General features: G+C 43.1%; 16 protein-coding genes, 2 long non-coding RNA genes and 3 pseudogenes across 27 annotated transcripts; 14 read left to right on the top strand and 7 right to left on the bottom strand.

The window, feature by feature from the left end:
• Positions 1-25,783: 25,783 nt before the first annotated feature.
• Positions 25,784-28,791, bottom strand: LOC4349742 (BTB/POZ domain and ankyrin repeat-containing protein NH5.1-like). Of its 2 annotated transcripts, none has more exons than NM_001423154.1 (2): positions 28,018-28,791; positions 25,784-27,049 (listed from the first exon to the last, which is right to left on the bottom strand). In NM_001423154.1, exons 1-2 carry the CDS (start codon positions 28,543-28,545, stop codon positions 26,093-26,095), a joined length of 1,485 nt encoding a protein of 494 aa, NP_001410083.1. In that variant the 5' UTR covers positions 28,546-28,791; the 3' UTR covers positions 25,784-26,092. The 2 variants fall into 2 exon arrangements, with proteins under 2 accessions (NP_001410083.1, XP_066161150.1); XM_066305053.1 differs by lacking the exon at positions 28,018-28,791 and adding an exon at positions 27,227-27,372 and having other exon boundaries at positions 25,805-27,049.
• Positions 28,792-36,283: 7,492 nt separating this feature from the next.
• On the top strand, positions 36,284-39,023 carry LOC107276448 (scarecrow-like protein 3). The gene is made up of 2 exons (XM_015760617.2): positions 36,284-37,629; positions 38,714-39,023. Exons 1-2 carry the CDS (start codon positions 36,284-36,286, stop codon positions 39,021-39,023), a joined length of 1,656 nt encoding a protein of 551 aa, XP_015616103.2.
• LOC107276677 (uncharacterized) lies at positions 38,957-40,133 on the bottom strand. The gene is made up of 3 exons (XM_015761179.3): positions 39,498-40,133; positions 39,334-39,403; positions 38,957-39,238 (listed from the first exon to the last, which is right to left on the bottom strand). The coding sequence occupies exons 1-3, from the start codon at positions 39,915-39,917 to the stop codon at positions 39,096-39,098; spliced, it is 633 nt and encodes a 210-aa protein (XP_015616665.1). The 5' UTR covers positions 39,918-40,133; the 3' UTR covers positions 38,957-39,095.
• A 1,088-nt stretch (positions 40,134-41,221) lies between these two features.
• On the top strand, positions 41,222-44,082 carry LOC9272288 (scarecrow-like protein 3). The gene is made up of 2 exons (XM_015761174.3): positions 41,222-42,105; positions 42,747-44,082. Exons 1-2 carry the CDS (start codon positions 41,728-41,730, stop codon positions 43,746-43,748), a joined length of 1,380 nt encoding a protein of 459 aa, XP_015616660.2. The 5' UTR covers positions 41,222-41,727; the 3' UTR covers positions 43,749-44,082.
• A 304-nt stretch (positions 44,083-44,386) lies between these two features.
• LOC107277439 (GRAS family protein TF80) lies at positions 44,387-46,382 on the top strand. Its single transcript, XM_015761173.3, has one exon. It carries the CDS (start codon positions 44,821-44,823, stop codon positions 46,297-46,299), a length of 1,479 nt encoding a protein of 492 aa, XP_015616659.1. The 5' UTR covers positions 44,387-44,820; the 3' UTR covers positions 46,300-46,382.
• A 1,686-nt stretch (positions 46,383-48,068) lies between these two features.
• Positions 48,069-48,885, bottom strand: LOC4349740 (probable calcium-binding protein CML36). The gene has a single exon (XM_015761182.3). The coding sequence runs from the start codon at positions 48,846-48,848 to the stop codon at positions 48,261-48,263; it is 588 nt and encodes a 195-aa protein (XP_015616668.1). The 5' UTR covers positions 48,849-48,885; the 3' UTR covers positions 48,069-48,260.
• Positions 48,886-58,292: 9,407 nt separating this feature from the next.
• Positions 58,293-59,570, top strand: LOC107278278 (cytosolic sulfotransferase 5). The gene has a single exon (XM_015761029.3). The coding sequence runs from the start codon at positions 58,353-58,355 to the stop codon at positions 59,367-59,369; it is 1,017 nt and encodes a 338-aa protein (XP_015616515.1). The 5' UTR covers positions 58,293-58,352; the 3' UTR covers positions 59,370-59,570.
• A 2,148-nt stretch (positions 59,571-61,718) lies between these two features.
• Positions 61,719-62,888, top strand: LOC107279432 (cytosolic sulfotransferase 5-like; annotated as a pseudogene).
• A 14,868-nt stretch (positions 62,889-77,756) lies between these two features.
• On the top strand, positions 77,757-79,032 carry LOC107278102 (cytosolic sulfotransferase 5-like; annotated as a pseudogene).
• Positions 79,033-79,849: 817 nt separating this feature from the next.
• Positions 79,850-81,100, top strand: LOC107279446 (cytosolic sulfotransferase 15-like; annotated as a pseudogene).
• A 294-nt stretch (positions 81,101-81,394) lies between these two features.
• Positions 81,395-85,543, bottom strand: LOC4349739 (PP2A regulatory subunit TAP46-like). The gene is made up of 9 exons (XM_015762559.3): positions 85,270-85,543; positions 85,044-85,166; positions 84,845-84,931; positions 84,603-84,707; positions 84,254-84,415; positions 83,644-83,679; positions 83,443-83,514; positions 82,561-82,838; positions 81,395-81,837 (listed from the first exon to the last, which is right to left on the bottom strand). Exons 1-9 carry the CDS (start codon positions 85,426-85,428, stop codon positions 81,603-81,605), a joined length of 1,257 nt encoding a protein of 418 aa, XP_015618045.1. The 5' UTR covers positions 85,429-85,543; the 3' UTR covers positions 81,395-81,602.
• Positions 85,544-87,607: 2,064 nt separating this feature from the next.
• LOC9269556 (uncharacterized) lies at positions 87,608-93,153 on the bottom strand. Its single transcript, NM_001423152.1, has 2 exons — positions 92,419-93,153; positions 87,608-88,559 (listed from the first exon to the last, which is right to left on the bottom strand). Exons 1-2 carry the CDS (start codon positions 92,507-92,509, stop codon positions 87,826-87,828), a joined length of 825 nt encoding a protein of 274 aa, NP_001410081.1. The 5' UTR covers positions 92,510-93,153; the 3' UTR covers positions 87,608-87,825.
• On the top strand, positions 92,827-96,319 carry LOC4349738 (cytochrome c-type biogenesis ccda-like chloroplastic protein 1). Its single transcript, NM_001423153.1, has 11 exons — positions 92,827-93,123; positions 93,226-93,281; positions 93,524-93,651; positions 93,766-93,851; positions 93,954-93,985; positions 94,146-94,307; positions 94,551-94,623; positions 94,724-94,824; positions 95,099-95,191; positions 95,365-95,411; positions 95,907-96,319. Exons 1-11 carry the CDS (start codon positions 92,874-92,876, stop codon positions 95,980-95,982), a joined length of 1,104 nt encoding a protein of 367 aa, NP_001410082.1. The 5' UTR covers positions 92,827-92,873; the 3' UTR covers positions 95,983-96,319.
• A 145-nt stretch (positions 96,320-96,464) lies between these two features.
• On the bottom strand, positions 96,465-100,945 carry LOC9271908 (uncharacterized). Of its 3 annotated transcripts, NM_001423151.1 has the most exons (13): positions 100,662-100,945; positions 100,266-100,363; positions 100,035-100,117; positions 99,819-99,945; positions 99,422-99,485; positions 99,209-99,306; positions 99,043-99,127; positions 98,839-98,929; positions 98,399-98,500; positions 97,719-97,783; positions 97,136-97,217; positions 96,960-97,039; positions 96,543-96,862 (listed from the first exon to the last, which is right to left on the bottom strand). In NM_001423151.1, exons 1-13 carry the CDS (start codon positions 100,913-100,915, stop codon positions 96,805-96,807), a joined length of 1,287 nt encoding a protein of 428 aa, NP_001410080.1. In that variant the 5' UTR covers positions 100,916-100,945; the 3' UTR covers positions 96,543-96,804. The 3 variants fall into 3 exon arrangements, 1 of the variants encoding a protein (NP_001410080.1); XR_001541473.3 differs by lacking the exon at positions 97,719-97,783 and having other exon boundaries at positions 96,465-96,862; NR_186754.1 differs by lacking the exon at positions 97,719-97,783 and having other exon boundaries at positions 99,209-99,286.
• A 1,873-nt stretch (positions 100,946-102,818) lies between these two features.
• Positions 102,819-104,688, top strand: LOC136353950 (uncharacterized). The gene is made up of 3 exons (XR_010737561.1): positions 102,819-103,648; positions 103,731-103,872; positions 104,501-104,688. It is a non-coding gene; the product is annotated as an uncharacterized lncRNA (long non-coding RNA).
• A 3,321-nt stretch (positions 104,689-108,009) lies between these two features.
• Positions 108,010-111,251, top strand: LOC4349736 (calcium-binding protein CBP-like). The gene is made up of 5 exons (XM_015762329.3): positions 108,010-108,666; positions 109,704-109,750; positions 109,852-110,027; positions 110,789-110,807; positions 110,899-111,251. The coding sequence occupies exons 1-5, from the start codon at positions 108,087-108,089 to the stop codon at positions 111,001-111,003; spliced, it is 927 nt and encodes a 308-aa protein (XP_015617815.1). The 5' UTR covers positions 108,010-108,086; the 3' UTR covers positions 111,004-111,251.
• Positions 111,252-113,289: 2,038 nt separating this feature from the next.
• LOC136353968 (NAC domain-containing protein 6-like) lies at positions 113,290-114,718 on the top strand. The gene is made up of 2 exons (XM_066305408.1): positions 113,290-113,562; positions 113,924-114,718. Exons 1-2 carry the CDS (start codon positions 113,290-113,292, stop codon positions 114,716-114,718), a joined length of 1,068 nt encoding a protein of 355 aa, XP_066161505.1.
• Positions 114,719-114,982: 264 nt separating this feature from the next.
• Positions 114,983-121,327, bottom strand: LOC4349735 (probable calcium-transporting ATPase 8, plasma membrane-type). Of its 2 annotated transcripts, none has more exons than NM_001423150.1 (7): positions 120,738-121,327; positions 118,872-118,926; positions 116,842-118,718; positions 116,609-116,767; positions 116,246-116,417; positions 115,846-116,144; positions 114,983-115,570 (listed from the first exon to the last, which is right to left on the bottom strand). In NM_001423150.1, exons 1-7 carry the CDS (start codon positions 120,921-120,923, stop codon positions 115,265-115,267), a joined length of 3,054 nt encoding a protein of 1,017 aa, NP_001410079.1. In that variant the 5' UTR covers positions 120,924-121,327; the 3' UTR covers positions 114,983-115,264. The 2 variants fall into 2 exon arrangements, with proteins under 2 accessions (NP_001410079.1, XP_015617348.1); XM_015761862.3 differs by having other exon boundaries at positions 114,988-115,570; positions 116,842-118,739; positions 120,738-121,088.
• On the top strand, positions 120,436-121,292 carry LOC136353949 (uncharacterized). The gene is made up of 2 exons (XR_010737560.1): positions 120,436-120,568; positions 120,642-121,292. It is a non-coding gene; the product is annotated as an uncharacterized lncRNA (long non-coding RNA).
• Positions 121,328-126,308: 4,981 nt separating the features above from the next.
• LOC4349733 (uncharacterized protein At2g39790, mitochondrial) lies at positions 126,309-130,718 on the top strand. Of its 3 annotated transcripts, XR_010737559.1 has the most exons (4): positions 126,309-126,464; positions 126,532-126,857; positions 129,630-129,924; positions 130,368-130,718. XR_010737559.1 is itself a non-coding variant. In XM_015761370.3 (3 exons), exons 1-3 carry the CDS (start codon positions 126,324-126,326, stop codon positions 130,531-130,533), a joined length of 633 nt encoding a protein of 210 aa, XP_015616856.1. In that variant the 5' UTR covers positions 126,309-126,323; the 3' UTR covers positions 130,534-130,718. The 3 variants fall into 3 exon arrangements, 2 of the variants coding, with proteins under 2 accessions (XP_015616856.1, XP_066161458.1); XM_015761370.3 differs by lacking the exon at positions 129,630-129,924; XM_066305361.1 differs by lacking the exons at positions 129,630-129,924; positions 130,368-130,718 and adding an exon at positions 128,391-129,113.
• Positions 130,719-132,415: 1,697 nt separating this feature from the next.
• On the top strand, positions 132,416-137,914 carry LOC9267466 (putative gamma-glutamylcyclotransferase At3g02910). Of its 4 annotated transcripts, none has more exons than XM_015761373.3 (3): positions 132,416-132,832; positions 136,853-137,168; positions 137,260-137,914. In XM_015761373.3, exons 2-3 carry the CDS (start codon positions 136,863-136,865, stop codon positions 137,527-137,529), a joined length of 576 nt encoding a protein of 191 aa, XP_015616859.1. In that variant the 5' UTR covers positions 132,416-132,832; positions 136,853-136,862; the 3' UTR covers positions 137,530-137,914. The 4 variants fall into 4 exon arrangements, with proteins under 4 accessions (XP_015616859.1, XP_015616861.3, XP_015616860.3 ...); XM_015761375.3 differs by having other exon boundaries at positions 132,416-132,950; XM_015761374.3 differs by having other exon boundaries at positions 132,416-132,958.
• The last annotated feature ends 1,301 nt before the right edge of the window (positions 137,915-139,215 follow it).

Genomic DNA, 139,215 nt, shown 5'->3' with positions numbered 1-139,215 from the left:
AAAGGTTCTAAGTGCCATAGTTGTGTGCAATCGAAGCAACCTCGCAAGCCTCACAAGGCTGCCGAGGAGAGAAACTTGGCACCACTAGAACTCCTACATTCAGATCTTTGTGAAATGAATGGGGTGTTGACGAAGGGTGGAAAACGATATTTCATGACATTGATTGATGATGCTACTAGATTTTGCTATGTGTACTTGTTAAAAACGAAAGACGAGGCTCTAGACTATTTTAAAATTTATAAGGCAGAAGTTGAAAATCAACTTGACAGAAAGATAAAAAGGCTTAGGTCTGATCGTGGTGGAGAGTTTTTCTCGAACGAGTTTGACTTATTCTGTGAGGAACATGGCATCATACATGAGAGGACGCCTCCCTATTCTCCCGAGTCTAATGGGATTGCTGAAAGGAAGAACCGCACACTGACTGACTTGGTGAATGCCATGTTGGACACCGCGGGACTGCCTAAGGCATGGTGGGGGGAGGCATTGTTGACCTCAAATCATGTGTTAAACAGAGTTCCTAACAGAAATAAGGACAAAACACCATATGAGATATGGATTGGTAGAAAACCATCACTTTCTTATTTGCGCACATGGGGGTGCTTGGTGAAAGTCAATGTACCAATAACGAAGAAGCGCAAACTTGGACCTAAGACTGTGGACTGTGTTTTTCTGGGATATGCTCATCATAGCATTGCCTACAGATTTTTAATAGTTAAATCCGAGGTACCGGACATGCATGTTGGTACAATTATGGAGTCTCGTGATGCTACCTTCTTTGAGAGCTTTTTCCCAATGAAGGATACAAATAGTGGTTCGAACCAACCCTCTGAAATAATTCCCAGTTCAATCACACCACCAGAACAAACTGAACATACACATGAACTTGTCTCTGAGGAGGATGTCAGTGAAGCTCCTCGAAGGAGTAAGAGACAAAGGACGGCTAAGTCTTTTGGTGATGATTTCACTGTGTACCTCGTGGATGACACTCCTAAGTCAATTTCAGAAGCATATGCATCTCCTGATGCAGACTACTGGAAGGAGGCTGTCCGTAGTGAAATGGATTCCATTATCGCTAACGGGACTTGGGAGGTGACAGAGCGACCCTATGGGTGTAAACCTGTGGGGTGCAAGTGGGTGTTCAAGAAGAAGCTTAGGCCTGACGGTACTATTGAAAAGTACAAGGCTCGGCTTGTTGCTAAGGGCTATACTCAGAAAGAAGGCGAAGATTTCTTTGACACTTACTCACCTGTTGCTAGATTGACCACAATTCGTGTGCTACTTTCCCTAGCAGCCTCACATGGTCTTCTCGTTCATCAAATGGACGTTAAGACAGCTTTTCTTAATGGAGAGCTGGATGAGGAGATCTATATGGATCAACCTGATGGGTTTGTAGTTGAAGGTCAAGAAGGCAAAGTGTGCAAATTGTTGAAGTTTTTGGGAAGCGCTTCGCGTGACTGCTCCCTGTTCGTTCGCGACGGCTCGCCTTCCTCTTCGCTCGCGTGTTTCGTGCCTTCGTAGACACTTGCGAAAAGTTTCGACCAAGCAGCCGGTCTTTCCGTCACCTCGGTACGTGTTCAATATGTTGCGCATATTTGATCTGTTCATGTTATACTGTGTAGTTTACATGTGTAGATCTAATGATGCGTTCATGCTAGTTTTCATCTGTAATGTCATGATTTATTTATGGAATAGATTAAATCATTATATGTCTATAATCTCAACAATCCAAAAACCTTATTATAGGCACTGTGATTTTACTATGGCTGGTTTTGCCGATGCACTGAGGCCGGATAAATTCACCGGTGTGCATTTTAAGAGATGGCAGATCAGGGTCACTCTGTGGCTGACAGCTATGAAATGCTTCTGGGTGAGTACTGGCAAACCTGAAGAAGTTCTTACTGCTGAACAGCAGAAGCAATTCGAGGAAGCCACTACTCTCTTTGTGGGATGCATTCTTAGCGTTCTTGGCGATCGTCTGGTCGAGGTGTATATGCATATGACCGACGCTAAGGAGTTGTGGGATGCACTGAATACTAAATTCGGTGCTACTGATGCTAGCAATGATCTGTATATCATGGAGCAGTTTCATGACTATAAAATGGCTGACAACCGTTCTGTAGTCGAACAGGCTCATGAGATACAAACCATGGCTAAGGAACTCGAACTCCTTAAGTGTGTCTTACCCGACAAATTTGTGGCCGGGTGCATTATTGCAAAACTACCTCCATCTTGGAGGAGTTTCGGTACTGCACTCAAACACAAGAGACAGGAATACTCCGTTGAGGGGTTGATTGCGTCTCTTGATGTTGAGGAGAAAGCTCGGGAAAAAGATGCCGCGTCTAAGGGCGATGGTGGGCAGTCCAGTGCCAATGTTGTGCACAAGGCCCAGAACAAGAGCAATGGGAAATACAAAGCTCAGCAGACCACCAACTTCAAGAAGCAGAAGAAGAACAACAACAATCCTAATCAGGATGAGAGGACTTGCTTTGTGTGTGGCCAAGTTGGTCATCTGGCTAGGAAGTGTCCACAGCGCAAGGGGATGAAGGCACCTGCAGGGCAGACTTCTAAGTCTGCTAATGTGACCATTGGTAACACTGGAGATGGAAGCGGGTATGGTAATTTACCTACTGTTTTTTCAGTTAATCAATCTACTAATTGGTGGGTTGATACTGGGGCCAATGTACATGTTTGTGCTGACATCTCATTGTTTTCTTCTTATCAGGTCGCACGGGGTTCCACCGTCCTAATGGGGAATGGGTCACATGCTTCTGTTCATGGTGTTGGCACGGTAGATCTGAAGTTTACTTCGGGAAAGATCGTGCAGCTGAAGAACGTGCAACATGTCCCTTCTATCGACAGGAATCTTGTTAGTGGCTCCCGTCTGACTAGAGACGGATTTAAGTTGGTTTTTGAGTCTAATAAAGTAGTCGTGTCTAAACATGGATATTTTATTGGTAAAGGTTATGAGTACGGAGGCCTGTTCCGCTTTTCCCTTTCTGATTTCTGCAATAAGTCTGTGAACCATATTTGTGGTACTGTGGATGATGAGGCTAATGTTTGGCATTCACGTTTATGTCATATTAATTTTGGCTTGATGTCTCGGCTTTCCAGCATGTGTTTAATTCCTAAGTTTTCCATTGTCAAAGGTTCTAAGTGCCATAGTTGTGTGCAATCGAAGCAACCTCGCAAGCCTCACAAGGCTGCCGAGGAGAGAAACTTGGCACCACTAGAACTCCTACATTCAGATCTTTGTGAAATGAATGGGGTGTTGACGAAGGGTGGAAAACGATATTTCATGACATTGATTGATGATGCTACTAGATTTTGCTATGTGTACTTGTTAAAAACGAAAGACGAGGCTCTAGACTATTTTAAAATTTATAAGGCAGAAGTTGAAAATCAACTTGACAGAAAGATAAAAAGGCTTAGGTCTGATCGTGGTGGAGAGTTTTTCTCGAACGAGTTTGACTTATTCTGTGAGGAACATGGCATCATACATGAGAGGACGCCTCCCTATTCTCCCGAGTCTAATGGGATTGCTGAAAGGAAGAACCGCACACTGACTGACTTGGTGAATGCCATGTTGGACACCGCGGGACTGCCTAAGGCATGGTGGGGGGAGGCATTGTTGACCTCAAATCATGTGTTAAACAGAGTTCCTAACAGAAATAAGGACAAAACACCATATGAGATATGGATTGGTAGAAAACCATCACTTTCTTATTTGCGCACATGGGGGTGCTTGGTGAAAGTCAATGTACCAATAACGAAGAAGCGCAAACTTGGACCTAAGACTGTGGACTGTGTTTTTCTGGGATATGCTCATCATAGCATTGCCTACAGATTTTTAATAGTTAAATCCGAGGTACCGGACATGCATGTTGGTACAATTATGGAGTCTCGTGATGCTACCTTCTTTGAGAGCTTTTTCCCAATGAAGGATACAAATAGTGGTTCGAACCAACCCTCTGAAATAATTCCCAGTTCAATCACACCACCAGAACAAACTGAACATACACATGAACTTGTCTCTGAGGAGGATGTCAGTGAAGCTCCTCGAAGGAGTAAGAGACAAAGGACGGCTAAGTCTTTTGGTGATGATTTCACTGTGTACCTCGTGGATGACACTCCTAAGTCAATTTCAGAAGCATATGCATCTCCTGATGCAGACTACTGGAAGGAGGCTGTCCGTAGTGAAATGGATTCCATTATCGCTAACGGGACTTGGGAGGTGACAGAGCGACCCTATGGGTGTAAACCTGTGGGGTGCAAGTGGGTGTTCAAGAAGAAGCTTAGGCCTGACGGTACTATTGAAAAGTACAAGGCTCGGCTTGTTGCTAAGGGCTATACTCAGAAAGAAGGCGAAGATTTCTTTGACACTTACTCACCTGTTGCTAGATTGACCACAATTCGTGTGCTACTTTCCCTAGCAGCCTCACATGGTCTTCTCGTTCATCAAATGGACGTTAAGACAGCTTTTCTTAATGGAGAGCTGGATGAGGAGATCTATATGGATCAACCTGATGGGTTTGTAGTTGAAGGTCAAGAAGGCAAAGTGTGCAAATTGTTGAAGTCTTTGTATGGTCTGAAACAAGCTCCTAAGCAATGGCATGAGAAATTTGACAAAACATTGACATCTGCAGGCTTTGCAGTCAATGAGGCAGATAAATGTGTGTACTATCGCCATGGTGGGGGTGAGGGAGTTATTTTGTGCTTGTATGTTGACGACATACTGATATTTGGGACAAACCTTGAGGTGATAAATGAGGTTAAATCATTCTTGTCTCAAAATTTTGATATGAAGGATTTGGGAGTAGCTGATGTTATCTTAAACATTAAGCTAATTAGAGGTGAGAATGGGATTACACTCTTGCAGTCCCATTATGTGGAGAAGATCTTGAATCGCTTTGGCTACATTGATAGTAAGCCTTCTCCAACACCTTATGATCCTAGCTTGTTGCTTCGCAAGAACAAGAGAATTGCTAGGAATCAACTGGAATACTCCCAAATCATTGGCTCGTTGATGTACCTGGCTAGTGCAACTAGGCCTGATATCTCCTTTGCTGTGAGCAAGTTGAGCCGATTTACCTCTAATCCGGGAGATGATCACTGGCGTGCGCTTGAGCGAGTAATGCGCTATCTGAAAGGTACTGTGGAATTGGGGCTTCACTATACTGGGTATCCTGCGGTACTGGAGGGTTATAGTGATTCTAACTGGATCTCTGATGTGGATGAGATCAAAGCCACTAGTGGATATGTTTTCACACTGGGTGGTGGTGCTGTTTCATGGAGGTCTTGCAAACAGACCATTTTGACGAGGTCAACCATGGAAGCAGAGCTAACGGCACTGGATACTGCTACTGTTGAGGCAGAATGGCTGCGTGATCTATTAATGGATCTGCCTGTTGTTGAAAAACCGGTGCCGGCTATCCTTATGAACTGTGACAATCAAACGGTAATTGTCAAAGTGAATAGTTCTAAGGATAATATGAAATCGTCTAGACATGTGAAAAGACGATTGAAGTCTGTCAGGAAATTAAGAAACTCCGGAGTTATAACGTTGGATTACATCCAAACAGCGAGAAACCTGGCAGATCCCTTCACGAAGGGACTATCACGAAATGTGATAGACAATGCATCGAAGGAGATGGGTTTGAGACCCATGTGAGTTATACTATGGTGGTAACCCAGTCTATGTGATCGGAGATCCCGTGAATTAGATCCTGGGAAGAACAAACCATTAATAAACTAGAGGAGAGTACCAATATATATACCCTCTCCAAGTGAAGATGCATATACTCTCGTGAGCTGCAAGGCAGGTTGGCTATGCCTTAATGAGTTCTGTTGGCTTTAATTAGCAAAGATGTTGTCCTGCAGAGCATTCTTGAAAGAACTCACCTTTGTGAGCTTGACTGTTGGTCGCAGTCTATGAAGATTTTGGGTGAATCTTCTAGGAAGCTTACTAAAGACCTAGGAGTATGACTTATACGCTCCACCCGAGGGGTAGTCTACAGACGGTCTAGTACCAGATAAGACTTTGAGTGAAACTTGCTTGCACAAGACTTGCAATTCAAGGCGTAGTCCATTGTTCAAGTTGTGAGTAAGTGTAGCTTGGAGTTCTAGGTGGATGTTCAACCTTAATTGGTCTCCATCGAACCGCTGGTATATAAACAGTACATTGGAAAAGGCAAATCTCAGTGGGATTTTGAGATTTGGTGGGGGATTGTTGGAATTAATGAATGGGCCTTAGCCCACTCGAAGATTAATTCTTTGGAAAATCACAAAAGCCCACCTCATGGGATGGCATGCATGTGGAGTTTAGTACCACCTTGCTTATTCTAGGAGAGGGGGACCTCCTTAAAATGGAGGATGCCCTCCTAGTCGCTTGAAGCATGTGTGGTGGAGAGAAGAGGGGAAACACACGCGCGCGCTCGCTCGCCTCGCCTGGCCGGGCCGGGCCGGGCCGGGCCGGGCCGGGCAGGGGGCGCGCGTGCACGACGTACGCGTCGAATGGTCCGAAAAATTGGCTCCTCACCCTTGCGCAGATGCAGCTTCTTTTTGCAGTTTTGTTTTGCTGCAAATTCGGATTCGTTTTTGTTTTGGAAACGTTCCGAAAAATCCGGTGCGTGCAAACGGCGTGGAGTCCGGATAAGTTACGCGCGACTTATCCGGTTCGGTTACGCGCAGTAGAGATCGTGTGGGCGCCCTGATCAAGCGACCCTTCTCTATATAAACCGACCTGCCGTCTTCACGCAACATACAAAAAAATCAATCTAGGGTTTGCTTCCTACTCTGTACTGCGCCGTCGCTCGTAGACTACTCCATCCCGCTCGCCGGCGTGCACCGGCGATCGGGAGAGCAGGTCTCCGGAACCTCTGCCTTCGACGTTCTGCACCGGGAGAAGGCGGCAATAAGGTTTTTGGGAAGCGCTTCGCGCGACTGCTCCCTGTTCGTTCGCGACGGCTCGCCTTCCTCTTCGCTCGCGTGTTTCGTGCCTTCGTAGACACTTGCGAAAAGTTTCGACCAAGCAGCCGGTCTTTCCGTCACCTCGGTACGTGTTCAATATGTTGCGCATATTTGATCTGTTCATGTTATACTGTGTAGTTTACATGTGTAGATCTAATGATGCGTTCATGCTAGTTTTCATCTGTAATGTCATGATTTATTTATGGAATAGATTAAATCATTATATGTCTATAATCTCAACAGGGGAAGTATGAAATATAGTACACCGTCTATTTCTTTATCAATAGCTGAATACCCGTATTTTGCTATGGGTAAAATAAAATTTTCATGAAGTGTGCTTTGCTATGAAAAATATATTGATCTTGTTTTAATTTTATATGTAGCTATCTATTTAGATTTGATTTTTTATATTAAGAAGTTTAAGGCTTGATTTGCAAAATTTATAATTAGAGGTGGCTGAGTTCACTGCCACCATCAGTAATATGATTGACAATAAACCGACGGTAATATGCTGGTAGGGATTGCACAATTGTTCTAGTGCTTGTCATAATGAAATGAAATACGCCTTGTCTTTTTCAAAAGAGGGAGTATATTTCTGATGAGACATGCATGAAAGGTCTGTTTTATAAAGTTTGCATACGCTAAATTAATAGTATGGTCTAAACCTCCAATTTTTAGTTAGTATGGGCTAAATTAATACATCAATAATTTTTAATTAGTGCAAACATGATTAATAATATATATACTACTAGCTCACATAAACAGTAACTCACAAGTACATCTTGCCCTTTTGCATCTGCATGCTGGAACTCAATTGGGTTTTCATGGGATACTACCCTGGACATTTATCAGATGGTGCAGGATCAGAGACATGGTTTTCGAAATTCCTGTTTTATGGAAATCTTTCTGGTAGCCTGCTGGTTGATCTGGAAACAAAGAAATGATCTCATTTTTAACAACATCAGTGTTTCCATTTCTCGCTGGAAGGGGAACTTGAGGAAAGAGTTAAGCCTACATTTAACTAGGTTTAAAGTAGCTAACAGATCTTCTTTTCAATCATGGATTGATGCTTTGTAATTCTTCTTCTTCTGTACAGATTCTTTTTTTTCCTCTATATAAATGAAAATTAACCGTGGGGGCTTCCCCCACTGTTTCCCGGTCAAAAAAAAAAATTAGCTCAATTTTTTTTTTGCTAGATCCATTGAGCTTGTACTAGTAGTATATTCTAGCAGAGAATGTGCATGATGCCAAACGGAGAATTCGATAGATCGCAGTGATATGATATGACGCACTGCAGCGTGCTTGGTGGTCCTTCTTTGTGTGTGTTCTCCCATTGGCATGGAAATATGTATACACACTTGGCGATATGATATGCACGCACGCATGTTTATTGTTCTTTTCCCTTTCCTGTTCTCTCGATCTTCTCTAATAGCTAGGCGCCACCATCAGGCACAGTCAGCTCAGGTCAAAAGCTTTAAAACACTACTACCAAATGATCAGCTGGAGATAGAGCTAGCACTATTCCAGCATGGCACAAAGTGTTGAGCTATATTATTCCTTTTCCTGCTTGAACAAAAAAAAAGGGCATCTATTCATGCCATGCCTCCCTGTTTCCCAAACTCTCTGAACATGAGTAATAAAAGAGATGGATCAGCATTAGATGTACTGTTCATCACCATCTTTGGGTCTATTTGGGAGAGCTTCCAGCCGCTGCAACTTCTCCGAGAATCAGAAGCTCCCCCAATCAGTACAGCTTTTGGTCCAGATTCTGAGAAGCTGTAATTGTAGAATTCATAAAATGAACTAGAAGCTAAAAGCTGGGAAACCCAGCTTTTCCAGATTCTCATAGGCTGACTACGAACCAGCTGCTTCTTAGAATCTTAACCTCTCGCAAACATACCCTTTTATCTCATTCGTTCTCCAAGATAAAATATATATGGAGCTCATCGTCAGACAGGCCGGATGGAGCTAAGCTTAGGTAACACCATTCAATTGATGGGACGTTGGATCACTGTAAAGATTCTCAGCATGGAAACAGCATGTACTACTACTATAAGCAAACAGGCAACCAAAAGAAAGAAGAGGAAGAAGAACAGTGCCACATGTTTGCGTGCACGGACAATTAGCTGGAAACAAAAGGAATTATCGGGGCTCGATCTGACGCTAATTAAATCCCCAGCTCTTGCTAATCGATGAACAAAACATGAACTCGATCGCCGTATTGCAGCAGTTGATAGACGATCAATAGATCCAGGCAGTGGTACCAAAAGTCTAGCAGAAAACAGGTGAAGCGAGCGAGAGAGAGTACGACAAAGAAAGGATCGATATCGATGGAGATAATTGGATTCGTCACGACATAATTAAGATTCATGGATCATGGCCACACTAGCTAATCAATTTGACAAATCAAGAACTGTATATACAGCATGAAATGAAGGCGCTGTAGGGCCGGCCATGAGAGCGAACAGCTAAGCTCAGCTAGCTCTCATCCATGGTGTCATTGGCGTTTGTGTGTGTATGCGATGAAGGAAAGAGAGATTAATAATCAATTAATATTGGCAATATGATGAGAGGGGAGCATGCATAAGAGGACAGGGGCAGGCAAACAGTGGAAATCCAAGCCGGGAACAGTTGGGGGAGGAACCCACCATGGGAGACAACGCTTTTATTGCGAGATGTTTTTAACAGTTGCAGTGACTGATGAGAGCATGGTACCGTGGGCCTCTCCTCTACAGTATTCTATACAGCGAAGACGAGCGAGAAGTACGTACCAGCCGGTACGTACGTATACGTAGCTAATAGCCATTGTTAACTGTTACCTATAGCAGTAGCTGTAATGCATGTCATGTCTATGATCTCCACTGCTGCTGGTCATATGCATATGGATGGACAGTAATTAATTAACCGCGCGCGCAGTTTTACTGGTGTTGAGTCACAGATACTCACTCTGCTATCTAATACAAGAGATTTTAACATTTTATTTACACGATTTGACCAATCATTTTATTCAAAAAAATTAGTGCAAATATAAAAAATAAAAAGTTGTGCTTAAAGTATTTTGATAATAAAGTAAGTCAAAATAATAATAATAATTTCAATTTTGTTAATAAGACGAATGATAAAAAATACAAATAAAATATCAAAATCCCTTACATTATGGACCGAAGGGAGTAAAAATTAAAGACATCATGCATGCATGTCGATCTCTCTTCAAGGAATCTACTGCGCAGTTGTCCTCATGCACACATATCTGCAGGAACAATTGAAGGGATCGATATAATTGGAGAGAAAAAGGCAAGGGGTAGCTGGATATATTCATCCATATGCTCAATCGTCATGCACGTATATATACTCCCTCTCATTTTTAATGTATAATGCCGTTCGGCTTTTAAGATACATTTGAACATTTATCTTATTAAAAAATTATATAATTTATTTATTTTATTGTGACTTGATTTATCATAAAACATTCTTTAAGCATGATTTAAATATTTTTATTTTTTTATAAAAATTTTGAATAAAACGAATAGCCAAACTTTGATAAAAAGTTAACATCGCACTGACATGAGCAATGTACAAAGTGAATTGTGTGCAGTACGATACTGCATGCATATAAAGTGTAGTTTATCTTTATTTATATATTGAGTACAACTAACATTGGGATGTAGACTTGCAGTAGAATAAATCTCTGTACTAGATTTTTTTTTGATTTTTTCTAAAAAAATTTCAAGGATAAACTCCCTGAATTTGAACTTTTCTGCCATATTATTTTAATTAGTGTGACAGAACAACGACACTATCATGCTGATAAAAAAAAATCAAGGCGTGTTACTCTATACTAGCCACACCATTGTTCATGGTGTCATGGTGTGGTAGAGTATGGGGGTGTTTGGATCAGGGTGTAAAGTTTTGGCGTGTCACATTGGATATTATATAGGGTGTCGCATGGGGTGTTTGGGCACGTCATTAGCAAATGTTTACGGTAGCACCATATTGTCAAATCATGGAGCAATCTATCTGGAGTATCTATTATATACTAAAAGTCTATTAAACTTCCTACAAACGCTCTTAAACCGCCACGTGGGACTCCTAAAAACGCTCCTAAATCGCCACATGGCATTCTAATATATTAGAAATATCTAGCCTTTAATTTTCACTTAAATAGGTGGGTCCATTATTTTAGACCATTAGATTAGCTTAGATTAAAAAAAGTCAATTAGTCCTCCCCTCATCTCACGAGCGCATATGTACGCCCCAATGGCACGCATGTAACATACGTGAAAGTGTGCCCCACCTTTTTTTTTACTCCCCCCCAAACTTTTACAATATATTTATATCACCTCATTTTTATGCCATTGGTATTTTTGAGCGTATATTTGCTGAAACCACAAAATATTTCAGCAGGTTGTTACATAGACAGTCCCAAAATAAATCATTCGATCCTCGATTTTCATGTTAAATCAGATGGACAAGTTATTTTATACATTAGATTAGATCTATAAAAAAAATACCATCCAAACCAAAAAGAATATCCTATGTATTATATAGCACTATTCACGTGAAAAAAGCCAAAAAGAATCTTCCTGTGTACGTATACTTACTCCATTATATTATTCACCGAATAAAAATATTTTTATTATATGAGATATAAATTGGTGAGTCCATTATTTTAGATTTAGATTAAATTAAAAGAAGAGTTAGTCCCTCCCTCTCATCTCACCCGCGTGTACGTACACCTGCTTCATCCCGTTTGTACCCAGGTAAGGTATGTGCCCTCATTTCTTTCCCTCCCCCCATTTACCCCTTTTTTACCCTACAACCTCTACTTTTTTAGATGTTTTAAATAGTGGGCTAAGCCATAAATAGTGGGCTAAGCCATTTAGCGGTTAGTTCTCAAACAGATATAGCGGCAGCTATAGCGGGCTAAATAGAGCTATAGTGGCTAAATTGTACATGAGAGCAAATAGCTAAACCCTTTTCAAACAACTATAGCGGGAGATTTAAAACCCTACTTTTTTATGCTATTGACATTGTTTGAGTGAGTGTATATTTGATCATTCATCTTCGTATTAAAATTATGTAATTATAATAGGAGATTCTAGAAATTCCGACCTTCGATTTTTATTTAAATTGGTGAACCAGTTATTTTATAGCATTAGATCACATCTATTAAAAATATTTCATATGTACATATGTTGTACATATGAATACATAGTACTGACAAGAAAAAAAGCCAAAAAGAATATCTTGTGTATATATGTTACCCTCCTTAAAAAAAATTGCATGGATTTCAAAGAAAATGAATGGCCTATATTAGAGGGCACCTAACCCCTAAACTTCCTACAAACTCTCTCAAGCCGACACGTGGGACTCCTAAGAGCATGTACAATGTAAATGCTCTAAAAACGCTCCTAAGTTGTCACATGGCGTTATAATAAATTAGAAAAGTTTATTGATTTTCCATTAAATCGGTGAACACATTAATTTTAACCATTAGATCTCTCTAAAATTCAAAATTCCGGTAGCCAGCACGTACTCCCTCCTAGCCACCCTCCAACTCTTCCCTTCTCTCTTATTTTTAGCTAACTTTTTCTATTATTTAGCTAACATAGATCTATCTTAAGATTTTGAAATTACGCTCATCTGGAAAAAAGAATCACGTGTAGAAAAAGTCCTCTATCTCTCCATGGACGTGCACGTACATATGTACCTACCCTCTTTGTTTTCTTTCCTCTTTTTTTCCCTTCAGGTTAGATGAGATAGAAAATCAAAATTCGTATTAAATATATTTTAAGTTGTAAAAATACACTCTAATAAATTAGAAAAACATCTAGAAAATGTGAGAAAAAAAACCTAAAATATCTAGCCATCAATTTTTATTTAAATTGATGGATCTGTTATCTCCGACCATTAGATTAAATCCTATTAATAATCTCTCTCCTAATCTCCCTCAGCGCACTGACGAGAGAAATGTACGTACGTACGACTTGTAAAAAAGCCGAAAATACATATACAATTGTAACATACATTTAAAAATATAAAGTGGAAAAACATAAAAATATAATTATGTCATTAAAAACGTGCATTTGCTTCCTTCTTCTTCCTTCTCTTCTACATGTATAGACGAAATTGTAATTATTAGGAGTGGTAATAAATTTGAAGAAATTATAACTTCATAAACATAGATTATATATATCATCTATATATGTCTAAATTAGCTCCACAAATTTTTGAAAATAAATTTTATAAAACTATATTATTTTACCCTTTATATTAACAATATAATATATTTTTTACTTAAACCGATGTATCTATTATATCAAATCATTATTTTATATCAAAATTTTAAAAACATGTTGTTCAATATAAATGTTACGCAATAATATTCTCTACCAGTAAATTGCCAATTTATGATCTATATTAACTAATATTTTACATTAATTACTGAGCCCACTATTTTATATTATTTTTAATAAAAATATTTTGACATCGGTTTTCAGTTAAACTGATGGACCTATTAACTAGACCTATTAAGGACCTATTAACAACCATTCCATATCTATCTTTTATAAAAGTAAAATGAAACTTCTAAAGACCTCGCACATGTGCATGTTTGCTTTCTGCACGTATGACGAAGCATCGTACCTAAGGCAGCTAAGGTGATCCGATAAACACTATTCATACCAATTAAATTTATATAATTTTTCTCTTATTTCAAACAAATATTTTTCCAAAGAAAACAAACAAACATGAGAAAAAGAAATAAAAAGAAAAGCTTCAAACAATTGCTGATATTTTGCACTATCCAACCAAGCAATTCTGCAAATGATTTGTGTCCTAACAAAAATTCTTTAAAACTTTAGAAAAGAATATGAAAATTTTGAACTTCTACGAAGGGAAAAACAATCTAACCGTTAATCTATCCTTAATTTGGTTGTCACTAAATCACGCATCTTCATGAGACGATTCGATCACAATAACTTTGAGTCCTTGCTATCGCAATTTTTACTTGTAGCAATATTGTATGGTATGTGTTCAAATAGTATACATGATATTTACTTTTCGCAAACGCGTATACATGATATTTACTTTTCGCAAACGCATATACATGATATTTACTCACTCAGTCAAAAGTAAATTCAAATGTCATATGATCTTGATCTATCTTCTAAGTCAATGAATATGGTTTTCAGATATATCCAACCTATGATTTGCCCTTATAAGATATAATTTCTAAAGAAATTATAATATTACGTTATGATAGTACGGATGCCCGCGCATCGCGTGGGCCACCTTCCTAGTTATATACTAAAAGTCCGTCCATGAAACTTCCTACAAACGCTCTCAAGCCGCCACGTGGCCTCCTAAAAGCGCTCCTAAACTGCCATGTGGCATTCTAATTAACCGGTGGACCCACTATTTTAGATTTTTATATATTAGATTTACACTTATATGGTGGACCCGGCATTATATGTCATTAGATCTATTTTTCAAAAAAAAGAAAATCACATCCTCACCGATACCACTTATGTACGTGTCCGTGTACGTGATCTTCTTCCATGTACGCTCTCCCCTCTGTTCCTTTTCTCTCCTATTTTCGTGCTATTTTAGTTTGATGGAAATCACAAATATTTATAATATTTTTTAGAAAATAAAACTAATTCACTGTCCTATACACTTACGTAGAAACGTACGTATGCCCTCCTCCCCCATGTTCTAAGGCCGGTGTGCACCCTCCTTCTTTTTGATATTATTTAAATTCAAATTAGACCAAATATTTTTAACCATTAAATTATTAGTTTTCACCATTAGATCTTATCTTTGAGAAAAGAAATATATTGATGGACCCTGAGTTCCACTCGACACTCAAGACTGTTGTTGGCCCGATCTTTCGGTGAGTTGAGATAACTACGATTTGGGAGAAATGTTGACGACCCGACTACAACCGTACGAGACGTTGTATTGTGCCTTAGCGATTGATACACCTCTCCGTGAGTTGTTGATCTTGCCGGTGCAGATCAACCCTATTCCTGCAAGCAAATCGAAGAAACAAGCAAGAACAAGATAAAAGCAATCTGATATTGCAAATAAGAATTTAATACAAATGATAAGTTGGGGTTCCGAAGAACAAGCAGACGGACGGTCTAGCCGACACGCGCGCTGCAAGCAAGTAGCAATGGCTAAACTTTAATCTATCAAAAACCCAAGAAACTGTAAAGGGGTACCTAACTATTTAAGGAGGTGGGAGGACGACCTAAGGGGATCCTAGGGTCGTGCTCCACCTGGTTGGGGCACACCCCACATGGGCCCCACTTGGGCCGGGGTCCCAGACGAAGTTACAAGCCCATAGTCCCATTATAGGTGACGCAACACCTTGTTGCTTCAATTGCGGCTCAATAAGATGGAATTTCGCAATGAGGCTGGATCCATTGGAAAGAGGACTCCAAGAGCTTTTCATCAAGTACTCACGGTCCGAAAACGGAGGTCGTATGCAGATTCGGCGGCCGTTTGAAGTCAGCAGTGTAGTAGGTGGCCGAATCGGATTCCAGCACTTGGAGGACTTGATCTTGATATCTTCTTGTTCATCCATGATGTGAGCAATGGTTGCATCCGTGGTAGCCATGGTCACATCATCCTCCCCTTCTTCACGGAAAACCGTCCTCGGTTTTTCCATATGGTGCTCTTTGCGTAGTCCATTTACAATAACCTGTTTCTTCTAGTCAAAACAAGGCAAACTCGAGACAATTTGGTTAGCAATAACATTTCACTCTAGCTTGCATGTTTTATCCACATGTATAGGAGGTTCTAAATCTGAACATATGTAAACTCTATGCACCAAATATATTCCTCTATCATCAGATTCGCCAAATATATGAAAAATAGCACTAGTTGGACAAGGCAAATCAGACTTAGCAAATAATTTCTTCTTCAAATTATCGAGCTCACAAAAATCATCAAACTGAACATAGCCCAAAGTATTTAAAGAAGATAGCAATTCACGTTCCTGTACTTCATTAGCAATGTGAACAACATGCTTAAAATTGGCACACAAAGAAACACTAGAAATAGCATGTTCATTCACCAGTTGTGGCATAGATATAAATGAAGCATTATCACACAACTCTTCTTTATCACAAGGAACAGCAAGTAAATCAACTTGTGACAAAGGCATCTCAGCAATTGGTTCCACTAATGGTTGCTCTTCTCTAGCATGAAAAGTTGACATGTTCAATTCATTAACAGCACACTCACCTTGATTAATTGCAGCACCATTAAGATTACCTGTGGTTCTCTGTTCGGATGATGTAGCTGCATCAGTCTTCTCTTCTTCCTTCGTGAGTGATGGAGATGGCACCTCGATCCTATTGCTCTTCTCCTCGTGAATGTTCTGAGCTCCCTGCAAAATGTCAGTAATAGGAGGCACAAGCATAGCTTGTTTCTCCCTTGGGTTCTTTAAAATATTGCTCTCAACACTGCAAGCAAGCATGAACAAGTGGCCTATATGATTATATGTCACATTAATAAGCCCAGCCTGAACATCGGAATTAAGCCCTCTAAAAAATCTAGTCATTGTGTTCTCATTGCTTTCTTTTAAACCACTATAAGTGATACTAATTTTAAAGTTGTGAAAGTACTCCCGCACGGTTTTGTCACCTTGTTTTAAATGTTGTAATTTCTCAAGGAGAGTACGTTTATAATATAAAAACACAAAATTTTTCCTCATCATTGTTTTGCATTCATCCCAAGTTTCAAGCTTATTGCCAACAGTATACCACCAAAAAGATGTAGAACCAGTACACTTATTACTAGCAGCCTTAATCATTTCAGCATTAGAGAAATCATACTCGTCAAATTGTTTGTCTACTGCTAGCTCCCAATCAACATAAGCGGCGGAATCATACTTACCATCAAAAACTGGCAAAATAGATTCTACCCTTGTAAGATCATTATCATGTACCTCATCAGCATCATGTTGATCACTCCTCATGTCGCGACGAAGATGTCGATATGGAGCACAGTCATCCCCAATTGTCTTGCGTATCCCTGCCATTGTTAGTAGAAAACAAGAAACATGCACAAAAATATGTACGCTCCTATCAACTACTAGGTAGTGGTAGCTCGAATATCACACACACTCAAGCTTTTAACCAAGCTCTTACAAGTTCTTACCAAAGCAAGCGGAATGGTGACATACACCGACTCAATCAAGCATCCCAATGGAGGTTGGATGTATCGATGCCTTGGCAAACACCTGTTGTACGGCTGCAATCAAATCTGTGGAGCTCTGGGTAGGCTTAAATATGTAGCAAAGGAATAGCAAATGCTCAAATCAGAGAATGCAAAGTTGAATAATTGTTCAAAGTCAAGCACCGTGCTGGTCCTAGGCTAGAACGTACTTGAGACGCGAGCCTAGACACAAACGGTACCACAAAATAGCACCAGAAACAACTCAAGCACACTCTGATGTATGAAAGCAAACTCAAAGATACAACTAATTTTTCCTTTTGCTTCTTTCTTTCCTTTTCTTTCTTTTCTATTTTCTTTTCTTTTTCTTTTCTCTTTTTTTTGGTGCGGCTTTTCTTCTCTTTGTTTTTTTATGCACCTTTCTGCCTTTTTTTCTTTCTTTTTTTTGATTATTTTTTTTACCAAAAACAGACTCAAGGACCTCAATGTAAGATCACAGGGACTCAAATGTAAATATGAAAATTACAGGGACTCAACTGTAAAGTCCAAACTCAAAATTAAAATTATACAAAAATGGAATGTACTCGTCCCGAAGGTTCCGTTTTTGCAAACGGATCTCCAATCCGACACTTCAAAAATTCTCACCTAGCTATGTGGGAAGACACGGTATGGATCTAAACCGAGAGAAGAGAGACAAGGAGTCGACTCCACCGAAGTGGGATGGTAATATGGGAATCACGTGGGGGTGGGGACTTGGAGGAAACAGACTCGGCTATAGATGGAAGCAAACCAACCGAGAAGGAAACAAACCAACCGACTGATCTAATATGCAAAACTTCCTCCAAAAACCGATCTGTTATCCTTTCTTTCTCCTTCCTCGCGCGTTTCTTCCTCCTCGCGCGCAATAGAAAAAATAACACGGGACAGTGCGCAACCACTCAACTGGAACCCAGATACAGCTCCACAACTTCAAAAACTAACCGACAGAAACTTATGAAAACTACAAAAATAGAACCGTGGCAGCGAGCCGATTCCGTTTTCGTAGGTCCCGACGATAACAGAGACACGGAGGCGACGACGACTCTGGTATAAAACGTGACCAGAACTCGAAACTCTAAACGAACTAGATGCTAAGACCAGCAACACGACGAGACGATGCAACACAAAATTCAACAAAGCAAAAACTGTAAAGAACAATGCAATGGCACAATATGGCTAGGTAAATGATACGAATTTTTTTGTATGGCTATTTTCTGGTTATAGGAAGATAAAAAAAAACTCACCGAGCAACGAAAGCTCTGATACCACCTGATGGACCCTGAGTTCCACTCGACACTCAAGGCTGTTGTTGGCCCGATCTTTCGGTGAGTTGAGATAACTACGATTTGGGAGAAATGTTGACGACCCGACTACAACCGTACGAGACGTTGTGTTGCGCCTTAGCGATCGATACAGCTCTCCGTGAGTTGTTGATCTTGCCGGTGCAGATCAACCCTATTCCTGCAAGCAAATCGAAGAAACAAGTAAGAACAAGATAAAAGCAATCTGATATTGCAAATAGGAATTTAATACAAATGATAAGTTGGGGTTCCGAAGAACAAGCAGACGGACGGTCTAGCCGACACGCGCGCTGCAAGCAAGTAGCAATGGCTAAACTTTAATCTATCAAAAACCCAAGAAACTGTAAAGGGGTACCTAACTATTTAAGGAGGTGGGAGGACGACCTAAGGGGATCCTAGGGTCGTGCTCCACCTGGTTGGGGCGCACCCCACATGGGCCCCACTTGGGCCAGGGTCCCAGACGAAGTTACAAGCCCATAGGCCCATTATAGGTGACGCAACACCTTGTTGCTTCAATTGCGGCTCAATAAGATGGAATTTCGAATGAGGCTGGATCCATTGGAAAGAGGACTCCAAGAGCTTTCCATCAAGTACTCACGGTCCGAAAACGGAGGTCGTATGCAGATTCGGCGGCCGTTTGAAGTCAGCAGTGTAGTAGGTGGCCGAATCGGATTCCAGTACTTGTAAGACTTGATCTTGATATCTTCTTGTTCATCCATGATGTGAGCAATGGTTGCATCCGTGGTAGCCATGGTCACATCATATATATGTTTCCTTTCCCTGTGCATGAGAAAAGAAATATGTATGTTTCCCTCTCCCTGTGCATGTATATAAGTTTCAGAAAGAAAAAAAAATCATCCCATCCATCTGAAGAGGGATCCCATCTCCCTTCTGTCTCTCCTATTTCTCTTCTTCTTTTTAGCTATCAACCAAATATATAAAAAATAATAATTATATAGATAAATAATCATAACTCCTGAGTATATATATATATATATATATATATATATATATATATATATATATATATATATATATATATATATATATATATATATATATATATATATATATATATATATATATATATATATATATATATATATATATATATATATATATATATATATATATATATATATCCAATTTTTAATTTGTTTAAACTAATATTTATTTAAATGTTATCATATGTTTCTGTAAAAAAATATAATACGCCACCTAGATATGGCGAACCCAAGAAAAGAATTATCAGGGAATCACTTTCATATATACCTTTCTTTCAGTGGTGAATGTAGCAAAAAATTATCAGGGTACTACACATATAAATTATGTAATTGTTGATTGATATATACTCCCTCCGTCCCATAATATAAGTGATTTTGACTTTTTGTGACCACTCGTCTTATTCAAAAAAATTGTGCAAATATAAAAAACGAAAAGTTGTGTTTAAAGTACTTTGGATAATAAAGTAAGTCACAAATAAAATAAATAATAATTCTAATTTTTTTTGAATAAGACGAATGGTCAAACAGTGTAAGCAAAATATCAAAATTCCTTATATTATGGGACGGAGGGAGTATTGATTAATATGACATGAATATAGCTAGAATCGAATTCGAATAATCTACCCAGGAAGGTGAATGTAGTTAGGCCAATGTATCTTTTGCATATCAATCAAACAACAATAAGATATTATAAAAATGTACATATATTTTGTTATCTTAAACCATTTAACAAACATACACCGGAATAAATTTTCATATAAAAGAATAATTTATCTAGCGGGCACAATGAAACAATAAATATAAAATAAATATGTATTATGTGATCTTAAGTTATTCCACAAAACTGCATAGCTATATTAGATCGACGGTGTTAAAATAAAAATTATAAATGCAACCATGAAAATAAATTTATGCATAAATTTAATTTATGTAGGGACCACACTCCTACACTTTGAATGTCATCCAAATTGTCATACAAAATTGTAAAATAATTTAACAACATATATTGCATGATCATACATTACTTTGCAAGCATGGATAGAAAAATTAGATATATAATATGTAAGTGAAAAGAACAAATTTAACTATGAATAACATAACAATTATAAAAAAAAGATTTTACCTTTAGTTGGATGCAACAATAGCTAATTAATTATGTCTTTTGAAATATGCTCAACTGACGAGATAAATTAAATAGGTTGATTTGTACATAAGCGTTCTAAAATATAGTATACATTATCATTTAATGGACTTAGAGGTAAAAGAAACAAATGAATATTACTATGACTTCCATATCTTGTAGATACAAAGATAAATTTGTCTATTTTATATGCGTAGACCATTAAAAATGTGAATACTCCTGTATATGAATATTAATAGGCTACGAGCATGTTCATTGTTCGTACGCATGCATAACTAACTTTAAAATCCATTTATATTTCTCTTATGCAAGCTCCCCTCCTCCTGTATAGAAAATATATTTTGTGATAATATAAATCATATAGCTAATATTTTACGTACATCATTAGATTATTTACTACAAAATTTATAATTCAAGACCCAAACCATTGGATCTATCTCAAAGGAAACAAAACTCCTCCCCTCCTCATGCTGTACGTACATGTGCATGTCTCCCGGAAGAAAAATCAGGATTTATCTACTCTATCTTTATTGATCCATATGTAAAAATATATAACAAATTAATTACGTTAATATGAACCAATTAAAAGGAGGGCTAGCTTGATGGTACATTATTAACAATAATATTTTTTGAGATTTATTAAAAAAATCCCCAAAACATTCAATTAAAAAGAAAAAAAAACACATTACTTTTAATTTGAACTTAATTTGTTACACATGATTTCTAAACGAACCAAGTCTACCTCCATTTTAAATGGTGAAAAAGAAAATAATAATTACGGATGCATTAAATATTTCATAGTATAAACATATTTCTGAAGTTTGGCAAGTATGGTTAATATTCATCCCTGGTAAGTTTCTCAAATATAGCCTATGGTATACATGCCCGCGCGGATACGCGGGCTACCATCCTAGTTAGGCTTAAAAGATTTGTCTCACAAATTAGTCGCAATCTATGCAATTAGTTATTTTTTTAGCCTATATTTAATCCTTCATGCAAGTGTTCAAATGTTCGATATGACAGGGTGTAAAATTTTTGTGTGAGAACTAAACAAGGCTTACCATACCACTACATCAAATGGCGTGGTCAAAAAGTTTATTTACATAATAGCCTAGATGGTTTATTTTTTAAGTAGTTTTTAGATCGATAAAAGTTCAAACAATAAATAATTCATGAAATTTCTGCTTTTCAGAGGGATTGGTATCCCATCTATCGTATCTGATCATGGAAAGATATATATACATGATCCTCTAAAAGTCTCAATGCATAAATGAAGAGAAGGCCAGAGAAGCTTGATTTTTTTCAAGTTAAGTTTATATATATGAGAATAAAAACTAGAGAAGGAATATTTTTGTGAAGAAAATTACAGATAAAAGCTAGGTTTGTGCATGTGATTGGTACACATGTACTGTTTGATGACATAATTGTATGAGTAGTACTTACTGTGTGTACAGGGTACATGTCATCTCAGCAGAATTAGGCAGCGAGCATTCAAATACGACACGATTGAGACAGAAAAGTTGCAACAGCAAAATGAAAATAGGAATATGCCTTTACACTATTCATGAAAATTCAAATAAAGTTGTGAATTTTATAATTTCCGATAGTGGAAGCTATATGTATTACTTAAATAATTTGACGATTACTGATGTTGTGTATAGTTTTATTATTTTTTACGCTATCAATAGGGGAGCCAAAATAGATGAGTTAAGGAATATTTTGATTGTACGCAATTATTTTGACTTTTTTGTTTTGAAAAACAGAAAGAGAAATAAATTTAGGAATAACGTGGGTGTACCAAAATGAACCAAGTGAAACACCAGTCCCTATCATTTTAATATTTCATTCGCTATATGCGTCTAGATCATAATAAGATGAAATATCCTATTTTTCTTGTCAAGGTGGCAATTAATGGAGGTGGTGGTGGTAGCCGGTTGGCCAACTTGGGATCAACGATGGCAACCGTGGACGTACAATGGTTAGATTGTAGGGAAGACGGTGGGTTGTTAGCGGTGTCGGTGGTGATTGAGGTGAATTGATTCCACCTAATTACCATATCCAATTTACTTTTTGTTTGCTAGGCGGGTATAGCAAGGAGCAACATCAACATGACAAAGGAAGGCTAGCTGGCATTGTTGGCGATGGATTGATAGGGGGTGCGACGCTGGATCTAGGACCCAAATGCTGTTCAGTCTGGGGTGTCTATGCTTGTATCTATTTGTGTAGCGGCAAATGTGGGTTACGTTGGAGGGGTTCTTCTCTTCGAAGGCACTAGATGCTGGGAGTCGCTAAATTTGGATCGATTGGATCCATCCAGTGATAGGGATATGGTGCAAAGGAGCTGGTCAAAGGTGGATGTAAAACAAATAAGGGGTGTAAGAGTTCAGACTGCACATAAGATCGACTCAGTGTGGTTTTTGGTGTGGCAGGCTTGTTAGGGAGAAGAAAACTGAAGCTTAGTCTTCTAGTATTTTTGTTTTATTTTCTTGTTTCTCAATTATGAGACCTAAAATATAAGTATTTTTATAACCTTTGGCTATTTATATTCGCTTGTGGATAGATAGGCCAAATTTCCTTCTTACGCCTCAATTTTCACCTTTTGGAATGTGCATCCTTAATTATAAGAGAAAATATGATTATACAATGTACTCCCAATGTGTTGCACAAATTATTTTTTGAGGATATATATGTCGTACTTAATTACTAAAGTTAAATAAAAAAATGCACGCTTTATGAATCAACAGTAGGAACCTAATTCGGTTTGAGAAAATATGTGCCGTGCTGTAAACTGAATTATAAAAACATGCTAAGTTCAAAATTAATATATTCCTTTAATAATTGGTGGCTAACTTGGGTCGTATAAATAGAGTGAGTTCCCTAATAGAATTAGTTCACTTAATGTACCTTTTTTTTATATTCATTTCTTCAGATGGGAAAAGCCATCTGAAATGTATACCACCACATGCATATATACAAATGTAATGAATGTATCGGTACATTTTTGGTTTACTACGGATGATCTGTAAAGAGAGAAATAAATAAAACTAGTAATGCAAATAATATCCTTGCCACGCCTAATTATAGAAAATTAATTAAAATGGTACTAATTTTATTATTAATAATATATATATTTTGGATACTAGTATATGAAGGTATACATTTAGCTAACCCTAGAGTCTCATCAAACAATGGGCCCATGCACTAATCAGTGACCGGTCCCTACATGGATATATAGGAGTATATATATGAGGCCACGGTCGTCAAATTTTCTTTTTTGAGGACTACTCTAAAGGTTTAATTAATCAAGAAATAATATTAATAATGACACAATGAATTAGCAGGAGCTAGGATATCGTCTTTATACATCTATTAACTTAATAAAGTAATAGAAAAAGGAGCTATCATGTTCGCTCTCAAGATCTAAAAATTACCACGTTAATCGAAGAAAATAAGAAAACGTTCGCTCTCAAGGTATAGAAATTACCACGTTAATCGAAGAAAATAAGAAAAATAAAAAAGGCAAGCGGAGAAGGATATGTTAATCGGATGAAAATATGAAAAGAAATAGTAAAGCAATCGGACACGGATTCATGGAAACTGTCAAAGTGTCAAACATCAATCAGAAACAAACTTATTGTGGAAATGGAAATACAACTATACAAGTGTAAAAACAGACTCTGGTCACAATGCATTAGTATCGTTTAGAGTCCAAAAGTAAAAAAAAACAAAACTATTTAAAATATCTGAAATTCAAAATATAACTAACTATTGCAAGAAGAAACTATGCATAAATACAATTTAGACTAATCTGAAATTACATTTTTTTAGAAAATCTAATATTGAGACCATAGTTGTATAGAATTTACTTAAAAAAGAGTCAATATAAAAATATAATTTAAAAATATCTAAAATCCCTAATTAAAAAAAGAAATATTCGAAGAGAAGACTAGACTCCATACATGTATGCAATGTAGAACTAATTAAAATTTGGAACTAAAGTTAGAGTCCATAAAGAAATAAAATTTAAAAATAACTAATATTCGAAATTAAAAAATATTGAAAAAATAGTTTAGAGTCATTATAGAAATACAATTTACAAACAACAGAAATTCAGAACTAATAAAAATATATATTGGAAGAGGAGTCTAGAGATCAAATAGGAATAAAATTTAAAAATAATTGAAATTCAGAATTAAAAATAAGAAATACTTATTGAAAGAAAGGTTTAGAGCCCATATGGAAATAAAATTTATAAATAACAGAACATTGAATTAGAAAAGAAATAAATATTAGAAGATGAGTCTAGAGTCCATATAGAAATCCAATTTAGAAATATCAAAAATTTAAAATTTAAAAATAGTTAATAACTATCACGTATATACAATACAATATGAATATTACATATTGGTTGGTGCGGTTAAGTTAGTACAAAATTTAAAACTATGTTGCTATTTTAATATATTTTAATTATATTATGTGAAAATATATATGCTACTATGTGAAAAAAAAAATATAACGTTACTAGCCACGTATGTAATTTGCGCGAGCCACCATACTAGTTTTAATAAAAATGAAAAACACACACATATATACACATGCTTTGACTAACAGAGTCTGTCGATCATATAGATATGCAAAAGTTCATGGTGTTCTAACAGGAGGTTTGTAATTTGTCGCCTCATGTTAGACAAAAATCACGTACTGCCGGTACTAATTGTACAAGATCAGTACAGGATCGAGAGCATGCATGCCATCAAAAAGCCATTCTTAAAGAGACACAGAGAAAAACGACCTTACCAGTAGATATTACTTCATCCATGCAAAAGGATCGATCTGGGCCGTCCAATCCTCCAGGATATATACTGTGGCGAATTTTTATATATATATATATATATATCCCAGAGAAAATGTCGTCACACAGGAGAAATGCATGTGCAAACCCAGTGTCATTCAATTGCTTGCACACTTAGATTCGCCTTGTCGAACGCCACTCGATCCCCATTCCTTCACATGATCTTGCACCCCGCTTTCCTATCGTCCAAAGCCTACTACAGTTATCAAAAGCTGCACTGCATAAAGACATTGTAAAAACACCAACAGCTAAAATCCTCTTCTTCAGGCCATCAACACTAGTAGCTGCAGCTGGATCGAGCATGCTCATCTCCTGGTGGATCGATCACATTGGAGACTACAGCTCCAATATTACAAGATGAACATTGCTTGATGGTTTGAAACTTTTTGAACAAATTAGCTAGCATGCAACAGTTTGCTGCGCGCGCAAGCGAATCAATCATGCGAAAGATCGAACAATCCACATCAAATACCACTAAATTGTTGCCCATTATCCTAGCTATATAGTAGCTAGCTACACCATTTGCTGCTCATCTTGTCAACCATGCATAACCCCACAAATCTCAACACGGCTAGTAGAAGAGAAGGATAGGGAATAATATTACTTATGCGAAGCCATTGGGGAAGTACATGGCGGGCGGCGGGCTCCCTCGGCCGTTATTGCTTTTCCTCCCCTCGCCGGCGGCCACGGCCGCCGCCATTTCCTGGCCCTGGTACATGAGCGTCGAGTTCATCGTCAGGCTCACCAAGCTGTCGTCGGCGTCGCTCCTCGGGAAGTTGCCGCCGTCGCTTCCGCCGGCCTCGGCGCCGCCGGTGACAGGCGCGCCGTCGTCACGCGTGGTCACCATCACCGCCGACTGCACGAGCTCGAGGCAGAGCCTGAGCTTGTTGGGCTCGATGTGCGTCAGCCCCGGCACGGCGCCCTTGAAGAGGAACTCGGAGGTGAGGCTGCGGAGCACGTCGAGCGGCGTGACGCCGTCGAGCGTCCTGGAGTTCGGGTCGGCGTGGTGGTCGAGCAGCACGGACACCATGTCCGGGGAGACCATCTCCGCCGCCAGGTGCAGGGCGGTTTTGCCTGTCGGGCCGGCGCGGGAGTTGACGTCGGCGGCGCCGAGCTCGAGCAGCGCCTTGACGACGTCGCGGTTGCAGTGCTGCACGGCGTAGTGGACGGCGAGCGCGTCGTCGAGGTCCAGGCCCTCGCCCATGACCATCAGTTTGACGAGCTCGATGTCGGCGGCGTCGAGGGCGCGCCGCATGCGCCGGATCTTGTTGTCGCGGTCCGCCGCGGAGGACGCCGGGTTCATGGGGAGGTAGTGGTGCGTCAGGAACGGCGAGCGCGGCGCGGCCACCGCGGCGAGCGGCGACTTGGCGCGGATCTCCTCGATCTTGGCGACCACATCGATGGGGAGGTGCTTGGCGAGGAGATCGGCGGAGAGGCCGGAGCGCGCGACGAGGTGGGAGCAAGTCGCCCACAGCTCCTGCATCTCGAACTTGCGCGACGCCATCAGCACCTTCATCACGTCGTCCACCGACGCCTCCTTCACCATGCTCTCCAGCTGCTTCTGCATTAACACATTGCATTGTGCAACTCGCCATTAGTTCAATTAAGATGCTTAATTAATCACCCTCAAATGCACGACAGCTAATTAGCAGCATGAAATGTTGTTCTTAGCATGTAGTAGTAGTACTTTCTTCAGTTCTGTTCAGAGAGATATGCAAAAATGTATGATGAGCTTAACTGTACTTTGCTTAGAACACAGCATGCATGCTGTACACTAAGAATTATTTTTGGAAATGATGCTAGTTAGGATCGAAGTGGCCACCCCGGGTTGGATCTCCAAGAAACCCTAGCAATGGAAATGCCGAAATGATGCGAATTAAGAAATCAGGAAAGCAAGCATGGGGATGGATGTGATGTAAGGAAGGGACAGACACAACAAGAGCTTGAAAAGACCCTTCCTAGTAAAGATGAGTTAGAAGCTCCATGACAAGTGATGACAGAAGCAGCAAGGGCGAAGCAGCAGAAAAGCAATCGAGACTAGAGACGACTCAGTCCTATTAGTACACTATACCCCATCTATCTCACTCCCGAAAAAAAAAAGAACACAAGAAAAAATGTTAAAAAATTGCGATGAATGAAGTGAGGGCATGCACTAGATTCTGCTGCAGCTACTGCGCATGGATCAGATGCCACAGTTGAGAGCAGTAGTGCATGAATCGTGCAGCTCAGCTCGCTCAGTAATCGGAAAAAAAGGCAAAGGGGGCATGCAACCTAGGGATCTAGGCAAGCATGCAGCAGGATCAGCTCAGACTTGAACATTGCTTCTGCTGACTCCTTAATGTCACCAAAAAGATGCTCCAATCATGCCAGCCTAACTACCATCATGTACTCTTAATCAATACCCAGTGTTAGCAGCAGATCCCAAGATCGAATTGCAAGCACATGGAAGAGGAATTTCAAATTATTTGCAGCTGCAGGATGCATGACGCGTATATACTACGTCGTGTTCCTGAATTTTCCGCGCAGTACCTGAACCAGCAGGGCGAGCTGCTCGACGCCGAAGGAGCGCGCAGCGGCGAGCGTGTCGAGGGCGAGGTCGACGGCGGCGCCGCACCGCGTGTGCCAGCAACCCCGGGCGCCGCACCCCGGGAGCGGCCCGCTCTTGGGCGCCGCCACCGACGCCTGCCCGCTGTACAGGAACTGCAGCACGAGCACGAGCACCTCGTACCGGATCGAGCTGACGGGGATGACAAGCTCCGGCGTGGCAGGCGCTCCTCCACCACCACCGGCGCCGCCACGCCCTCCACCACCAGAGCCGCCGCCGCCTCCCCCCGCCATCGGCCAGTTTAACGGCGGCGGTGGCGGCGGCGGCTGGTGATTCGGATCGAGCCCGCAGAACAACTTCCTGAAGAACAAGCTCCGCGCCGCCAGCACGCAGCGGTGGGCGTGCACGAGGCGGCCCTCGACGCTGAAGGCGACGTCGCTGAAGGCCTGGCCATTGATGAGCAGGCTGAGGTAGTCAAGCGACAAGGATTTGAGCGAGTCCTCGGAGCTCATGATCTCATGTGCAGCTTATCACCACCAGATAAAAGCGCCGGATTGGCCCCAACTTTTCAGGCGCAGGAAGGTGAGGAGGAGGGATTTGGATAGAGATTTTGAGGAAGCAAACCAAGCAAGAGAGGTGGAGGGGAAAGGGAGGGAGCAACACAAGGTAGAAGCAACTGTTGCAAGAGGAAAAAGAAAAGGTTAGGGTGAAGGAGAGGTGTGTGTGAGGAGAGAAATGGAGGAGAGGGGAGCATGCGGATGCTATCAATCCCCTTTGTGCTACAGCTACAGTGAGCAATGGTACCGTACCCGTCGTCTCTTTTGTGGCAAGCTTGTGGGTGGGGACGCATACAGCTGATGGCCATACTGTTCTGGCTACAGTATCAATGGTCCATGGATGATCGATGCATTGTTGCAGCTCACTGTGCGTTTTGATCGTCACTGACAGAAAGGGCACTGCTCTTGGTAGACCCCATCTGCCAATGACACTATAGGCACTAGTAACTGGTTTGCACTTTGTATATACTGTGCGCAACTTTCATGAACATTAGATTTTTTATGTGGTAAAAAAGCGAGGAAGTGAATGGGCAGAGCTTGTGATTGGTTAGTTTTTAGGTTCGTAGAGATTCAGACGTTAAATGATTCCGACCTACTTATTTATACTCCCTTTATTTGTTAATACTCCTATATGATACTATATTATATACTGATTTAAACAATACATTTGATGATTTATCTCATTTAATAATTACGTAAATATGAAAAATATAAAACATGTTTAAAGTACTTCAATGATAAAATAAATTATAAGAAAATAAACGATAAGTGCAACTTATAAATAATACAAATGATCAAACGCAAGGTCATATATTAAAAAAATGAATGGAGTATTTTTTTAAAAAAAATATTTAAATTCGGTGACATCCCAGCTAATGTATGCATATGTATGTGTGTATGTGTGGCAGATATGCACGCATGTCACACAGTGTTTCATCCCGAGCCACTGTATTTGCGTGTGGATATTAGCCTTTTTCCCGATGGCTAGTTGATTATGCCAGCAGGGTTTAGTTCGACTTCAGTCAATTCATGAAGCGCAAAATACATCTCAATTAACTGATTTTCTGTCGCTCTTCACATAAATTATTGGGTATTGACCTCGCACCAATTCACCATATTGCCGACCTGTTTAGAAAGCGCTATTTTTAGAGTTGCGTATAGACCGTATTTGATTGTGAGGTTAGTTGTTATATTGTAGATTATTCTAATTTTATGATAACTTTAATATTAAAAGTTAGAAATGGATTTATTTGATTTTTAAAGAAACTTTTATATAGATACCAGTATTTTTTTAAAAAAAGTACACCGTTTAGCGGTATGAGAGATGTGTCCGTGATAATCTAGTAGCCAGTAGTTGAATCAAACAAGACCTTCAAGCTGATATATTACATATGGCTGAAATTAATTTTAAGGTAAGACTTTTAGGGTCCAAAAGTTAAGGCTAAAAATAGAAATCCACAAAGAAAACCCTAAATAAATTCTAAATTTAAATTCTAATGTTTAAATTTGGTTGCAGCCATCTCAAAGCATCTTCCCCATTAATCCGACCACTGCACACTTTCATTTCATCAGATATCATTGCCCATTGCCGTGCCTCGAAAACCTTCAAATTTAAAGCACAATTTAGGTTAGTATATATACATTCTAGGTATGACTACTAGTAGCAATTTTAATTGCAAAGTTTGAAACTCCGAGCTGTAAGGTTTAGTATGTACTAGTTCCAATTGTAATTAATCTGTCATATTATTTAAGTCTAGTTGAAATTTATCTGGTGAGAAATGCGCGCGCACACACATGGATTATCCAAACCAAAAGAAAACATAAATGATTAACATCGCCATTTTTTGTTCTCTGGAATAATGTCGTGTGCCATTTTCCTTTATTCCATCAAAATGTTACTATCATCAATTTATTGCACGAATAAATATGACGCGCAGATTTTATTGAACACTGTTCGTTTATATTAGGTACTCGTACTTGTCACCTTTGATTAATACTGCACAAATCACAAACATATAATAGGATTATGTTTTATAAACCCAAAAAGTTATTATATCATGTTAATATTTTTTACAACAAATTTATCCCTATGAATTGTCATTTTCATGTATCCAATTGCAACTTAATATTTAAAAACATATTCTTAATTAACTAATATATCTTTCTTTAATATACAACGTTGATAACTTTTTGAGATACTTTTGGCCATTTATCTTATTCAAAAAATATATGTAAATATCATTTATTTTGTTAGGACTTGATTTATCATCAAAAGTTCTTTGAGCATGGCTTATATTTTTTATGTTTGCACAATTTTTTTTAATAAAACGAATGATCAAACTTATGTCTAAAAGTTAACAGCATCACATATTAAAAACCGGAGAGAGTATAAACCGTGTTGAAACGCATGTGCATTTGGAAATGAAGGGAGAGTTCTGTTTTAAACATTAATTTATTCAGAAAAATAATTATTATTCGTGGTTTGCAGATCGATCGTGTCGCTCCAACTATATATAATTAAATGTGGGAACAATCATGTTTGGAAGATTAATTGATAGTGTATGGTTTCGCCAGCATATTTATTTGACTTCCTATATAGGAAAACAGGACAACATATTGAAGCAATCATCTACTCTCTCTCTCTCTCTCCTCGTTCTTTTCCTCTTTTCTGCTTTATAATCCTGCCATCTCTAGCTTTGAGCAAACAGTCACCGGTAAAGAAACCATCTTCGATCGGTCAGCCAAGATCCACAATAGTCTCGATTGCAATAAAAACCTTTAGTCCCGGTTCAAAAGGTTAGAGCTACTTTTTTATCTTTAGTCCCGGTTGGTGTTCTCAACCGGAACTAAAGATATATTTTTAAAAAAGATCCCTATCTATTTCTAGTCTCGGTTGGTAGCCTAAACTGGAACAAAATATCGGCATGCGCGCATGCGTGGCGGAGAGGACAAGGCGTGCGTGAGATTGAGGAATTAATAAATTCTATTCTTTATCTCTTCCTCCTCCCATCTCTTCCTCTTCCTCCTCTCCCCATTCTATTCCTCCCCTCTCTTCCGTCAGCAGTCGGGCGGAGGCGGAGGCGGCCTCGCGCCGCGGCGGCGGGGCCCTCGTGCGGCGGGGCGGAGGCGGCCTCGCGCCGCAGCAGCCGGGCGAAGGCGGATCAGGAGGGGAGGCGGCCGGCTGCCGCCGGATCTGAAGGGGGAGGCGGCCGGGCGGCGGCCCGAGCGGAGGGCTGCGCCCGGCGGCGGTCGGTGCAGCGGCAGGCGGTGGAGGCCGGCGTTGCCGTGGATTTTTTTTTCTTTTTTTCCTTTAATGTGCGATTCAATCTGTGTGTTGATTGATACGTTCTGTGTTGAATGTGTGATTTGATCTGTGTTATTGTTGTGAATGATTTGGGGATGAACTATTGCTGTGAATTAATGATTTGGATGAACTATGTTGCTGTGTGTTGTGAATGTTTGATCTGAGATAGTGCTTTGAATGATTTGCTGTGAATGTTTGATCTGAGATGATTTGGGCAAATAGCAAAAGAACAGTGAAAAAGGAAGAGAGAAAAGAAAAAAAAGAAAAAAAACCCTTCAACCGGGACCACATCTTTAATCCCAGTTGGTAACACACTTAAAGATCGATCTTTAGTCCCGGGTAAAGATAGCGATCTTTAGTCCTGAATTGTTACTCCCGGTTGGAAAACCAGGACTATAGGTGGGTTCCCACCCGGGAGTAAAACTCGTTTATCCACCAGTGAGTGGAAGCCTCTGATATATATACTTGCATTGCATATAGTAGCGGATTCTCACTTTCTCAGTTGATCTTCATTCGGTGCACGCTGACAGAATATTTTACATGCACGTACACGGCTGTCTTAATTAGCACACTACTACAGAACATCATGTCGCCACTATAGTGTCGCCAGTATAGGTTCCGGTAATGCTAAAACCTGTATTTATAGACCTTTTTCCATCTTCGTGGGTTGAAATCGTAAAAAACTGACACTTTAAGTAATTATAGGTGACACAAAATATAATAGACGTCGGTTTTTATTTAGAACAGACACCTTTAATATATTATAGGTGCCGGTTAATTAAAACCGACATCTATAATATATTATAGGTGCACTACAAGAAAATGCTTTGTAGAGACATTTTTCTAGTACTATAGAGACACTTTTCAAATGCTTTTACAATACTATAGAGGCGTTTTAAAAAATGTCTAATAAATGTCTTATGGTGAATTGTCTCTACAAATGAAGAGGTATTTTATAAAATGTCTATAAAGTGGTAGAGGCATTTTCTAGAGACATTAAATTATACCACAACCATATGAAACCAATGTAAAAATGAGAATAAAATATTTTCCCTTGTTTTTGCCAATCCTTGAACTCATGATCTCTTGAACAAATCATTCTTATCTTCAAGACACTAACCAACTCAACCCATGTCATTCATTGTATATGTTTATGCCTTAAGTTACTTATATTTAGCCATTTAGTATACTTTTATTGTAAGAAGTGTCTCTACAGAGTTTAAAGTGTCTCAAGCAAATGTCTTTACATGTTAGACACATTTTAAAGTGCTGAAAGAATGCCTCTACAAGATAAAATCTAATAAAATGTGCTGAAAATATTTCTAAAGTGTCTCTAGAGTAAAATTTTCTAGACAATTTTGAAAGTGCCTCTATAAAGTGTCTCTACGCTATAAAACTCCTGATCTTAGAGGCAACTTGCAAAATGCCTCTACAAAAGTGTCTTTATATAATGTTTTTGTTGTAGTGGTGCCCGTATCTTTTAAAAAAACCGACGCCTATTGAAATCGAGTCGAGCCGGCATCGGATGAGCCGACCGGCGGGCCCCACCAAGACGAGGCGAGGAGGAGATAAGGTTCGATCGTCGTCTCACTCTCTTCTCTCTCTCCCTCCCTTCTCTCTCGTCTCACTCTCTTCTCTCTCGTCTCGCTCTCTTCTCTCTCTCCCTCCCTTCTCTCCCGCGCACTACCGACGGTTGGCCGGCGGAGGCGGCAGTGGTGACCGCGCCCTCCCCTCCGCCAGATCCGGGCCATCCGGTGGGAGGGGAGGCGGCGGCAGGGAGCTAGAGGGGAGCCCGTGGCTGCAGCTGCCCGGCGGCCGGACGGGAGGCGGCGGCGACACCCTCCCCTCCACCAGATCCGGCCGGAGGGGAGGCAGTGGTGCCTCCGCTCCACCAGATCCGGCCGGGAGGGGAGTCAACGACGACAGGAGGGGTGGCAGCAGCAAGTGGCGTGGCTCACGGGCGGTGGCGGCGACGACCTCCCCTCTGCCAGATCTGGCGGGAGGGGAGGTAATGGCGGCGGCGGAGCCCTCCCCTCTGCCAAATCCGGCGAGGAGTAGGTAGCGGCAACGACGGCGGTGGGCTCCCCACGGGCGACAGTGGTGGGCTCCCTTGTCTCTCCTGCCACCAGTGAGCACCCCCAACCGTCTCCTTCGCTTGCCGGCTGTGCCATTGTTGATGTTTGATTCGATGATTTAATGATGTTTGATGTTTGATTCAGTGATGTAAACTTGTTGATGAATATTTGATTGTGTGATGCATGAATTTGTTGATTATGTGATATGTCCTTTTTCTAGATTTTTGATTTATTCTGTGAGATGAATATTGCCAAATTTTGTGATTGTGTGATGTGTTCGTTCTGTTCTTGCGGATGTGGGAGGAGGGACTGCGATCGAGCCAGCTTTTTTTTTATTCGTCGAAAAAAAGGTGCCGGTTCTAAGGAATCGGCACCTTTTTTATTTTTAAATCAGTGCCGCCTCCCTTATGCCGGTTGGAAAAACCGGCACTGAAGGGGTTTCCCAACCGGCACTTAATCCTTTTCTGTAGTAGTGGCACCCAAGCCTGGAAAAGATCGACGAATTCGATCTGTGCGTGATCGATTGCCAACGTTTTCTGAAGATCGATCTTTCATTTCAATTCGCATATCGTTAGGTCCCGTATTTTGATTAATTGCTACTACTAGCTGCTGCTATACAAGCTACTAGCAAGCTTGTCCGGTCGTCAGTGCAAAAGTATATACGTCCATGCAAAGCATCCCGGCATGCAGCTGCTCAGCTCCTCCATGCCTCCATGCTCGCTATCTCTCTGCAATCTGCAGCTATGAGAATTATTTATTTTTATATATCGATCTGAACCTGAAGATAGCTAACAGCATGTATGCTGGTAATACTTTGACCACAGTTGAAGTGTACAGAAGACCAACAGCCTTTTATTAGTGGTGGTTCAATTCAATTACTTCAGCATCTTATTTGCCAGAGAGACCAGCAACAGTGGTTGATGTCAACTGTACAGTAGCACACATGTGCAGACAACACAATAAAATGTACAGTATAATACACTGCGAAAGTATAGACTATATGGATGTATGGTCATGGATAAGTAGCTGCTACTGCAATTCTACAACACCACTCGCTGGCCGGCCATGCTTCAACATTTATTAATTATATGTCGTTAGCCGCTTTTGTATGTATTAATAATCCTTGTTAATTACTAGTTGTTAGTGTAACTATAGCTGCCATGAATTACTGGATAGTGAAAGTAACATCTCATTTAGCTGAACGCACAAAGTTAGCTAGTGAAAGTACTACTTCAATTCAGTACTGCTGTTGTTCATCAGAATAATGCTATTGCTAGCTAGCTCGGTCCATTGTTCATGCATATTATTTGCAACAACCTACCTATCAAATCGGCCAATATGAAACAGTAGAGATCTCTGTAGTAATGTATCGGAGAGCAGACAAAAATTAAGCATGTTTTGAAGTGCCGAGGCCTAATGAAGCAATGATCAGTCACCAGTAATGCATCTGCAGAAAGATATACAATCATAATATCATGCATGCTAGGGTAGATGCTGCAGAGCAGACAAGGTTGTATTCGTGATGGGCCGGAACACAAAGAATTCTTGGGCCAGGCCGACCGTCCGTTTGGGTTTGGGTTAGGTTGTCTCAGGCTCTCAGCCAGTACCAGCAGCGTTCAGTATTGGACTATGTCTTAAATATATAGTTACATTTTTTTAGATAATGACATACTAGTATATAGTTAGATAAATCTTCAAAACATATCATTCGATCCTTAGTCCAAGGAGATTGGCCACAAAGTAATCTGTTCTGTTTCTTCCTAGTAGATGAGCTAGACATGTACCAAGAAGACAGAGATACCCAAGTCCATTGGAAACAGAGTAACAAACAAGTATATTCCAACAAGAAATGCTTCAGTGCAAACAAATGATGAACTTACAAGGCTACAACTTGGCTAATGTACATCCAAAATCCTGAAACCCAGGTCATAATTTATAAGCAACAAACTAATACCTTTTTCTTGTTCTCTTCGAATCATCCAATGACAAGAAATGAGGCAAGCATACACGCACGCATTTTTTTTTCTCCTATAAATTCAACAGCTGCCACAACATTGAAACCCTGCTCCTACTGAGACCACCTGATCCAACTATACTAGCTGCTGGTAAGTGGTAAGTGATCTCTCATTAATTACTTGGCATTTTTATCAGAGGAATTAGTTAGCGTTTTTTAGCAATGTTTTCTGGTACGGACGCATCGTCGCCGGAGCTGTCGCTCTGCTCGCCATATGGGCCGTGGACGCAAGGCCGTAGCCCAACCGAGGAGCTGGGCCTAGCTCTGTTGGAGTGTGCGGCCCACGTAGAGACTGGGCCCATGGAGAAGGCCACGCGTTGCCTCGCGCGCGCCACGGGCCTCGCCGCCGCCGCCGCCGCCGGCGACGGGCCGCGGAAGCGCCTCGCCGTGGCAATGGTGGACTGCCTCGCGCGGCGCCTCCTCCGCCCCGTCCAGGCCATCACCGACGCGCTCATCGACCCCTCCGTCTACCTCGACCGGCGTTCCGTCAGGGCGGCGCGCCGCGGGTTCTTTGAACTCAGTCCCTTCCCCAAGGTGGCGTTCGTCGTCGGCAACCGCGCCATCGTCGAGGCGGTGGAGAACGAGAGCTTAGTCCATGTCGTCGGCATGTCCGGTCCATTTACCCAGCCATGCCAGTGGATCCAGCTCCTGCACGAGCTTCGCCGTCGCCCGGAAGGCCCGCCACGTGTCGTTCGGCTCACCGTCGTCCACGACGACGGGGAGTTGCTTGCCAAGATGGAAGAGTTGGTCTCCGACGAAGCCGAAGAGCTCGGCATGGAGTTCCAGTTCCATGGCGTCGTCGGCCAGCTCGAGGATCTGGACTTCAGTAACCTTCGCAATGTCCTTGAGATAAAATCCGGCGAGGCGCTCGTCGTCAGCTGCACTCTGCAACTGCATCGTCTTCTTGCTGCTGATGACGATGCGATGTATAGCTCTCGCTCTGCCCATCTCAACCAAATGGCGAGCATCGCGCAGCTCCAGCACATGGCGGTGAATTCGTGCCCGTCGAGTAGCGGCGGCGGAAGCGTGCAGTACAAAGACGATGACCCTTACCGAAGCCCGGCCACACCGCTGACGTTCGTCTCGCCACCGGTGTCAACCCCTCACTTCCAGACGCCGGCGGCGCTGGCGAGCTTCCTGTCGGCGGTGCGCGCGCTGTCCCCGAAGATCCTGGTGGTGGCGGAGCAGGACGCGGACCACAACGGCGTCTCCTTCCGGAAGCGCTTCTGCGAGGCGCTCCACCACTACGCCGCCGTGTTCGACAGCCTCGACGCCGCGGCCGCCACCACCTCGGCGGCGTCGCGCCTGTGGTCTCCCGACGAACGCGCGCAGGTGGAGCGCGTCGTGGTGGGCGAGGAGATCAAGGGCGTCCTACTCCGGGATGGCGCGCACCGGCGGGAATGGCACGACCGGCTGCGGCAATGGGCGGCGCGCATGGAGATGGCCGGGTTCACCGGCGTGCCGCTCAGCTACGCCGCCATCAAGAAGGGGAACGACATGGTGAGGCGATGCGGATTGAGACGCTGCGAGAACAAGGAATGCGGCGGCTGCCTCCTGCTGTGCTGGAGCTCGAGGCCTCTCTACTCGATCTCGGCATGGCGGCCGGCGGCGAGCAGAGGATCTGGGTCAGGTTCAGAGAGAAGCGAGTACGTACATGTCGGTGCCGAGCCAGATGATCGATGACTCCGGTATAGGGGTGGGCATTCGGTCTTGATCTTCGGTGTTTCAGTCATTTCGGTCTTTGAAAAGTGTAGATCGAATTTTAACGTAAAAATGTCAGGACCGACAAATTCGGTCTTGGTTTTTTCGGTCTCGGTCTTGATCTTGGCCGAAATTCAATAATATTTTTATAAACTCAAAGAAATAATGAAAATTTTCAACACAAAAATCACAAAAAATTTTTGTAAACACGTATAAGTAAAGACTATTATTAGATTGCGTGCCTAGAAGTAGGATGTTGAAATTAGAGTTTAATCTTATTGAAATTAGTGGATTGTGTGTTGCATTTAGACATTTTTTTTAATTTGGTCTATTCGGTTAACCGAGAAGACTAATCGAATTGACCGAATAAAATTCGGTCTTTCACTGCCTAGTACCGTATTGTTGACGGAATTTCTCATTATCGGTCTCGGTCTTTCGGTTCGGTTTTTTTCTGCCCACCCCTACTCCGGTACATAGCTTTGATGACCAACCAGACGAAAGAGCATGCATTTGTAATTTAGTTTTCAATTTGTAACTTATTTCTTTTTTTTTCATTTTTTTGCGAGATTAATTAATCTGTATAAGAGGCAGAGAGTTCTTGAGTTGCAATTATGTGGAGAGGAGAGATTCGAGAGAATGGTTAGCTATGAAAAATCTAAAATTATGATCAAACTCATTTTTTTTCTGAGATTAGAGTGTGGCCATTTTGATTTGTTTGAAATTCTAGTTAGTTTTGGGCCGAATCTAACAAGGAAAAAGTGTACCGAAGGTCCCTCAACTTGTTAGCGGTATAAAAAACATCCTCAAACCACAAACCACATATGAAGGGTCCCTTAACTATACAAAACCGGTCACCAGAGGTCCTTTGGTGGTTTGACCGGTCATCCGACGTCCTTCGGTGGTTTTGACACCGGTTTTGGTCTACGTGGCGGCTGAGTCAGTGTGGGACCCATGTGGACCCCACATGTCAGCGTGCCACGTCATCACCCTGTATTTCCCCTTTCTTTTTTCTCTTCTCCGCGGGGGTAGAACGGAACATGCGGCGGCAAGCGGTGCTGAGCAGCGGCCGGCGAAGCGGAGAGGAGCGGAGGCGCGGAGCGCCGGTGGCGGCAGGCGGGTGAGCACGGTGGCCAGCGTCCTCCTCCTCCATCGCCGCATCGACGGTGTGTGCCCTGCTTCTCCCGGTGGTCGTCGGCGTCCTCCTCGGCTCCTCCTCCTCCGCCGCCGCATCCGCGGCGTCACCGGCACCGGCATCCTCTGGCCGGCGGAGCCCGCCGCTCCGTTCAACTCGCACGCGATGCTCAGCTCCTCCACGAGCTACTCCGCCGTTTGCCCATGAGCGCCACGATGCTTTCCGCCGCCGGCTGCGCGCGGTCGACGAGCACGGAGAGGAGCAGCGAAAGGTTCTGCTTCAGCGTGCGGAGCGCCGGGCGGATGCGGGCGTCGGCATGGACAGCTCGAGGAGCTGCTCGTCCATTGCGCCGTCGGGGAAGCTCTCGTCCTCCACGCCGCCGCACTCACTCGGCTCACCATTGTAGTCGTAGCAAAACAAATCTGTTTCAGACAAAAGCAAACTCCAAATCTTTGATCGAACAATGATCTTAGCCACAATTCAGTGTGATCTTGATCTGAATCTTGATTGTTCTTACCCCGGTACTGCACATTGTTGATCACCAGCGTCGGCAAGATGGTCACATCCCCTCTAGCGCCATGTCCAACCTGCATCAAGAACAGCAATGGCGAAGGTGTTCGCCAGTCACACACCGAAAATCCTGCATTTTTCAGCATCAAGCTGGTCAGTTGGTCTAACAACCTGAACAATCTGCTCCGTCTTGAGCGCGTCGTTCTCGATGTAGTCGTAGCACCCGACGCTGCTGCACTCGGGCTCCGTGTCCCAGCGGCAGAAGAAGTAGCGGTCCTCGTCGCCGTAGAACCCGGGCGTGTCCAGTACAGCAGGGGCGATGCAGGGGATGAGGCAGAGCACCCGCGCCGACGGCGTCTCCTCGATCGAGTACTCCGGCTCGCCGTACCGCAGGCGCTCGCTGCGGCCGCCGCCGCCGACGACGCCGAGGCCCACGCCAGCGCGCCGCAGGTTGCTGAACAGGCAAAGGCTGTGCACCGCGCTGCCCTTCCTCGCCCAGAGCACCGCCAGGCGCAGCAGTCGCCACGCTCGCCTCCCGATCGACGCCTTCTGCTGCTTCTGATTCGCCGCTGCTGCCGCCACCAACGCCATTGCCGCAAATACCAGATTCAGCGGAAGAAAACGGTCGCAAAATGCTCCCCTGCTCCCGCGTCGCCGGCTGCCGGACCTCCTCTCCCGCCTCGCCCCGTCAGTCTCCTCCCCACCCGCTGGTTGCCCTGCCCAGAGCCCCAGAGAGAAAATTGAGAGAGAGAGAGAGAGAGAGGAGGAAGGGAGAGAAGAGGGGGAAGAGAGAGAGGAGGCTGACGTGGATATACTGACATGTGGGGTTCGCGTGAGTCCGCGTGAGTCCCACGCTGACTCAGCAGCCACATATGATAAAATCGGGATCAAAACCGTTGAGGGACTTATTGTGACCGGTTTTTATTAGTTAAGGGACGCCGGATATCAGGTATTGCGGTTCGAGGACGATTTTGTATCCCGCTGACAAGTTGAGGGACCTTCGGTGTACTTTTTCCATCTAACAATGCCAAGACGGGCCAGTTCTTATGGGCTCCAAGCCCCAAAGGCCCAATCAACCATACGCAAAGGCTTCGGCCACCTTCTCCTTCTTCCCAGTCCCCACACTGATCCGCCATGTCGCGTCGGCCGTTCGGCGGCGGCGGCGGCGATGTCCGCCAGTCTCCACCGGCCAGCCCTCGCTTCTCTACTCCAGATCGAGGCGGGAGGCTGCGGAGTCCTTGGTGTATTTGCGCCTGGACCCCGGCTCCCCTGTCGCGGCTATCACCCGTGCAGGAGTAGCAGCACTCTGGGTTCCGCGTCATTGACACCGCGACGCTGGCATATTTCCCCTCCCGGACTCCGGATCAGGGACGTTCTGGTAGCAGTTTGTGCTTTCCTTTATTGCACCTTTAAATTTGCAATGCGAAATGTTGTGGATAAGTTTTAATTTAGAAAAAGAAAGTGAGTATTTACTACAGTATGTCGCTACTGTGCTAAGTGCCTTTGTGGTTGTGGATGATGCGTACCATGTAACAAGTAAGAAATCACTTAAGCTGTTGGTACTAAGCGTTACCAATTTTATCGAATTAACAAAATTTCATTCTGATCAAATGCTAGTTATGATGCCATTGGGCTAACCGGCTAAACCCTAGTGAAAAGGAAACACAATGCAGCTATACTAATAAAGAAAAACAGACCAATGAAATGTGCATCTGCCTGAAATGTAGAATATATAACCCGGCTGAAATGTAGAATATATAATGTGATTCTTCCCTTGTTAAACCCATAATCTTTCACAACAAATATTTAGGGTCTGGCCAACAGGGCAGTTGGGTTTGCTAGAACCTGTGTCCTACCTTAGCAAATAAGGATGCTAACCGCATAAAAATTGCTAAGATATTAGTATCACTTAACAGTATGTACTGCATATATTTTCTCATTCTAAGTAGGTACCACATGGTCCACATCTCTTCTTTCTATATTATTTTTTTAAAAAACCATAATTTAATAAGCTTGCCAAAAGTTCCATGCATAGTAGTATTCCATAGTCCAACGAGATTGACCCCAATGTTTGTCAGTTGCTACCTGGTGGATATGAAGAAACCAAAGGGACAAATTCGAACAGAACAAACTGAACATTCCTATATTATTCCTTTCATTGCGGACATGCCAACATGTAAAACTTTGCCTATACCGTGAATCCTTCCAAATTGCCTAATGTAATTCTATATAAAACCAAAAATCTTTATTTTGTTCTATCAGTTAAAGACATGAGTTAGAGTGCTTTCCTTATGTATCACATATGTAGCTGTGCATAAAATTGGAGTTACTCCAGCAAACTCAGCCAAACAATACTTCCTACTTGACCGCGCCAATCTTTTCCTAGAGAGCAGAAAATAAAATGATGCATGGGCTATGGGTGCAAGATCAGGGTGTGGTGGATCACTTAGCGCAGCTCGTCCCTCTCTTGCATGAGTGTGCTTCCCATGTAACTGAGGGATCTTTTGAGAAGGCTGACTTCAGCTTTAAGAAGATCAGAATGCTCACCATAGCTGACGGGCCATTGCAGCGCCTATCCACGATCATTGTTGACAGCCTAGCTCACCGCCTTCTCTCCTCCATCCAGGGCCTTCCTGGTGCCCTTATCGATCCATCTGATTACTTTGAGAAGTCAACCCTCCGGGCTGCACGCCACAACTTCTTCAAGCTGAACCCCTACCTAAGCACCGGTTTTGTCACTATTAACTGGGCCATTATGGAGGCAATGGAGGATGAAAAGGTCACAGTATGATTTGAATGTGCTTTTAGAAAAAAAAAAGTTTTCAATAGATATGCAGCTTACCCAATACATTGGGATCTGTCATTGCTTTGTGGTTGAAGTATGTATTTTTGTCACCTGCTTAATTTGGATGCCAAGTCTTCTTTTTTTGGCTAATTTATTTAATTAGCAATTTAGCATGGTGCTAGAATATAATTCTCCTTTCCAGGCCATATAAACTTTATAGCATGCTGACTTCCCAGAACATCAATGTTTGTCACTATTGATTCAAGAACTAGAGTTGATACTGTTCCTTTCTACTTTTCTAATAATGCTGGGCAGTGTAGATTTGTTAAGATTTCTTCCCGAAAACATGCCGAATTTTTTGGAGATCAAAGTAAAGACCAATTAGAGATGCAATAGTTATTAATGCCATTTTAAAACTTTCCCATTATAACTTTAAAACTTTACAAGGTGCAATTTATGTTGAAAGGTCATTAATGTTTAACATGGTAGGTAAAATTGATATACATTTGCACACAACATTCTTTAAGAACAAAGTCAGGACCTGCAGAATTGTTGGTTAGCATTAGCGAGCATTACTGAGAATTTGAGATTATTTGTACCATGCTTGTAATCTTCTAACGCAGGTAGATTTGCAGGTTGTCCACATTGTTGACTTGTCCTGCTCAGCTGCTCATCCATGGCAGTGGCTTAAGCTCCTCGATGACTTCCATGGACGGCCTGGCGGGGCACCTGAATTATACCTTACTGTTCTCCATGATGACAATGATTTCTTGGCCGACATGCAGTCATTGCTATCTAAGAAAGCTGAATCTCTTGGGGTGTCCTTCCATTTTATTTCTGTGATAGGCAGACTTGAGACCTTGGATTTCAGCAATCTCCGTAGCACCTTTCAGATAAAATTTGGTGTGGCAGTTGCAATCAGCTGCGCTCTACAAATGCATCGCCTCCTCTTGGTTGATGACAATTTGAGCTCCACCAGCATTGCTCAGCTCCAGAAAATGGCCAACTTCACTCAGCCTAAGCAAATGGCCAGCTCTGTGTGCAGCCCAGCCTCCACACTGAACTATCTGCAGACACCATCCCCTCGTACACCAAAATTGCTGGCAAGATTACTGTCTGCCATCCGAGCGCTCAAGCCAAACATCATGTTGATTATGGAGCAAGATGCAGACCATAACACCCTGCTGTTCCGTGATCGGTTCAATGAGGTACTCAACTACTATGCTGCCCTCTTTGACTGCTTCCATGCAGTGGCTGCAGCTAACCCAGGGAGGACTGATGAACGCTTACGTGTGGATAGGATGATCCTGAGGGAAGAGATTAAAAACATACTGGTATGCGAGGGAGTCCATCGGCACGAACGGCACGAGAGGCTGGACCAGTGGGCAATGCACATGGAGGAATCTGGGTTTCACAATGTGCAACTTAGCTTCAGTGCCATCAGGGAGGGTAAAGAGAATCTGCTGAGCTTTGGATTGAAAAACTGCCAGAACAAAGAAGACAGGGGTTGCCTTCTACTGTGCTGGGGTTATACGAATCTCTACTCTATCTCGGCATGGAGGCAAAATAGAGGTTCATCCTCTGGGAGCAGAGAGCATATGTTAGTTCAACGCCAAATAATATGGCCATTCCAGTAGGCCTCTCTGTCCGTGGCAATTAGAGAGCAGCAGACTACATCCAAATTTCCCACTCTGGGTGCTCTGTTCAGCATATGTCTGGCAGCTCAAGGTACAAGCTGATAATGTGTGTTTGCAGCAAGATTTGACTCCTGCACTAAAGATATGCTAATAAGTTCACTTGGTGTAAAAAAAAAAGGATGGTATAGGTAGGACATAGAAATATCTTTTGGTGTGAAGTATGTAAAGAACTGAAAGGTCTGTGTTTTTTTTTTCTCTTTGAAAATTGGAACCAACGAAATGGGATTGGCAGAGATGCTTAATTCATCATCGATCCTTGAATGATTACCCATCATTTCGTAGTTTTCTCTGTTTGCAAAATGATTATGTTTCTTAGAAAATGGTACTTATGTTTCGGCAGAGTAATCTCATATCCAAAGTTTATGCGCCTGATTAAGAGGCTGAGAAACTCCTATGGTTATGTATGCAAATTAATCTCATATTCCTAGCTTTTCCTGCAAAAATAGACGAGAAAATTAGGTTTGGAGGTAAAAGAACAACAACAGCTTGGGTCCAAATGCGAACGTTTGCTCCAAGAAAGGCCCCTTGCAATCACCTACACTTCGACGTTTGCAACTTCAGACAAAACCAGGTTTTGTTTGGACTAAGAACGCAGATTTTGGAGCTATTAGTTTCATTGATCCTGTGCTTAGTCATGGACTGCAATAGACTGGGAGCACAAATAGAAAAAAAAAATCGTGACTGCAATAGACTGGGAGCAGAAGAAATTGATCTCAAAATTGTCAGATAGCATCTGATCCAAATGCTGGAGATAAATTCCAAGGGAATAATTCCAAGCTCCTTAGTTATTCCACCAAGATACAGACGACATCTCTTAGTTCTATCCGAAGAAGCATCCACTTCTTCTTTGTCCCTTCGTCGTCCCATGACAACTTCGTCGCACAGGAACACCTGACCTTGCAACATTTGTCTCAAACCCAACAATGGCGACATGCCAATGATGCCATTGCTTGATAAGCTTCACGGCTCTGAAAACTGGTAGCAGTTGAGGCTGTGCTGCACGGACAGGGGCATGTTCCAGGACGACATGCTGTCGTCGGCGACGTCATCGCCGGCGTCGTCGGTGTACTCGCCGTCGCCGTCGCCGTCGAACGGGTCGTGGGTGCAGGAGCTGAGCCATGACCAGCAGAGCGTTCGGCTGATCGGCCTGCTTTACCAGTGCGCCGCCGAGGTGTCCGCCGGCTCCTTCGACCGCGCCAACCTCTGCCTCGAGCACATCACGCAGCTCGCGTCCCTGGACGCGCCGCACGCGCTCCAGCGCCTCGCCGCCGTCTTCGCCGACGCGCTCGCGCGCAAGCTGCTCAACCTCATCCTGGGCCTCTCGCGCGCGCTGCTGTCGTCGGCCAACTCCGCCGACGCCCACCTCGTCCCCGTCGCGCGCCGCCACATGTTCGACGTGCTCCCGTTCCTGAAGCTCGCGTACCTGACCACCAACCATGCCATCCTTGAGGCAATGGAGGGGGAGAGGTTCGTCCACGTCGTCGACTTCTCCGGCCCGGCGGCGAACCCGGTGCAGTGGATCGCGCTGTTCCACGCGTTCCGAGGCCGCCGGGAAGGCCCGCCGCACCTCCGCATCACCGCCGTCCACGACAGCAAGGAGTTCCTCGCGAACATGGCCGCGGTGCTGTCCAAGGAGGCGGAGGCGTTCGACATCGCGTTCCAGTTCAACGCCGTGGAGGCGAAGCTCGACGAGATGGACTTCGACGCGCTCCGCCACGACCTCGGCGTCAGGTCCGGCGAGGCGCTCGCCGTCAGCGTCGTGCTGCAGCTTCACCGCCTCCTCGCCGTCGACGACGGGAGGAGGCACGCCGCCGCCGGCTGCCTCACCCCGGTCCAGATCATCGCGCGCTCCAGCCCGAGAAGCTTCGGCGAGCTGCTGGAGCGGGAGCTGAACACGCGGCTGCAGCTGAGCCCCGACGCGTCCGTGGTGTCGTCGCTGTCACCCCACTCCCCCGCAGCAGCAACGGCGGCGCACCCGACGACGTCGACGCCAAAGCTGGGGAGCTTCCTGTCGGCGGTGAGGTCGCTGTCCCCGAAGATCATGGTGATGACGGAGCAGGAGGCGAACCACAACGGCGGCGCGTTCCAGGAGCGGTTCGACGAGGCGCTCAACTACTACGCGTCGCTGTTCGACTGCCTGCAGCGGAGCGCGGCGGCGGCGGCGGAGCGCGCGCGCGTGGAGCGGGTGCTGCTCGGGGAGGAGATCCGCGGCGTGGTGGCGTGCGAGGGGGCGGAGCGGGTGGAGCGGCACGAGCGGGCGCGGCAGTGGGCGGCGCGGATGGAGGCGGCCGGCATGGAGCGGGTGGGGCTGAGCTACAGCGGCGCCATGGAGGCGAGGAAGCTGCTGCAGAGCTGCGGGTGGGCGGGGCCGTACGAGGTGAGGCACGACGCCGGCGGCCATGGCTTCTTCTTCTGCTGGCACAAGAGGCCGCTCTACGCCGTCACGGCGTGGCGCCCGGCGGCGTCGCGACGCGGCCACACTCGGTCGTAGCTGTGCACGCGCATGTGTTCTCTGTGTGAAATTGACAGCTTGTTTGGATTGGATCATTTGAGTGGAGAGAACTGAATTGATCAGCTTAATTGTGTTGTTTTCACTGGGAGATTGTTGCTATTTGCCAGCATCATCATCGTCATCCAAGGTGCTGCACGGTTGAATTTGCAACCTGGTTGCGATGTTGAGTATGAGTGTATGACACTATTAATGTGACAGTACTACTGTGATCGATGCTTCACAGTATAGATCACTTTGGATCATAAAGATAGTTTGTGAAAAGTGAAACTCAGTGTTTAGATCACTTTGTCCTGCAGCTTGAGTGCTTGACCTCTTGTCTTTGTCACTGAAAAAGTGCAGGGCTAGTTTGCTTTTGACCGGAAAGTTGCACTGCATCTCGCTGGAATTGCATGCACCGTTGGTAAGTTGCCCCGCAATTGCAACGCACTGATGTCTCCGGTCTCCCGCGCGCTCAACATGTACAACGCATGCAAACTGTTTTCCACGGGAAGATTAATTAAGGCCCCGTTCCAACGTGCCTATCGGGCAGGCAATTAGCTGCTTGGCTTTACTTGGAGAAAACACTCAATTGACGTATGTTTAACTAAGATTGAATAAACTTAAAAATATATTTACTTAAAGTTTTTAAGAAATTTCTATAGAAAACTTTGTTTTAAAACATCATACGTTTAGCGGCTTAGGGGTTAGAACACAGCTATTAATATATGAGTGGATTACAGGACTTCTACTCCCTCCATACTACAAGGGATTTTGGGTTACATATATATGAAGTATAAACATCCAATAATAATGCTGAGGCACCTATGATATGATGATGGAATCATAACCAAGTGTGGGAGTATGGTGTTGCGTATATAGAGATATGTGTGCTTGTGTTTACTGTAAGTCTAAAAATTAAAAAAAAAGATCAATGGCTGGTGTATATGATGGTATGTATGTGCATCTTACGTATAATTAATTTATACTCCCCCCATCCATAAAAGTTAGACATATTTCACATTTGAGTTTTTCTAAATAAGTTATTTCTATTTGTATTCTTTATGTATTTAAGACTTAAATGAAGAGATAAATTTAAATGTTTGATTAGAATTTAAGGAGTCTTCTAAATACTCATTGGTTGCATACTTGCATTCACTCCATGATTTTGAAACATCAAAGATGATTTAATTTCTCATTGGTCTTGGTGACAAAAGTAATATGTACAACTTTTGTGGATGGAGGGAGTATAACTCTAAATGTTGACAGTAGTGGTAGCAGTGAATAAGGCCATTCACAACCCAATGACTAAGTGGTGTCCATAGCATTAAATAAGCTGTTAACTAGGATGAAAAATGATGCGGCAAGTGAATAAATGAAAAAAAGAGAAGGAAACCATGTCTTGCATGAGACATGGTTTCTACACAATATCCAAGACATCATGTGAAATAAGTAGCATTAAATTTAAGTATGGAATAGTGGTGTTTGCATTGGAAGAGTGGTGTCTAGTACTAGTTTCTTGATGATGTGGAGTTTATGGAAACTATGTCTAGTGTTTTGGGTTGGGAATGGCCTTAGAAGAGTAGTGTGATGATGTGGAGTTTATATAAACTATGTTTAGTGTCTTGGGTTGTGAATGAACTAAGCTACCATCACTCCGTATCATTGACGTGTGTGCCTCTCAACATCGGTGAAACTTGTGTACTCGCTTTCAATTCCCAATCCTCAATCTGTCCTTTGATTCTATTGCAATGCACGGGCAAATCAGCTAGTAAAGGAAAAAAACGTTACCGATCTAAACTGACCGTTCTGTTCATTTCTTCTGTGAAACTCGTACTACGTACAAAGAGAACAAAAGAAATCAGTGGAGACAATGAACAGCAGATGAACGACACGTACATACAGGAGACGATCGATTAACATGCATTACGTACATCGATCAAAACCTAGTAACCAATATATAATCACGCGCAGCCATACATCATCATGCGGGCGAACTCGTCGAAGCAGACGAACCCGTCGCCGTCGGTGTCCACGCCGCCGATCATGCGGCGGCAGTCGTCGACGGAGCAGAGCTCGTCGCCGAGCGACGCGAGCACGGCGCGGAGCTCCTCGGCGGAGATCCTCCCGTCCCCGTCGGCGTCGAACACCGCGAACGTCTCCTTCAGCTCGCCCTCGTCCGCCGCCGCGGCCGCGATCTCCTCCAGCACGAGCTCCCCGGCGCACTCCGCCTCGGCGAGCATCGCGGCCAGCTCCTCCTTGCTCGACACGATCCTCCGCAGGGCCACCTCCAGGTCCTCCCGCGTCACGGCCACCGCCGCCGGCTTTTTGGTGCCGGAGGAGGACGCCGCCGCCGACGCCGGCAACACGGATCTCGGCGTGGTGGCGGCGGAATCATCGGATGATGACGCCGCCAACGACGACGACGACGAAGACGTGGTGGAGCCGAAGGAGCAGCTCTTGGCGCCGCTCCTCCTCTTCTTCCTCCTCTTCTTGGAGGAAGACGAAGACGAAGAAGAAGAAGAGCCGAACAAATGTGCAAGCTTCATCATGGCGATGTCTTTAGAAATCGAGAGCTGAGGAAGGGGCGAGGAAGATGAGGGGGAAGACGAGGAATTATAGGGGAACAAGGCAAGGTGAGCTTCCACGAAGCTTCGTGCGCGGGAAAACCGAATCGCGCGGGCCTACCATTTCTGCTGTTTATTCGGCTGGGCTTTGAAGGTTTCAGTATGTCCTTTGAGGAGGATACGGCATGAGCGAGATTTTGTACCAAAGTTCACATACAAAATTACACAGACAATGACTACCGTACCCCTTCATGGTGCGTAGTCCACTAGCTTGTGAGTTGTGAGACAATTCGGAAATGTGGGCCTGTTTAGATTCCACCTTAAAATTTTACACCATGTCACATTGAATGTTTAACACCCGCATAAATTATTAAATATAGATTAAAAAATAACTAATTACATAGATTGCGACTAATTTGCGAGACAGATATTTTAAGCTTAATTGCTCCATAATTTGACAATGTGGTGCTACAGTAAACATTTGCTAATGACAGATTAATTAGGGCGTTGTTTAGTTCCCAACTTTTTCTTCAAACTTCCAACTTTTCCATCACATTAAAACTTTCCTACATACATAAACTTCTAACTTTTTTATTCAAACTTCCAATTTTGGCGTGGAACTAAACACAACCTAGGTTTAATAAATTCGTCTTGTGGTTTACGGATGGATTCTGTAATTAGTTTTTTTATTAGTGCCCGAACACCCCATGCGACATCCTATATAATACCCAATGTGACACGCCAGAACTTTACACCCCTGGATCTAAACACCCCATGTACTTCAGATTTCCCATCGAATGCAACTTAGGCCCTGTTTAGTTCACACACGAAAACTTTTTACCATGTCACATCGAATGTTTGGACACATGAATAGAGTATTAAATATAGACGAAAAAACTAATTATATAGATCGTGTGTAAATTGCGCGACGAATCTTTTAAGCCTAATTGCGCCATGATTTGACAATGTGGTGCTACAGTAAATATTTGCTAATGACGGATTAATTAGGCTTAATAAATTCATCTCGCAGTTTACAGGCGGAATCTGTAATTTGTTTTGTTATTAGACTATGGTTGTTTGGTTGATGCCTAAGCTTGCCATAACTAAGCTTAGGCAAGTTGTGGCATGTGGTAAAAGTATGGCCAAGAAATAGTTAGCCACAAGTGTGGCAATGTTAGGTCTAGTTATCTGAGTATGACATGTGGGACCTAAGGGTAGAAAAGTGTAGAATGACACAACTGTGGCATTGAAACAAACATACGCCTAAAAACTGTGGTATGACTGAAGTGTGGCGTGGCAAAGTGAAGCAATCAACCAAACACCCCCTATAGGTGTCCATATATCCGATGTGACACGCCAAAACTTTTCACCCCTAAAAGTAAACAGGGCCTCAATACCAAATGCATATGCATGCATAGGTGCAGCCAGTGTCTAACCCATAAAAAATTAGTGAGGTTCTAGATATACATATAATCTAATTATTGAGTAATATAATGGTTAATATGACTATAACAACAGAAAATAGACAAGCTACCCGATATCCGGGGACTACAGGAAAGCTTCAAGTAGGAACGTCATTGGGTGTAGCATCATATATATGTGTACTACTTAACTACCCTTCATTTTAAAATATAATAAGTTTTAGCCTTTGACACCTATGTAAGAAAATGAGTAAATAGGCTTGGTTGCCTTCTCGGAACTGGTGAGTTATAGACCTGGACTAGTTAAGACTATAGTAAACAAAATGAATAGAATGGGTAGTTTTAATGGTAAAAATATTGTTTTACAACTAGATTGTTATATTTCTGATAAAATTTAAACTTTTTTCAGGGAAAAAAACTTTAGATAAGATTATCATATATTTTGGGAAGGAGGAGGTACGTATGAAAATGAAGTTTGTATCATTATATCATATCGCATCTTATAATGTTATGAATACAATAGAACGATGATCAATCTAAAATACAAGAGGATTGCACTGGGGGTGTCTTTTTGTCTATTGGTGGGAGGAATGTTCCATCGTTTTTTCATGTAACTAATTAAAAATGTCAATGGAAATATTAAAAATATATAGTAAAAATAGATTAATATATAATATATACAATAATGCAGCTCATATTCGACTTATACATGCATGTATAATTTAATATATAATCATATTTGTTATTTTTTTGAATTTGTATAAGTCAAAATTTAAACCTGTGGAGTGATATAACACATCTTGCCAATTCATTTAATTTTATTTATAATTTATTTAGATTATATACATAAAACAAGGAAATATTCACTCGAGGAAAAAAACACTTTATTTGGATTGCAACAGATAAATGACAAATTGATCAGCATGCAACTTGAGAGAGTTTTTTTTATCTCGCAGCTTAGATTTTCGGCGCCGGTGTTCACTTCAACAGTTCAACACGCATGCATGGATGTCGGCAGCAATCAACATCAACATTACCACGGGGGCACACCCACACAATACGTGTTACTCCTAATTAACTAAGTTACGTGATTGGGTAAGTCGTATGTATAATGTGAACATTATCAAACTTAAACGACCGGAATGCATACGTACGTGATGGATTTGGGGTTGATCGCGATCGGGAAGGCGCCAAGAAACTTCGCATGCATAGCTCGACGTACGTACGGCTGCCAAAAAACGCTCCAGTCTGATGACTTAACTGACGTGTGGACATGAGATGATGAGAGGTGGTTTGAAAACTGATGCTCCTCCATGGCGTAGGGCGTACCGCGGCAACCTCATCCGCTAGCTCGTTCACACTCACAGCGGTGGACGTCTTCTCGCTCTCGCTGCGCGCTCACCGTCATCGCTGAGATGAACTCAACGTACGTAGGCTGGAATTCTGTTCCGGCCCAGGTTAATTATATGGGCCTCACGTAGGCTATAATCACGTTCCAGCCCAACATATATGGGCCGCGCGTAGTCTGTAACCCCGTTCTGGGGTCTGGGCCGAGGCCGCAGTCCCGCCTGGACCAACTTATACAGGCCGTACGTAGGCCGGAGTTCCTTTCCAGCACATATGCCGCTCGCCTCCGGGGCAATAATAAGCCGGAATCACTAGTTAGCGTCGCCGGCAGCGTGCGTTTTAGGCCCATAAGGCCTAGCATCGCTGCGCCGGCGCGCGCGCCTCTCCACGCCTTTTTATCTTTTTTTTCGTTTTCTTTCCTCACTTTTTCTGATTTTTTTAATCTTTTAGCATGTTTTGAGTTTTAAAGTTTTAAAATTTTGATTTGAAAGTTTTCAAATCTTAAGTTTAAAGTTTTCAAATCTTAAACTGAAAGTTTTTAAAATTTTTAAATCTGGACTTGAAAGTTTTTAAATCTCGATTCTCGAGTTGAAAGTTCTCAAATCTGAGTTGAAAGTTTTCAAATCTCAAGTTGAAAGTTTTCAAATTTTTCAACTCTGGACTTGAAAGTTTTTGAATCTCGATTCTCGAGTTGAAAGTTTTCAAATCTGAGTTGAATGTTTTTAAAATTTGACTTTAAAATTTAAAACTTAAATCGAAAGTTTTCAAATCTAACTTAAAAAATTTTCAATCTGTTAGAAAAAAATCTCCCAAAAAATCTCCAGAATATATTCTTAATTAGTATCATTAGTGTTAAGTATATTGACTAATATATGTAGTTAAGACTAAAGGGGAGGAAGTGCTCGCCAACTCCCTTTCTTGGCGCGCACGCGCGCCGTAGCAACCCCCATAATAAGCACGTTGGATTAACTCCACTTTACGTCTCTACAATTTTCTTTTCATCGAGTTTAAGTCACATCCCTGAGCCGCAATACAAGAAATTTTTATTATCACCTAACTTAAACCGGGTTAAATTAGGTCCTTCAGCACTGGTTTCGCTGATGTGGCAAGTTGAATACAGTCAACCTGTCCTGTTTGATTCAGCTTAGGATTATTATAATCTGGATTATTAGGAGTAAGCTGAAATAAGCAGATAACTTATTATGATAGATTATTACAATCTATAAGCCAGATTACTATAATATGATAATCCACTCTAAAGGTGCTTTTTTAGATTATTGGGTGGCTAACAACTAACAACCAACTAATAATCCAGAGAAACAAACAGCTAACAGCTTATCTTATGTCGGCTTATTATAATCCAGCTTAAAATAATTTGGCTTAATAATCTAGATTACAATAATCTTAAGCTAAAACAAACAACACCTGAGTCAGCATAGGACCCACGTGGACCCCACATATAAGTCACATGAAAATATATAAAAAAAGAAAAAACCTTCTCTCTCCACCCCCCGGAGCACACGGTAGGGACGACACACCTCTCTTCATCTCGAGCTTTGGCCCAAAGATGACACCTCTCTCCATCTCGAGCTTCGGCCTCAGGAAGTAAGGAGGTGAAAGCCGACGATGACGAGGTTGAGGCGGGGCATGGGGGAGGCAGAGGGCCAAGGACAGCACGGCCCGCCGTATTAAAGACGAGAGTGAGGACCGGCGTCACCCAACCTCGCTTAGCGCCTAATCGCCATCCTGGTTGTCCAACTGTCACGCCCCGAACTAGTCCCGACCGGAACTAGCCCGTGACGCTCCAAATTAACCTGTTAATCGATACCAGTCCCAGGAAACAGTGCTGGTATCACAGGAAGACAGAATATCACAGCAATAGAGGTCTCTTTATTATAGAGTAGGAGTACAGTTATGTTGGGCTGCGGACAGAACCCAGCTCACAACTGCATTACAAAAGGGAAGCGGAAGCCAAGACTTGGACCAAACATCACAGGCGCGACTTGGGAACTAGGCCGAAACCCTAAAACTCAGCGTAGCCGGCTTGCTCCTGGAAGAACTCCTCGTCAGCGGGATCCGCTTCATCTTCTTCAGCAACTGGGGAGGGGGGGATTATTTATATAGAGCAAGGGTGAGTACAGGAGTACTCAGCAAGCTATGGGAAATAAGTGTTTAATGCAGGCTTCAAAGAAATGCCGTTGTTTTTGCGATTGATTTTATTTAAACTCTTTTCTGAAACAACTAAGGGAGTGCTTCTCAAACGACACGGATGAGACAGTGCGTCTCGTCCGGTCGGAGTATGTGCAATGTATCAGTCTTTTGAATTGATCAAGATTGGCACCCGGCCAACAGCTTTCAAACGACCACCCGGGCCTGGCTGATCCCATCAGCCGCAGATTTTCCAAACATCAAACCCATTCCACAACAGCAAATTTCACAAGGCAGTAGTCAAACAAAACTACGCTAGGAATCACCTCACATCCGCCCATGATCGTGGGCACGGCTGTTCGAACAGTTTTAATAACCTCTGCAGAGGGGGTACACTTTACCCACACGACATTACTAACCCGGATCATCCAGCCCGTGCAGAACGGCCATGACTAGAGACCTTAAGGCTTTCATGACAAGGCATTTCGAAAGCCGACACAGGTTCACCATATGCCAACGAGAGGGGTCCCAGACCAACACCAGATTAGGTCCCAGACCATACTGTGCCAGGAAGCCCAGGGGTCCTCCCTGACACCACCCCGGCGAATCCACATGTCTCTTAGCATCATGGCTCCCCCGATAAGCTAGTTACTCAGCTAGGGGTGTCCCATTCCACCCATGTGGTCGTACTTGTCTTATGTTCGGATGAAATTCCAAGGAAACGGTCCTTAAGTGCAAGAGCGGGAAACCGTACACCCGGTACGTTCCCCGGTCCGCGGTTTTGGAAATTCATTTAGTTCGCAAGCACCGACCCAGGTGTCGGGTTTTCCAAGTCTTTTGTAAAACCTAAGTTTTACCCAAGATGTTTCTCAGATTTTAAGTTTTAAGGCGACCGTCGATACCCGTGCAGAGTGCACGATTACCGAGGCGCAACTAGGTGGGTACAAGGGAACATGGTATAACAATTACAAAGGAAGGATCAGATGCAACAAGTTAGGTAGGTCCGCTAATCTGCCTTGCAGACGGGACAAGCAGATTAAGTGCGATCCTATCAATGCATAATATTTTTCAAGCAACATAATTAAGTTCAAATATAGGCTCAAGATGTTCAAAGGTGGCTTGCCTCGCTCGAGATCTTGAGCTTGATCCTCGAAATCCTCGCACTGCGGGTCTTCGGGCTCCGAAACTACACGCGAAACGGGACAACTCAGCAAACGGCGAAAATAAAGCCCTATTATTGACCTCTAAGCGTGCCATTAGATAGATCTCGAGATTTGAGGAATTTTGGAAGTTGAACGGAGTCAAACGGACTTACGGTTGGGAAGATATTGAATTTATAAGATTATTGGATTTTTGGTCTAAAGGAAAAGGATTTATTTAAATCCTTTTTGAAAAAAAAAGAAAAGAAAAGAAGGAGGGAGGGAAATTAGACTTCCCTCGGGCGGCTAGGGCGCGGCCTGAGAGAATGGGGCGGCTCGGCCGAGCTTAATGGGCCGGCCGGCCCAAGAAGGCGGCCCAAGGCGCGCGCGCGGGCGGGGAGGGGAGAGAGCCGGTGGGCCGGGTCCCCATCCCGCGTGGTCCCGGGTGGGACCCGCTTGTCGGCGACTCGGCTCACCGTGAGCGAGGTGCACGCGGGGCATGCTAGGGTTTGGGAAGGGAGGCGCGACGCATGCGCGCGGTTCGCGGAGGACGCGGTGCGGCGGGCCCATGCGCAGCCTCACGGCTCGCGGTGGAGTGCGCGCGCGAGGGGGCGGAGGGAAGCGGCGGACCGGGGTCTGCTTGACCCGGTCGCGGCCGAGGTGGCGCCGACGTGGCGCCTACGTGGCTGCCACGCGGGCCGGCGGGAGGTAGACGACGACGCCGGCCGGAACGGACGGCGGACGACAGCGGCGAGCGGCGGAGCGAACCATGGCGATACAGGCGAAGGCGAACACACCGGGATGTTGCACAGGACGAGGGGAGACGAGCCAATGGCTCGGATTCGCCGGGGGATGCTCGACGGCGGCGGATTGCGGCGGCGGCAACCGACGGCGGGAGAAGGGGGAAACGGCGATGAGTTCACGAGGGGCCGATTCCTGGCGGCGAGAGCATCTACGCGGCTACGGGAACCCACCCCTTGCACCGGATTAGGAGGAATCGCATCGAGGGAGGCCGGCGACGAGAGGCGCTTCCGAGCTCGGGCGGCGACGGCAACGAGCACACGGCGAGCGACGGCAGCAGTCGAGGCGGCGCCGGCTAGCTACGGGGGGGGGGGGGGGCTACTCGTGCTACTACCCGAGTCTAAGGGGAGGAGATGGAACGAGGAGAGAGAACGGAGGGAGGCACTACCGTGTGGGGGTGATGGGGCGCAGTGACAATGGGCCGACGGCACGGGAGCGATCTCTCCGGCCTCTGGCCGGGGGAGAGGAAGAAGACGAGCGCCCGGAGTCCCCTTCCGCGTCCTAACGCGCACCGGCTCCTCCGGCACACGCGACGGCGGCGGCCGGCGAGAGAGACAGCAATGGCGCGGGCGAGAAACGGGGAAGATTGGGAGGGGAAAGAGGAAGGGAGGCGCTTGGGTTTATAGGGCGGCGATGTCGGTTTGGAAACCGACCTTGGGCGGTCAAGGGAGCGAGCTGGCGCTCGGCGCTCGCGGCCAAAACGGCGACAGGAGGGGGGGGGGAGGATGACGCCGGCGGGAGGGAAAAGGGAAAAAGGGGGAGAGAAAGAGGGCTTGCCTCCTTGCCGCTTTGGGGAAAAGGAGGAGGGAGAGAGGGCGACGCGGCAGAGGAGGGAGCTCTGCCTCCGTCCCTTGGAGGCACGCGCGGGGAGAGGCGGGGCCGAGTCGATGACGACGGCGATGACGGCGGGGCGGTTTGGAGTGGAGCGGCGACACGGGCGGCAGACGCGGGGCAGGCGCGGCAGGCGCTGACGGCGGCGGTGACTGGCCGGTCGGCCACCACGGCGCGCGCGCGCGCGCGGGCGGCGCGGCGATTTGGGCGGCATCGGCGGGAACGGCCGCGAGAGTGGAGAGGGAGAGCTCGACGCGGCTCACGGGCAGAGCGGGGAGAGAGAGAGAGGGAGAGAGAGAGAGAGGGGGAGATGGGCCGAGAGGGATTCGGCCCATCGAACCCGAGGGAAGCAAAATAGACTTTTGCGGAGGGATTTGATTTGGGAAGGATTTGGATTCGGGATTGAACTCGACGATAGATCAGAGATTTGAGATCTGAGATGACACGGACACTAGACAACAAGCAAAGAAACGGATTTCGCAAATAAGGTTTTTAAGAGATAGTTTTCCCGCTAGACGCCACGACGGAACGGGCGCTACACCAACCGCGGTATACACACAAAGTTTATACATATATATACAGAGTTTATACGTATGTATATAAAGTATATACATATGCACATACATATAGAGAGGAGAGTCTAGGGGGGAAATCCACCGCGCAGGCGTGCGACCACCCGCACAGTAGCTTACAGACACACATCTTGTAGCAGCGTTCTGGTGCCATCGCCGCACTCTTTTCCTACAACAAACACCTTCCTCTCCTCCTGTCGCCCGGACGATGCCCTTGATCCGCTCGACGCATGCAATACACGACGAAGAAACCTAGCCCATTGTTTCTCCATCACAACGCGTGTAGACTCGCGCTTGCTGGAGGATGCACTGAACTACTGAAAGTGTTCGATGGTATGCCTTAAGAGATATCTGATGTCCTGAAAATGCTGTGCTGGACTTCAGGAGTTCGTCTGGGGATCGGAAGCAGGATCATATGCCTTCAGGAGTTCCTTCGGATGATATATAGGTAATGAAAAAAGCTCGATGTTTTCGCCTCTGCATCTGTCCTTCGCGATTTGGCTGAGTGGATGGCATGTTTAGAAGCACGGAGATACACTTCGATCAGTTATTCTCAAGTTTGGTTATGGAGTATACCAGAGATCTTTTTCTGTGCAAAATCAGTTATTATAAGCTATTCTTGCGCTTAGCAACCATGCATCTCTTGAATGCAACACTATGCAATCTGCAGTTATTTTCTCACTCTCAAATCCATGAATCGGTCTATGTAATCAAACTAGAAACTGATATTACTGCTGAACTAACAATCACCCAGTTTGGTGTTTTATGTTGACAATATATAACAGGCTGTCTTTATCATTTTTGATCCATATTTCTTAGGACAAGATTCTAAAGGTATCTTCTAATCAGTATAGTACGTTCTCACATGTGTCATCCTCGCTAAGAAAAGGGGCGGTAATACCCCCTATTAAGAGCTAAACTCACTGATTGACGACATGATACAATTTGATCTTCAGAAGAATTAATAAATTCTTGTAAGCTCAAGTTGATCATCACGTGCATTGACAAAAGAAAAGGGAGATTCATATGAAAACACTTTAGAGATGCTAACAAGGTAGTTAATGTCAAAATGTCACTTCCAGTTTGAACACTACTCATGTCCTCTTGACTTCCGAATCTGTCTCTCCTCGCCTATATATTTGCACTTTACGCTCCCACATATTCACAGAATCACAGCATCACAACACCAGCTAACAACCATTAGTCCTTGGTGTTCTGCATTCACTTTTCATGGCGCCCTCCTTCCCGCTCTCCTTTGCACCCCAATCAGCCGATGAAGCAACCGCACACAAGGAAATCTATGACCAACTCCGGCAAGCCGTGGAGACCTTCCCGACGGCGCCCAACAGCAGCACCAGCTTCACGTACAGTCGCCACCCCGACGGATGGTACACGTTCCCGGAGGGGGTTGTGAGTGCCATGGTCATCAAGAGTCACCTTACGGCGCGCACCACCGACATCTTTATGGTCACCTTCCCTAAGTCCGGCACCACCTGGCTTAAGGCGCTCTTGCACTCGGCTCTCCACCGCAGGGCCGACGATCTCGCGGCACACAGCCCCCACCAGCTCGTTCCTTTCCTTGAGACCCAGGTGTTCATCAAAGATCGGATCCCTGACCTGAGCTCCCTCCCGGCGCCGCGGCTGTTGATGACGCACATCCCGTCCCAGTCGTTGCCGGACTCTGTTGCTGACTCCAGCTGCAAGGTGGTGTATCTATGCCGGGATCCCAAGGACTGCTTCATCTCGCTCTGGCATTTCTTGAACAGGTTCAGGCCGTGGGACATCAACGAGGCACACCGAAACTTCTGCGATGGTGTCTCACTGTTTGGCCCGTACTGGGAGCATGTCCTCGGCTATTGGAGGTGGCACGTCAAGAGACCAAGCCAGGTACTCTTCTTGACCTATGAGGAGCTCACTACCGATACACTCGGCCAACTGAGACGCCTAGCCGAGTTCGTCGGACGCCCGTTCATGGTGAAGGAGCAGGAGATCGAAGTGGACAGAAAGATCGTGGAGGCCTGCGCCATGGAGAGCTTGTCGAGGTTGGAAGTGAACCAGTCGGGGACAACTGACATGGTCGATAAAACCTATGCGAACAACATATTCTTCCGGCGTGGCGTGGTTGGTGATTGGAGGAATCACCTGACACCGGAAATGGCGCGGAGGATTGATGAGATTACAGAGATCAAGTTTAAAGGATCCGGCTTGCTGTTGCATCCACAATTTTTACAAGCAAAAAGAGAATAAAATGAACTATTGACAAGTGAAGTGGAGGAACATCTCATGATTGTACTTATTTCTTTGCTTAATGAAAAAAAAATGCAAACCTCGTGTCTATTTATGAAAATAAAAAGTGAAAACATAGTATGTACGTATGTCTATAAATGAAATTATTGCAAGCTGCCTCAAATAATACTCCTACTGTAAGAGATTGCCAATTACTAGTAATAAGTCGGGCTTGTTTTTTTTTTTGTTATTTGGCTTCATTGATTGGTTTTGTGTCACATGATTATCTTCTTTGTACAGCCTGCAGATATGGTCGAGCAAAATTTACGGAATTATAAGACCGTTGGATAAGAGCGTCAAACGTTAAAAATTAGAGGGAATAGTAAATATTATTTCAGTTGGGTGATTTATGTTTTTATCTGAAGTTAAGTTGTGATTTGCGTTAACAACAACATTCTTCAAAATGCTTTTTTCTCATAAACAACTTATCCGATCTACGATCCGATTATACTATTGTATTTGTTATAAGAGTAAATTTTACAAAACTACATGTTTTGTGGTCTAAGTTGCAGAAAACCACACACACTTTGACACTTGGCACTTGAGTACATATATTTTGGTTGTGTAGTTTCACAAAACTACACTATCGATGTATAGATTCACCCGCGAGATGATGCGACTGTTTCACCTAGGACGGGGACATAGCATCCTATTACCAGCCATCGCATGAAATTAATATGATGCCACGTCCTCATCCTAGATGGAACAACCACGTCATCTCACGGGTGAATCCATTCATCGATAGTGTGGTTTTGTGAAACTAAACTACCAAAATATATGTACTTAACTGCCAAGTGTCAAAATGTATGTGGTTTTCTGCAACTTAAACCATAAAACATGTAATTTTGTGAAATTTACTCTTGTTATAATATAATCTTTATAACAATATATCACATGATTATATTATGACAAAAGAAAAATATATGTTTCAATCCGTTAACACTCTTTGTTTCATACGTGATAGTGATATGTTTCAATATGTGTCTTTAGTGTGTTCCACAAAATTCCTGAAACTACCTACCACTTCTCCCTCTCCTCTCTCTCCACCTCATTCATGCATGCATGCTTTTTAGCGAGCTTTAAAACGATTTTCCTCAACTATTTATCCAATCTACGATCTGATCACACATTGTATTCGTTGTAATTAAATCTTTACAATAAGATATCACATGATTATATTATGATGAAAAAAATATATGTTTCAATCCGTTAACACTCACTGTTTCATACGGGATAGTGAAATGTTTCAATAGGTGTCGTTAGTATGTTTCACAAAATTCCCGAAACTACCTGCCACTACTCTCGCTCCTCTCTCTCCACCTCATGCATGCATGCATTTAGCGAGTTTCAAAACGATTTTTCTCCTAAACTACTTATCCAATCTACGATCCGATCACACCATTGTATTTGTTGCAATTAAATCTTTAAAACAAGATATCGCATGATTATATTTTGATGAAAGAAAAACATATGTTTCAATCCATTAACATTAGTTGTTTTATATGCAATAGCGATATGTTTCAACGTGTATCTTCACCATGTTTCGTAAAATTTTTAAATGCTTTGCTTATTTTTTTCACCATATATAACTTGATGTTTTACTCGTTAGTTAACAGAAACATTTGACCGACTGATTTTTTCCGGGCATCGGGCGCCCGATGGGAAGATTCCTCCCCATGAGAGCGAACGTGGACATTTTCTATTTCTTTGATAAATTAATAGATGTTTACTAGTACTCCTTTTGTCCCATAAAAAACTCAATCTTGAGTATGTCCAGATTTAAACTCAAGATTGAGTTTTTTATGGGACAAAGGGAAGGGAGTAGGTTGCACGATGGCACGATGCATTTTTGGAATGCAATTTGCAATAATTATATCAGTGCCAAATCCCATGTGTCGGTATGTGTACTATATCAAACTAGAAGCCGATATTACTAAGAAACAAGTTGACAGTAACGTACACTATTATCATGCTTGATCTATATTTTTCGGAGTAAGAGTAGTATAATGTTATCTTCTGATCAGTATACTATGTGTGCCATCAGTATAACGTCATGGTAAGATTAATTTGACCCTCATAAGCATGATACTTTTATGCAAGCTAACACGCTGAGCACGATGTGCACTAAAAAAAGGTCATATATATAGAGAGAGGTGTGAGAACAACTCAATTAATGCCAGGAAGTTAGAATGTCATTATCAGTTTTTGAACACTGATCATGACTTCCCGATTTGTGTCTCTTCTTTTTTTTCGCGAACAAAATTTGTGTCTCTTCCCCTATATATTAATTTGCACTACTCTACACACTGCACAGAGTCACAAGAACACGTGTTTTGTTCATTGCTGTTTAGTGTGGACTCTTCATGGCTTCCTCCTTCCCGCTCTCCTCTGCAACCGAAGCGGCGGACGAAGCGAAAGCCCACAAGAAAATCTACAACCAACTCCGGCAAGTCGCGGAGACCTTTCCGACGGCGCCCAGCGGCATCGACGTCCCATACAGCCACCACCCCGACGGCTGGTACATGACCACGGCGGGGGTCGTGAGTGCCATGGTCATCAAGAGCCACCTGACGGCACGCGCCACCGACATCTTCCTCGTCACCTTCCCCAAGTCCGGCACCACTTGGATCAAAGCGCTTCTGTACTCGGCTCTCCACCGCAGGGCCGACGAGCTTGTGGCGCATAGCCCCCATCAACTCGTCCCTTTCCTCGAGTCTCAGGTGTTCGTCAAAGATCGGATACCTGACTTGAGCTCCCTGCCAGAGCCACGGCTGTTGATGACGCATATCCCGTCTCAATCGTTGCCAGACTCCGTCGCAGCCTCCGGCTGCAAGGTGGTGTACCTGTGCCGGGATCCCTGGATTGCTTCGTCTCGCTTTGGCACTTCTGGAACAAGTTCAGGCCATGGAATATTGATGAGGCACACCGGCAATTCTATAATGGTGTCTCGTTGTTTGGGCCTTACTGAGAGCACGTCCTCAGCTACTGGAATTGGCATGTCGAGAGGCCAAGCGAGGTACTCTTCTTGACCTACGAGGAGCTCGCCGCTGACACTCTCGGCCATCTGAGATGCCTCGCCGAGTTCGTCGGACGCCCATTCACAATGGAGGAGCAGGATGCCGGAGTGGATAGAAAGATCGTGGAGATTTGTGCCATGGAAAGTTTATCGGGGTTAGAGATGAATCAGTCGGGGATGACTAATTTCACCGAGAAAGACGTGCCAAACAACACGGTCTTCCGGCGTGGCGTGGTTGGAGATTGGAGGAATCACCTGACGCCGGAGATGGCGAGGAGGATTGATGAGATTACAGAGATCAAGTTTAAAGGATCCGGCTTGCGGTTGCATCCACAGTTTTTACAAGCAAAAAGAGAATTAAACAAACTATAGGAGTATGATCACGTGTGAAGTTTCATTATTGTACTTATTTCTCTGCTTAATAAAAAAAATGCAAACCTCTTGCCTATTTATGAAAATAAAAAGTGAAAATATCGTGTGTACTGTATGTCTATAAATGAAATTATTGAAAGCTGCTTCGAATAATACTCTCCTACTGTATAAGAAATTGCCAATTATTATTAGTATGTTGGGTTTGTTTTTGGTTGTCTGGTTTTGTGTCACACGATTATCTTCTATGTACAACCTGCAGATATGCATGGTCCAGCAAAATTTGTAAGACTGTTGGATAAGAGCGTCAAACGTTAAAAATCAGAGGGAGTAGTAAATATTATTTCAGTTGGGTGATTTGTGTTTTTATCTGAAGTTAAGTTGTGATTTGTGTTAACAACAACATTCTTATCAACAAATTTGGTGCAAAAGCCTGATGATATCATCTCGTCAGCAAAATGGGATCCTAGGATAGTGAGCCTGCTAGAAGCTAAATCCACCTATTGGTGCTCTGATAAAATTTGACCCTCATAATTCATAAACAACATTTTTTTCCAAGGTAAAGTTTAATTCCATGTGCATGAAATTTCTCAACCTAACACCATATAATTTTAGAGGAGAGAATAAGGAATGAAAAATACTTTCTCCGTCCCAAAAAAATCCTAATATGTATCTATCTTTGTCTTCAGATTGAGTTTTTCTTGAACGGAGGGAGGGAGTAGGTCACATACATACGGAATGTAAAGACGCTAACAACCTAACAATCAATTAATGATGGATTATCACTGTCAGCTAGCTTGAAAACTCTGCCGGAATTTGTCTCCTCGATCTCTTAGATGTTTGCAACTTGCACTCTCATATATTCATATATTATCAGGCTCATCGCTCACGGGACTAAATTCCATTGTGTTCTGTGTCGCCTCCTCAACAGCCAAAGTGGCCGACGGATCAACGACTCACGAGGCAAGTCAGCGACATCGGCCACCATACTGATACTGCCGCCGTCCTGATGGCTGGTACATGTCCAGGCAGGGAGTTGTGAGAGCTCCATGGCCATCAAGAGGCATCTGACTGCGCGTGCCACCAACGTCTTCATTGCCAACCTTCTCTAAGTCCGGCACCACATGGCTCATTGGCTCAGGGCGCTTCTGCACTCGGCACACATGGCTCATTGGTTCAAGGAGTCAAGGTGCTTCTGCACTCGGCTCTTCTCCGTGGAACTCAAGAGCTAGCTGGTGGCGCAAAAGCCCCACCAGCTCGTCCCAGCTGTTCGTCAACGACCGCATCCTCAGCCTGAATAACTAGAAAAACATAGATTAACTAGAAAATACAAAATACGAGATGCCGATTATGTCTTGCGATTTGGATTCACCTACGTGTATAGTCATTCTGGCGTAACGATGGTTCCAGCCCAGCCTGCATATAAGTGGTAAACCCGTTCCGGCACAACTTCTTGGAGGCAGCTCCTTCTCCTTTTGTTATCCAGATTGAAAATGATAGACAAAAATGTAGTCATGAGCTCGATTAGTTTGTTGTAATTTTCTTTTCAGACCCCTTTTTCTTTATTAATAAAGTTTTCCCTAACAGCAGGTGCCTCCCTTGCTGTGTTCCTTTTTTTTTAAAAAAGGAGCCGGATGGAAGCCGATCAACCTATCATGGGTCTCATATAGGCTTCAGTCACATTGAGGAACAAAAAGGGCCCTCACGGAGGTCCCAGTACCGTTTCGGCCCAACTTATAATGGTCCAAGCACACGTTTGCTGCCATCCCATTTTGGTTCCAAAGTGTAAGATCCGCACATTTGCAGCAAAGTTCTTGAGCCGTTGCCTTTCTTTTTTTTTTTATAACACGCCCTTCGGCCCTAGATCTGCTCGACGCAATCCACGACGAGGAACCTTGGGTCGTCTACACCGAGGATATGGTGACCCGTTGCGGCGGTTGTCTCTCTCAAATGATGCGTTGCTCATTGTGCCGGCAAGGTCCACATACTCTATTGTTTCTCCGTGTTTGTGACCTAGGATGGGCTCTGTCCGTAGGTCGCTAGGCTATGACATGAGGGCTAGATTCCTTGCATTGGGATTGGTTTTGTCGAAACTCGTGCAAAGTCGTGTTTGGTGGTGTTCGGCAGTACTTCTAAGAACGAATCGGGATATGTATTTATTTAGATTCATCCATAGAAATGATTCTTTTTTTTGGAACGGAGGGTGTATGCCTTAAAGATACTAGGTGATTCCCCGCACTTTGCTGCGGAAATTCCTAAGTAACTTTTAATATTTTTTAATAATCGAGCTAAAAATAAAAATTATATTAGTTATTAAGAACAAATAAAACTGGTTTGTCAAACTATGTTCAGAGAGATACATTTAGTAGACTTTATCTGAGATTGTAAATGAAATATGATATTCCGCACTTTGATTATATGGATGAATATGTATTAAGTATCTATTATATATTAAAAGTCCATTAAACTTCCTACAAACGCTACTAAGCTGCCACATGGCACTCCTATAAACTCTCCTAAGTCGCCATGTGGAGTTTTAATATATTAGAAACATCTAGCCCTTAATTTTCATTTAAATTAGTGGGTCCATTATTTTACATCATTGGATTAGATTTAAAACAGGGCCTCCCTCCATGTGGATACATATGCCTCCCTCACTGCCTGCAAGTACGTACGTACACGTACTAACAGATATACCCCCCACCCTTTTTCCCTTCTTTTATTTTTTTTACCTAGGAAACATCCATAATATATATGACGTTTGAACATGTTTATTTACTATAAAAACATGTGGCGTTTTAATATATTAGAAACATCTAGCCTTTAATTTTTATTTAAATTGGTGGATCTATTATTTTACACCATTCGATTAGATTTAAAACAGACCCTCCCTCCGCGTGGATACGTATGCCTCCCTCACTGCCTGCAAGTACGTACGTACACGTACTAATGGACATACCCCCTCCCCCACCCCCCAATACCCTTTTTTTCCCTTCTTTTATTATTTTTTTTTACCTAAGAAACATACATAATATATGACGTTTGAACATGTTTATTTACTATAAAAAGAAATATGTAATTATCATTTATTTTGTTATAATTCGTTAAATTTTCTACAAACGCTCTCACGTCCAAACGCTCCTACGTCACCACGTGGTGCTATAATAAATTAGAGAAAATTATAGAAATTCTAACAGAAAATAAAACATCTAACCGTTGATTTTCACTTAAACTGATGTATCTATTGTTTTAGACCATTAGATTATTAGATATATAAAAATAATAATCTCTCGCTCCTAATATCCCGTTCACATACAAGAGAAAATCCTTGCGTATTATTCATCCGGAGAAAAGGCAAAAGCTATACGTATGTACGATCGAAATAAAAACCAAAGAAATTAATACGTATAATTGAAAAAACGACCAGCCAAGATTAATTCCAACTAACCATGCATAATCAGCTCACGGCTCAAGCACGTATGTGCATTATCTGCACTCCTTTTTTAGGTTGTTGAGTGATTTGTCCATTAAACTTTCTATAAACGCTTTTAGATCACCACATGTCACTCTACAATCGCTACTACATTGTCACGTGGTGCTATAATAAATTACATAAAATCATAAAAATTCTAAGAGAATAAAACATCTAACCATTGATTTTCACTTAAACTAATGACTAATGGACCTGTTATTTTAGACCACTATATTAGATTATTAGATCTATAAAATTAATCTCTCACTCCTAATATCTTCATCCCGATAAAAGGCAAAAGCTATGCGTATGTACGATCGAAATAAAAACCATAGAAATTAATACGTATCATTGAAAAAACGACCAACCAATATTGATTCCAACTACCATGTACCATCAGCTTACAGCCGGCTAAGCACGTATATACATTATATGCTCTCCTTTTTTTAGGTTGTTGAGATATCTAAAGCATAATAAAATCTAAACAGCATTGATTTATATCTCCAATTGAATATAGACTTTCATGGTTATCCCGGTCAGTGTCCTCTTCATGAAGGGCTCCACGCATGTATTAACTTTTGAAAACTAATAAACTATATGTTGGTTCTATGATCAGTTTAGTTCTTTATATTCCTGACAACTATAAATCAATAATTTAAATCCATGTATTGATGTTTTATTATCAATTAAAAAAATAGTGTGAGCCATACCTATCTATTATTGACCTATAGTAGTTAGTGCTAACTGATAAATACATAATGACACATAATAATTAATGTCATAATATTTTTTTAAATAATTATGGTGTAAAATATCACCTGTCAAATAATTTGAATCTACATATGTAAAAATGAAAAATTGAAACAAGGGAATTTAGTTATATTTTTTTCAAGTAGATCTTATCTAATTTTAATGTGTGAGATTAAGATTCTCAAATATGTTTTTGATTTTTTTCAGGACTATTTTATTGGTATTTGAAAAGTGAGAAGCACACATGATACACAGACAAGAAAAAACTTATTAAAAATACTTCCAGCGAGTGATATGGCTATACTACAACCCCATAGTCCATCATGAGAACTATGGTCATATATGTAGGTTTTTTGTTTGTCATATAGTTTTGGCAACAAATAAATAATCTAATAACATGTGCATTAAACTACCCATGATATATTTTCTTTTACTTGAGGAATTTCAATGTGTCGGGCATAGTTGATGGATGTATGTCATACACTACACTAACATGATAACCTCACTCTCTTTCAAATAATAATATTGTATATGTATTATTGAAATTTGAGTAATATTGATATTTACACTATAAACAAATTGTGTCTATTATATACCACAAAAACAACTCAAAACTTTCAAAATGAATATTTTAATCACCTCCATCTTCTCTTTTTCCATTCTCAAAAGTGTGCCAAGCATAGATAATAAACCTTGCTATGCTGCCATGATATAGCAAAGGCATACATCTGGCTGAGTTGAGCCACCATGGGTGGTCACCCTTAGCAATAGAGCTCAACTTCCTACTTAACAATGCAATCCTTTATAAAGGTGCTAATTGTGAATTAGGCGTTAAAACTGCTCTCCACGATAGTCTTGACGGATACGGCTACACCTATATGTGACCCATGTTTCAAGGTATCGAGGAATAAAGCCTTGGTAGCTATGTTTGGCTATGGGCATTCATATCTAATTTTAACAGTATTATACTATTAACACGTATAAGCGATACTGTTATAACATATTTTTTTGATAAAATATTATTGGAATATTTATTCATAGGTTTGGAAATAAGTTAGATCGACATGAACAATTAGGTAAGTAGTGGAGATAAACTTTTTAGTCGATTAGTGATGTATTGTGCTTATTTTGATGGTACAAATACAGTTTCATCTATTAAATAAGCACTCAGGTTTCAAAAGAACGATATTAAGTATCCATAAAAAATTCAATAATAATAAGTAGTGGTGACATTAGGCAAATTTATATATAACCGGGAAATAGTATTTTTGTTTGAATCTAGGAAACATTTTTGTCATTTATTATATATAAGTCTATGGTCTTTTCCGTGGTCTATATATTTCTTTTTGTATTTTCTTATAAACAATAAACAAAATGCCCACGCATCTGCGTGGGCTTCTTTTCTAGTTATAAAAATGATGGATACATATATATTAAAAACATTGTGAAAAATAATGTGAAGGAAGATAATTGGATGTTGATTTGTAGAATTTAATGAATTATATACGATGTTGCATGCTTGCATAGGTACATTTTGTATGTAATTATTGCTAGTGGATGATGAGGTGGCATGTTTGCATGTTGAGCTTTAGGATTAGTGGGTTATAACTTTTTGGTAAGATAGGATATGATGTCCTAAAATGTTGCGCTGGCACTGGTGGAGAGATGGTTTGTAGTTCCGGTTGGTAACCCCTCTGTAGTCCCGGTTGGACCGGGACTACGAATGCGGGACTAAAGATCACTATCTTTAGTCCCGATTGAAATAACCGGGACTAAAAATACATATTTAATCCTGGTTGATAACACCAACCGGGACTAAAGATGGCAGCGCCAGTCCCAGTTGGTCACCATTTTTTTCTCTTTTTTTATTTTCATTGTTTCTTTCCAAATTGAGTTGCTCCTTCCCAAATCTCCCTAAATATCCCCGAATCAAAGTATCATCCCAAATCAATGAATCATTCACATCACAAATTCTAAATAAATACAACTCAAATTCTTAAAGAAATACATCACAGATCCAAACATCAAATACATCACAGATCCAATAAACCACAAGTTCTTAGATCCAAATGTATCACAAATTTGGAAAAAAAAATAAAGTTGTGCTTCCGCTGCCGCCTCCCCTCCGGTAGAAGGGAGGGCGCCGCCGGCCGCCATGTAGCGCCCATTCCGTCGTGGCGCCTAGCGGAAAAATTATCTCTTTAAAACTCTATTTGCGAAATCTGTTTCTTTGCTTGTTGTCTAGTGTCCGTGCCATCTCAGATCTCAAATCCCCGATCTATCGCCGAGTTCAATCCCGAATCCAAATCCTTCCCAAATCAATTCCTCCGCAAAAGTCTAATTTGCCTCCCCGGGTTCGATGGGCCGAATCTCTCTCGGCCCATCTCCCCTCCCTCCCCGGATCTCTCTCTCTCTCTCTCTCTCTCTCTCTCCCTCTTCTCCGCTCTGCCCGCGCGCCGCTCGCGCGTGCGCGTGAGCCGCGCCGAGCCGAGCCCTCCTCCCTCGCGTGCGCGCGCCCGCGTGGCCGCTGCCATGCCGCGCCTGCGCCGTCTGCGCCGCCCGGCCCCGCTGCCCCGCCGCGCCTCCCGTTGCTTCCCGCGCGCGCGTGCCGTGGTGGCCGACCGCCTGGTCGCCGCCGCCGTCAGCCTCTGCCGCGCCTACCCGCGCCTGCCGCCCATGTCGTCGCCCCGCTCCAAACCGCCCCGCCGTCATCGTCGTCGTCATCGCCCGGCCCCCGCCACTCCACGCGCAAGCTGCCAAGGGACGGAGGCAGAGCTCCTCCTCCCTCTGCCGCGTCGCCCCCGCTCCCTCCTCCTTTTCCCGAAGAGGCAAGGGGACAAGCCCCTTTTTCTCTCCCTCTTTTCCCCTTTTTCCTCCCGCCGGCGTCATCCTCCTCCCTCCTCCCTGTCGCCGCTTTGGCCGTGACCGCCGAGCGCTAGCCCTCTCCTTTGACCGCCCTAAGTCGGTTCCCAAACCGACATTGCCATCCTATAAACCCAAGCTTCCCCCTTTCCTTTCCTCTCCCATTCGCCTCCACGCCATTGCCGCCGCCTCCCGTGCTCTGTTCGCCGTCGCCGTTCGTCGTTGCGCATGTCGGAGGAGCCGGCACGAGCAAGGACGCGGAAGGGGACTCCGAGCGCGCCCTCTCCTTCCTCTTCCCCAGCCCGAGGCCGGAGAGATTACTCCCGCGCCGTCAGCCTCTCGTCACTGCGCCCGCCCGCACGGTAGTGCATCTCCCCGTTCTCCCTTCTCGCTCCATCTCCTCCCCTTAGACTCGGGTAGTAGCACGAGTAGCCTCCCTGTAGCTAGCCGGCGCCGCCCCGACCGTTGCCGCCGCTCGCCGTGTGCTCGCCGCCGTCGCCGCCCGAGCTCGGAAGCGCCGCTCGTCGCCGGCCTCGCTCGGCGCAGCTCCGCCCAATCCAACGCTAGCATCGGATTCCCGTAGCCGCGTAGATGCTCTCGCCGCCGGGAATCGGCCCCTCGTGACCTCATCGCCGTTTCCCCCTTCTCCCGCCGCCGGTTGCCGCCGCCGCAATTCGCCGCCGTCGGGCATCCTCCGGCGAATCCGAGCCGTTGGCTCGTCTCCCCTCGTCCTGTGCAACCACCCGGTGTGCTCGCTTTTGCCTGTATCGCCGTGGTTCACTCCACCGCTCGCCGCTGTAGTCCGCCGTCCGTTCCGGCCGGCGTCCTCGTCTACCTCCCGCCGGCCCGCGTGGCAGCCACGTAGGCGCCACGTCGGCGCCAGCTCGGCCAAAACCGGGTCGAGTCGACCCCGGTTAGCCGCTCCCTCCCCGTGCGCGCGGTCCACCGCGAGCCGTGAGGCTGCGCGTGGGCCCGCCGCATCCGCGTCCTCCGCGAACCGCGCGCGTGCACCGCGTCTCTCCCCCATCCTAGCGCCGCGCCGCGTGCTCCCTCCGCACGGTGAGCCGAGCCGCTGACAAGCGGGTCCCACTCGGGACCACGCGAGGTGAGCCCGGTCCACCGGCTCTCTCTCTCCTCCCCTCCCGCGCGCGCGTGCCTTGGGCCGGTCGGCCCATTTAGCTCAGCCGAGCCGCCGCTTTTCTCTCGGGCCACGCCCTAGCCGCCCGAGGGAAGTCTAATTTCCCTCCCTCTTTTCTTTTCTTTTCTTTTCTTTTTCGAAAAGGATTTAATAAATCCTTTTCTTTTAGACCAAAAAACCAATAATCTTAGAAATTCAATATCTTCCCAACCGTAAGTCCGTTTGACTCCGTTCAACTTCCAAAATTCCTCAAATCTCGAGATCTATCTAATGGCATGCTTAGAGGTCATTAATAGGGCTTTATTTTCGCCGTTTGTTGAGTTGTCCCGTTTTGCGTATAGTTTCGGAGCCCGAAGACCCGCAGTGCGAGGATTTCGAGGATCAAGCTCCAGATCTCGAGCAAGGCAAGCCACCTTTGAACATCTTGAGCCTATATTTGAATTTAATTATGTTGCTTGAAAAATATTATGCATTGATAGGATTGCACTTAATCTGTTTGTCCTGTCTGCAAGGCAGATTGGCGGACCTACCTAATTTGTTGCATTTGATCATTCCTTTGTTAATTGTTATATCATGTCCCCTTGTAACCATCTAGTTGCGCCTCGATATTCGTGCACCCTGTGCGAGTATCGACGGTCGCCTTCAAACTTAAAATCTGAAAAACTTCTTGGGTAAAACTTGGGTTTTACAAAAGGCTTGGAAAACCCGACACCTGGGTCAGTGCTTGCGAACTAAATGAATTTCCAAAACCGCGGACCGGGGAACGTACCGGGTGTATGGTTTCCCGCTCTTGCACTTAAGGACCGTTTCCTTGGAATTTCATCCGAACATAAGACAAGACGACCACATAGGTGGAATGAGACACCCCTGGCTGAGTAACTAGCTTATCAGGGGAGCCTTGATGCCGAGAGACATGTGGATTCACTGGGGTGGTGTCGGGGAGGACCCCTGGGCTTCCTGGCACAGTATGGTCTGGGACCTAACCTGTTGTTGGTCTGGGACCCCTCTCGTCGGCATATGGTAAACCTGTGTCGGCATACGAAATGCCTTGTCATGAAAGCTTGGAGGTCTCCCGACGTGGCTGATCCCCACGGGCTGGGTGATCCGGGTTAGTAATGTCGTGTGGGTAAAGTGTGCCCCCTCTACAGAGGTTAACAAACTGTTCGAACAGCCGTGCCCACGGTCATGGGCGGATGTGAGGTGATTCCTAGCGTAGTGTTGTTTGACTACTGCCTTGTGAAATTGCTGTTGTGAAAAGGGGATCGTTATTTGGAAAATCTGCAGCTGATGGGATCAGCTAGGCCCGGGTGGCCATTTGAAAGTTGTTGGCCCGGGTGGCCGTTTGAAAGTTGTTGGCCGGGTGCCAATCTTGATCAATTCTAAAGACTGATACATTTGCACATACTCCGACCGGACGAGACGCACTGTCTCATCCATGTCGTTTGAGAAGCACTCACTTAGTTGCTTTCAGAAAAGAGTTCAAATAAAATCAATTGCAAAAACAACAGCCTTTCCTTGAAGCCTGCATTAAACACTTATTTCCCATGGCTTGCTGAGTACTCCTGTACTCACCCTTGCTCTACATAAATAATCCCCCCCAGTTGCTGAAGAAGATGAAGCGAATCCCGCTGACGAGGAGTTCTTCCAGGAGCAAGCCGGCTACGATGAGTTTTAGGTTTTCGGCCTAGTTCCCAAGTCGCGCCTGTGTTGTTTGGTCCAAGTCCTGGCTTCCGCTTCCCTTTTGTAATGCAGTTGTGAGCTCGGGATCTGTCCGCAGCCCGACTTGATTGTACTCCTACTCTATAATAAAGAGACCTCTGTTGCTGTGATATTCTGTCTTCCTGTGATACCAGCATTGTTTCCTAGGACTGGTATCGATTAACAGGTTAATTTGGAGCGTCACAGGCTAGTTCCGGTCGGTACTAGTTCGGGGCGTGACACGTCAGCTCCCGCCACCGCCGCGCTCCCTGTCGCCCTCCACGCAGCCACGCCGCCGCCCGCCGCCAGCCGCCACCGCGGCACCCTCTATGCCAGCCGCCGCCGCCGCCCGGGCTCAGCCGCCTGGGCTCGCTCTGGTATGGGAGGAGGAGGAGGTGGGGTAGGGGAGGAGAGGGGAAGGGGAGGAAGGGGAGAGGAGAAGACTAGCCAGATCGGATCTGAGGAGGACCGGAGGAGGCTGAGAACTTGTTGTTTAATGAGAGCTAGGGAGTAGAGAGAGAGAGAGAGAGGGGAATGGGGAGGGATAAGATTATTTTTGTTTATACCAACCGGGACTAAAGATAATTGGGGCCTGAATTCGACCCGACAACTTTTTAAACCAGGACTAAATCTTTACTCCCGAAACTAAAGATCAAAAAAATTTTAACCAGGACTAAAAAATAATCTTTATGTAACACCCCAGGTAACCACGTACCTAGAGTGCCACATCAAAATACACTCAAACCACTAACTCCCAAAATTATTAGAAATTTCGGCAGAATCTTCCCTGTAAATACGGACATCCACGACAGGCAAATGTAAGTTAAACTAATAACAACATCCTTCCCACAATTCGATCCATCCTTATAATTCCATGGAAAGAAACTAATAGATATCTAAAAGATTATTACAAGACCGAACCATAATATAGTTTAAGTATCATTATGGACCTAAGCAATATAGTTTAATACTGTGCAAATAAATGTGTATATAAGGGTGCTACTTCCCGCCCATGCATATCGGTCGCAATATGTACCTAAAACCAAATAAAACACACGAGTGAGTATAAAATTACTCAGCAAGTATAATATGGAACTAGAAAACACATATACACAACATTGGCAATAAAGCATGAACATAAGGCTTTCTTTCTTTGATAGGAAACACATTTTCAAACACCAAGTCAAAGAAGATAGTAGTTCCCATCCCGGGCAGGCATGAATTGAAATAGTAGTTTCCATCCCGGACAATAGTGAATACATCCTAGCATTTGCCAGCAAAGCCGAGTAAGCGTGATCAGCGCTTACCCACAGGAATATGAATAAAGATCCAAATTGCACTCACATGACTACACATGGTCCTTGAATAATTGAAAACCAGAATCAAAGAACCAAATTGAAACCATATTGCACATCCATGGCAAGCATGGAACTTGAATTATTTACCTAGAACCAAAATCCGGAATATTAAAACAAGAATAGCATCGTAAACATAGGATAAACATGAAAACCTAAATGGCGTGAATAACAATATGAATATAATCGGTCACATGTCACATAGAAATATATCAAAAATAAATAGATAGAGCAAACAATCCATGAATCACACAATTAGTTCGTCATGCACTTGCCTCCAATGAAGGATTGGTATCATGCACGATCTGATAGGCCACCACCTAATCATAAACAAAACCTCAGCAAACACATTCAAACATGCGTATAAAACAATGAAAAAAGTGAACCTACTGCCCCATCCCATCAAAACGCAATAACAAGGAACGCCGCTTGGACTATACACAAGACTACTGCTTCAAACATTTATATCTTGAAATATGAAAAGTCTATGACTGAAAATATATACATTTTGAAAATCTACAGAACAATAAATACAACTTTGATGTAGAAAGCATATTTTTATTCTGCAATTTAAATGGTCTAATTTGCGCTTGAAAGTAGACATCAGAATCTGTCCAGAATTTCAGACTGTCCACACTAAGACAACCATAACTGGAGTTCTACTCGCCCAATCATGGTGTACTTTGCCAATATGGAAAGCTAAGAAAAACCTCTACAATTTTGTCTATAGGCAGCCTGGCTGATTCCACTGTTTAACCCCTCCAAAAACAGTTCAATCTACTACTATCCAAATTATGACACAAAAACAACAGTCATACTAAAAAAAATATATCTCCTAAACCACTTGAGATAAAATCGCGCCCTTTGGTCAGAAGATAGATCCAAACATTATCTACAACTTTTATATGGACACTTTGATCAGAATAAATCATTTTGACCATGAAATTAATGTAAAACAGAGGCGCTATAAATCGGCCCACGCCCAGAACTACCAATCCGAATCACAACGTCCAAAACGCTTCTCTAACCCACCTCAACCACGAATTAAACCACTAGAAACACCCTAGAACAACTGATACAACAAGGGGATAAGCCTCACCTAGGGTTCTTTTAGAGAACTTATGAGGAGACAATAGGGGAGACTCCGGTCTAACCCCTACTTCTACTCCTCTCCTCCTACTCGTTCCGTTTTTCCACTTTGCTTCTTCATCCAAGCTATGAAGATGGAGATCTAGGGAGAGCAATTTGCTGTTGAGGGGGAGAGATGCGAACACAGGAGGAGAGGAGGAAGGAGGCGCCGGCTAAGGAGAGGGGTGGCGGTACCACAAGGGGAGGTGGGGTTTGGTTCCCCTCTCTCTAGGTTTTAGGGGAGAACTAATGGGCTGAGTTTATGGGCCTTCTCATGTTGGCCCACTTCTAAAGATATTTTTCTTTTATGTATTTCTATTAACATCTTTATTTTAACAAGTCAACCCAAACTAAAAAAACCTAAATATTTTTTTTAATATACGGGGTATTACACTTTAGTCCCCGTTCCTATTTGAACCGGGATTATTGTAGTTTTTGGGCGACCGACCAAAGATGATTTCTCCAGGACTACTATGATAGGTAATTAATGAATGTAGCCTGATGATCTCACCTTTAATTTGCAGCCGTCCTTTGCAATTTGGCTAAGTGGATGTCATGTTTAGAAGCATGCAGATACACTCGGCTATTCTTCAAGTTTGGTTTATAAAGTATACTCCCTCCATACTCATAAAGAAAGTCGTTTAGGACAATGTTTAAGTCAAACCTTGGGAATATAAATCATGAATAACTCTCAAGTTGTTGAGTTTAAAAATGTAAAAATTATATATATAGATTTGTCTTGAAAAATACTTTCATAAAAGTATACATATATCACTTTTCAATAAATATTTTTATAGAAATAAGAAGTGAAAGTTGTGTTTTGGAGACCGTGTCACTGTCCTAAACGACTTCCTTTACGAGTATGGAGGGAGTACTAGATATCTCTTTCTGTGTAATTAATAATCGATCGATCTGACCTACTGTTACGCTTCGCAACTATTTTCGTATATCTTATGGAGTATTGCATGATGTATATCTGAAATACAACACTATGCAATTCCTAGTTATTATATCGCTGTCATATCGGTGGGTGTAACTAACCAAACTAGAAGTCTACAAGCCTACTGCTAAACTATAAATGATCAGTACACTTTGGTGCTTTAGGTTGATAATTGATAACGCTTGTCTTATCATGTTCGATCAATAATTTTCATCGTAAGATCCTAATGGTATCTTCTGATCAGTGTAGTGCATATATACTATAAAATGGGCAAGATAATGCATCTTGCTAAGAGCTAATCCACTCATCAATGTCATAGTAAAATACGACGCGTTAGGTTGCCAGTCATATTTTGTCATAGTTTACTATGTCCAAGATTATATAGGTTTCACTAACTTAGCAACTACTCCATTCGCTTCATCTTATCAATCGTTTTGACATTTTATCAAATCTACCTATAATAATAATTAGCAATTACACTAAATTAGTTTCATTAAATATAACATTGAATGTGTTTTGATATACATCGTTCTCACATTTGTCATCAATCATAATACAATGAGCAAGATAATACCACCATCTGCATGGACAAGATCTCCTTCTCAGCTACAACATCTCCTTCTCGCTTTGAGTGATTTCGTACTAGTTGATTAACTGGACGAAAGGGGAGCCCTCAATGCTCCACACGCCACCATCTTGAAGTCCAAGCAAATCTACGAGTACTTGCATGAAGACCGCCAAGACGACCAAAATTGGAAAATAATTTGGAAAAGTAAATCTCCTCCGAAGATTCAGTTCTTCATTTGGTTATTATCCAAAGAACGCCTCCCCACAAAGCAGAACCTGTAAAAAAAGAAAATTGTTTCGTCCGCGAACTGCGATCTTTTGGTGTTTTAGAAGAAACTGCTTTTCATTTCTGTGTTGATTGTTCTTTTGCTCAGGCGTTCTGGTCGACCATTCAGATTGTCCCAGGACTGACAAGCTCAGCCAATCTCGCAAGTTTAGGCCGCCTAGATGGCATTCCCATCAAGCACTTCAGAGTCTTCTTCTTTCTCTGCTTTTGGGTTCTGTGGAACCACAGGCATGATGTTGTTTTCAGGGGGCTGCAAACATCCTTGCGTAGACTAGTAACTAAATGTATAGATGATGCAACTCTTTGAGCAGAGCGTTTCAATTCGGATGATAGGGGCATTGTTTCCTCGTGGAAGGAAACACTAGCGTCTGCTTTTCAAAACTCTGTAATTTAACATGTAACTGCAAGTCTTCCTTCATTTTATAAAATTCAGGTGGGGAAACTCCCCCGCTCCCCCCTGAACTTTCTAAAAAAAAATTATACAATGGACAAGATAATACCCTCCGCTAAGAGCTAAATCCATATGTCACGGTAAATTTAACCCTCCGAAGCATTAACAACTTTTTTCAATCTCAAGTTGAGCATCACGTGCATTAAAGAAACAAAAAGAGATAAAATTAATCTACATAACTAGAGATGCTATTGTTCAACGAAATCTTCAATGATCTAAAAAAGATGCTAACACCTAGACATAATAACAAGTTAATACTAATTAATGTCAACTTGAATACTTTATTATTACTTCCGGACTACTCTCCTCTCCGAGATAGTACTATATATTTGCACTTCATGCTCCCAGTGGATCAAAAAAAATACATTGGTCATTGGTGTTCTGCTGGATTCATTCTTCATGGCGCCCTCCTTCCGGCTCTCTTCTGCACCCGAGTCGGCCGACGAAGCAACAGCTCATAATAAGGAGATATACGACCAACTCCGACGAGTCGCAGAGACCTTTCCGTCGGCTCCCAGCCTCATCGGCCTCCCGTGCAGTCGCCACCCGGACGGGTGGTACACGTTCACGAATGGGGTTGTGAGCTCCATGGTGATCAAGGAGCACCTGACGGCGCGCGCCACCGACATCTTCCTCACCACCTTCCCCAAGTCCAGCACCACTTGGCTCAAGGCGCTTCTGTACTCGACTCTCCACCGCGGAACTGACGAGCTGGTGGCGCACAGCCCGCACCAGCTCGTCCCTTTCCTCGAGTCCCAGGTGTTCGCCAATGACCGGATCCCTGACCTGAGCTCCTTACCTTCGCCGCGGTTGTTTATGACGCACATCCCATCCCAGTCACTGCCAGACTCCGTCGCTGCATCCGGCTGTAATGTGGTGTACCTTTGTCGGGACCCCAAGGACTGCTTCGTCTCGCTCTGGCACTTTTGGAACAGGTTCATGCCGTGGGACATCGACGAGGCGCACCGGCAATTCTGCGATGGCGCTCGCAGTTTGGGCCGTTCTGGGAGCATATCCTCGGCTACTGGAGGTGGCACGTCGAGAAGCCGAACCAGGTGCTCTTCTTGACCTACGAGGAGCTCGTCGCCAACACGCTCGGCCAGTTGAGACGCCTTGCCGAGTTTGTCGGATGTCCATTCACGACGGAGGAGCAGAAGCACGGGTGGATAGGAATATCGTGGAGGCCTGCGCATTGGAGAACATGTCCGGATTAGAGGTGAATCGGTCGGGAACGATCACCATAGTCGATAGCACTGTCCCAAACAACACGGTCTTCCGGCGTGGCGTGGTCGGAGATTGGAGAAACCACCTGACGCCAGAGATGGCAAGGAGGATTGATGAGATTACAAAGAGCAAGTTTAAAGGATCTGGCTTGTTGTTACATCCGCAGTTTTTACAAGTAAAAAGAGAATAAATTAAAACAAACTAGGAGTATATGTTTTTTCTTTCAAAAAATAGTTTGTGTGCCGTTTTCGGTGTTTAATAGAGATACAATCTCTTGCGTATTCACGAGTGAAGAAATACATATATGTACTGGAAATTTGTAAATCAAATCATTGCAAGTAATATAATAAAATGTTGCCGGTTAGCCGTGAGTTGGGTTGTTAGGTTGTTTGGCTTTGTGGATTAGTTTGGTGTACGTAACTATCGTCATACAGTTTTCAGATCATTCATCAAAATTCACTAATAACGTTCAAATGATCCACACTGTTTCTTGATATGCTAAAGATTATTAAACATCCTCCGAAACATTTCTATACCACCATGTGACACTCTAATAAATTAGAAATAAAAATAAAAATACTGAGGGAAAAAAGCAAAAAACATTAAACCATTGATTATTACTTGAACCGAAGGACCATTCAATGTCCAAAACAATTTGTTTAAGAGCAGTAAAACGAGCTACCTCAATTGGCATAGGGAGGCAAGCAAAGAGAAACTGCGATTCTAGTCCAACTGTCCAAGGCTATAAGGATGATATGCTACGGACCTGCTAATCTGCTCTTCCATTTGTTTTCCTCCAAATTATTTTTTCGAGTCACATCTATAGTTAGCTGAACTGATCTTACACTTAGCAACTAGGAGTATGTCGTATATATACTTTATTGAGATGATTGTCCATTTCCTTCTAGTCTAGAAAGTAGTTTGCATGATTTCATCTCTGAAAAGAAAGACTGTAATTCACAATTACATCACTACCAAACCCTTGTTTCGGTGCGCATAGTTAATTAAAGCTGATCTTACTACTAGACACCATGATAAATTTGACCCTCAGAAAAAACAACTTTTTTTGCAAGGTAAAGTTTAACCCCCATGTTCATGAAATTTCTCAACCTAACACCATAATTTGAGAGGAGGGAATTAAGGAATGAAAAATAGGTCACATAAGTACGGATGTACAGACTCTAACAATCAATTAATGGTGGATTATCAGTACCAGCTAGCTTGAGAACTCTGCTGGGATTTGTCTCTTCTCTTAGATGTATGTTTGCAAGTTACATCTCAATCATATATTGTCAGGTTCACGGGACTAAGACTCATTATTGTTTTCGTAGGACTACACACACTTCATGGCTTCCTCCTCAACTGCCGAAGCGGCCGACGGAACGTCTCACATGGAAATCTATGACCAACTCCGGCAAGTCGTGGAGACCTTCCCGGCGGCAGTCAGCGGCATCGGCCAACCATACTGTCGCCACCCTGACGGATGGTACATGTCCAGGCGGGGGGTTGTGAGCGCCATGGCCATCAAGAGGCATCTGATGGCGCGCACCACGGACGTCTTCATCGCCACCTTCCCCAAGTCCGGCACCACATGGCTCAAGGCGCTTATGTACTCTGCTCTCCACCACGACGCCCACGAGCTAGCGTCCCTTTTCTGGAGTCCCAGTTGTTCGTCAACGACCGCATCCCCGATCTGAGCTCGCTCCCGGAACCAAGGCTCTTGACGACGCACATCCCGGCCAATCGCTGCCGGACTCCATTGCCGCCTCCGGCAGCAAGGTGGTGTACCTGTGCCGGGATCCCAAGGATTGTTTTGTCTCTCTCTGGCACTTCTGTAATAGATTCGTATCATGGAACATTGATGTGGCTGTCCGGCAATTCTGCAATGGCATCTCGCATTTCGGGCCGTTTTGGGAGCACGTCCTCGGCTACTGGCGGTGGCACGTCGAGACGCCAAGCCAGGTGTTCTTCTTGACCTACGAGGAGCTTGCAGCTGACACGCTTGGCCTATTGAGACGTTTGGCCGAGTTTGTTGGGCACCCGTTCACGGTTGAGGAGCAAGAGGCTGGAGTGGATAGGAAGATTGTGGAGATTTGTGCCATGGAGAGCTCGTCGAGGTTAGATGTGAATCTGTCGGGGGCACTGACTTTATCGAGAAAGACGTACCGAACAACATATTCTTCCGGTGTGGAGTAGTCGGAGATTGGAGGAACTATCTGACACCGGAGATGGCAATAAAAATTGATGAGATCACCGAGATCAAGTTTAAAGGAACTGGCTTGTTGTTTCATCCACAGCTTTTACAAGTAGAAAGAGAATAGAAGGAACTATCATGTACTAATGTTTGACGCGAACAGCCGGACATGTGTTGTATTCATGAAAATGAGTGAAGGATATGTGTACTGTAATTCTATGAATCAAATTATTGCAACCTGCTTCGAGTAATAACAGGTCGATTAGCAGTATAAGTTGGGTTTGTCATTTGTTTGGCTTTTGTATCACATAATTGTCTTCTTCGTGCCCCCTGCAAACCCACCAAAGTGTAAGACTACTTGAAGTTCCGTAAGCATTTCGCAACGTCTTAATCACCCATGAATATTACCAAATATGGGACAAGGAGACACCTTAATCTTGAGAAAAATATGGAGATAAGCCAACGTGCTCAATTGGGTGATCTACCCTTTGGGCTCGTGGCTGACGAGTGTGACATCCTTGTACCGAGCAAGTATGTTTGCTTCTCAAATCAGCTTTTCTGGCATTACTTGGTTGCCCATATATTGGCAGAAGGAAACCATGCACAATTATAATATACATATGGAACACATTATTACTCAGCAATCAACAAATGCCGCAGTAAGGAAAGTTAGTAAAAACCACATATTTTTACACGAGCTTCAGTTTCAGATGTAAGTTCAATAGAATTGCCATAGCATATAATTTAGCCACAGGGAGTGAGCTTCTTGTTGCCTGCACCACGAGGGTTATCGTCCTTCCAGTCATCCCATCCTCTCGCTTTCTCCTCTTCGGCGTCCTCGTCCTCTTGGGCTGACCGACTGCCATCCTTGTGCCATGCGGAGTTTGATTCTTGAATCATCTTGGCAGTTCTTTCTTGCCATTTCTCCATCATTTTCATCTCACGTAAGCCAGCTTCTTCTATGCTCATCGTTGGCAACCTAAGAATTATTGGATCAAAGGATAGTCTCATATGCATATTTTCACTAACTTTTAGGACTGAACAATGCAAGATCACTTTAATAGAGATGATCTATAGCTCAACACTTAATTGCTGCAGGGGAAATCTAATGTTTTTTATGAGCAAATGTAGAAATTGCAGCAGAATAGTATCATTTCTTGGAATTTTTCATAGATTATGACTAAACATAAGGTCACACCTACGAATCACTATCTCAGCATCTATACGATTGCACCAAGTGTTCGTAGTCACAACAGAGTACAAGACAACAGTTTATTGTCAGTGAATCTAGTATTGCACTGAATAGCAAATTTAAACATGGTGCCTTTCCAGCATGAAAAAAATGAATGATATCAACAGTGTAAACCACGAATTTGTCACGGACTTATGGCAGAACATGCAACAACAGGACAAGGAAACACCTACGATTGAATAAACATGGTCACATACTAATGTGGTGAAGCAAATACAATGTAAAGGACCACTTTACAAATTTACCAAGAAATAATTTGCTCATCGAGTAATGCTCAACGAAAAAGGAGGTCAAAGTTCCTACAAATATATCAAAGTATGACTAGTATGATGCATTAAAGGTTGCCACAAATAATGCCCCTCCACATTCTGCCATAACCGAAGTTCACCATCACAATAAAAAGAAGCAGTGCAGTTTCAGCCAGGTATGTAGTAGTATTTTAAAGCATACCTATAACTTGGCTGAAAAACTTGTGCTGCCATTCTCTCTCTTTCACTGGTTAGTCCTCCACCAACAAGACTTGCAGGGCCAAATATCAGCGGCTGGTGTTTGTGCTCATGTGCTTGTGAAACACTTGCTCTACCTTCAATGACATCTTGAGCAAATGTTGCACAAGTGATTGGATCAGCTGGTTTGGAGTATGGTGCACGGTTGGCAGCATTATGGTGCCATGCTTCAGCCCTTTTTGTACGTTCATCAAGCATTTCACGAGCAAATGCATTACCATCCTAAAACATCATGAGCAGGAAATTATTTCATTACTAAAGGAAACCTCCATGTAAGTGCAGAATTTATTGAAACAGACATGCAACACAAAGGAAGCAAAGATAAAAAAAAATCTAATTGTTTTTTTCTTACGGTAGAACATCTACCATCGAGTGCTATAAAAGGATCATGAAAACAAAATCAAACATCTAATATTACTTGCATGTAGTAACAACAAAACACTCAGCACTCTGCAGACACTGAGAGAGAGAGAGAGAGAGAGAGAAGTGTGATGAAATACTTGCAATGGCAAGTTATTATCATATTATGACAATTAATTTAATTGTATCTCCTAACTCAGAATCCGGTGTATAATTTTTTTCAAACAGAATTACTGTATACAACTATCCAGCTACCTACTTGGTCATGGTCTACTTGGTGAAGGTAAGCTCTACTACAACATAAGCTCAAGGCAAAGCGAAGTTCAATAATTGTATCAGTAAAAACACAACCAGAAATGTACAGAACGGTTATAGAAGAAAAGTTAAAAGGCCAATATGATACTGGAAAGGATCAACCAAAGATACTATTGACGAGAAATTGGCAAACTTTATTCATTTGTTTTACCTTCGCTTTCCTTTCTTTTACTGCCGGAAGCATTTCTTCTTCCTTCTTTAACATGTCAAGAAGGTCAAAAGCCTATAAAATGAAGTAGAAATGAGTGCGTCTGATGATCAGGATAACCAAAGCGAGCACAGTAGCTTAAAAGAATGCAAATAAACATCCCAAGCAGTATAAGAGAATCATTCTTGCCCATAAAACACAAACCTTGCATAGAGCCAATGAGATAGTAGCTAACCATGCCTGCAACATAGAACAAAAAAAAAAAGAATCAAAACCACGGCATAACCATTTATCATTTGTACATCAAAGTGAGTTATGACAGGCATGGCATGGAACCCAAACTTTGGAAGCACACATCGACAGATCCCAAAAGGTTGATTGCCCACAAAAGTAAGAGATCGTATATAAAAAGCACAGGAAAGGCAATGAGCATCATATTGTTACAGGAAAAAGATTGGTGGTGACAATCTGCCAGTACAGAATAAATACGCTGTGTGTTTCATTTGAACAAAAATGGGTCAATTCAGGAAATGTGATCAGTTCCCTATGGGATTTTTTAAAACTTATCTTGAATCATCAAATTTGTCAAATTCCATCTTTTATTGAACAGAACAAAGCCTTTCCTTTCCTTCTCTTTTCTGGAAAAAGTAAATATTCTTCTTCCACTTCTAGTACATTGTAGCTAATTTTAGTTTGGGGTATTTTCAAATATGCTATGTGGTAATTTAAGAATATATCACGATGTTTCCATTTGGTAAACAAGATCAGATTTGCTACGTAAATGGGTTCTAAATGCCTGGTGCTAACTGCTAACCTCTCTTTCTTCCTCTCCATCATCCTCAAAAGCATCTTCCTCCCCAGCTTCAATAGGAGCTGATAAAGCAGCTGCTCTCAATGACCGCCTACGCCTTTCTTTCCTCTCCTTGATTTCTAGGAGCTTTGTTTCTGCAGCCTTTTGGCGCTTGAACCGTGCAACCTAGGTTCGGCAAACAAGAAAATTAGAGTGGAAATTAACCGACTTTGGAAAAGGTCAAGCAGATTATGAGTCCCAGATTTTGCAGTCTCAATAATAGATTTGGATCCCAGTTTATTGTGTTCGTAAATTGCAGAATGATTGATGACCCCTTTAACATATTTGAGAAAAATATTTCGTCAAGGCTCACCTTCTGTGCTCTTCGATTTGCCATGGTATCAGGTTGCTTCTGCCTAGATATTTCAAGCTCATCCTCTGATATAAGCTCCAGTGCTTCACAGATAGAAATGAATTCCTGTGTAACCGTAGTGATTAAAACATGAGAAACATGAGTGTTGTGATGACAGAGTGCTCCCAATTGAAAAGGGCATAAGAAAGACATGACAAATATGCACCAAATCAACTAAATGTGACAGGACAAACTGATATAACCTTCAAATGATCCTGCGACGCCTTAAGGACTGGGATCCGATCTTCCTGCGCTACCCTTTCAGTCATTTCCCCAAGGTAGTACGGTACCTGAAGAAAATCAATCGGAATCACAGATATAACCACATGTCGCAGATGCACAAACATGATACGGTAAGAGAAACGAATATAAACGCAGATGTAGTGCAGGAAACAAACATACGAGTAGGTATTTGAGGTTGGCGGTGGAGATGTCATCCTTGGTCTCGTTGGAGGAGAAGAGGCCGACCTTACTGACCATCTCGTCGCACCGCCGCAGCAGGTCGACCCCCTTGCGGATCCCTTCCTGCAAATATCCCAAACCAAGCAATCACAGTGAGCGCTCGCACAAAACCGCCACGAGAGGGTTGATGGGGATGAGGAGAAAGGGGGGTGAATCGAAGGAAAACCTGGTCGAGGGAGGAGCTGGAGGCGAGGGAGTGGAGGTGGGACGCCTTGTCGAAGAGGGCGGGGAGCGGGAGGTCGGCGTCCTCCTCCTCCGCCGCCGCGGCGGGGTGGAGGCGCATCTGCACCTGCATCTTGTTGCTGACTTCCTCCACCTCGACCATTCTCAGTCGCCGAGCGCGCGAGAGGGGAGAGATCGCCGGCTAAAACCCTACCGGAGCAGCGCCGCGCGAAGGAAGGGAAGCGACGCGGAGGAAGGAAGGAAGGGAAACTGGAAACGTCGGGAAGGGCGGAGGCGGCCGGATTTGTTGACGGGGAGGCGGGGCTCGGCCGGAGGTGCTCGATGGGCCGTTGATGATCGATCCAACGGCAGAAATCGCTGTGTTCCGCGCACTGACGGGCGGCAATAATGTTTACAGAAAAACCCCTGTTTCGGGCTATTTTTTTCACAAAGGTTATCCTAATTTTGGAGACGACTACGGATCGGACGTCCGATGCTATTGTTTTCGTCGGACGCCTGTTCTACTATTGAATCCACGTCCATCCCTTCATGTCCATCCGATTAAAAGAACTATTACATGCGCATGCAGAGAAGAGCAGCAACAAGAAAAGTTTAACTGTGCATGCTCAGTACCAAATGAGAGAGGTACATGGATAGTGACATGCTTCAAACTTTTTTCTCAAAAACTATTTATCCAATTTACAATCCGATTGCTCTGTTGTATTCGTTGTAATTAAATCTATATAACAAGATATCACATCATTATATTCTAAGAAAAAAAATAAATGTTTCAACCGTTTGGACTTGGATCTTTCACGTGTGAGAAATAAATGTTTCAATTGGAATTTAACTATGTTGCACATTTTAAGTTTTATGTTGCAGTAGATCTTTATAAATATTGCACGTGATATTATTTAGATGTTTCAATAAGTATTTTCTAATGTTTCACTAATTTAACGTAAATGTTGCACCGGCGTTTTTTTAGTGTCTCAATAAATAGTTACGGTGTTGCAACACTTATAACTCGATGTTTCATATATAGAATAAAAATGTTTCAATTAGGATTTAACAGTGTTTTGTTCTTCTTATTTATTTTTTATCAAAATGTAATCAACTAAGATCTTATTGTAAAGATTTAATTGCAACGGATATAATAGTGTAATCAGATTGTAGATTTAATAAATATTTTAGGAGAAAAATAGTTTGAAGTTACTAATGCAGTAATGCATGCATAGCCCTTTTTTTTACATACATGCACACTTATATGTTAGAGTGAAGAGTGAAGTACTAAGGAGAAAAGTAAGAGAAAGAGAGAGAAATGTGCAACCATAAACTAGGCTAAGAGAAAAGATAAGAGAGCAGACATATAGTATGTAGGTCGTGAGCAGATCACGTCCAATTTTGTTTGGTGCGTCAGACGTTTGACTGCAAGCATTTTCCCCTAGTTTTTGCAAAACACCCCTTGTGGTTTGTTTTCACCCTAAGGTAAGTAACACAACAGTTCCACTAACTCCATTTCATGTTATAGATCTTTTTAACTTTTTTTCAAACTAAATTTATATAAAAACTTAGCAACATCTATAATGCTAAATTAGTTTATGACATTAAATATATTTTAAAAATATATTTGTTTTCTTACAATATTTCTATATATTTTTATAAATTAATCAAACTTTAAAAGGTTTAACTAAAAAATCAAAGTGACTTACAATATAAAATAGATGAAGTATTATTTTTGTTAAAAACCCCCGTTTTAGCATCGATCATTTCAAAGATCATCGTTTTTTGCGAGAGAATATATGTGTGTGGAAGTTTTTGTGTATGTGTGTGCGTGTGTGTGGAAGAGTGAGTGTGCGTGCATGTGAACAACACTTTTTTAAGGAAAGTGTGAAGAACACTATGTGATGAATCTGGTATTAACCCTTGAAAGTTGTGAATTCACTTATGGTTAACATATTAATCAGATGAAAGAAAACTTATAGTTATGAGTACACTTGCACACAAATTTGTGTTTAATAGTTGTAATAAAATTTATGTTAGTAACATAGTATGCTAGTAACACGTACTGTACTAAACTCTTTCATCTAGTTATGAGTATCTTTTATTAGCAGTAGACACGAATTATCAATTTATCAGTGGAGTATATGTTAGTACTAACATGCTACTAGTACATGAATTCTATGTTTCACTTGAACAAACCACATATTCATGGAACTTGAAAGAAAGAAAGAAAGAAAGAAAGAAAGAAAGGAAAAAAGCAACTAACTTATGGTGATCACCTTTACAACGAAATGGCAGCATTCTGCTTCCATTACCCAAAAACAAAATGTTTCAAACAACATGAAGAAACTTTCTTTCCATAGACTAACAGGAAAAATAACTCAAACATCTCTTTACATGTATAATTGTTCAAACTGCTAAGTATTGCCAACTGCTCCAGACAAAAAGATCACAAGGATTCATTTCTCATCCAATCTTTCAAACTACTAACTAAGAAGCCACATTCTATTGTGTGGCCATTTACACTATTATGTAAAGAGATGTTCTTTTCTTTAGGGTCTCACCATCTACTTCCTTGGTAGCCCTCAATCTGGTTTCTCTGTCTACTGTTTCTTTGCTGAATGTACCCACCACTATTCCTTTTCCTTCCAGATATGCTGCTTGGGTCCTGGTATCTATTCCTGTTGATCCCATTGAAGCTAGCCCTGTTATTTGATGAATGATGATTGTTACTATTATTCCAATTGCCCCAACTAGAATCCGCCAAGGCACTACCCCAACCAGAGCAATTTTTACTCCACTCATTCCAAGATTCATGCTTTGTTCCCCAGTCCATGTTGGATCTTGAATCTTGCTCCCACTTGTTAACTTCGGTGGGCTTTTCTACATAGATGTCCCAGTTTCTAGATTGGTTCTGCCTCTGCTGGCACTTGTTATCTGTATCAGTGCTGCCCAATCCATCAGCTGGGAGTAACTCATCATCCATCTCGAATGGTAACCGTACCATATTCAGGTCAGCTATCAACTCAGGGTCGATCTTGCTATTGTGGTCAACCTTGTCAATATACATATCAGGGTCTGGCAAAGATATGTCTGAAGGTTGACCATGGTAATTAGCCCAGAATCTAGCCTTTGCATTCTTAAAATTATCAAAGGCTTCTGAGTCATCCCATTGCTCTATGTTCTTATACATGCAGACATATCTCTTGTTGTCACAGAACCTGTGCCAAGAAATGCCGCCAACATAAATGCAAAATTCCCTTTCCCATAATGGGATTGGGTGGCAATTGTGTCCTGTAAATACGAAAGCAATATCAGATTCATTGTAGCAGCATAAAAATGCAGGGAGATGATGAATTCTAAAATGTTTATACAAACAAATAACATATACAAAAATTTTCTGGCTAGATTGCTTAAGACTACTGTACAGATTAGAAATCACCTGCAGATTTTGGACGGGTCAAATCCCAAAATACCAGCATCCCTTCTAAAAGTATGGGAAACAAAGACACCAAAGTACCCAACGGTTACTTTCCTAACAGGCTAAACAGAAGAACCATTCAAGGTACTGGATAAATGGGTTCAGTACTAAAACACTACTCCTTCTAAGGGATGCTCCTTTGTCGCCACACAACTGCGCCTTTCATGACTACTCCCTCCGTCCCAAAAAAAGACAAACCCTGGTTTCCGTGTCCAATGTTTGACCATCCGTCTTATTTGAAAAAATTATGAAAAAAATTAAAAAGATAAGTCACGCATAAAGTATTCATCATGTTTTATCATCTAACAACAATGAAAATACTAATTATAAAAAATTTTCATATAAGACGGACAATCAAACGTTGGCACGCAAACCCGCGGTTTGCCTTTTTTTGGGACGGAGGGAGTATGTCAGTTATCTAATAGTTTATTTTTAATAGAAATTAATAATGTCTCCTTACGCATATCATGGATTTAGGATCCGGCTGCTTGAGGAAAAAATGTAATGGCCACATAAGAAGTTATCAATAGCCAACTTAACATTTTGTGTCCCCTCATTTTTTCTGAAGATATGCGCACACAAGTGCTCCCTCTTTTTTTTTATTTGACGTTGAACTAACCAAAGTCAAATAAAAAAACAGAGGGATTAGTTTGCTTATTGCAATACCATTACAGTTCAAACTATGAACTGATACTTGGTAGTCAAATAAAACTAGCATTTTCTGACATTTGGGTACCTTTTCAAATAGTAAGACAAATTAGACCAACAATAATAAGCCTAATGGTAAAGGAAGTCGCAGTAGCAACTCTGGTTCTAAGCTTAAATTGACTGCATCACACAGTACAGGACAGTCCACCATCTACGACAGTTGTGTCATTCTTAGGGTGGCAGGAAACAAAATGATATTCATGCCCATTCCGAGAACTCCAATCCACAGGAAAATCGTCAGCCAACAAGAAAGTACTAGACCTAGATATCTAGATCGAAAATTTTCCAACCCGAGTCTTCCCTAACAAATCACCATCTGAACACCACTGTACAGATTTAGAAATCACCTACAGATTTTAAAAATCGCCTGAAATAGCAGCATCTCTTCTAAAAGTATGTAAAAAAAAAGACACCCAACAGTTACTTTCATAACAGACTAAACAGAAGAATCATTCAAAGTACTAGATAAAAGGGTTCAATCCTAAAATACTAGCATTCCTTCTAATGGATGCTCCTTTGTCGCCACACAATTGCACCTTTCATGGCTATGTCAGTTACCTAATAGTTTATTTTAATACCAAGTACCAACAATGTTTCCTCAAGTATATCATAGATTTAGGATCCTGCCGCTTGAGGAAAAAAATGTTAAGCCCACATAAGAAGTTATTGATAGTCAACTTAATATTTTGTGGCTCCTCATTTTTCTAAAGAAATGTGCAGTAAGTACAGCGCTTTGTTTTCTTTCTCCATTAAGTACAACCTCAACCAGATGGCTGTGATATGGCTAATGCAAAGCAACGCCATTACAGAGGACAATTCCCTTAATCTCCTATCCTTGACATCCTCAAAAGACAAGCCTTCTTTAGTACCAACATTTATTGTACTTTTTTGCATTGTGTGTTAATGTGGTTTTACTATTTTGAAGCTTCTAGAATTATCCTAATTTTAGAGAAATAACTTGTATGATCATAATAACATAACTCCGCCTTCCATTTCCTAGGGTAAGCTTACTCAGATCAGCTTAACTTTTGATGAGTCAAAAGCAGATAGAGTAATTCACTGTTAAATATTTTTACAAAGATATGAAAATAAGCATTCATTTTTCACATAGGAAATCTGGAAATTCAAGATCCCCTTGAAAAATCGAAGTGTTCCTGTGGCTTATTTTGAGAAACAGTATACTAACGAAAGATAATTTAATTAGAAGAGGTTGGTAGAAGGGGGATAAATTTTGTCAATTATATGATACAGCAGAATCAATGCAACACCTTTTTATCGAATGCCGAATTGCAAAACTGATCTGGAATGTTGTTTGTAGCCTTTAACTTGAAACCTTTTAGAGACATAAATCATCTTTTTGGTAGTTGGATGTAGAGCTTTCAGAAAAACATGAAACATCTCATTTGGGTTGGTGTGGCTGCTATTTTATGGGTCATTTCGAAAACAAGAAATTCTGCTTGTTTTAAGAAACAACTTCCTGGAGATCCCACAGATTTGATTTATTATGCGTCATTGGATTACATGTTGGGCTGATTTGCAGATGCAGGAGGAAGAGCGAAGAAGGCTGCTGTGGGGGGGGGGGGGGGTGGGGGGGTGGGGGGGCAGCTCCTAAAGCAATTTGTAAATGACATTTTCAACACGAGGTTCGGTTGGAGGGCTGGGATGAAGCGGCTGGAAGGCTTCACTCTGGAGTTTGATTTCTAAGCATGATGTGCTCTGCTTTCAATTCACCTGAAGCATTGACCCCATTCTTCTCACTGTTGACAAAAAACTGGAAGTCTCTTAGTAGGGTGGGCTTTTGATCTGGGTTGAGCTTTTTTGCTGGGTTCTGTTTGGCTGAGTCCCTAGAGTGGCTCCCTGTGTCTTTACTTTGTGCTGGCTGCTGGCAATTAGGGGGTTGTGTGTTGACACCCAACCCAAATTGACCAATGTAAACTCTATCAGGATAGTTGGTGGTTTCCTTTTATGTTTTCCCGAATTCTGTAGCTGCATTTCTGTTAATGGAAATGTGGGAATGGCCCTTGCTCTAAAAAAAATTTTCTAGGCTAGGCTCCTAGTCATGCCACATTAAGGTCCAGGTGAGTTGGAACCCCCCATGTAATAACGAAATGAGCTAGGGCAATTTAGTAGTGTTCAAAAAGGTGCTAAGTGGGTGACGGGGTAACATGGTGGTGTCTAGTTCCTAGTTAGCAATAGTTGGCCTGAATGGCAACCGTGCTAGGTGGCAGGTTGGCGTCTAGCAAGATTCAAGTACAGAAGTGGTGCACCCTGGCTATGTTTCAGCATTTATATTTCCTCTAGTGGATAAGGAGAGGCGGTGTTTTAAATTTTAGTGGGAAGCAAAGACCATCCTAAATTATTACTATTTCCATTAGGCCGTTGTATATTATTTTGGCGGGAAGCGGAGAATATCCTAATCTAGAAATACATCACCACTATTTCCGTTACATATTCTTGTCGGAACAGATGACACACTGTGCTTACTGTGTGGTTGGATCAAATGACCAACTTGTATGTACAAAGTTTGCACATTAGTAGTTGGCAAACTGCCATACCATTACAGCTCAAACGACAAATTGATACTTGGTAGTTGAACAAAACTAGAACTTTCTGACATTTAAGCACCACATTTTGAAATACCAAGACAAATTAGACAAACAATAAGACTATTGGTAAAGAAATTTGCCATAGCAACTCTGGTTCTAAGCAGACAGTCCACTATCTACGACGGTTGTGCATTCTTAGGATGGGTAGAATGATATTCATGTCGATTCCTAGAATTCCAATCCACAGAAAAAGATTAGCCGACATTACCAGACCTACTGACCTAGATATCTAGATTTAAAAATTTCTAACCCTATTATCGCCTAACAAATCACCACCTGAACTTAATCGAATCATACAAAAACGCAATCCAATCCATAGAAACAAAGGGAACAGAACAAGCAAATCAGTCATCCATACCGAGATCAGGAGGAGGGGAAGGCGGTCGTGGAGCGCGGTCGTGGCGGGTCCTCCTGTACCATGGCCGCCGATGGTGATTCCAATTCCCCATCGCCGGGAGGAAGAGGAGGAACACCAGACTCAAAATGATTCGCCGATGCTCTCTCTCGCTCTTGACGGCAATCTCCTCCGGCAAACCGGAATGCTATCTCGCCATGGAACTAGGCGCCGCCCCTGCACCGCGAGATTGGGCGCCGCCGCCGCAATTTCGCAAACAGTGAGATGAGCTGAGGCGACGGCTTGCCGGAGAAAGCTATAGCTTTAAATGAAGCCAAAAGATGAAGCTGCTTGCGTCGCACTGACTCGTGGGCCCCCGGCCCATCGAAGGCTATACGTCTCCTCGCGGGCGTGTGGCCTTCTTCTCCCTTTGACCCAAGCAGCAGCGTCTCTTCTCCCTCTTCTCCCTCCACTCCTCCATGCTCTGCGTCGCCATGGCCGCGCGCCCCGTCAGTAGCACCACCTCCACCTGCCGCCCATGCCTCCCGGCGCAGGTTTCTGCTTCCAAGCCCTCCACCTCCTCGTCCCCTGGTACGGGTGTGCTCGTGGGTGTGCCCCGCGAGCGCGGGAGCTCGGTTTCCAAGGCAGCGATTCGTGGAGCGAGATTGGAGGCCGCGGCGAGGTGCTCTCTCGTCCGCCAGCGCCCCATGCTGCTGGCGACCGTGGCGGGTAGAGTGTTAGCTGTTGACTGCTCCCTTCATGTGTTCTATCGCTGGCAATCTGTTTGATGAAATGTCTCTGACGTTAGTGAGTGGTGTTTCTTGGTCTCAGTGGGGAGTCTGGTTGCTGCTGGCGCTGCAAATGCTACAGAAATTGGGGATTCTCTGGTGAGGGAGCACTATGTGCCTTCGAATTTTCTGTCCCCTTCTTGCTGATCACAAAAGATTTCGTGATGCCTGTGTCAAGTTGTGATTTTAACATGTCAAATTGTACTACTGCGTAGAAACAATTGTGAATTGTAGTCAGCAGTGTAGTTATCTGTCATAGGAAAGAGCAATATCGTATATTCCTTTTTATTACATTGTGAGGGCATATAGCTAATACATGCATAAAATTTTATTGTGATCAGCTAGGGTCATCTGGACTTGCTTTGGCTGACCTTAGCGTTGGAGATTGGTTTGGAAATTTGCTATATTCAGCGGGTCAGCAAGCCAACGAAGCTGTTCAGGATCAGCTGTCTGCTCTTAGTTTCACTAGGTTAGCTTTTCGGCCCCTGCAGTCAATTGCCTATAGACAGAATCTGTTTACTTACTTTCTTTCATTATATTTTATGTTTCTGTCCATCTCTTTTCTGACATGTTTCTCTATTAGCTTGGCTGTAATTTTCGGTGCTGGACTTGTAACTAGTTTGTCTCCTTGTACACTCAGTGTTCTGCCATTGACTCTAGGATATATAGGTAAGTATAGCGACTACCTTTTGAGATGCTGTTTTTTTGTTGCCCGGGATCAGTTATAATTGATGGCACTGATCTGATGACACATTCTTTAAAATCTTTCAGGTGCTTTTGGCTCGGGCAAAGATCGATCTGAGGTATATTCTGTTATTTATAAAATAACTTATAGAAATTAAATAGAACATGTATACCCAAAACCTCATAGTATGTCATAACATCCATTCACCATGTAGAAAAAACAAACTTCATCCATGTTATTCTTGATGTAAATTGATATGTTTCCATTCTATATATTAGGTTGTTGGAAATTCAGTTGCTTTTTCATTAGGACTGGCAACAACCTTAGCCATCCTTGGTGTTGCTGCTTCTTTTGCTGGAAAGGCCTATGGGCAGGTAGGACAAGGACTTCCAGTGGCTGCTTCAGGGTTAGCAGTTATCATGGGATTGAACCTTCTTGAGGTAAATTCATGATCCAATGTGAAAACTCATAAAGCGGAGCATGCCAATTAATTTTTCAAGCTAACTTGTTGCCACAATTCAAATCAAGTATCGGTTGATTTGATGGTTTTCCTTTTATAAATAGTTGTAAATCCTTTGCTGCGATGGTAATTTATTTCAATGAAATGTGTATCACTCCTGTTATAGTAGATATTAGCTCACTGCCTTAAACTGTTCTCTATGCTGGTTATCTTGTATTTACAGGTAATTGAGCTACAACTTCCCTCATTTTTCAGCGATTATGACCCTCGAGCTGCTGCAGCTAACCTCCCTTCCAGTAATGCTTTGACATAATTTTCTATTTTGTATCAAAGTACCATATGCCTCATTATGTTTATTTCAGTTACGGTAAATGATATCTTGCTGTTTCCCTATAGGTGTACAAGCATACCTTGCCGGACTTACGTTTGCATTAGCAGCATCACCTTGCAGTACACCTGTTCTTGCTACCCTTCTGGGATATGTTGCCACTTCAAGAGTATGCATAACAGGAACATTCATAAGTTACATTAATATTTTATTACTTTTTCTTAAATTTCAAAACAGTAAAACTGTCATAAATTTTACCATAGTGTCTTTAATTACTAAAGTTAGTGAATCACATACCTTATGATATGCAGTAATGTTGATTTCTTTGTTTCTAATATATGTTACACTTGACTTAGCAATCTGTCATAATTGTTGGCAAGAAGTTTATGTTCGCCTAATTTATTAATTTTCTGACATGCTGATTACGATACATTTTCTGTCAGGATCCGATTGTTGGGGGAAGTTTGTTATTGACTTATACAACTGGCTATGTTGCACCTCTTCTCATTGCAGCTTCTTTTGCTGGAGCACTGCAGGTATAAATGTCTTCTGATATACACATCTGTTAAGTATAGATAAGATAGTGCCATCAAATATGGAACTTTAAATCTCACTTAGACTTGACTAACAGTTTAACAGCGCATATCCTAGAACAACAACACCTGTTCATTTTAAGTTTAGTGCCTGATAAATTATTTGCTTTCTGTAGAGTTTGCTTTCCTTCAGGAGATATTCTGCATGGATAAACCCAATCAGGTATGTGCCTTAGTTCTTTCTGGATCTTGAGAGGTTCCTGGTTTGTAATTTGATTGCAAAAGACCTGCACGTTGCAATTAATTATCTGTACGAATAGTAATAATTTTTTGACTACCTTTTACAAAGGAAACACTGAAAATCCATATTTGTTAATTGATAGCATTCGCTACAATTTCACTGTCTTGGTTCAAAGAGCTTGAAATCACATTTGTTTGGCATGCTTTTTTGGGAGAATATAGCACATCAAATTTACCTTATCATCCATTTAATATTCTTTTGTTAAGATATTGTTCTAAACTTCTTGCCACAATTCTGTCATGTGCTTTGCACAGTTCCAATTCCTCAGAAGCATTCGTGTTCTTTCTTTTTTTTAAAAAAAAAAAGAGAAAGATCTCTAAAAAAATATAAGCCATTCCTTCTTTAAAAAATCTGCCTTTTATACTTTATTTTTTTTGGATTAACGCCTTGCGCTAACATTTGCCATTTGCTTGGTAGTGGTGCATTTCTACTGGGTGGAGGGGTTTATACCCTACTGGACAGGCTGTTTCCTGCAACATCAATGGTGATGTAGAATGCATATCATAGTCGGACAAGAGCTGCAGTACGAGGATCGCCATTGTTGAACATGCGAATTATGTCAGAGTTGAAATGTAAAGTAGGTAATGATAAAATGCTAACGAACTATCATCAGCTCTTCGTAGCTTACATAGGTATATATGATATCTTAGTCTCAGCAATCTGTATAGAACGAGATAAGTTGATGTTTACCCCCTACACCCACCCACAAATGTTATTTAGCTTCCGTTGCTTTTAAAGAATACGTGGAATTTTGTAGACAGAGGCAAGAGCAGAACAGAGAAATATATATATGCCCTTCTACTTCAATTCACAGGCTGCACAAGTCGATGCTAAACACGATGACCAAAATTGCTACGGATAATTCATTTCGGTGGATGCATTAATGCTCTTGGAATGTAACGAATTCTTTAGAGACCTCACAAAGTCACAAACTCAATACATTTCTGCTAAGACAATAACAGGCACTAAGGATACTTCATCAAAACTGTAACCCTCGTTTGGTTGTATTGCGCTCCAATCATTTCATTCATCCACTCCATACTCTTTTTTTTAGATAATGATCCACTCCATACTCTTAGAGCATTACAAATTCGTTCTATTATTTACAGCCACATTCAGAACAGTGCGATTAACAAAGAGACAGAGGTGCCTGGTTGAAAATGGATAAGATTTTACTTGCTCATTGCCCTGTCCTATTTGTCGCTCTTGCTCTTGCTCATACCCAAGAACTTTGTAGTAAGTGCTAAGATTTCACCGTCAAAATTATAATTAGGAACTGTAAACTTCTATATAGTGAGTGAAACATATTATTTCCCTACACATATATTCCCAGGCCAACTTCCTTTGGATCAGTCTCTATCATCCAGGAAGGCCTGTCAATCAAAATTTACGGTATTGTGTCAGCTAGCATACTCAGTATTGATTATTAGCTTACTAATGGGTGTTGAAATTGAGCAGAGAGGACATCACTTGTTCATCACGAAGATCGTTGTTCCTTGAGACGCCCGCTCAAGAAGCACCTTCCTTGATTCAATTGCTACTCCCTCTGGCTGCATTATGAATAAAAGTGGTGATTTTAGAAAATTAAAACAATATATTGTGTCGACTAGTGTGTTATTTTGTCCTCCCATTAGTGCACCACTAACCTCCTCTGGAAACCAGACGCCAGGCTGTGTGCTGCCCTCAAGAACTGCTAAAACAAACGCTGCTGTTGCATAGCCCACCGATCTGAAAATCCAATAAAAATTAATGCTAAGATGCAATGCAGATAGTTGTACCAAATGATTTTGTTTGTTCTTAAAATTTAAAACTGCAAAGTAAATCGGAACTTCTCAAAACAACCATGTAGTAAGATCGCTCCAAGTTTTGAGTATGAATTCCTAGGATTTAGGGTGTTAGCATTACAAAAATGCTGCATCATTCAAATGTTAAGGAATAATCACTCTGGGAAGTAGATACCCTGTTAGCTTTTAAATGAGGACAGGTTTACATGGTTTTCTCAGGAATCCCTTTTTGAATAAAAGGAAACTCTTATACATAGCATGTAAGTTTTTGAAACTGGGGTCTCATTTAGAGAGCACCTATGTGAAGCTTCCTGCGATCTAGGGCAAAAAATGTGATAGTTATTTTTTAAAATAAGTCTTGATATTTGATGACTAATATGGTAAATATCAATTAGGTAATGGACCTTGAGAATGCTCAACTGCTTGTGCAGAAGTGTCTACTTACACAGATAGTTTTCTATGAGAAAATAATCCAATAGTATTCTTTCCATTTGAACAATCTAAGTCTACCTGCATATAAATGAAATAAATTTGATCAAAAGGTAGTGATCAGTAGCTACATATACAACTTTGGACAAAGTTTGAGTATAATTAATTTACTCTTACTCCAGGTATGGCTTGAGGAAAATACTAGAAGTAGTATGCTTCTAGGCTGCTAACCTGGACCAAGGAAACAAATCTTGGCCAGTAACTAGTAAAAACAATAGTCTCAGTGGACCAATATTTTGTGGAAATCGATGGCTATATTGAGAGTTACATGGTCCATACTTCGCTCCCTTTTTGAAGAAGTGATAAAATCAAATCTTATAATTGATCAAATCAAAGTTTAGAAAGTAAATTATTTTAAAAAACTGAAGAAAAATTGGCTGAACAAATATTTTAAAACTGGCATTCAAATACCTGTTCTGGCCACAGCTTGAAAGAGTATGCAGTTAACTCTGGAAATAGCTTGAAGCCTTGGAAGGAACTAGTACTTCTAAAACACACAGGCAAAAATTTTCTATACAAAAGTTGCTTTAAAAAATCATATTAATCCATTTTTTCAAAAAAAGTAAATAATTAATTTTGCGTGTGCATGAGGTGAGTTCCCAACCTCACCTCGAGAACACAGCTTTAGGTACTTACTCTCATGGAAACACGCTCTCCAGCAATACCATCGATAGCTCGGACAAAAGGATCAACAAATCCAACCAATTTTAGAACCTTATTTTTATCCCTCAAGAATTCCTGAACACGAACAAGTTGCAGTCAGGTGTAATCCGCATTAGCACCAAATCACCAGTTTAATATTATCCCATTTTTAAGATTTCAGCAGAAAACAAGCAAACCATGTTGCTTTAACAGTAATAATAGTATTAGTTGATTTCACCAACTACATAATTAAATAATAAAATAAAATGTAAGCAATTGGTTGCTTAAAAATTAAAACTTCTATTTTTTTAGTAGAGTTTACTAGTACTAGAATACTAATAGCACCGGTTGTGTCTGAAAGAAGTAACTTGATAGTGCATAATTTGAGAAGTAAGACATACAACAGGTAAAAAGTTTGCGAAGGCCTGCATTACCCAATTCCAGAAAAAAGGAGCAGTACCGAAGCGAGCACTGACAGTAGGCACACCTAAAACCTTATAAGCACTCTTCACCTCAGGCAAATTCCTGGAATTAGTGGCATAATATAAAATTTATTAGCTTCCATTTTGAATTCTAACCAAAGTGGTTTTTCCTTATTGTGGTAAGATCTCAAAAAGTAATTAATGTTCAGTGCCTACAGTAAGTAAACATCTTTCTTCCTAACCCCTTTGCCAAAATCAATGCTGAGAGCTCCACTGTAGGGCTTCAATTTTATTTCTTCTCCTGAATTTGTAATGAGAACAAAACTTAGATTTTCCTCATAGAGAAATCCTATAAGTGCACTAATAAATTATTGAAAAGTACCTTTGTTATATGCGATTACATCCTCCGCAAGAAGCAGAAAACTAGTTGTTAATATTGTTGGCCCAGCACCACCAGTGCCTGCAGTATAATAAAAGAATCTAGAAAAAGGATTTAGCAACATACTAGCATAGATTCTGATGAATACGACAACGCTTTCCATACTTCATGACTAGTTTGACCTTTAATTTTTCCAGGAAATAAATAACTCCTAACCTTAATCTTTCAGGTTCACCAGCATTTTCACTTCTAGCAGCATGAACAAGCTCAGCAGCCATCACTGTTCCAAAAGAAGAAAACAGTGTATTTCTAAGCACTCAAAAAATTAAGATATGAAGCTTACCTAGCTAGATCAAAACATTGTCTTCATAGTTTACTGCTAGATCATGTCTCTAACTCTCTATTATGTATTTGATATCTTCAATCTTCATATTAATACATGACACTAATCAAGTTGGTGATTTTACACATATGTAAACTGCCTCAAAGAGCAATGGATACTATCCATGAGTACTGATGGAAATTGTGAAAGAGCACATGATGATATCTGGACAGTGTAACTTGAAAAATATCAAAGTAAACTGATATGTTTGATAGAAATGCGAAGTAAGACCATTGCTCACTCCAGGATAGATGCCGGCAGTTGTAATAGCTGGGATACCGCAATCTTTTGCTTGTTCATGGAAACCCTTTGCTCTCCACGAATAGTCTGTATCATCACAAACATCAATATATGCCGTCTGTAAAAAAAAAAAAGTTAAGGATGTCACTAATTTCAACGTGTTATTAAACTTATGCATTTGATGATCAGGCGTTGCACATTTCTAACCTTGGTCGCTATTGCTGCCTGTAGGACAGTGCACTCATTCTCCCTTTGGAAAGGTCCAGCAGCATGAACAACTAAATCCACATCTGGGGCAAAAAAAGAAAAACTAGAATGGTCAAACATCAGAAGAAGTTTGTGGATGACTTTTCAAAATATTTGCAACAATCTTTTGAAATCATACGGCCGGTGTTCCAACTTAAAAGCACAACATAAGCAGGTAGTTCCATTACTAACCCTGTAGCACTTCCTCCAGCATGTTCCTGTCGCGAATATCTACTTGGACAAACTCTGATTCATCCCCGAGTTTAGATGCCAAAGATTCACCTTTCTCCCTGACCAAAAAAAAAGGATACTCGACAAATGGTCATGCTACTATAATCGTCTCATTGTACAGATGGAACTGCACAATATTGCAGGCATCCAGCCAGGATGCTATTGACAGAAGAAAGAAATTGTTCCCACTATTGAAGTGAACTACAAAATGGCTACTTGGCTAGGTGTGGTTTGCATTCGTTCAAAAGTAAGAAATTGCAACACAAGTGAAGTAAATTCATTCTGCAGATTAAAACAGACGAGGAAATTGAGTAACAGACTAGTGCGGAGGAGGCATAGCATATAGGGGGCACCAACAGGTTCCTGCCGGCGATGAGGATGTTGAGGTCGGGGCGGAGCTTGGAGAGCGCGGTGGCGGTGGACCCGCCGACGCGGCCGGTGCCGCCGAGCACGAGCACGCGCGCGCTGGAGGAGGAGGACCTCCTCTGCGCCTGCGCGTCCGTGGAGGGAGCGGCGGATGAGGAGGCGACGGCGGCAGGTGGCAGCGGCATGCATGCCCTCACCACGGTGGCCATTGGCTCTTTGCTCGCTCCGCTCCGCTCCGGCGACATAGCCGAGTGGTGTCAGTGCTCTGTGCTGTCAGGGATGGCGCAAGGCAAGGAGGTGCTTGTTTGGTTGGGTACGTGGAAGCCGGTGGGCCGTTGGTTCGGTCGCCTATCGGATTATCCATCCATCTAACCGCTGTTTCCTCCCTCCCTTCATATCGCTTACGATGGGCTGAATTAGCTCTATCTTGGGCCTCAGTATGAACTATGGGAAGGTGAGATGGCACCAGGGTTTCCCAAACCGCCGAGGTCGGGGTTACCGCGCCCCGGCGGTAACCGTGAAAAACCGTATAAAACCGCGCAAAATTTATTAAAAATTCAAACTATTTTTAAAATTTATTTGAATTTAAGGAGGTTACCGCGGTATTTATATTACCGTGCCCCCGCGGTAAGCCCGGTAACTTTTAATAATCAGTGGTAGTTTGAAACTAGTCCTTATTGCTAAATCCTCTCGAGGTAAACTACCAATAATCTCACAAATAAGCATCTTTTATTTTATTTTGAAAAGATGGGAAATCACAAACTGAGTACGCAGTCTGGCTACAATCTTTGGATTAAGGATAGGAAATAAAGTAAAGGTCAAGTATTTAGGTATTGCCGTATTGCAAGACCTACCAAGGCCATATGTGTTTCGGGACCGTGGCCTAAGAAATTTGAGGATATGCCATCTGATTTGTGTGCCTTTGAATTCTTGCCACCCAATCTGTGTGTCTTTGCAAAAGTGTCACTGGAGGTGCGAAACTTTTGGTTTCGTGCCACTTTTGCCTAGGGATGAAAACGGTCGGAAACGATCGGAAAACAGCCTCAACCATTTCCGTAACCATATTTTTCTCGGAAACGAAATCGGAAACGGTAAAGTCGGAAACGAAAACGATATCGGAAATATCGGAAAACCGGAAACGGAACAATACGAACGGAAACATGTCGGTACAGATCGGAAACCGGTAACAAATACGGAAACATTAAACTATAAAAACATATATTTAACTTTACATAAGTATGTTATATATATATACATAAATTCAAGCTTATACTATATAAATTATAAATTAACTTCATTTTAGCCATGTACAAAAGTTAGAGATTTTATTGAAGAGTCATTCAATCTATAAGCTGTGGGTCAAGTATAGACATGTCCTATAATATCGACATATTTAGAATACGGTAATTACCATATTATAAGAAACGGTAATTTCCGCGAGAATACAGTAAATACGGAAACGATCGGTATAACAGCAAAACCATTTCCGTTTTCATTTCCATATTTTTTACCATTTCCATTTTTGTTTCGGTCGATTACCATTTCCATATGGCTCGGCCGGTAGAAAGTCGAAAACGAACGCCGGTCGGCCGGTAATTACCGTTACCGTTTTCACCCCTACTTTTGCCGAAGAAGGGTAGGAGGCAGTGCGCGGGCGGTGTCTCTTGGCGGTGATGCCGCGACGGCAACGATAATACGACAGTCAGCTACTGTAACGCCCCGATTTTTGATCGGAATTAAAAATCATTAAATAATACATTTTCTATGAATTAAATAAAAGTTAAATCAATTTAATCAAGTGAACTAATGGGAGAATTAAAATTTCCTTTTAAAAATCATTGGCCGGAAATATTTTGTAATATTCTTTGTGCCCTAATTCACTCTCCGGATTTTTCCGTAAATTTTCGGAGCTCAAGAAATAATTTTAATGCCACAAAGTTCGCTAAATCAATTTAAAGAAAAAGAAAAACAAATTAAATCCCTTTCCTCCCTTTTTGGGCTCGGCCCAACTCCCTCCCTCCTCCTTCCCGGCTAGGCCGGCCTCCCTTTCCCCTCCCTCGGCCCGCTCGGCCTCCCTCCTATCCTCCCTCGCAAAAAGTCTGTTTTGCGTCCCTTCCTCTCTCCCTTCGCCGACAGGTGGGACCGGCGGCCCCACCTGTCATCCCCTTCCTCCGGCTCCAACCGCTGCCATGGCCGCCCGAGCCTCCCCACGACGCCGCCGTTTCCGCACTCCTTCTCCACCCCGCGCGCGAGTCCGCCGGCCGTGGGACCCCGCCGCCCCACGTCCTCCTCATCCCCCACCTCTCCCCTCCAAAACTGCCACCCACACCCCACGATGCCGCCCACGCCGCCGGCGGTTGCCACCCCGACTCCGCCTCTCCCGAGCTCGGTCCGACCTCCCCTCCCCTATAAAAGCATTCCCCGCACCTCCCTCTCCATTTTCCCCTCTCTCCCGAACCTTCCCGTGCACGAAAACCACCCCGCCACCGTCGCACCTCTTGCCGCCGCTCGCCGGCGATCCTCCAGCCGGTCGCCACCGCTGCTCCTGCCGCTGCCGCTCCGCGCGACCGCCACCAGCGGCTTTGCCGCGTCGTGCCATACCCCGGCAACCCCTCCGTTTCCCCATTGCGTCGCCGAAACCACCTCCCCACGGCGCTCCCTCTCCCCACCACTCACCGGCGTGCTCCAGCCAGCCGCCGTCTCCCGCCGCACTAGCCACCACCGAGCCGCGCCGACACCACCATCGGCATCGCCGTGTCGATCTCCACCCCGGCCCCTACTCCATTTTCCCATTCCACCTCCGGGACGCCGCCGCCACGCGCACCACCTCTATCCGTCGCCATTGCCACTTCCAGCCGCGTCGCAACACCGCTTTGGTCCACGCCGTCACCTCTCTCTGCTCCACAAGGACAAGGAGAACCTCGGCCACCTTTTCCCATCGCCGGAAACTCTCTGGACGTCCGTTTTCCCGTGCGCCGGTGAGCCCTTCCCCCCTTCCTTTCTGCTCCGGCCGGCCACGTCGCCGCCCCGTCCTCCCTAACACCTCCCCTCCCATCCTAGCGTGCAGCTGCCGCTCGTCCGCCTCTTCCTGAGCGCCGCCCGTCGCCAGAGCGTCATCGTCTCCGTCCGCCCCGAGCTCCGCCGTAGCCGCCTCCCGTTGCCATCTCGCCGCCGGCCACCTTCTTCCGCCGTGTGCTACTCAGTGAGCTCCCCCTCCCCTTTCCCACCGCTCTCCGCCGCTCTCCCGCGCGTGCCGCCGTGCCGGTGGTCACCGCCGGCGACCATCGGGCCGCACGCCGCCGCTTCCCGGCCGGCCGGTCGGCGAGCCGGCTCCCGCCCGCCTGTGGCCGCCTGATTCACCCCGGGTGAATCTGGGCCGTCCACATGGCCGTTCGGCACCGCCCCATGTCAGTGCCCTCGTGGCGCCATGTCGGCGCCACCTTTGCCGCCTGTCTGCCGTGGCCGCCACGTGGCCGTCCATGTGGTGCACCCGCGCCTGTGCCGCGGTGGACTCTCGGTCCACCGCGGGCCGCTCCTCTTGCGCCGCTGACTCGTGGGGCCCTCCTATCGGCGCCGGCCTCTTTGATGACGTCAGCGCGTCCCTTTTCCTTTGAGAAATTAATCATTAATGCGCAATAAATTCGTTAATAATTCTAGAAATTCATTTAAACGGCTCAAAACTTCTAAAATCCATATCTAATTCATTCGAACTCCAAATTGAGCCATTCAACTTGCAAAATTCATCTAAAATTGAGCTCTACATGTTTGTTTACTTTTCATGTACTGTTTCCTTGGTTTTTATTAGAGTTTTTCCTTGGTTTGCTTGCCAGCGTGTAGAATCTGTCGTTTCGGAAGATCGCGATCGCAAGGATAAGAGTTCAGAAGATTGTTTGAAGAAGCAAGGCAAGTCACACATTCCCCTTAAGCATTTTGATCCTAATTTACAAATGTTTTATCATTTGCAAATAAAATTGCATGTCTTGCTAATTACATGGGAATAGGGTTTACCTATCTGCTCGCTTGTGCCATGTTTACTTGATATCTGTCCTTTGTCAATATTGGGTAATAAATCGACTAGCTCATATTACTTATGTGACCTAGCTAGAACTATATGCTTAGCCATGCTTAATTACCACTAGCTCAGTTGATGGGATAATTACAGTATTAGACCTTTTAGTATCAGAATGAGCTGCGTGCTCGAGACATCTGGACATGCTTCATGGTCGTAATTATCCAACTAAAATACGACTGAATGGTGGGCTGTGGGTGCATGGTTTTGCTAGTCGCACACATGGCAATTAAGGACCAGTTCGCGGGAAACCCTGGAAGAATTCCTCGTACTTACCACAAGCCAGCGTGGGCAACGACTGGGCTTGTAGTGTAGCTTTCCTCTAGCTGACGCATCTAGGCAAGGGTGGGCGTGATGGAGCGGGGCGGGCCCTGCGACGGCCTCTGTCGCTTCCGGATTCACCTAGGCACGAGAGGGGACTGCCCGTTGCCCGCTGGGGACGGGGGTGAAACCTGAGGTGTGGTGTGCTTGGCTAGAGGGGGTTATGCGAAAGGTTCTGTCACGGCCTCTTTCCGGTATGTCGTGGTGGCATGTCGGCGCACGGGAACGTGTCGTGGAGCTGTGTCTTGTGGGTACCGTTGTACACCTCTGATCAGAGTAAAACTATTCGAATAGCCGTGCCCGTGGTTATGGGCGGTCGACCAGATTCACCATGATTAGTCCCACCTTAATAAACCGACTCAATGCACTGTAGTTCAGGTGGGTTGGTTGGGCCTGTTCAACGTGGCGTAGCATTGATCAGTGGAGATTTAATGTTACTTTAATTACTCTACTGTTTTACTATTTGCTCAATAAAATGTTTCACAACCGCCTTTATGCAAATAGCCATAAACCGTCCTTGTATCCCCTTGCACGAATGCATCGTTGGTGTGGCTTGCTGAGTACGGTGGTTGTACTCAGCCTTGCTATTATTCCCCTTTTTCAGAAGTGTAGTGCTTCTGAGCTGAAGACGAGGTTAGAAGACCAAGACTCAGACCCAGTTGAGTTTTGCCTGTGGAGTGGAGCTGAAGCCCCACTAGGATTGCCTTTTTCCGCTGCTGTTGCTTTCGTTTCGGTGTGAGGACTAAGTGCCTCTTCTGTAAGTATTTACGCTTTTATTTACGTTTGGAACTGTATATTACTTGTCGTTTTGTGTACCCTGGCTAGTCCTGGACAGGGATTTAATACACAAAATAGTCTGGAAATTTGGGCTAAATTTCTGGGCGTGACAGCTACCGAGTGAAGCGGAGGCGCAACAGCTCAATATGTGAAGCTTGGTGAAGTGGAGGAAGACGAGGTGGAGGACCCCTAGGCGGCGGCTGTGGAATCTGGTGACGGGGGAGAAGCCGATGGAGGACTGGAGAGCAATGATGATAGCAATGGTCCTAGGTCCGTGCGTGGGTGCTGGAGACCCACGCGAAGCTAGGGGCAAGGGCAAGCTCGGCTCCCAGGCTCACCTCCCCCCCCACCGCAGGGCGGTCCTGACTTTTTATGGCCCCGGTGCGAAACTAAATTTAGAGGCCCTTATCATACTATATAATAACAATCAATAGATACATATACTAAATTAATGTTGTAAACATTTAAATTGCATTCAGAAATAATATTTAAATATAAAACATTGTACATGTTACCTCAAAAGTTTCTTATGGGATTCTATCTAATCATCTACCCTTTTCTTTTTTTTCTTTTCTTGCTACTCGATGCATACTTTCTCGACAACATGGCCTGGTAATTGAAAAAAAACATTATTATAGTAGTTTAACTCATAAATTACAATACAAAATTACAAATCAAAATTTAAAATCGTACCAATTAGTTTATCACAAGCGTCTAGATGCACACGGCAAGTGAGTCGGAAATACACACTAGTGCCTTCGTCGGTTCGTCCACCTATCGGAACAACTGAATAAACCTAACATACGACTATACATTAATACACGGGTACATGGCTATTTACATATTAACAGATAAAAATCACAATGGTACGAAATTTCAATTTTTCATATGACGATTGGTTAACGGCCAAAGCTTGTTATAGCAAACTCTCTAATCTGATGACTATACATAACTGAAGCGGGCGAAGCTAATCCAGCTGCTACCATGTAAATGCACAAACACATAGGATCCTAGCTAATAGTAATACCTGAATCAAGATTCAAGAGGTGGCAGGCGGCAGTGGCTGCGTCCACCGGGCGGTCACGGAGTCACAGCTGCATTGCGCCTCGTGCCTTACTGCCGTCGACTGTCGTGCGGAGCAGCAGAAGGAAAACGAGAAGCCGGCGGCCGGCGTGCTTATGCGTCATGCGTGGCCTTGCGCTGTTGCGCCGCGCGATTTCGGTGCCGTGAGGAGGAGAAGATTAGAAGACATGGGCGGCATCACAGGATCGCGTTCTGTTCGCCTTTCGCTTCCGGCTTCCGTGCACGGCGTGTCTGTTCACCTTCTTGTTGGGCCTGGGTTGGGGGGGGGGGGGTTTCAAGCGGTTGCACTGCTCTGGGCCCCCAAATCGCAGCCCCCATCCCACACACACCCGAGGGCCGGCCCTATGCCCCCCTCTCACTCTCAAGCTCCGCACATTGCCGTTGTTGTCGCTGCCGAGGGACACCGCCCGCCACCTCCTCCTGTACTCCTCCAATGAAAGTACTCCCTTCGTTTCAGGTTATAACACTGTGTCTAGATTCATTAGTATCTATATGAATATAGATAATAATACTAGAAAGTTTTATAACCTGAAACGGAGAAAGTTATACTCACATCTCAAAAAGCATGTGGATTGGGTGATGAAAATTTAGAGGCAGACGAATCAAGTGACATGTGCTCAAATTTCTTTGGCTTAATGGCCTTAACTGAGGAATGGACCACTTCCAAGCAGGAAGCATGCGTTCATTGGATCATCCCCGTATTCCCGTGTGCCAGTCGACCAAACGCGTCCCCGATGCTTCGTGCCGTGCTCACTGCTCAACCTTTGGTTCAAGAACGAATAACGAAACATGCAGCGCCAAGGTAAGCCGCACACTCAATTCGGCGGCGGCCGCGCGGCCGTGCCGTCGCTGCCCACGCGCATCACGCCCTTTCTTCTACTACCTTCGACCCAACTATACGTGACACATGTTCCGGTGTTCTCACAAATACGACGGAGTACACGGTGTCGTCGTTTCACAACTCACGCGTACACCGTGTGTCCTCACCATCTTCAAGCCTGCAACAACCGCATCTACTTCCCACGTCATCATCTTCATCATTAATATAACCCGTACTACCCTCCACAGCTTTCTTCCATTTTGAATTTCGAAACACACAAAATATCAGAGGACGCAGACAGACTTGATAACCCTCGTTCCCCAAATTCGCAATCCCTCTCTCTCCCATGGCCGGCTACCCGCCAAACCCCGGCTCCGGCTACCCCTACGGCGGCGCCGGCGGCTACGGTGCCCCGCCACCGCCCTACGGCTCCTCCCCCGCCCCCTCCGCCCCGCCCTACGGCGAGAAGCCTCCCAAGGAAGGTAAGACCTCCTCCTCTTCCGCCCCTTACTACGGCGGCGGAGGCGGCTACGGCGCCCCGCCCTCCACCCAGCCCTACGGCAGCGGAGGCGGCTACGGCGCCCCACCCTCCACCCAGCGGCCCCAGTCCTACGGCGGCGGCTACGGGGCTCCGCCCTCCAGCCAGCCGTACGGCGCGCCATACGGGGCCCCGCCGCCCTCGTCGGCGCCGTACGGGGCGCCCGGCGGGTACGGCAGCCCGTTCGCGTCGCTGGTGCCATCGGCGTTCCCGCCCGGGACGGATCCCAACGTGGTGGCGTGCTTCCAGGCGGCGGACCGCGACGGCAGCGGGATGATCGACGACAAGGAGCTGCAGTCCGCGCTGTCCGGGTACAGCCAGAGCTTCAGCCTCCGCACCGTCCACCTCCTCATGTACCTCTTCACCAACACCAACGTCCGCAAGATTGGTAAGTTCATCGTTTCATCGTCTCACTCTCACCCGCGAATTGAGTAGTTCTGGCCTTGGGGATGGTGTGCGTTAGTCTGATCGCGCCATGGTTGCTATCGTGCGCGTTGTTCTGGTCAGCGGCATACGTAATGGTGGTTGTGCTTCGGGCGATGTGTAGTCAAACGAGTGGCACGCGATTGGCACGTGGCTCTCCGCGGGATTATCAAGCTTCCCACGGTATTTGCGATGCCAGTATGCGACTTTTGGCTTGCGATGTGGAGATGGAGTCTTCCAGCCAGGGCTGTAGTCAGTGTTTGCATCATACGGCTAGGACTTGTCGTTTGGGAGGAAGACGGGGGAACGTGGTGGGGCAACGATGTAGTGGCAACTTGTTAAAAGCTGGAGTTTACTTTTAGGTGTTGGGATGCGGGTTCTTTTAATTAAGTTTCTTAAATTGCATCAATTTCTTTGTGGGATAGGATTCAATAGAATTGTGGAAAATCCTAGCTCATCTTGTGTGGTTATCATGGTGTGGTCTACTTTGGTACAGCATAGACACATATACTACTAGTTTATTTGCACAATGAACTTGTAAGTTCTCCCGGCTTGTGATCTAGAAAGAATTTTGGGTTTACTCCAGTAAAAGGGCATGCTACTTTGGCACATAGTTTATACATGTTACCTTGTATACTTACTTTTGTTAGTCAGTTCTATTTAAAATTTCAAATTACTGCTAAACTGAAAACTAGATATTTGCAACTTTAATCAATGCCATTTCTCCTATTCTTTTGTCATCTGTTTTCTGTGTAGAGAACTAGAGATTGAATCATGAGCTTTGAATTGCTTGAGCAGTGTATACTCTGAAACCAGTGCTATGTTTCAGGCTATCAGCTAGTGAGCTTGTATATGGAATTTTGGACTTTTAGTTCTAACCTGTGAAATGCACCTGATTTAACAAATACTGGATTGCTAGATACTGTACTTTGAACTTAAGCATTTCTTATATTATTCGTTTTTATGTAAACCACATTGAATATGTGTCTTTGATCCTTTCAGGTCCCAAGGAATTTACCTCTGTGTTTTACAGTCTTCAGAATTGGAGGGTGAGATGCTACAGCTTCAGCTTTCCTTTTCTTCTGCGCGGTGGAACTAATGAAGTTACTGTTGAAACTGAATACGTGCATTTTCTGCTTGTACTGTGCAGTCCATTTTCGAGAGGTTTGATCGTGACCAAAGTGGTAAAATTGATGCAACAGAATTGCGTGATGCTCTTCTCAGTCTGGGATATTCAGTTTCTCCAACTGTGCTAGACTTGCTTGTGTCAAAGTTTGACAAGACTGGGGGCAAGAACAAAGCCATTGAATATGATAACTTCATTGAGTAAGATGACTCCTTCAATTATGTTTTGCAGATTGCTTTCTTAGTAATTGTTCAAGCTATTAGCTTATCCAATCATCTACTTCCTCTGTTTTACAATGTAAGTCATTCTAGCATTTCCCACATTCATATTGATGCTAATGAATCTAGACATATATATCTATCTAAATTCATTAGCATCAATATGAATGTGGAAAATGCTAGAATGGCTTACATTGTGAAATGGAGGGAGTAATCATTTTCTAAAAAAAAAATCCAATCATCTCAAACTTGGTTAGCATATGTTTATATGGTCAGCTAATTATAGGATTGGTTCAAATTCGTTTCAGCCTTATTTTTAACATTTTATTTTTGAACATTTGTTGACACAAAAGTAGTCTTTGGGATCAAATGGCTGGTTAAAGATGATATTTCCTATCAAATATAATTGTTAAGATGTTTCTTGCACATTTTGAGGCAATAACTAAAAGGATAATGTATGCATCAACTAGTCTTTCTACTTCTGTTTTCTGATGCAAAACTTTGAATCCATCTAGTTGTTTTCTCATCGTTCTATTTTTCAGCCTTGGATTTTAAACCACTTAATTGTATAAATATAAAAGACTTTTGTTGCTTTGATCACGTGTCATGGCTTATTATAAGCCCCAGCCAAGCAAGTCCTAACCTCAAAGTTAATATTGGATATAGTTTAAAATCTTGATATCTTCTATCATTCCAATTCGGCCTATATTACAGTCCTAACACTATTTTGTTTGCCTTTGCAGATGCTGCCTCACAGTTAAGGTAATGCACTAATTCCATCACAGACGCTGTTAAGTCCTAGCACAATGTTCTGTTTTCACTCTGTTAACATACATTTGTAACAATTTTACAGGGTCTGACTGAGAAGTTCAAGGAGAAAGACACTGCCTTCTCGGGCTCTGCGACTTTTACTTACGAGGCTTTCATGCTGACTGTACTCCCTTTTCTCATTGCATAAAATGGCAGTGTGCTGCACAGTCGACCTTTCAGGAGACCATGCCCATTGTGTTGAAACGGTTCTGTAACGTGTGTTCATCGACTTGTTTTTAACTGAGTTTATTGTTTGGATTTGAAATGATACAAGTGCTTCCCTGATCGGGCATGTTACAATTTACAACGCTCATGTATGTGAGGATAGCTCCGAAAATGATGTAATGACTCTTCCGCCTAGAAATCGCATATCGATCAGCCCACAAATTCAATGCATTTGTGAAATGACTCATAGAAAGGACTAAGCCGAGTGAAATGAAAGTTTCGAAGTGCTTTGATATCGCTTGAATTATCAGTTGTAGCTGATGTGTAGTCCTTCAGTCCGGGTGATTTTGGCGTTAACTTGAATTGCAGTGCAGAATTCCATCGCAGCAGGGCAACGGAAACAAAAATGAGTAGCGTATTCCAGGTCTTGGTTGCATATCTCACATATTGGAGAGTTGGCAAATGTTCTTTTTGAATAGATTTTGCGTTGTTGGTAGCCTTTCTTTTGTGGATTTGGATCCGATGGACCGTTTGATGTAAATTCAAGGGTCTAAATTATATGTAGTACTATTCACACGCGGAGAAAACTAGAGGTACTGTAACAATAATACAACTGTAGACTGTAGTATCAGATCTCAACTATTTGCTGAAAAAAATGGATGGTTGAAATTACTTGCAGCAAAGTTAGTACTGCACTGAATTTCAATTCATCTTTTCCGATAGCCACGCAAAGAATTGCTACTCTATTAGGAAGGAGTTCCGACAAATAAAGTGCTAGATAGGACATGTCTGTATTGAGCTTATTTTACCCGGCATATGTTGGTTTGGGGGTGGGGGCGCACTGATGTGCCAGGCTGAAGATGTCATGAGATAAACTGCAGAAACTGTATTTTTTGCCCAATAGATGTCTGAAGATGTGGCCAAATAAACTGCCAATATCTGAATATATCAATGTTAAGCTCATTTTTGGCCGATAGATATATGAAGATGTGGTCAAATAACTGCATTTTCTGAATTTGTACAAAAAAAAAAGATATGGTCAAATATTTTTTTAACATAAACTGAATATAAAAAAAGGTGGTGGTGTGCTGGAGCAGTCGCTCGGTCTAGGAGTGAAGGCGACCTCCGGGGCAACTCCGTATAGATTTGTAATGTAAGTCTGGTTTTTCACACAAGGCCTACCGAAGGCTCCCACGAGGGGAAAAAACTTATCATCAGGCGCCTGTGCCTACTCCACCAACCGCGGCGCATGCCGCTGCAAGGCCGTCACTCTCGAGAATTCACGATGTGTCCTAACTCCAACCCACACACCCACCTTGTCCCCCGAAAACTTGGGTTACGACGCCAGCGCTATCTGGCTCTGTGAGAATCCATGGATGTAGCGGTGTATTTGTGCCCGCCATTCTCAATGTCACTAAACAGTGCGGTACTAAACGAAATGGAACGGAGAACACAGCTTGGCTAGCCAGTAGCTGCCGACTCCGAGAGTCCGAGTCGGAGACTTTCGAAATGGCAACCCTGTCGTTCTTGCCTTCTCGGACTCGAGATCTTCACCGATTCAAACTCGAACGAACGAGATTATGCCAAATAAATTCAACACCAACCTGTGCTCTTGCCTTTCACAGCGACACGAATCGATCGAGCGCGCGAAAACAGCCGCATGCGTGATCTTTGCATGCGGCTAGGGCGACCGCATGCGAAAATTCGATTTTCGCTTGCGGGCGCTTAAGCCAACAGCATGCAAAAATAAAAAATCACGAAAAAAAATAAAATTCCAAAAGAAAAAAAAAAACCTACCCGCCGGCGCCCGAGCTCACCACCGCGCCGGATCCGCCAAGTGGAAGGGCGGCAGGGGCGGCGCCGGCACCGCCGGCCGGATCAACCGCTGCGTCGAGGGCGGCGGCACATGGCACAACTCGCAGCGCCGCCGCCGCCCGCTGCCGTCGTCTTCGCCGCGCCCGAGCTCGCCGCCGCTGTCCGCCGTCGTCGTCGTCGCCGCGGTGGAGGGCGCCGGCGCCGGATCCGCGTGGGAGGAGGGCGGCTGACCCCGGATCCACTCGGGGGAGGGCCGCCGTGCTCTGGCCGCCGCCGCCGCCGCCCCCCTTCTCGGACTCGAGATTCTTCACCGATTCGAACTCGAATCAACGACATTATGCCAAATAAATTCAACACCAACCTATGCTCTTGCCTTTCACAGCGACACGAATTCGATCGATCGAGCGCGCGCGCGAAAACCTAGTTTTGAAACGCACGACGAGGATCACCATCAATGGCGGAAGAAGATGACAAGAAGCAGAAGGGCCCGGACGTGACGGTGCCCTCGGGATACTTCTTCGTGCCGAAGCCGGAGCAGCTCATCCGCGACTACCTCAACCACTGGATCACCGGCCGGCCGAGCGAGGAGCTCCGGGACATTGTCCGGGAAGCCGACGTCTACGGCTCCGACCCGGCGACGCTGACGGAGGCGCACAGTGCGTACGGCCACGACGGCAAGTCGTGGTACTTCCTCACCGTCGCCAAGTGGAAGGGCGGCAGGGGCGGCGCCAGTTAGCAAACGATGAGCGAACAAACGATAATAAATAATAGATCAATCACAGAAGACACGACATTTAACGTGAAAAACCCTTCTAAAATAGGAGAGAAAAAACCACGGGCGCCAGCCAGCAAAATATCTTCACTATATCTAGGGTGAGGTTACAACGCCACACGACGGCTTACAAGAGGTATATATACGGTGGAACCCTAAAAGGGATGACGATCCGTTTCGCGGGGGCTCCGCCTCCGCACCCCCGAGCGTTCCCCGCTACGCTCCGGCCCAAGCCTCCCGGCGACGGGCCTCCACTCCACTACGGCGGAAGTTGGCCTTTATTAAGTACAAATGAATTTGGATCACAACTCAACAGCGCGGCGGCTTCGAGGGCGGCGGCACGTGGCACAACTCGCAGCGCCGCCGCGTCATCGAGGGCTACGGCGACCGTCAGGCGTTCGAGTACCGCGCCCCCGGGAACAAGAAGACGGACTGGCTCATGGAGGAGATCGCCAGCAACCTGCCGGCGGCGATCACCGACGAGGGCATCATGGTCATCTGTAAGGTCTACCTCTCGCCGAGGGCCAAGGAGGCGACGGCCAACGAGGAGGAACGCCAAGAAACCAACGTGGTTCCCGGGCCCAAGAGGCTCCGAGAGGCGGAAGCCACCGGCTACGACGCGCCGGCGCCGCCACAGCCCGACGTCGGATACTCGTACTCCGGCGGCGGCGAGACGTCTCAAGCGACCGCCTCGATGGACTACTGCTGCTCGACGACGACACACACGGCGGACGACACGGCCAATGCCGCCTACTACCACGGCGACGCTGATGCCATCAAGCCAGATGCTTACGACGGCGGCGACTACGGCATCGGCTTCAACGCAGACGGGGAGCTGGTTCTCTGCGGCAACGGCCACGGTGGCATCGGGACGCAGGGACAGACGCCATTGGCAATGCAGAACACCAACGGGGAGATGACCTTGTTCTCACCAATGAACGGCTATGGTGTTGGCTTCAATGAGGAGGTGAGACAAGAACCACAAGTAGAAGGTGAGGTGGAGATGGATAATTTCTTCAACGATTTGTTCGTCGACTTCGACGGCGCCGGTGATCTCAATCCCAATCCTAACGGGGGTGGAGACAGCCACGGCCACATACTATGTGAATGAATTGAATCGCTGGGGTAGAGTAGTCGATGATTCTTTATTTATTTATTTTTCTTTGAGACGATGGAAGAACATGTATCTGATGATTCTTTGTCAACGTAGTTACTGATTTGTAGACAGATCTTAGGAGATTGTTCTGTTCAGTTCATGAATGATACTTCTAGTTCTTTATTTACTCTGTTTTATGAATTTAACTCCTGTTCAGGACCTTAAGGGTGCTAATATATATCAGTTTCAAATGGCATATATGGCATCAAAAGATTATTTCAGTGTGAATCCAAACCACAATAACTTGTTGCACTAACAACCGTCTATCATATGAATTCACTGATACAATAAAGTCTGAAGTTGAAAGCAGAGTGGTAAAGGTGCACATCAGTAACGTGTGATGTAGTAACAATTACATGACAGGATATAGTGCAGTTTGGCAAAATTTGAACAAAATCAGTGGATGGTTAGTGTATTCCAAAACAACTGAACTGAGCTGGGCAGCTGGATGCCGTATTGCACCCTGGATTCTACTTTCCCTTATTAGTGATTATTCTTCAGCTATATGTCATCAGGGCCATTGGCAAGTGGCCTGTATCCATTTGGAGTTGCAGAGGTTTCACCTGAACCAACTGGTATACACTTCAAGATGACACCAACAATCAGGCTGATGGAGCCAAGGCCGACGCTGAGCAGCCAATGTTGCCAGTTGAGCGGAACAGTACTGGCGAAAGTGCCAAGAAACTCTATGATCACCACTTGAAATGCTACGGTTGCAGCTATGACTGCAATGAAGATCCAATTGCTGATGATACCACGGAAAACATTGATCTTCTGCATTTCTCTGCTGTTTATTTCATTGAATACCTGGTACAACGTTTGCCAGAACATCATCATTAGAACAAGAAATTCCCTTGCCAAATCATGATTATTTTTTTTTAAAAAAAAGATATATCTATCAGTTCAGGATTCTTAAGCATGATATTGGAAATATAAGCTGTGACCAACCAAACACATATTGTGGCAGACTTCGGAAAGACCTCAGTTTCACCATAGGTCTTAAGGCCAAAAAAGAAACACCATTTTATGTGAGTGGTTTGTGGAAATACTAGCATGGTTACAGTGTTCCATAATGCACTAACCTGACAAAACACGAAGGAGTTGAAGATCAGTGTATTTATGATGGATTTGGAATCTGCACCCTTGATGTTCAGAAGGCTTTCTCCACCAAACATGAGAGCTCCAAGTACAAATAGCTGATACAAACTTTGGCCCATGATATTTCTCCACATGACCTTGGTAATGAAACTTTCCCCTTTTCGGACAGGTGGCCTCTTCATCATTTCATCATTTGGAGGCTCTGTTGCTAGTGCTAAAGCTCCCAGTGTATCCATGATCATATTGACCCACAATAGCTGCACAGCAGTGAGAGGAGCGCTCCCTGTGACGGAAGAGAGAAACATTAGTACTGTGTTGGAGATCATGGGGAACCACTTAATGGAAATACATGGTATCAGATGAATACTATAATGTTGCCCTCACCTGTGATGCATGCTGAGACAAAATTGATAACTAAAGCAACAATATTGACAGTCAATTGAAACTGCACAAACTTTTGGATGTTAATATAAACTGCACGACCCCATCTTGCAACATTTATTATAGTAGTGAAATTGTCGTCAAGTACTATGACATCTGCACTCTCCTTGGCAACCTGCACAAATAAAAGACAAAATTACTCCATTTCAGAAGATGAAAAAGAAAATACAAAGTATCCAAAATGGGTTATCAGGGTCAACTTATTTCAGTAAGAATGAATACTGACATATTTGTCCTAAATATCTGACTTTTTTAATGTCTATTGATGCTACATCCATAAGTTTTGAACTGCATAGGAAACAGTACCTCTGTTCCTGCAATGCCCATAGCAAGCCCGATATCTGCTTCGTGTAATGCAGGAGCATCATTTGTACCATCACCTGTCACAGAAACCACCTCATCAAACATACCTCGCAAGTTTGTCACGAGTGTATGTTTATCCAATGGTAAAGAACGGGCCATAACCTGCAAAATATTTCCAGATATTAAGTTTGGTCAATATTTGAGTAAACATATAGACTGAGGAAAACATTATGAACCTGAATATTCGGTATCAGGTCCCTCATCTCTTCTGGGCTCTTGCTATGGAATTCTGGTCCTTCTATTGCTACACCATCTTCAGTCAATATTCCACACTCTTTAGCTATAGCTTTAGCTGTATTTATATTATCACCAGTTACCATTCTTACTGTGATACCAGCAGACATACAGGTCTTAACAGCATCCTTAACTCCAGGGCGCACAGGATCCTTGATACCGAAAATGGCTATTAGAGTAAAACCACTTGTTGGACTATCTGCATTGTCATCAATATCATCATCCACTTCCTTATATGCCAGGCACAACGTCCTTAAAGCATCTGAAGCAAATGAGTTGATAGTATCTAAGATGTTCTTTCTCTGAGCTTCCGATAAGGGAATAGCATTTCCATCGCCATCAACCATCATGTCGCACATCTGCAAAATAATTTCTGATGCACCTTTGCAAAACCATCTGGACGTGCCACTGGGTAATGAAATCAGCACTGCCATCTTCTTCTTGACTGAATTGAAAGGCTCAACCTTAACCTTGGTGCAGGCACTATACTCAGCATCATGAACTCCTTCCAAGCCCAAGCCAAATTCTAATATTGCTCTTTCTGTTGGAGTTCCTAAGACAGTTTGCTTGCCATCCTTTTCCTTGACCACCTCAGCGCTAGTATTCTCAAAAATTCCCTGCAAAAGCAGACTCAATGTTCTAGAAGAAACCACAGAATTAAGTTCTCCTGAAATGGTGTTACTGGTAACTGACTTTGAAACCTCAGATATCCATATTTTGTCAACAACCATATAGTTAGTAGTCAAAGTTCCTGTTTTGTCCGTGCAGATGGTACCAGCAGATCCCATTGTTTCGCACGCTGAAAGATGTCTAACAAGTGCTTTATCATTCATTAACTTTTTCATTGCAAATGCAAGACTCAAAGTAACAGCCAAGGGTAATCCTTCAGGTACAGCAACAACTATAATGGTTACCGCTGTTGCAAAGTAGTTTACTATAGTCAATGCATCGGTAGAATACCATTTGAGCAGACCAACCGTCATGCCTTTGTCAATGAGGAATCTAACCAGCAGAACTAAAAATGTTAATATGGCAAATACCAGTCCAATCTTTCCTATAACGGTCGCAACTCCATTTAGCTTAACCTGCAGTGGTGTCTCATCCTCTCCTCCCTCACTCAATGTGCTCATCAATTTTCCCCATTCAGTGCGCATACCGACAGCAGTTACTATCATCTTAGCAGATCCATCTTGCACTTTAGTTCCTGCCAAGATGAATGGTTTGTCTTGAGAAACATACACTGGGTCACTCTCACCAGATAAGCTGGACTCATCAATCAAAAGGGAGTACCCATGTATATATAGTCCATCAGCAGGTACTTGATCTCCAATTGACAGATGAACTATATCACCAACTACCAAGTCATATATAGAGATCTTTTGTCGACGCCCATCTCTGGTTACATGGATAAATATCTTTTTCTTTTCATTGTCTAGCTCCTTAAATTGGAGTGACTGCTTATAATCACTAACAGCAGTAACCATAACAACTAAGAAAATGCTGAGTATTATACCCAAGCCATCATACATGCCCTTTGGCCATCCTTCTGTTGCCAAACCAACTGCAACAGATAGCAATGCACATACCATAAGAATTATAAGGGTCATGTCCTGGAATGCATCCCAAACAAACATCCAGAAACTTCTTGAAGGCTTTTCTGCATAACGGTTGACGCCATATATGTTCTGTCTTGTATCTAAGTCACTAGCACATATGCCATGATCAAACGATGAACGGACTTTTTTAGATATCCCATCTACCCCACCATGCATCTTTAAAGCTTTCGAATCATGCTTGCTTGTGATCAATGCTAGTTCATCTGGATTGATGGAAAATCTAGCTTTAATAATATCCTCTGTTAGCTTGAACTCTTTCTTTTTGGCACTTTTTGTTAAATATTGGGAGTAAATCAAGTTACATAGAATTATTCCATACTAAAAAAGAACAGTAACATAGAAAAGCTATTCCATACCATCACTAAAAATGAGTGCAGCCTGCTGCACATAGAGGGCAACCCGAATCTTTTCCTGGTAAAGCAAACACAAAAAGGGAAACCATTTTTACTGCTTATATATAATATTATAATCATTTTCTTGTAGTCGTAAGATAAAATCACATATTATAAAATGCGGTAACTGATAAGGAATAGTAATACTGTTGTTTAGCCCATGACAATGAAGTTAATTAATCCAACCATTCGGATGCAAAAATATAACTCATTTAAGTTGCGCATATGGAAGGCTTGGAAAGCTTTGTTCAAATATAGTGGTACAAGTTCTAGCCCCATGATTGTTCTTACAAGAAACATGGTGTTGAGCTTTATTGCAAACATGATGGTCATCCTACATTTGAAGTTATATTGCCACTATACCTGCATCATCCAGTGTCATCCTCCTAATCTCCTTATAATAGAAATACCTTCCCTACTCTTGATTTATGTTAGAAATGGATTGGATCATTGGAAGAAAGAACTAGCTGTTATTTGCATTGTGTAACAAGAAAGTTTTCCAGCCTAGAAGAAAGCAGATCAACCAAATGATTGAATTTGGTGTTTGCAAATTTTTCCAGCATGATTGTCAAAAATAAATCGGTTACATTTTAAGCATAGAGTAATTACATTCGCATAAAAAATATTGCATCTAAGACAACAAAATGTGAAGCGTCTAGAATTCAAACAATAATTACAAATCAAACTAGTTGTCAGTTAATTCTGGTTTTGAAAAGTGTCTTTCGGCCACCAACCAGTAAGAAGATTATCTGCTTTAAGAACTGCTTATTGATTTGCAAACTTGAACATGCCAACAAAGTATTGAATGTACCTTCTTAATCGTATACCAATAGGAGTTAAGGACTGGTTTTGGAAAATATATAAAGAGTAAAGTAAGTTTTTGTCATGAACAACTCTGGTTCTGCTTACAAAGTATGCATCTTTGACTAGCATTATCGTAAAACAAGAAGGCCCCTAATGAACTGAAGTTAGAGTTCTCAGTTGACTGAACGGTAAAATAGGGGAATTTTTATGTGATGGAAATAATACAAGAAAATAATATAAGAAAGGGTCTCAGAAATCAGAAATAGACATCTGCGGATCGGCCCACCCTATCCACCAAACCTAGAATACAGGCATATAAGTATATAACTAAAAATATATATAGCGCATAGTAATGTAGAACAAATCCCTGAATTAAGAGTCTCAAGACGCAATGTTGGATTCCCCACCAAACAAACAAGATTCCTTTTTTTTCACATGGGGACAAAATAGTTGAACACTTGGACTCGATATGAAAGACTAGTAGAATATAAACAATGATTTTAGATTTGCAATGAGATTGACAGGTGGAGAGAACTTTATAACAGAATCGATGTGATAATAAGGTGATATATTTGTCCTTTTAACACCATTTTCTTTGGACTCTTGTAAGCTTCGCGGAAGCTTCCTTGACGGTCGCGGTCAGGTTGGCCCTGATAATTTGGTCTTTTCCTCCCTAATAAAGCTGAGTATACAAGTCAACATGATACGGCCGTATTGTGCGTCCGTGCCCAGTACCGCGAAGAAATAGCATAAATATCCTGCTTTTGTGGCTTTGATTGTTTGGGTGGCAGCGATTCAAACAAAGTGTATTATTGTCATACAATCTGATGGCAACCGGCAAGACAAGACCAACAACGGTTACTGAATACTGAACATGCCCAAACCAAAAGCAGTTTGTTTTTTTTTTAATCAAAGTGTTGTTCTTGCTAGGCAAATCGACTCACGATGAGATGCAGTGAAGAACGAAGTGATGGCGGAAAGGAGAATGGATGAATTAGGGCGGGGTAGTTCGTGGTTGGTTAGTACCTGGGTGGAGCGGACCTTGGCCTTGTCCAAGGAGCGGCGGTCGAGGTCGGGCACCCAGCGGAAGCGGCGGCGGCGGTTCTTGACGATGGTGCCAACGGCTTGCCGCCATCGCCGCTGCGCCTCCTCCGACGGGTTCTTGGCCGGCACATCGAAGTGCTCCTGCAGGTACCTGTCAAGCTTCTCCATCCCCGGCCGGTGAGCACGCTCACGCTCACGCACACGAAGCGCAGTCCACCACTCCACTACTAGTACTCTTTTCTGCCCGGCCGGAGAGGAAGGGGAGAGAGGGAGAGGAGTTTTTTTTTCCCTTCAAAGTCCAAAAGCTTTCAACTTGGCCTAAAACAAGGAGACAACTGGCTCTGCGCCTGTATGGTCTGGGGATAAAGAATATGGAAACGGCAGGCGATCGGATCTCCATTTTCCTAACTTAAAATTTTCCTCTCCAGTGTGTATGCCTATGGCCTCGAACACTAGTTTGTAGGTTGAAATTTTCTTTTGTTTTTGACGAGAGATCGATGTGGTATTGACCAGGAGATTGCTACAACTTTCCGTTCACTTTTTCGTGTGGTATGGGCAGCTGATTTTGCTTGACTTGGTGTGTCCGTCCTCTGATGGATGAGCAGTTGAGCACAGTAACTAGGCGATAATAGTGAGAAATCACCAAAATTATAAGTCGCCGCAGTAGTAGTTGCAAAGCGAAGCAACATGCACATTGAACGGGGGTACACTGCTCTCCAACTTGCCGCTGCCGCCAGCGAGCGCGGGGCTTGCCGCCTATCATGCACGATATGTGATACTGGTAGGGCAATACGGATAAGTTGATACGGAGATTTTTAAAACATTAATATGACGATACAGGAAATTTCAAAAACATCGATACGGCGAGTATATATAAAAGTATTTTTAAAAACTAAAGTATAAGGAACCGTGTAAAACAATAAGATTGCCTTAAGAGCAGGTACAATAGCAGGCTATAAGCCAGCTATAAATATATTTTAAAGAGATAAAGGAAGAGAGAGAAGAGCAGCGGGCTACATATCTGTAACCATCTGCAGTACGAACTTCAAGACGTAATATGTGTATGACAGGTAGGACCAGGTATTAATAATATAGTAAGCAACTATTGTATGAATTGGCTACTCCCTCTGTCCCAAAATAAGTGCAGTTTTAGCACTGTTCATGAACAACGTTTGACCGTTCGTCTTATTTGAAAAAAATTATGATTAGTATTTTTATTGTTATTATATGGTAAAACATTAATAGTACTTTATGTGTGACTAATTTTTTTAACTTTTTTCATAAATTTTTCAAATAAGACGGACGGTCAAAACGCTGAGCACGGATATTTATGGCTGCACTTATTTTGGGACGGAGATAGTATTACATTGGTTAGAGATGAATTGGAGTTAGTAGTTGGCTATACTATTATTAAACTTGCTCTAATAGAAGAATATTCTATGCATTGTTGCCTGTTACAAACAATCAACAAACTTAACACCTTGTAACCTTATATAATAAACATGGCCAGCATTAAACCTATAAATATATTAATAGTGTACCATTAGGTTTTTAATGGTCTATTGAAAAGGTGGTTACATGACTAGGTATCAGAGAAGTATCCAATAAGTATCGTGCGAGTATCGCTAATTATTTTTTATTTTTTCGATGGTCAGTGGCCGATACTCCTTTGACGTCGTATCGTTAGAGTATCGGACATATCACCGTATTGGATACACATACCGGTACGACAAGAAAATGAAGTATTGATGTTTTCACGGCTTGCTGCAACTCCGGAGGTCTAGTTCCAGGATATTGGAAGTTTGGAACTAGGTAATCGGTGGCCGTTGGACGGGAAGAGCTCCCTCTCCTAAAGACCCTCCTTGGCTATCGCTTCAACATAGGGGAGGTCGAGATGGGACCCTCCGCGCCCTCATCCTCTACACATCCACTTCTGGGCCACATGGGCCAAACACACACTACTAGGCTTCAAACGGGCTGGGGTGTTACAGGTCGAGATTGCCGATTGGGCCAAGAAAATAGTAGTTTTTATGTGAAAGGCTGGGAATCGCGACTAGGTTGGAAAGGTGCTGCAAATCCAAAGGAATTGAGAAGCAGAAAACATGAGGAGAAAAGGAGAAATCGATTTCATGCGAGGAAAAGGGATCTAGCTGGTGAGGACTTTACCTCAGCGTACTCAGCCGATGGCGCAGTAGAAGGGCTGGTGGACGACGACATCGTCGCGGGCGGAGATTTGGTCGGGAACGAAATCGCCTGGGGATCGCCTTGTGCGTCAGGAAGATCGCCGAAGAGAGAAAGGGCAAAGTTGGTTTCAGTGGTGAAAACGGAGGAGGACGGTGTGAGATTTCTCGAGGGTAACGGTTAGTATTTAAAGCACGGCAGTAACGGTCGAAAAACGGCAAAGTGCGAAACTTGCTCGCAGTCGATTTACAGCAAATCGGAAATATTATCAAATATTCCGGACTTGGGGGGCATGTGTTAACAACCAAATTTGGTAATATCGGCATCGGGAAAGAAGATTAGATCGAAGCAAAGTTGGAGGCGGAGATCGAGTTCGGAAACAGAGCAGGAATCGGCTGGAGTCCAAATCGGCTACGATTAGGATCGGCTGGGTCTGAGTCGGGCTAGGTAAGCCGATGCAGCCGATTCCGACAATGCAACTTGATGTATGACATCGGGTTGAATTGAGGTGCTTCAAGGTGATTGCCGCACATGGATAGAGTCCTGAGAAGGCAATTGTATCTATTAATTAGGATGTTTTATGTAATTTCCTTAGAGATATGCTTGAGCAAAAGTCTGCCGCAAAGACTTATGGTATCTTAGAGTTTGTTAGAGATAATTGTCGTGTCCGTTATGGACATATCTTGTAATTTTCGTGTATAAATAGACCCGAGCCCTATGTAACTTTTAACACACACGTTCAATACAATCTCGGCGCATCGCCACCTTTTTTGCTTTAGTTTTATTTCGACGAGTTCTTGCTTTCGGGTTGAGCTGCATCGGTTTCGATCTTCAACAAGAGGTAAAACTTGTTATGGCGGCTTGCGTTCTCGGGATTAGTGCTTCCATCTTTATGATGCTCTAATCTTGTTTATGTAATTCGTCGAGTTATCATATATCCTATATAATCCTTGGCAATATCGATATCCAACCTATAATCGGCTAACATCCGTCAATAGAAGGTAGCCGATTAGGTTAAATACCGATGTTGACTTAGATTATATAGGATATCTATCACTCTATGACACATCCAACGGCTTGATTGTCTAGATATTGTCCTTCTTTTCATACTTATAGCTGCATCAGTTAAGTTTGATCTTATGAGTCGTGATTAGAATCTCAATCTCTAGCCCGCTTCTTAGTTGCTGATTAGGGTAGTATCGGAGTTTCAGCCGATCTTACCTGATTTAACTACTTTTTATCCTATATGCTTGATTGACATGTTAAATCTGCCCTTTACGTTAAGATCTTGCTGCATTTAAGTATATTAGGCTTTTGTTTAGTATATTCTACTTGCTTTAATATCTTAATATAGAGTGGTATCGGAGTATTAGCCGATACATGCTAGATCTATCTGATCGGCTATGCTATGAACGTATATAGTCTCATCATTAATATATATTTCGATCTAAGTGATTTGTACTGTCTCGGCATGGCGACCGATCTATCCCAATCACTTGATTTAAGTATATATCGATATAAAGATTATATATTGGTAATATCTGCAGCCGATCGAGTAGATTCAGTCCTTTCTTATTTATTAATGACTGCCGATCGATGCATATACGACATCGGCTCAAAGATAAATGATATGTCATCGGCACCTAGCCGATCGGCTATCATTTATAGATTTAACTGCGGTTTCTTTACTTCTATTTATTGTTGATTACAGGATCAAATCAACTGGCAAGCTCATACATTCGAAGGCGAGCTTTGGACCTGCACTGGAGTTAAGCAGATCTCCCAGGCCTCGTGTTTTCTGTCAACAACAACCACATTACATAATCAAGAAATCGAATAATAATTTCATATAACTAGACTAAGCAATGCTTTAAGATGTGAAAGGAGTTTTATGCTATGATTTAGTAGTCGTCGAGAGTTATATTGCTCATAGTTTTAGGCTCAATGAACGGGTTTTTTCTACCCACGGGTTGGTGGGTATGGGTGGGTAAAGAACAGACCCATACCCACGTACCCAATGGGTAAGAGTTTTCGCCCGTTAGTAGACCCAGGGTATAAGAGTTAGAACACGATTAGCTCCTAATAGAGTAAAAACCCGTCGGGTCTCGGGTTATGGGTACCCATTGCCATCTCTACTTCCTCCTAGCCACCACCACACCTTGTGCGTACTACTCATGCGGCCCCCTTAATTACTACACCAATCTCCTTCTCTTTTGAGGCTAACAAGTGGGCACGAGCATGTGCCACATAAGTGAAAGCAGCGGAAAATGAGGTCTAAATTGTCATGGGATCCAACTTGCATGGTTTTGTATAGTTTGGGGTGAAGATTTCTGGTATTGAGTATATGGGATGTAAAATCAAACTCAACTAAAGTTGAGGAAGGGCGAGTGGACTTAATCCCTCACACAATATTTTCAGATAAAAAGTGAGACTTAAATGTTTTCATGGCCCATGATATTTTTTAGTTTTTATGGAGGGAAAAATACATCGAAGGTCCCTCAACTTGTCATCGAGTTACAAAATCGTCCTTGAACTGCAAAAACTGATACAACGCATCCCTCGACTTACAAAACTAGTGCAAACTAGGTCCCTCGGCAGTTTTGACTCCGGTTTTGTTCGACGTGGCAGCTAACTCAGCGTGGGACCCACGTGGGTCCCACATGCCAGCCTCTTCTTCCTCTCCCCTCTCCACCTTTCTTCCTCTCTCTCTCCTCTTCTTTTCTTTCACTGGCAGCGTAGCCTGCGGGTAGGGAGGAGGCTGGTAGGGGAGGCGGGAGTCCGGCGGCGAGGCGGCAACAGCGGTGACAACGTGACGACGGGTGACGAGGCGGCGGCGATGACGACGCGGGAGTAGGAGGGCCTCCCCCACGCCGCCGCCACTGCCATCTCCGACGGCGCGGGCGCTAGATCCCGCCGACATGGACGGCCGCCATGGCTCCTCGTTGATGGCGCGGGTGAACATGTCCTCCGCGCTGCGAGGTCACCGCGGGCGTGCCACATAAACAGCCCATACCTCCTCATTGCCTCGCCGTCCACCGACTTCGCCGCCACCACCTGCTTGAGAGGATGAGAGGTGGAAATGGGAGGGGAAGAAGAGGCTGACATGGTGAGTCCCACGCTATGTCAACTGCCACGTTGGATAAAACCGGAGTCAAACCGAGAGTCCTAGTTTGCACTGATTTTATAAGTTGAGGGATGTCTTGTATCCGGTTTTACGGTTTGAGGATGATTTTGTAAGTTAAGGAATGCGTTGTATTCGATGACAAGTTGAGGGACCTTCGGTCTACTTTTTCCTTTCACGGACTCTCAAGGCTGGGCCTTTCTGGGCCTTCTGCTGTAGTATTTGGTCCGTGGACCGACCGAAAGCTCGCTACCGATTCCTGCGTGATGTCGCTGCGCCGCCTGGCCGCGTCCGCCCTGCGCCGCGGCGGCGCCAACGACGGCGGCGTGCTGGCCGCCGTCCGCGCCGAGATCGCTCATGAGCTCTCCTCCTCCCCCTCCTCCTCTCCTCCGTCGCTCCAATCCCAGGTACCCACCACCGCATGCTGCCTCGCCCCCAAATCCAGCGCCACTCACTCCCCCCTCGTTCTCGCAGGACATTCCTGATTTCTCCACCGTGTCGGACGCGCCGCGCGGGCAGGAGGTGCTCCTGCGCCGCCGGGATGCTTCCGAGGAGGTCCTCGTGTCGGCGGTGCTCGCGCCGCTGCGGTTCGAAGGGGAGGAGCCCCTGCCCAGGGACGCGCTCATGAAGGTGTTCGTCAGTAAGCCTGATGTGAAGCCGGTGATGCGGTTCGATTGCCGCGCGTTTGCAGCTGAAGGTGATGGCGGCTCTGCTGACTATGATGTTACTGCTGTTTGTTACCACCCGTTTGCTGGCGAGTGCGACGCTGGGGAAGACAAGTATGAAGGGCCGGAGTTCAGGTGATTACTTCTTCATTTGTGTGGTTAACTTGTGTGGATATTGCCATGCGTGCAGTGGGCTCATAAGCTGGGAGTTCCTGCAAGAAATCTGGAAACAACAAGCACTTTCATGACACTTTAGTAGTTTAGTGGAGTTCTGTAATTCTAGTGATCGTTACAAAAAAATTAGTGTGCTGAGAGCCGAGAGCCTACGCCCTCATATGAAATTCATTACCACTATCTTCTCTTCCTACGAAATAAAAGGAACACCTGTATTTTTCTTGTGGTAGTAGTGTGCTGATTGTTAACGAAATTGTCGTACAACAGACTAACAGAGTGTCAGAGTATCCTGGTTTGTTTTATTATGTTTATGGAAATTAACTATTAGTTGTCAACCCCCATCGACTTGTCTAGAAAATTTATAATGGGGACAGTATGACCGCTGACCAAAATCTAAAGGATTGCACCACTAATTACTATCTGGACAGACTGGACTGTAGGGTTGAATAGTTATTTATCTTGTAATGTTTTGACAGTGAACCAAGTATCTGCCCTTGTTCTTCAATCCATGCTAAGCCGCATGGTCTTCATTTGCTAGAATATCTAGTTACCTACCCTTTTGTTAAAAGTTCATCAATGCAGAATTCTCTTACATCCCACTCTTGATGGAGGGATTTTGAAAGGAACTTTGGTAAATTTGGTGGCGAGGTCTCACGAATTCCTGTTCTCCACTACTCATAAAACTGCTGCTTGCGCTTGCAACAAAATTTAGATGGTGTATTCTGTTAGAGTTTTTTTTTTTTATGTTGGCTTGCAATGGCATGTCCATATCTGTTCAACGTGACAACGTGAATGTGGCTGGCTGCAGATGAATTGGTTAAAACATATCGATTGCTTGGCCATACTATGAGTATGCTCATGCTAAAAGTTGGAAACTTCACTTATTCATTTCCATTTGTTTATAGAGAAACTTGTTGGTTGAAAATGCTTTATGTCATAAGGGTATTGCTGATCTTTTTGGAGGTACAACTGTAGTAACAACCAACTAAACAGCAGACAGTTATAAAAGTATGAAAATTGATACTTGGTTTTGGATTAAAATAGATACACTAAAATAGATGAGAACGAATGTTCCACTTTATTCTATTTCAACAATTTCTTATCTCTACTTGGGTTTTTTTTTATTTTATTGTGTTGACTGGATTGAAGCGAGCTAGTACAGATTTATAGCGTCATGTGTTAACCTGGGACTAGGCTATGCTCTAAGGCTCATCACTACAGGTGTTTCTGTTGTTAGCAAAATGACCTCAGAGCCTGTCATCTCAAATAGATAACGTCATAATGTGATTGGTTAGGGACTCAGCAGTCTATTTTTCTAGGCAATGAGGATTGTTGGTAGTTAAAGTAACCTTAGAGCATGACCAACAGCTCCCTTATACTACTCCCATTACCAAATTAAGGGGTTTTGCATGAAAAATCTCTCCAACAGTAGACGTAAACCACCCCTAAAAATTTAGCATTTCTAATCCCGCGTATATCGCTCTCGACTTGTAGGGGAGAGGCGCGGCGTCCAATCCTTCTATCGCAGTCTCTTCGCGCATGTTGGGCGAAAATAATCCCGCTAGGCTCTTCTTTGCGCCCTCGTCTGCCGGCGAGTAGATCTGTTCCGCCGGCCTTATCTTCCCTGCAGCTGTTGGGAAAGCAGCCATCGCTCCCCCAAGCTACCCCGCGTCGGCATTTTTTCCAGAAGCGGCACGTGTTCCGGCAGCACCAGTCCCATCTCCACCTAGCCAGGTGCGCTTCCCAAGCACCACCACCGCTTCGATTCAGCCAGCCACCCGATTCGCCTCCAATCGGCCCTCTGCCCCGTCGCGTCTCGCAGCCGCCTTCCCCTATGTCGGATTGGTGCCACCCTGTCCCGGCCACCCAAGCCATCTGGTAACATGCAGGCAACAAAGGCCTGATGCGACCAGCCAGCTTCCGCCGGAGATGCCCAGTCACTGGACTTCATCGAGCACGACTCGCCTGGAGTCGATTTCTGTACAAATTGCTCTTTGGGTGATAAAGCGAATTTCGTCCGTCGAAACTTTGCTCTTGCACAGTTGCAGTATTGCTTAAACTTGCTCTAGGTTGGTTTAGTGGCATTCAAAGATTTATTCATGTCCATTAATAACATAGTTGTTATCTCCACAATATTTGACCACAAATGGACCCATGTATGTATTTTCAACATTGGATGATTAACTGCTATTGGTGAGTGATTTTTTGTTTCAATTCAGTGATGGAACATGGCTGTTCGTTGGCTTGCTGAAATGTTTCTTACTATTGCTGAAAACAGATTGTTGCTGCTCTGCTCAAATCTTCTGCTTTGCTGTTGTTGGGAACTGCTTGGTGTTGGTGCTGAAATATGCTGTTGCTGGCTTATGAAAATTGTTGCTTGTTATAGCTGAAAAATTCTGCTTTTTGGTGCTGAAAATTTCTGTTTTTTCCTGCTGAAAACTGCTGCTTGCTGGTGCTGAAAATTACTGTTGCAGCTGCTGAAATATCTTGCCGCTTGCAAAACTCCTCTTTTTTTTGCTGCTGAAATTCATATGAAGCAGTTCAGTGTGAGAAGATTCCCAGTTCGCAGTTTAGCTCTTGGTTTCATATATGTTTTGTCTACTCCGCATTTAGGCCATGATCAACTCCATGTTGTTAACACCATTGACATAAAAAGGCTGGAGTTTTTGACTGGGTTAACACTCCACTGTTGATTATTGCAGAACCAATATTTTTTTTCCATGTAAAATACAGGAGATCTTGCTAATCATCAAGTGAAACGTGGATTCCCAGAGATGTCGCCGTGCTAATAATCAAGTGAAATATGATTTTGGGCCAAATACTCATATGGCAGCTGAAGCCAATGAAAGCATTGTTCAATGCTTCAACTGTAAGTTATGATGTCAAGGAGATTGAACGTCCTGAAGAAAAAATGGTGAAACGGATGACGGGATGCCACGCTCGGAGGGAGTACGTCACGTGCCACGGAGGAGGGCACAGTGCGCAACGCATGTGAGGGGGGAAGAGAGGAACTACAATTTTGTTGTTGGTAGTTTTCTAGCTGGCCCACTTTATTTGTTTGGAGAGTTGAATTTTGGGTATCTCTTGGAGATAAAGATATATTCATGCCTTATATCCTTTTTAGAGATCTCAAAATAATAATTTAGGGGATTGATTTGGGTGGCTGTTGGCCATGCTCTTAAGCATTACATGTATCCCTTGCTATCTGGTTGAATGGTGAGCATTTTGTGTTTGCTGAGCTATAATGTTTACATATTTCTTTTTACTTATGAAAGTTGACTGTATCGTTGCTACTCTGAAGGGGCCTATTTCTGTTCCCTTAAACAATCAAAGAGCCTTTGATTCCTTTTTTGGGGATATAAGAGGGTAGAGGGGTCTATATTCCTGTTGTTTTAATTAGGATCATTGCAAGCGTGATTTCCTTCTACCTATTTGCAATCAATGACTATGCTTCCCTTTTTCTTTTTGCAGAAATTTGGATCCGCAGTTACAGGTTGCATTGAAAGGGTATATGGTGGCAAGAGGCGTTAACTCCAAACTGGCAAGCTTACTTCACCACCATTTGGTTGAGAAGGAGCGGTGGCAATATATGAACTGGCTGAAAACTTTGGAAGAAATGTTCAGCAAAGATCATTGACAAAATATTTCCAGTACCGAAGACCATTAAATTGTTCCAGTCAAATGCGCACACTTTTGTTGTGACAAACTGGCAATGCATAGATGCTAGCTTCGGAATGCAATTGCGGTGCTTAATTTAGTTTCGTGGAATGAACCACGAAATCACCATACTTTGCTCGAATCTAAATTTTTTTATTTCGAGCTTGCAATGGAGGGAATTTGCTGAAATTTTGACAAATTGACCCTTTTACAAAACTTATTTTAAGAATAACCTATATCAAAAACTAATTCCAAAAATCAACCGTGACCTTAGCGTCAATCCTGATGGCGCTAAGATATAATATCTCAGCGTCAAAGGTGTTGGCGCTGATACGAGGAGGCACGAAATTGCCCCGTGAAGTGCTGAGCTCTGTTCTGGATATAATGGGTGCGCAGGACAAGTAAACGACAAAGGAGCGCTAGCTTGTTGGTATTGAGTTTCCTCACTTGACTCTACCTTGTTCTATTGCTTTTCTTTTAAAATATCACATGTTTTGTTACTTTACTTTAAATTTAGGCAAACAATTTGAGAACTTATATTATAATATTAATGATAATTTATCTCACTAGCTATAAATTTCCAGTTTTTTTTAACTTGGAATGACAACACATTTTCCTTAATTTAAAAACAATAATACTATTTAGTTTAATAATAATAAGTTTGCATCTTTTCAGTCTTAATTTAAAAATAAAATGAATTTAAAATGCAATTGAAATTTCACAAGAAAATTAAAATTTTGCATTTTTTACTTGGAAGGACCAAATTTGACTACTTCAATTATATAGCATTTGCCTTAATTTAAAAATAATAATAATAAATTTGATAATAATAAATTTGCATATTTTCGGTCTTAATTTAAAAATAAAACGAATTTAAAATACACTTGAACTTTTAAAAGAAAATTAAAATACAGTAGCAATTTGGAACTAAGTGGATAAAACAATGCAAACATGAAGGACTAAGGACCACCACTAAACCTCTTCCACAAGTTAGGTATCCTGAACCTAGGTCAGCACCAGCTACTATGGGGAAGACGGGAAGTATCCGGTGCAATCATCTAATTCGGTGCAACTATGCAACTCTTATCCTACATCGTTGGATCGAGAAATGGACGTCCGAGATTTGTCCATTTTAACTCATGCGAATGGAAATTGTTTTACATTTTGTGTGTTGAAAACGTGAGAAACAATGAAGATTGTAACGAATGGCCATGGTTTGAAATGTTTTACATTTTGTTGTGTGGTAAAACATTTTCCACCCAAATATTTTGGGTGAATAGTCAGTTCAGTCCTTCAACTTTTGCTCAGAGGTCGAATTAGTCCTTCATGTTTTATAATGTCCAAACAGGACCCTAAAGATTATCATGCGGCTTAATATAGTCTTTAGACCCACTTAAAACGCCACATGAACATGCCACGTCATTCGTGCATGCAAGATAACATTTAAATGTCTATTTTAACCTTCAATTTTCTATCAAATAAAGAAAAGAAAAACAAGAAGAAGCAATCATAAAACAAAAAATGTTAATTTTTTTTTATCTATCAATGCTACATATTTTTGCCAATGGTCAAAAGCTTTTTTTTTGTGTTTTCTCAATAGTTTTTCTTTATTTCCTATGAAAACATAAGGGTGTAAAGGACATTTAAATATTGAATTTGCATGCATAGATGATGTGGCATGTACACATAGCATGTTTAGAGGGTCTAAGGACCATATTGAATCACACAATAAACTTAAGGTATTTGTTTGGACAACACGAAATGTCAGGGACTAAATTGATCCTTAAGCGAAAGTTCAAGGATTATGTTGGGTATTCACCCAAATACGTAGTATTTTTTTCTCACGTTTTTGCCCCTGGATTGAACCATACGACGTCTTCCGTCTTGACCGAGCGAGCGAGAAGGTGAAGGGAGGGACGACTGGCGACCAAGCCGCCGCCGTCTCTCCCCTCGCCATCCGCGTCGCCGTCTCCCCCGCCATCCGCGCCGCCGTCGCCATCCGCCGGCGCCGCCCAGACGCGCCGCCGCCTCTCCCCGCCATCTCCCCTCGCCATCCGCGCCGCCGTCTCTCCCCGCCATCCGCGCCGCCGTCTCCCCTCACCATCCGCCACCGCCGGCCAGACGCGCCGCCGCCTCTCCCCGCCATCCGTGCAGCCGTCTTCCCCAGAGCGTCGCGGCGCTCTCCTCGCTGAGCACGCAGCCGAAGGAGCCGAAGGCTTCACTCGCTCCACCGGCGCCGCCCCTCGCCACCACCGGCGCCGCCCGACTCTTCCTCCTCGGTTGGCTCTCCTCTCTTCTCCGCAAGCCCGTTGCCCCGTTCCCCTTTGCCTCTCGTCGCTGTGGATTGCTCGATGGCTTTTATTCTTCCCCTTTCCCCCCACCGCCGCGGGTGGGCTGGTAAGTCGGTAGGTAAAGGAATCCATCGGTTTCGATCTCACCTCGTTCGCTGCCCTTTTGTTGATTGATCATCAGATGGTGCTTTGATCGGTTCGGTCCGGTTTCTAGTTTAGGCGACTGCTTGATCCGTTCGGTTTGGGGGTCTAGTTTGGGCGATTCGTCTCTTGCTGTTGCGTTAGTTCTCTGAACGGCCCTTCTTTCGATTGGATTATGGCTAATTGTGATTTGCTATTTAAGATTGCGAGGTCGGTTGGTTTGCTTCAGTTTCTGTTCGGTGAGATGGATTATCAGCTCAATTAAGCTGTACCGTGGATATTTTGGGTATGATCAAGCCTAGATAAAATGAAGTTTGTGCTCTGAAATTGTCATGGTTAGGATTGCTCACTGGGCTAAGATTATACTTCTGTTCATTTCAAGGTTGTGATGCTTGTAGTTAGTGACAATTCGGTTGCTTGCAATTCTGTGCTCTGCGGTTTTTCCTTCAGGTCTGGTAATTTTATGGGAAGGTAAGTCATATCAGAACATTTAAACATGATGGGAGATGGTTTTCTTGGGTCTGCTCAGAGCTTTCAAATCACCGATGTTAATTTGTTCAATTCCGACAAGACTAAACTGATGTTAATTTGCTTAATTCTGACAAGACTAAAGATTATTTGAAGATGGTTGAGTGTTATTGAAATTCTAAACGGCGTCATGTATTGCTTTTTGGAATTTAAAAATTGGCAATATGTGCTAAAGTTTAAGTTAAACTAGGGCGTTGGAATGATTCTTCTGTGTCAGTTCTTAGTTAAAGTTTAACTTCAGGATTTCTTTCACGAGGATTTAAGGAGCTCTTTTTGACTGCCTTCACTGTGGATTAATTTGTCCTAGTACAGGAACTAAAGATTACTTGCTGCTTGACCTGCTCAGTTTGAGGTACAGATCTCGTGATTTTCCTGTTTACTAGTGTTAGTTTTAGGAACCTTGATGCTCTGGTTTAGGGCTATGGTTAATTGCAATTTTTGAAATTTCAATATGTCAATAATGTGCAGTTTGTTTGCTTCCATTACAAGCGACTATCCAAGAACATTTTATCTGTAATACGAACATTTAAACCAGAGAAATTGAAGCTTGTGGTATGGATTGGTCACTATTAGGAATAGTCATTGACTCATTGGTGTATAAGATGGTTTCTCCATTCCATTCAAGATTGCTGCTATGTTTTTTGGTCAAATATAACAAGTGATTGATGTTATTTGGAGGCAATTTGTCTGCTTGGAACTCTGTGGTTATTAAGTCCATCCTGCTGCGCTTTTATGGTTAAATTGTCTTGTCAGAACATTTACATGGCCATAGTTCTCAGAGAATTTTGATGTTAACTTGTTTAGAGCAAAGCTATATCAGTCGGTTGTTAACTTGTTATGAAGGTGGTTATGTAGTACTAACTAAAAAGGCACATCCTAAAGTTTCTGTGGTAGATGATTCCTTTGGCAGTTACTTCTTTCAAACAATATTACAAGGTTGTGAAGGTGATTCTGAAATATTTTGACTACTGCTGGTGAAATTAATTTGAAGATTTGTTTCAAGAACAATTTATGGACCTCAACATTATAAAGCCATCTGTTTGAAGGTTCTTCCGAGTAGAAACAATTGCTTTATGAACTATGGAGTTGTTCTCAGTAGCAGTATTTGCTTTCTACTTGGTCCAGTTTGCATCTCCAGTAGTATACTTTACATTTGGGCTTGTCCTGTTCCATAACTAGCTCGGCTCTGGGTTCATTTCAATATATGTTGGTTTGGTGTCATCTTGTAATTTTTGTGTTCAAGATTCCTTCTGATGTTACAAATTGTAATTATCAAATGATATAGACGTTAGTCTGTATAATAGTTGTAACATGGTAATTTGTTTTGATAATCCTGAGGTTGATTAACTTATATTACCTTGATCTCTATGGAACAATAGAACGAAACTCTATGGCTCTTGTGGCATTGTTCTCTCTTGCTTTCATTTTGTGTGTGTTGAATGTACCACCCCATTCAGGAACTAGGATATTTCCAGGAATATTTTAGATCGTCTTGCTGCATCCACAGTTTTAAAAGTTGTTCATCTTCTACTAACTTGGTAGATAACTGTAGTTTACAGTGTTGAGATATCTCTTGAACTTAGTAGGAATTGTCCTAAATTATATGCTTTTGAATTGAGGTGAATCTCTTGAACTTAGTTGCTAATCACTCGGACAATATATTCCGAAGTATATCGTACATTATCGCTGACTTGTTTCTTCTTACAGTTTGTCTGGTACATTTCTTTCTTTATAATTATTAATTTATTATTTCTTATTCAGCATAGTGTCCCCAATTAAGATTTGCCAAGAAAGGACCTTAAACAAGAGCATATTATTGCTTGCCAATGAGAATGTTTTGACTGTTGACTGTTGTGAGGTAGTGGGAATAATTAACTATTTGCCACTCTTAGGAGTGGTTCTAAAGGATTTGCCACTCTTGTGTGAAATAAGCTAGAGCATTGATTGTCCACCAGCAGTTTTATTTGTGCATCAACTTTGTGTGCATGGTTTTAATTTGAACCAACCTTAAATCTCTTCATACATTATCTGGTGGTTTTAAGTAATCCCTTTTTGGTTGAATGTGTAGGTGCTTTAGTTTTTGTGGCATTAATTTATTCTAGGCAAATAGTTTTATTTTATGGTTTAAAATTGATGCTCTCTGTTTACTAAATATGTCATATATCCAGCTAACACCTTAATATTTCATTTCTTCTTGCTAATTATTAATTCCCATATTGTTTGTTTTCCATCTGCATATTGTTCCAAATGCTAGAAATATCATATCAATGTTCTATGGTTGCTTTTCGATATTCGTTTGATGTCAATATATAATGCTGCGATTACTGTGTGAATACTTGTGTCTATGTCTAGTAATGCATGAGATACAAGTTCAAATAAATAATAGTACTGTGTGTGTGTTTTATGGGCATTACTGAGCTAGTAATTGCCATTTTGTGTTGCTATTGAAAGCTTTGATGCTTTTTGACTTTTTGCATTTTTATAAATAAGGCTGTTAATTTGGTTGAATTAGAATTTTTTTTTTACTTCAGCAGTTCTGCTCCTGCAAGAATTTTGTTTAATTATATCGCATGTGCCAATGCTTTTTGGTTATTCGTTGATTTACATCCGTGTAGTGACTTAAATTTTACTCTGAATTTTGAATCTATACAACATGTTTTAAGTGCATAAAGTACATATTAGAAGATGTCTTCAAAATGGTGTAAGTGTGATATACTCCTAAAGTGCTTATATGATGTCATTTTGATTATGAGTTCTTCCCTGACCAAGTTTCTTCTGATTTCATCGTGTTTCCTCATTAGCTGTTTCATTTGATGCGGTACAGTTTTAATAATCTTTATAGTTACTTTAACAGTATGATGGATATGGAATTAATTAAATATAGTGCACATAATATTGACTCCTGAATCTATATAGCTATTATTTTAACCTATCCTTCCCACCACGGGTTGATATGATCTTTAACAGGATGATGAACATGCAGTTAAATTAAATATTATTAAAAAAAATGATAACTTGTTCTTTTAGTGCTTACCCTTTTGTGTGTGTTGGCCTGTACGTTCTGTCAGTTTGTGTACATGACCTAGTAACATTTATTTAGGGAAATCTAATCCTAACCATTTTTTTACTGTGTTAATAATGTTGCTAGTATGCTCAATTCAAATTCTGTTGCTTTGCTTAATAAGGTGTGTCTGCACTAATGTTTGAGTCGTATGTGTTAGAATGTACTAAATTATGTGTTTAAAAAAATAGATAATTTTATATGGGTGTTAGCCACGCAATTGCGCGGGACACCTATCTACTTGAAATAATAATAACACTAGTTATAATAATGAACAGGTGAGTAAAGATGAGGAGCGTCCAAACTCCAGTGGAGCAGAAATTGAGCAATGGAGGGGGAGGAGTGGAGGCGGCGACAATGGTGTTCGTGTACGGCACCCTGAAGCGTGGTTTCCCCAACCACCCTCTCCTCGCCGCCTCCGGTTCCCCCTTGGTTGGTGCTGCCTCCACCGCCACCCCGGCCTCGCTTGTTGTGGGGCCCTACTCTGTTCCGTTCCTCCTCCCCAGGCCAAGTTCATCCTCCGGTAGCCATCTCGTCTCCGGCGAGCTCTACGCCGTGTCCCCCCGCGCCCTAGTTGACCTCGATGCCCTCGAGGTACGTACATATATTCCTGATCAGTCCTCGATCACCTATTCACCTAGATGGCTAGATGCATGATTTGGATGGAGCGGAATTGCATCTGCAGGGCACCCACCTGGGTGTGTATGAGCGGCGCAAAGTGACCGTGGTAGTTGAGGGAGGATCAGGAGAGGTAGTGGAGGCGGAGGCCTATTTCGCACACACGAGCTACATGGAGGCCCTGTGGCTGCGCTGCGGTGGCGAGGCAGCTGAGATCGGCGAGTATACCATGGAACACGCGGCCAAGTACGTCCCTCCTAGCTGCCGATCTCCCGATGCCTCTGGTCTTATGCATGCCATCCATGTCTTCCTCCTCGCCACCTCTCCATCTCCCTGAACCATATCAAATCAAATCCTTTCATCTCATTGAGTACCGGTCGGTATCTTGAATTGAATTTGCTTATTGTTCGCTGCCTATTACCAGCACATTAATTTGAGTCAGTTACTCTGGCTCATTTTCTGTCATAAGTCTGTTGTGTCATGTACTGGTATGCAACATAAAAAAACATGAATATTAGGGAAGGACCTAATATCAAATAAATAGAAGAGGTGAGGCTTCGAACCCAAGCCGGCTAGCCCATCACCTTGTGGAGCTAGCCGGAAGACCCTAGGCGTTTCTCTACTGATATGTAACATGGATCCATTCTTCTTATATGTAAATACAGTGAAACCTTCAACTTGTTGAATTCCAAATCTAATATAGTATCTTTTAAGTGGTTCAATGTACTCCAGATGGTAGAGAATACTAAAATGCCAATTACTGCTGGTGTTATAATAACTAACTCTTTTTCTATTATCCAAAACAGGTACTCCCTCCGTATCATATTATTAGACTTTCTAGCATTGCCCATATTTATATAGATGTCAATGAATCTAGACATATATATATATATATATATATATATATATATATATATATATATATATATATATATATATATATATATATTCACTGACATATATATGAATGTGGGTAATGCTAGAAAGTCTTATAATATGAAACGGAGGAAGTACTTTGATATCAACTTTAATTTGTGAGAATTTGATTGATTATCACAAACCAATTTAACTAGGAGGGGGAATGAGATCGATATACCTCCCTAGTATCCCTTCGAGCAATTTTTTCCTTATTTGCCACTCTTCTTTATATGCCATTGAAAATTTTCTATTCCGTATTTGCCATTTGATGGAATTTTACATTCGTTTCTATGCCATTGCCGTTAACCCTATTAAAGCGAGTTTGATGTAATGTAGTAAATTACGTGCTGCGAGTATTAACCATGTTGAATGTCCTAAATTCTGAAATCAACTTGCACTAGATGATTTAAGTTGTGTGAGAACATATTTTACATGTTACAGTATGAAGTTCCAGTTGTTGAATGTTTCCTTTGCCCAAAATTGGTTTTTACAAATTTGTTTGCGTGATTAACATTTCATTTCTTGTTGCTAATTATTAATTCCTAATTTGTTTGTTTTCTATCTTGTTCCAAAGGCTAGTAGTATCATATCTATCTTCTATGATTGATTTTCTGATGTTTATTCGTTTGATGTCAATATATGTTGTGTTGCGAATACTTGTGTCTATGTCCAGTAATTCATGAGATACGAGGTCAAATGAATATAGTGCTTGTATGTTTTTTTATGGACATTGCCGAGCTAGTAAACCATTTTGTATTTGCTATTGAAACTTTGAAAGCTTTGATGCCTTTGATTTTTATAGAGAAGGCAGTTAATTGGGTTGACTTTTTTCTTTTTACCAGCTCATGGAAGAAGTTTGTTTAATCATATTTCGTGTGTCCTTGCCCATTCTTTGTGGTTATGCATTGATTTACCTCCTAATATTATGCGAAGACTCAATTTTTGTACTCTGAATTTTGAATCTTCTACAACACATTGGAAGTGCATAAAGTACATATCAGAAGTTGTCTTCAAAATGTTTTTGGCAATGTGATGTGCACTTAATACTTTTGATTATGACTTGATCACTGACCAAGTTTCTTCTGATTTCTATCGTGTTCTCTTC

Source organism: Oryza sativa, chromosome 11, assembly GCF_034140825.1.
Source record: "Oryza sativa Japonica Group chromosome 11, ASM3414082v1".
Taxonomy (NCBI): Eukaryota; Viridiplantae; Streptophyta; class Magnoliopsida; order Poales; family Poaceae; genus Oryza; species Oryza sativa.
This window is presented reverse-complemented; position numbering and strand designations above follow the sequence as displayed.

Bases quoted from the DNA above. Each gene is read 5' to 3' on its own strand.
- LOC4349742 (NM_001423154.1), bottom strand. From the start codon at position 28,545: ATGAGCTCCGAGGACTCGCTCAAATCCTTGTCGCTTGACTACCTCAGC. The intron at 27,050-28,017 runs GTACTGCGCGGA...GTGTTAATGCAG, and splicing joins AGCTCGCCCTGCTGGTTCAG to AAGCAGCTGGAGAGCATGGT.
- LOC107276448 (XM_015760617.2), top strand. From the start codon at position 36,284: ATGGAGAAGGCCACGCGTTGCCTCGCGCGCGCCACGGGCCTCGCCGCC. The intron at 37,630-38,713 runs GTACGTACATGT...CCGCGGGGGTAG, and splicing joins TCAGGTTCAGAGAGAAGCGA to AACGGAACATGCGGCGGCAA.
- LOC107276677 (XM_015761179.3), bottom strand. From the start codon at position 39,917: ATGGCGTTGGTGGCGGCAGCAGCGGCGAATCAGAAGCAGCAGAAGGCG. The intron at 39,404-39,497 runs GTTGTTAGACCA...TTCTTGATGCAG, and splicing joins AGACGGAGCAGATTGTTCAG to GTTGGACATGGCGCTAGAGG. The intron at 39,239-39,333 runs GTAAGAACAATC...TGTCTGAAACAG, and splicing joins CAACAATGTGCAGTACCGGG to ATTTGTTTTGCTACGACTAC.
- LOC9272288 (XM_015761174.3), top strand. From the start codon at position 41,728: ATGATGCATGGGCTATGGGTGCAAGATCAGGGTGTGGTGGATCACTTA. The intron at 42,106-42,746 runs GTCACAGTATGA...GTAGATTTGCAG, and splicing joins AGGCAATGGAGGATGAAAAG to GTTGTCCACATTGTTGACTT.
- LOC107277439 (XM_015761173.3), top strand. From the start codon at position 44,821: ATGTTCCAGGACGACATGCTGTCGTCGGCGACGTCATCGCCGGCGTCG.
- LOC4349740 (XM_015761182.3), bottom strand. From the start codon at position 48,848: ATGATGAAGCTTGCACATTTGTTCGGCTCTTCTTCTTCTTCGTCTTCG.
- LOC107278278 (XM_015761029.3), top strand. From the start codon at position 58,353: ATGGCGCCCTCCTTCCCGCTCTCCTTTGCACCCCAATCAGCCGATGAA.
- LOC4349739 (XM_015762559.3), bottom strand. From the start codon at position 85,428: ATGGTCGAGGTGGAGGAAGTCAGCAACAAGATGCAGGTGCAGATGCGC. The intron at 84,932-85,043 runs GTATGTTTGTTT...GATTTTCTTCAG, and splicing joins CCAACCTCAAATACCTACTC to GTACCGTACTACCTTGGGGA. The intron at 83,680-84,253 runs GTTAGCAGTTAG...TCTATGTTGCAG, and splicing joins ATGGAGAGGAAGAAAGAGAG to GCATGGTTAGCTACTATCTC.
- LOC9269556 (NM_001423152.1), bottom strand. From the start codon at position 92,509: ATGGGGAATTGGAATCACCATCGGCGGCCATGGTACAGGAGGACCCGC. The intron at 88,560-92,418 runs GTATGGATGACT...TCGTATTTACAG, and splicing joins TTCCCCTCCTCCTGATCTCG to GACACAATTGCCACCCAATC.
- LOC4349738 (NM_001423153.1), top strand. From the start codon at position 92,874: ATGCTCTGCGTCGCCATGGCCGCGCGCCCCGTCAGTAGCACCACCTCC. The intron at 93,986-94,145 runs GTATATTCTGTT...TCTATATATTAG, and splicing joins CGGGCAAAGATCGATCTGAG to GTTGTTGGAAATTCAGTTGC. The intron at 94,825-95,098 runs GTATGCATAACA...ATTTTCTGTCAG, and splicing joins GATATGTTGCCACTTCAAGA to GATCCGATTGTTGGGGGAAG.
- LOC9271908 (NM_001423151.1), bottom strand. From the start codon at position 100,915: ATGTCGCCGGAGCGGAGCGGAGCGAGCAAAGAGCCAATGGCCACCGTG. The intron at 100,364-100,661 runs GTTGGTGCCCCC...TTTTTTGGTCAG, and splicing joins CTCATCGCCGGCAGGAACCT to GGAGAAAGGTGAATCTTTGG. The intron at 99,128-99,208 runs GTACTTTTCAAT...TTACAAATTCAG, and splicing joins TGTAATCGCATATAACAAAG to GAGAAGAAATAAAATTGAAG.
- LOC4349736 (XM_015762329.3), top strand. From the start codon at position 108,087: ATGGCCGGCTACCCGCCAAACCCCGGCTCCGGCTACCCCTACGGCGGC. The intron at 108,667-109,703 runs GTAAGTTCATCG...TGATCCTTTCAG, and splicing joins CACCAACGTCCGCAAGATTG to GTCCCAAGGAATTTACCTCT. The intron at 109,751-109,851 runs GTGAGATGCTAC...TGTACTGTGCAG, and splicing joins ACAGTCTTCAGAATTGGAGG to TCCATTTTCGAGAGGTTTGA.
- LOC136353968 (XM_066305408.1), top strand. From the start codon at position 113,290: ATGGCGGAAGAAGATGACAAGAAGCAGAAGGGCCCGGACGTGACGGTG. The intron at 113,563-113,923 runs GCCAGTTAGCAA...ACAACTCAACAG, and splicing joins GGAAGGGCGGCAGGGGCGGC to CGCGGCGGCTTCGAGGGCGG.
- LOC4349735 (XM_015761862.3), bottom strand. From the start codon at position 120,923: ATGGAGAAGCTTGACAGGTACCTGCAGGAGCACTTCGATGTGCCGGCC. The intron at 116,768-116,841 runs GTTCATAATGTT...AATATTTTGCAG, and splicing joins ACCTGATACCGAATATTCAG to GTTATGGCCCGTTCTTTACC. The intron at 116,418-116,608 runs GTACTGTTTCCT...TTATTTGTGCAG, and splicing joins TGGGCATTGCAGGAACAGAG to GTTGCCAAGGAGAGTGCAGA.
- LOC4349733 (XM_066305361.1), top strand. From the start codon at position 126,324: ATGTCGCTGCGCCGCCTGGCCGCGTCCGCCCTGCGCCGCGGCGGCGCC. The intron at 126,465-126,531 runs GTACCCACCACC...TCGTTCTCGCAG, and splicing joins CTCCGTCGCTCCAATCCCAG to GACATTCCTGATTTCTCCAC. The intron at 126,858-128,390 runs GTGATTACTTCT...CTCGACTTGTAG, and splicing joins TATGAAGGGCCGGAGTTCAG to GGGAGAGGCGCGGCGTCCAA.
- LOC9267466 (XM_015761373.3), top strand. From the start codon at position 136,863: ATGAGGAGCGTCCAAACTCCAGTGGAGCAGAAATTGAGCAATGGAGGG. The intron at 137,169-137,259 runs GTACGTACATAT...TTGCATCTGCAG, and splicing joins TTGACCTCGATGCCCTCGAG to GGCACCCACCTGGGTGTGTA.